The 144,179-nt window shown below is 30.9% G+C and overlaps 11 protein-coding genes across 13 annotated transcripts in view; 6 read left to right on the forward strand and 5 right to left on the reverse strand.

Moving 5' to 3' along the window:
- Nucleotides 1-10,776: 10,776 nt before the first annotated feature.
- On the forward strand, nucleotides 10,777-14,014 carry LOC108475387 (wall-associated receptor kinase-like 8). The gene is made up of 3 exons (XM_053026354.1): nucleotides 10,777-11,513; nucleotides 11,608-12,368; nucleotides 12,720-14,014. The coding sequence occupies exons 1-3, from the start codon at nucleotides 10,853-10,855 to the stop codon at nucleotides 13,920-13,922; spliced, it is 2,625 nt and encodes an 874-aa protein (XP_052882314.1). The 5' UTR covers nucleotides 10,777-10,852; the 3' UTR covers nucleotides 13,923-14,014.
- A 4,874-nt stretch (nucleotides 14,015-18,888) lies between these two features.
- Nucleotides 18,889-20,304, reverse strand: LOC108475590 (probable purine permease 4). The gene has a single exon (XM_017777573.2). It carries the CDS (start codon nucleotides 20,218-20,220, stop codon nucleotides 19,063-19,065), a length of 1,158 nt encoding a protein of 385 aa, XP_017633062.1. The 5' UTR covers nucleotides 20,221-20,304; the 3' UTR covers nucleotides 18,889-19,062.
- A 12,377-nt stretch (nucleotides 20,305-32,681) lies between these two features.
- On the reverse strand, nucleotides 32,682-34,005 carry LOC108475578 (uncharacterized). The gene is made up of 2 exons (XM_017777558.2): nucleotides 33,743-34,005; nucleotides 32,682-33,131 (listed from the first exon to the last, which is right to left on the reverse strand). The coding sequence occupies exons 1-2, from the start codon at nucleotides 33,968-33,970 to the stop codon at nucleotides 32,835-32,837; spliced, it is 525 nt and encodes a 174-aa protein (XP_017633047.2). The 5' UTR covers nucleotides 33,971-34,005; the 3' UTR covers nucleotides 32,682-32,834.
- Nucleotides 34,006-40,747: 6,742 nt separating this feature from the next.
- Nucleotides 40,748-43,771, forward strand: LOC108476114 (DEAD-box ATP-dependent RNA helicase 21-like). Of its 2 annotated transcripts, none has more exons than XM_017778210.2 (2): nucleotides 40,748-42,955; nucleotides 43,311-43,771. In XM_017778210.2, the coding sequence occupies exon 1, from the start codon at nucleotides 40,888-40,890 to the stop codon at nucleotides 42,937-42,939; it is 2,052 nt and encodes a 683-aa protein (XP_017633699.2). In that variant the 5' UTR covers nucleotides 40,748-40,887; the 3' UTR covers nucleotides 42,940-42,955; nucleotides 43,311-43,771. The 2 variants fall into 2 exon arrangements, with proteins under 2 accessions (XP_017633699.2, XP_052882020.1); XM_053026060.1 differs by having other exon boundaries at nucleotides 43,314-43,771.
- Nucleotides 43,772-47,021: 3,250 nt separating this feature from the next.
- On the forward strand, nucleotides 47,022-51,504 carry LOC108474726 (MACPF domain-containing protein At1g14780-like). Its single transcript, XM_017776734.2, has 7 exons — nucleotides 47,022-47,493; nucleotides 47,969-48,207; nucleotides 48,739-48,940; nucleotides 49,030-49,107; nucleotides 49,206-49,389; nucleotides 49,537-49,703; nucleotides 50,502-51,504. Exons 1-7 carry the CDS (start codon nucleotides 47,245-47,247, stop codon nucleotides 51,195-51,197), a joined length of 1,815 nt encoding a protein of 604 aa, XP_017632223.1. The 5' UTR covers nucleotides 47,022-47,244; the 3' UTR covers nucleotides 51,198-51,504.
- Nucleotides 51,505-63,902: 12,398 nt separating this feature from the next.
- On the reverse strand, nucleotides 63,903-66,068 carry LOC108475475 (rho GDP-dissociation inhibitor 1-like). Its single transcript, XM_017777443.2, has 5 exons — nucleotides 65,670-66,068; nucleotides 65,522-65,588; nucleotides 65,010-65,228; nucleotides 64,741-64,865; nucleotides 63,903-64,254 (listed from the first exon to the last, which is right to left on the reverse strand). Exons 1-5 carry the CDS (start codon nucleotides 65,943-65,945, stop codon nucleotides 64,174-64,176), a joined length of 768 nt encoding a protein of 255 aa, XP_017632932.1. The 5' UTR covers nucleotides 65,946-66,068; the 3' UTR covers nucleotides 63,903-64,173.
- A 2,193-nt stretch (nucleotides 66,069-68,261) lies between these two features.
- Nucleotides 68,262-70,366, forward strand: LOC108475924 (protein WHAT'S THIS FACTOR 1, chloroplastic). The gene has a single exon (XM_017777926.2). It carries the CDS (start codon nucleotides 68,753-68,755, stop codon nucleotides 70,193-70,195), a length of 1,443 nt encoding a protein of 480 aa, XP_017633415.1. The 5' UTR covers nucleotides 68,262-68,752; the 3' UTR covers nucleotides 70,196-70,366.
- A 3,951-nt stretch (nucleotides 70,367-74,317) lies between these two features.
- LOC108475923 (ATPase family AAA domain-containing protein At1g05910-like) lies at nucleotides 74,318-84,092 on the forward strand. Of its 2 annotated transcripts, none has more exons than XM_017777924.2 (11): nucleotides 74,318-74,531; nucleotides 76,148-76,425; nucleotides 77,236-77,337; nucleotides 77,450-79,282; nucleotides 79,368-79,556; nucleotides 79,734-79,876; nucleotides 80,351-80,596; nucleotides 81,370-81,556; nucleotides 82,576-82,641; nucleotides 82,748-82,988; nucleotides 83,606-84,092. In XM_017777924.2, the coding sequence occupies exons 2-11, from the start codon at nucleotides 76,201-76,203 to the stop codon at nucleotides 83,977-83,979; spliced, it is 3,606 nt and encodes a 1,201-aa protein (XP_017633413.1). In that variant the 5' UTR covers nucleotides 74,318-74,531; nucleotides 76,148-76,200; the 3' UTR covers nucleotides 83,980-84,092. The 2 variants fall into 2 exon arrangements, with proteins under 2 accessions (XP_017633413.1, XP_017633414.1); XM_017777925.2 differs by having other exon boundaries at nucleotides 83,609-84,092.
- Nucleotides 84,093-86,691: 2,599 nt separating this feature from the next.
- Nucleotides 86,692-90,633, reverse strand: LOC108475386 (putative NAC domain-containing protein 94). The gene is made up of 3 exons (XM_053026355.1): nucleotides 90,373-90,633; nucleotides 89,851-90,113; nucleotides 86,692-87,054 (listed from the first exon to the last, which is right to left on the reverse strand). Exons 1-3 carry the CDS (start codon nucleotides 90,518-90,520, stop codon nucleotides 86,692-86,694), a joined length of 774 nt encoding a protein of 257 aa, XP_052882315.1. The 5' UTR covers nucleotides 90,521-90,633.
- A 42,567-nt stretch (nucleotides 90,634-133,200) lies between these two features.
- On the forward strand, nucleotides 133,201-136,346 carry LOC108474737 (gamma-secretase subunit APH1-like). The gene is made up of 6 exons (XM_017776747.2): nucleotides 133,201-133,481; nucleotides 133,605-133,760; nucleotides 134,043-134,128; nucleotides 134,531-134,656; nucleotides 134,888-135,015; nucleotides 135,824-136,346. The coding sequence occupies exons 1-6, from the start codon at nucleotides 133,369-133,371 to the stop codon at nucleotides 135,959-135,961; spliced, it is 747 nt and encodes a 248-aa protein (XP_017632236.1). The 5' UTR covers nucleotides 133,201-133,368; the 3' UTR covers nucleotides 135,962-136,346.
- A 3,940-nt stretch (nucleotides 136,347-140,286) lies between these two features.
- LOC108474695 (uncharacterized) overlaps nucleotides 140,287-144,179 on the reverse strand; it is a 3,934-nt gene continuing 41 nt past the window's right edge. Inside the window, exons 1-8 of the mRNA XM_017776696.2 lie at nucleotides 143,968-144,179; nucleotides 143,093-143,267; nucleotides 142,870-142,932; nucleotides 142,664-142,730; nucleotides 142,431-142,531; nucleotides 142,114-142,158; nucleotides 141,258-141,728; nucleotides 140,287-140,623 (exon numbers count right to left, since the gene is read on the reverse strand). The exon at nucleotides 143,968-144,179 is cut by the window's right edge and continues 41 nt beyond it. Coding sequence (XP_017632185.1) covers nucleotides 140,453-140,623; nucleotides 141,258-141,728; nucleotides 142,114-142,158; nucleotides 142,431-142,531; nucleotides 142,664-142,730; nucleotides 142,870-142,932; nucleotides 143,093-143,227 — 1,053 coding nt within the window. The 5' untranslated portion in view covers nucleotides 143,228-143,267; nucleotides 143,968-144,179 and the 3' untranslated portion in view covers nucleotides 140,287-140,452. The remainder of the gene's footprint in view (nucleotides 140,624-141,257; nucleotides 141,729-142,113; nucleotides 142,159-142,430; nucleotides 142,532-142,663; nucleotides 142,731-142,869; nucleotides 142,933-143,092; nucleotides 143,268-143,967) is intronic.

Raw genomic sequence — 144,179 nt, forward strand, 5'->3', positions numbered from 1 at the left:
TACAAATAAAAAAACTAATCCAACTAGTTTTGTGAACAAATTACAAAGAAACTAAACTAAGTTACATAGGAACAAAATATCCAAAATGAAGTATACAAGCTGTTGCTTCTCGATTCTGCTCCTTTGCTGGTCTGTTTGGTGGGCTGCTGGTCACATGTTGCATTGCAGGCCAATGCTCCACACTCCTTCCAGGATTAGGACTTCATGGCAGCCACCAAACCCTGGTTTTGTTAAATTCAATGTCGATGGGCTACTCGGAGACATCTCACAGTTTTATTTTTAATTTTAAATTTTATTTATAATCTCTCGGTAATTTTTAGAAAGCCACCTAATAATTAAAATTGAATATAAAAACCCGTAATTACACAGGGTGATATATTTGTGTAATTATTGTAATTTATTGATCCCACTAAACTAGACGTGTTGGAGCACTCAATTACACTTTTCAATTATTGTAATATATGAGTAATTACGTGGTAATTACATCCAAATTTAATTACCATATTTTTCTCATTACACTTATATATGATTTAACTTTAAAAAATATTTTTATACAAGTTTAAGTTATAAAAGTATATTATAAGCATAAACATGTATGAGTATTTTAGATAGTTATCGCTAAAAAATCTAAAACTATATTATAAAAATGTTATAATATGCTTATCTATAAAAAATTATGGCAAAAAAATGATCATAACTTATTTACTTGTTTATTCTATATATTATAAAAATAATATACTTATTTATTAAAAATGTTATAATTTTTTGTCATAATTTTATGAAAAATTATATTATTTATAAGAAATGTTACATTTTATAAAATCTTTTTATAATTTTAATTTTTACCTAATTTACCGGTTATAAAAAGATTATTACTTAACATAAGTCTTTCTCCAAATTAAGTTTATATAAGTTTTTATAATCAAAGCGATATACTATTTACATTGTGGATCCACATATTTGTGATAGTGATGTTAGTTATGCAAATACAAAATGTTTTCTTGCATCATATCATGGGCTACGATACTAGAGATAGCTCGCGAACTCTTTAATTTGAGACATTTAAAGCTTTAAAATGTGATAGAGAGAACATTTATTGCTCTAAAAAAATATTTCTCATATTAACATCATTTCATTATAACATTAAAAATAAAGTTGGATCATACTAGCATGTTGCATACTTTTTAACTTCATTTGTAGGTGGAATTGAAACTATTTATACTTTGAAGAGTACAAAGAAGAAATCAATCTTGATAATATTAATGATACTGATTCAAATTCAAAGGATGAAGAACTCAATCAATGACTAACATATGATGATAATGAGTATCATTAATAGTCCAACAAATATATAATACTAGAAATTATATAAAATTGCATATTATGTTTATTTTTCTTGGTATTTTATTAGTAATCATATTATCAACTACTTTCTTAGATTAACATATTACATGTGACAATTTTATTTTATTTTATTGTTACTAGTTTAATTTTTTTATTGTACTTGTCGGTTTGAACAATTGCTGAGAAATAACTCCTTCAAGCATTGTGATAAACAGGAAAAAAAAAAGGAGACACAAAGGTTGTTTACCCAATTCAGTTTCTCTATATCTGTGAAGCCTATATTAGTGAGAAATATTTAATATTTTCAATACTTACAATAAGTGATTCCCAATCTATCATATGCCCATGATAATGTCCTCACTTTTGCACCTTGAAGATTGATATTCAAGCTACTGAATTCACCCCTGTGAATTTAGGAAGTAAAATCACAACACAATAAATTTTACTAATCACAGTGCAATCATAAAATAAAGTTTCTCACTTGAACAAATTAAGTGTTATCTCTCTCAGTATACAATAACCTATACAAATCTCTAAATTATATAAAATATTTCAAGACTTGCTAACATAAAGAAAATTTATCACAATCCCTATTACACAACAACTAAATAAGTTGAATACAATATAATAATAACAAACAATGTAAACAAAGATGGTTGGCAGCAAAGTCTTCAATGATCCGATCCGATCTGATCCAATCCAATCTAACTTTCTTGATCTAAGAATGATACAATCTGATCCTCCATATATGTTTCCCCAAGTGATATGATCTTCATTAATGGACAAGATACATTCCACAAAATCAACATGATAAAGGGTGAGAAGGATGAATGCGAAAGCGGATCGTAAAGTTTGTCAAAGTCGCGGATTTGACTTAGGGCTCTTGACGTTCGGAAATAAACTTGGATTTTTTTTTGACACAACCTGAAACGAAATTAAATCCAAGTTAGATAAAATAATTAAAACAAATAATAAATCAAAGATTCAGGAAGTGAATAAAGAAGATAAATGGAAAGATAATGGAAAGATAGAACGTGGCGTGTAGAAGTCCTAAGAAGCCTTGGAAACACGAAGAATCCACAACCCCGTGCAAGTGGCTCTAATTTCCCCTCCAAGATAAAAGCCTTGGCAAGAAAAAGTTTGAAGATGATTCCCACAATCTGAAAAGATTGTTAAAACTCTTCTAAAAAAAAACTCAAAAGAAATTCTTGAAAAAAGAAAAACTCAAAGAGAATTTATTAACTCAAAAGAGAAATAGAATAATAATCAATTGTCCCCTTGTGTACAATGCAAAGGCCTATATATAGGCTAGATAAATAAATCTAAATAAAACTCCTAAGTATACTAGAACTCTAATTTAATCTAAACAAGAAGTAGTTTTAAACTAAACTTTCTTGTTAACATAAAATTCCTAAATAACTTAAAATACTTAATAATTATCAAAATTCGGAATAAAATAATAATAAAATAATAAGAGCTAATAAATAAAATATTGTGCTCATAAATAATAAAAATTAAGCCTAAAACTTCAACCCAATATGAAACGTCTAAACTTGTAAGATCAATTGGGGTTCTTGAAGTGAAATGCTTAAGCTTGTTAGAATTTTCCACATGGGCTTGTCGTCATAGATTGAGAGTTTAGGCCCACAAACATAATTAGTCTCTTCTAATTCATCATTACTCCAGAATTTATTGTCTTGAAACTTCAACTCTTCTTCTCGAATTTTTTTCGTGATAAAGTCTTGAACCACTAAGTTGAGTTTTGACTTTATCTGTTTGGATTTGGATCTCGTAATTGGGCCTTGAGGAAAACTAAACTCATCTCTATTATGGCCTTTGAATTGGGCTAAGTTACTCGTATCATTCCCCCCTTCCACAAAAGGATTCGTCCTCGAATCTGCAATATCAAAAGGAGAAAGGTCAGCGACATTAAAAGTGGCACTAACATTATACTCACCGGGAAGGTCGATTTGATATGCATTGTCATTAATGCGCTTGAGTACTTGAAAAGGTCCATCACCACGTGGGTCCAATTTTGTTTTGCGTTTAGTTGGAAATCACTCTTTTCTCATGTGGACCCAAACCCAGTCACTGGGCTCAAAGATAATTTGCTTGCGCCCCTTGTTAGCTTTGTTGGCAATTGTTTCATTTGTTTTGGCGATTCGTTGTCTTGCTTTCGCATGCATGGATTTCACCAATTCAGCTTTCTTCTCACCATCTAAACTAGAAATGTTTTCTATAGGCAATGGTGCAAGATCAAGTACAGTTAGTGGATTAAAACCATAAACAAGTTCAAATGGGGAATATGCAGTTGTAGAGTGAATAGATCGGTTATATGCAAACTCAATAAATGGCAAACATTCTTCCCAACTTTTAAGGTTCTTACCCACAACAGTTCGTAGTAAAGCACCTAAGACTCGATTGACTACCTCAGTTTGTCCATCTGTTTGGGGGTGACATGTAGTAGAATATAATAATTTAGTACCAAGCTTACCCCACAATACTTTCCAAAAGTGGCTTAGGAACTTTACGTCTCTGTCCGATACAATGGTGTGAGATATCCCATGTAGGCGCACCACTTCTCGAAAGAACAAGTCAGCCACATGTGTAGCGTCGTCCGTTTTATGACAAGGAATGAAGTGAGCCATCTTTGAAAACCTATCAACAACAACAAAGATACTATCTCGACCCTTTTTTGTTCGTGGTAAACCAAGAATGAAATCCATGGATAAGTCTACCTATGGCGAAGAAGGGATCGGTAAAGGAGTATAAAGTCTATGAGGCATTACCTTAGATTTTGCTTGTTTACAAGTAATACAATTAGAACAGACCTTTTCAACGTCATTTTTCATGTGCGGCCAATAAAAATGTTCATGTAGAATATCTAGTGTTTTGGCGACACCGAAGTGTCCCATTAGGCCTCCACTATGTGCTTTACGAATTAATAACTCTCTCATAGAACATTGTGGAACACATAACCTGTTTAGGCGAAAAAGAAACCCATCTACAAGATAAAACTTGTTAAAGGCACCATTCCCACAATTAGAAAAAACATTTGCAAAATCAATATCATTTAAGTATAAATCTTTTATATGTTCAAACCCTAAGACTTTAGCATTTAATTTAGTTATCAAAGAATATCTACGAGATAAGGCATCAGCAACTACATTTTCTCTACCTATTTTATACTTAATTGTATATGGAAATGTCTCTATGAATTCCACCCATCGAGCATGTCTCTTGCTTAACTTACCTTGTCCCTTTAACCATTTTAGAGATTCATGATCTGTATGGATAACGAACTCATTTGGCAGCAAGTAATGTTGCCAAACTTGGAGAGCTCGAACTAATGCCAACAACTCCTTATAATAAGTTGAGTAGTTTAATTGCACCCCTGTTAGTTTTTCACTAAAATATGCGATTGGCCATTTTCTTGCATCAATACGGCACCAATTCCAATACTTAAAGCATCACATTCAAGTTCAAAAGTATTAGAAAAATCAGGTAATTTAAGAACCGGAGCAGAACATAACTTATCCTTTAAAGTTTGAAAAGCCTTTTCCTGAACTTCTCCCCATTTAAAACCCACAGATTTTTTAATAATCTCAGTTAATGGAGCAGCAATAGTGGAGAAATCCTTCACAAAACATCTATAAAAACTTACTAAACCATGGAAAGATCTCACCTCGATAATTGATTTAGGAATGGGCCATTCTCTAATTGCCTTTACTTTGTCCTCATCGACATGAATACCTTGATCACTTACTATAAAACCTAAAAAGATTAGTTTATCACAACAAAAAGTGCATTTATCAAGGTTGGCAAATAATTTTTCAGTTCGCAGAATATCCAAAACTGATTTAACATAAAAAACATGGTCATCTAAAGAAGTTAAGTAAATCAGAATATCATCAAAATATACTACCACAAATTTACCCAAATAAGGTCTCAAAACATGGTTCATCAAGCGCATGAAAGTACTAGGTGCATTAGTCAAACCGAAAGGCATGACTAACCATTCATATAAACCAAACTTAGTTTTAAATGCTGTTTTCCATTCATCCCCCTCTTTCATTCGAATTTGATGGTAGCCACTTTTTAAATCAATTTTTGTAAAGATACAAGCACCATAAAGTTCATCAAACATATCATCAAGCTTTGGAATAGGATGTCTATACTTAATAGTAATTTGGTTAATTGGTCGACAATCGACGCACATTTTATACGTACCATCTTTCTTTGGCACCAGAATTACCGGCACTGCACAAGGACTTAAACTTTCACGAATGTGACCCTTCACCAAAAGTTTATCTACTTGCTTTTGTAACTCCTTCGTCTCCTCGGGATTGCTTCTATAAGCTGGTCGATTTGGAATTGTTGACCCAGGTATTAAGTCAATTTGATGCTCAATGCCCCTCAAAGGTGGCAATTCTTTAGGTGCTTCTTCAAAAATATCTTCATATTCCTGTAAAAGAGACACAAAAACACTAGGCAAAGAGTTATGAATATTAGTCAAAGATAAACAGTTTTGCCTAAATCGGATAATGATGCAAGGTTTTTAGTGAGTAAGGCTCGTCGCACATCTTTTCCACTCGCATAAAAATTATGAATCACACTTTTTTTCTCACAAGAAGATGCACTCACCATTGGGTCATCATTAATTTGGCTTTTTTCACTAGAGACCTCTTTTCTCTCAGCCTTTTTTGAATTTTGTATCTTACTTCCCATAACCTCCTTACAAAACTTCATCATGTTGATTTGATCATTGTAAATATCTTTCGGATTCAAAGGGGTGAAAGTGTACTTCTTCCCACGGAAAATAAAAGAATATCAATTTAATTTACCATGATGAATAACATCACGATCGTACTGCCATGGTCTACCAAGTAACAAGTGGGCGGCATGCATGGGAACGACATCACACCAAACATCATCAATGTAAGTCTTAAGTTTAAAAGTGATCAAGCACTGTTTTACCACATGGACCTCTGAACCTTCGTTAATCCATTGAAAATGGTATGGTGTAGGGTGTTTGCTACATGGCAAAGCAAGAGAATCCGCAAGGTAGCTACTCACAACGTTAGCACAACTTCCACTATCAATGATAAATGAACAAAGTGTACCTTTAATCAAACACCTCGAATGGAATATATTACTCCGTTGAAGATCATGTTCATCCTTCAATTGGATGTTGAGTGTGCGCCACACAACTAAACAACGGGGATGAGTTAGTGGTTCCACCAACTCTTCTTCACCATAAAATTTATCGCAATCGTTGGTATCATCAATTAATTCGGGCATATCTGGGTCTGTTTTATCTGAATCAGAAGTATAATCACCATCTTCTTTGATCAACAAAAGTCTTGTGTTGGCACAATCACGGCTATAGTGCCCACGCCCTTTGCACTTAAAAATATTCAATTTCACGAGCTCGTTCTTTTTTTTGTGAAGTAGTAGAAATGAGCTGCTTAGAAGATGAAGAAGAAAGTTTTGTAGGAGCCCCACTTTTCCCCTCAAAAGATTTAGTCTCATCATGTTTTGGCAACAACTTATTAGTAGTAAAAGGAAATTTTGAATTCTTGAAAGTAGAATTGGAACTCGTACCTCTATAATATTGTGAAGTACTAAATGGACGAGATTGACGTTGTTGAAACTGTCGCTCAATCTCAATTGTTTTGCGTACCGTATCTTCAAGATCAATGTAGGTTTGAAGATCAAGAACATTGGCTATCGAAATGTTCAAACCATCTACAAACCGCACCATGGTAGTCTCCTCATCTTCTTGGATATTTGCTCTATGCATAAGCATCTCCATCTCCTTAAAGTACTCATCAACAGATCGATTACCTTGAACAAGGCGTTAAAGTCTTCATTTAATATCCCTATAATAATGAGGTGGGATAAAACGTTTTCGCATGATTTGTGTCAACTGTTCCCATGAATCAACATCTCGTTCACGATTCCTTTGGCGGTTCAACACAAGTTGAGTCCACCAACTCAATGCATAATCAAAAAATGCCAATATAGCTAATGGAACTTTCTCCTCTTCCGGACACTTATAACAACATAACATGATCTCCATTTTATCCTCCCAATCACAATATGCATCTGGATCATACTTTCCTTGGAATGTGGAATGTTGAACTTTGGTTTAGCGACAGAAAGATGGCCGTGATTAGAAATACCCAAAGTTTCATCAATGTGACGATATTCGTGTCTACCTGGATTAAAACGAATACGAAGTTGTTCATTATCCCTATCATGATCACTATCACAAGCACGAGATCGTCAATTCGAAGAAGTCTCCAATCGAGCAATAGCTTGAGTGAGCAATTGAATATGATTGGAAAGCTGATTAATGTTCTCTTGTAGTTCCGTTCGACACGTAGTCAAATTGGCCTCAAATGTATCACGTACCTCGTTCAATTGTTGATGTTGCAATTTTACCATCCTCATAATATTCTCCAATGTAACATCTTGTTCTTTCTCATCAGATGGTATGTCATCATGGTTTTTACGGGCACAAGTGTCACGAGTCATAGTGAAAGCCTGGAAAAGCACAACACTTCAAAAGAAAAAATTAAGCAAACCTCACCTATATGCACTCAAAAAAAAAATTCTCAATGAGGTAAGAATTAATCTTGTGAGTCTTTTAAAGTGTCTATATCAATCAATCAAGATGTTTTAGAATCAAACTATCAAAGCAAACCTAATAGCACTATGAGTCCAAAATTGGCTTAGACATCAAAGAATTTTGTTGCACGGAGGAAGGAATATGCAATGTGCTTTAACCTACTAACACAAGAAACAAGAAAGTGTTAGAATGCGTAAGGAACAAATAAAAAGGAAAACAAATGAAAACTTAAAGCTAAGAGTCAATGAAAATTGCTGAAACCTGAAAACCCAAAAAACTGCGAAGCAACTTGATTCGTTCAAGGTGTTTCCGATTTCCAAAAATCACAAAATTTAAACTGAAGCCTCCTTAAATAATGTAGATTTGATCTGGAAAGTTTCGGCACAAAATTCAACCCACAGAATTTTTTTTGTTTTTTTTCGTATTTTATTTTTTTGTACTTTTTTGATCACTTTTTTTGTGGGAAATATTTTTTATACCTTAAAATAGTGCCAAGAAATAATATGCAAAATTTCAGATCATTTGAAAATCGTTTACCCACTGAAAAATATTTTTTTTTGAAAACTGTAGGGGTAAAATTTGTCTTGAGGCTGTTTTCTAGAAATCAGTTTAAAAAAAGAACACCTAAAACGCCCAAATCTGATACCAAATGATAAAGGGTGAGAAGGATGAATGCGAAAGTGGATCGTAAAGTTTGTCAAAGTCGCGGATTTGACTTAGGGCTCTAGACGTTCGGAAAGAAACTTGGATTTTTTTTGACACAACCTGAAACGAAATTAATCCAAGTTAGATAAAATAATTAAAACAAATAATAAATCAAGGATTCAGGAAGTGAATAAAGAAGATAAATAGAAAGATAATGGAAAGATAGAACGTGGCGTGTAGAAGTCCTAAGAAGCCTTGGAAACACGAAGAATCCACAACCCCCTTCAAGCGGCTCTAATTTCCCCTCCAAGATAAAAACCTTGGCAAGAAAAAGTTTGAAGATGATCCCCACAATCTAAAAAGATTATTAAAACTCTTCTAAAAAAAACTCAAGAGAAATTCTTGAAAAAAGAAAAACTCAAAGAGAATTTATTAACTCAAAAGAGAAATAGAATAATAATCAATTGTCCCCTTGTGTACAATGCAAAGGCTTATATATAGGCTAGATAAATAAATCTAAATAAAACTTCTAAGTATACTAGAACTCTAATTTAATCTAAACAAAAATAGTTTTAAAATAAACTTTCTTGTTAATATAAAATTCCTAAATAACTTAAAATACTTAATAATTATCAAAATTCGAATAAAATAATAATAAAATAATAAGAGCTAATAAATAAAATATTGTGCTCATATATAATAAAAATTAAGCTAAAACTTAAACCCAATATGAAACGTCTAAACTTGTAAGATCAATTGGGGTTCTTGAAGTGAAATGCTTAAGCTTGTTAGCATTTTCCACATGGGCTTGTCGTCATAGATTGAGAGTTTAGGCCCACAAACATAATTAGTCTCTTCTAATTCATCATTACTCCAGAATTTATTATCTTGAAACTTCAACTCTTCTTCTCGAATTTTTTTCGTGATAAAGTCTTGAACCACTAAGTTGAGTTTTAACTTTATCTGTTTGGATTTAGATCTCGTAATTGGGCCTTGAGGAAAACTAAACTCATCTCTATTATGGCCTTTGAATTGGGCTGAGTTACTCGTATCACAACACAACCCAAATATTTGGTTCAATAGATTGTCAATCATTCAAATATGAAAACTAACTCGATTGTCGCAATTAGTTAAGGAGCCGACACTCCCTTAAGCACACCTTCATTCTTTCCATATTTTTCAACAATATATATAATATTTTTATAGTAATTAATATTTTTAAAAAATATAAATTATGTAATTGTAATTGTAATTATAATTTGTACAACCAAACAAAACATAAGGAATTATGATATAATTACAATTTATCAGTCAAACAACTGTAAGAAATTATAATTTTAAAGAATTATAAGAAAGTGTATAATTACTATCTCATAAGTTCACTGTCCATTTGCTTGAATTAGTCCCTCCAGGTTAACAATTCATCCCTTCCACAATTTGTTAAAATTTTCATTCCTCTTACTTGAATTAGTTCTTCCTCGTTAACATGAGGTACACATGATATATTACATGTTTTCGCCTGGTTATTCAATAATTAGATCAGGCAAAAATAGATTCAACTTTTAATAGAATAATTGATTTCCTCTTAGACACCTCTATGACATCATATCCAATATCAGCAAGGTGGAAGAAAAGCAAAGAGAAGGTTCCACCTCCTACATTAAATTATTAAATACCTATTAGTGGTTGACTTACATTAAAGATAAATTACGTCTAATATTACTTAATATTTAGCTTAACAGCTAAGAGATTACTTAACATCATTTTCTTATTTTGCCTTTATTAACTGTGGGTCCAAATATCATCTTTTCTTCTTCTTTTTTCTCAAATGCGCTGAAATTGGTAAATGCATTTTCTCTGCTGTTCACGTTTATGCCTTCCCTAGCTTCAGAAGCATGTCCACAACAATCAATTAAAGTAATACTTTAAAAATAAAACAAATGTTAACTTTATATAAAGTTTTAATAGTTTAATAGTTTTATTTATTCAAGCTTTGTAGGCTAAGTCAATAATGGTGTACAGTACATTATGTACTTAAAAAAAGCACCATGTGCTACACCCTTTCCTGCTTTAATGGATTCCTTTCTTACTACAAAGAATGATCAGTGCCTTAAGGTCAAAAAGAAGAGAACTATTCTTCCATGAAACTTGGCATTTTTGCTTGGCTATTTATGGACGTATTCAATGGCCACATAATTGTTCATTAAGTCCCAAATAAATCAAGAAACAATGGGTGTTCTTCGGTTGTTGTTTTACTTCACCCTACTGGTATGGCCATCACTGCAAGAAGAAGAAGGCAAGTGTGTTGAAAAATGTGGGAATGTTACTATTCCTTTCCCATTTGGAATAAAACCCGAATGCTATACCGATCCCTCGTTCCAAGTAACCTGCGAAAATGGAGAAAAGCCTTACATCAGCCGTATCAATATGGAGATACTCGGTTCGTTTACGTCACGAGACGTGATCGTCAATAACCCGGTTATTTATTCCAATTGTCCGAGTAAAGGTGACAACGGAAGCGGCGATGTGGACTTAACAGACAGTCCGTTTTTCTTCTCAGGAAATAACTTGTTCGGTTCAATAGGTTGCGGTCATTCGGCCACCGTTTTTAGTAATAGAACTGACCCCATCGGTGGCTGCCTGCAACCGAGATGTGGCGACGTGACTGAATTTCAGGGCTGTTATGCCACAGTTTCTGAAAATTTAACTTCTTATACTGCAAAAATGAGCCCATTTACTAATGAAAGCAACGGCAGGAATGCCTGCACATCTGCTTTTATGTTCTACGTCGGTAATTTCGGACATTTCACATTTCCTCGTGACATAAACATCGATTCGACGCATGTTCCTGCAACTCTGGAGTGGAAAACCTTCGATCCCAAATTGAAAGGTCATTACTCACTTAGAACTATGATCTTTCAAATTTTTTTATCTCGTTTTATGAAATGGAATCACTAAACATGGCTATTTTTCTTGTTCTTCAGTTCCTCTTCGGAAATCTGGTTGTACAGAAAAATGTGGGAATATTGATATGTTATACCCATTTGGAATAGAAGACAGGTGTTACATGAATGATGCGTTCAGAGTAAGTTGTGAAGAAACCATTGATGGATTAAAGCCTTTCATTAGTAGCATCAATCTGGAATTGGTCGCTGTTAAATTTTCCGAAGGAAGAGTCATCATCAACAATTCAATAACTTATTCTAACTGCAATAATCATCAAGACGACCGTAAAAAAGGAGTTAGTGTCAACCTAGCTAACACGCCTTTCTACTTCTCAGATATCTTCAACGGATTTGGGTCGGTAGGATGTGGCAATTTCGCTACAATATATCACAATCAAACCGATGATCCTATTGGTGGTTGCTTGCAACCCAGTTGCAACAGCAATGCTAATTTAAGTACCAATGATATATGCATCACGTCAATTCCACCACGTCTTGACATCTTTGCCGCAAGCTTGACAAAGAAGTATCGTAGTTACGATGGCAACCGATCATGCGGATCGGCTTTTGTGTTCGATATGGATTCGTTGGATAATGATGGATTATTAACCGTCCCACACACCAAAAGGCATGTCGCTACATCATTACAATGGGGCAAACCATTGCCTGCGCCTTGCAAGTTGAAAGACGGTCAAAAGACCTTTTGTAACTCGGAAGGACATTATTGTTGGTCATGGTTGAGCCGTGAACTTTTATGCGTTTGCAGCGAGAGTGAGTATTCCAGCGCATATTCAGTTGACGTTTGCGAAGGTATTTTAAGAATAATATATTTGCTCTAGAATTCTTACATAACATATTTTTATATGGAAATAACTTTATTTTGTTTATTTCTTGAAATATTGATAGAACCAGGCAAATGTGAGAATTCTAAGCGTAGGTATTGTAATATGCTTTGTTTGAATGCTCCTGGCAACTATTGTTCATTAACATGCCCCAGAGGATATGAATACTCAGATGAGGAATATAGGTGCAAGCTCATACAAACTAATTCATCAACATTGGCCCGAAGGACCCAGAATTTGATAATCATTATAGGTGAGTACTGAACATATTGAATTTTGATTTCCAAATTTGGTTGATGCATTTATTAGATCTTGTGCCTATCTATAGGTTGCAGCACTAGTATTGGGACTATATTTGCTTTGCTCTGTATATGGCGTTTGTTCAAAGCACTCGAAAGAAGAAACGATATCAAGTTGAAGCAGAAATACTTCAAGAGGAATGGAGGATTACTGTTGCAACAGCAATTGTCCAGCAACGAAGGTAATGTTGAGAAAATAAAGTTGTTTTCTTCCAAGGAGTTGGAAAAGGCAACAGATTACTACAATGAGAATCGAATTCTCGGTCGAGGCGGTCAAGGAATTGTTTATAAAGGAATGTTGACGGATGGAAGCATTGTGGCAATTAAAAGGTCCAAGTTGGTGGAAAAGAAGGTATTAGAAGAAATGAAGCTTGAACAATTCATCAATGAGGTGATAATTTTATCACAAATCAACCATAGAAACGTGGTTAAACTGTTAGGTTGTTGCTTAGAGACAAATGTTCCTTTGTTGGTGTACGAGTTCATCCCAAATGGAACACTATCTGATCTCATACACAAGCCAAACGAAGAGTTCCCATTGACATGGGAAATGCGATTACGAATCTCAACTGAAATCGCGAATGCTTTGTTTTACTTGCATTCAGCTGCTTCTGTCCCGATTTATCATCGAGACATCAAATCTAGCAACATACTTTTGGACGATAAATACAGAGCAAAAGTATCGGATTTCGGAATTTCAAGATCAGTTGCAATCGAGCAAACTCATGTGACCACTCGAGTTCATGGAACTTTGGGATACTTGGATCCCGAATATTTCCGATCAAATCAATACACAGAGAAGAGCGATGTATACAGTTTTGGAGTTGTTCTTGTTGAACTTTTAACAGGACAAAAACCCATCTCTTCGAGTCAATCGGAAGAACAAAGAGGAAGCTTAGTAACATTTTTCTTGCATTCAATGAAGGAGAATTCTTTATTTGATATACTTGATCCACAAGTAATGAATGAAGGTCCCAGAGAAGAGGTTATAGCAGTTTCATGGCTGGCAAAAAGATGCTTGAACATCAACAGAAACAAAAGACCGACAATGAAACAAGTTGCAATGGAACTGGAACGGATTCGAACATCAGATGAAACCAATGTTCTTCAAGAACAAAGTGACGATGAAGAAGATTATGAAATAAATGACGACGTGACAGATCCTTGGGGTATTTCTTCTTGTTCAACAATGGTAATTATAGACAATATATAAACCCTTTTTTCATCATTTAGTCAATTATCTTGGCCTGGTTTGTTCATATGTTGTACAGCTTTGTTTTACTCAATTCGATATTGAATAATCGCGATTTTTAAACTTCCATTCCATACTTTTTTCTTTTTTTTTCTTGTAACCAGTATCCACATAAGTAAGTATGTTTTAATATATGTAAACTGACCATAACATCGTTCGACTAAATAATTAATATATGGAGCTAGCCTTATTAATACTAACCTCTTAGCAATGAAGCAAAGCTACATCTTGTAACACGATTCAAGTAAGCAACAACAAATTGGGGTTTGAACTAATCAAAAACAGCAGCAGCTTTAAATTAAAGACAACCACAATATGGAAAGCATCAAATTTTTTAAAGGAGATGGAAACAAAAATTGAAGGCACCACAATGGCTTTCAAGGAGCATGTCAGCGGCTTTAAAGAACGGCAAGTAGTTGATTTTTGGATGGATTGGTACGGTAAATATGGATGAAATTGCAGTAAAAAGGAGCAAATTCGAGGGATGACCGGCACTTAACAGCAGTGAATTGGAATGGAATTAGTGGCAATTGGCAGAGCAATTGGACGGAAAGATTAAAAAGTTAATTGGCAAGCAAGGAATTTGAACGATTATGGGATTGATCGGTTAGTTACTTTGGATGGCAAGAGCGGCTTCAACAACGGTAAAGGAAAACAAGGAGATGGTGCCTGACGTAGGGGAATAGAAGATAGTAAGAAGGAGAATTGTATTTGGAGTAGAAATTTTTGTAAAGAAGGGATTTTTTTTTTTGATAATTTTCATGTCCGTTCTATAGTCCGTGTTTGGGGTTTGTAGTTATCCCTCCCAAAAATATTTATGTTTAAGGAATAATGTTGACTTTAAAGAATACTTACCTAAATTTCAATGAGATAAATTGGAGGGTAAAAACATTATTTTTAGGCAACAATCAAATAATAATAAGAGGGATAATAATAATATATAACACGCACCATTAACATTCTAAGTATTGTATAAAAATACATTTTAAAAAATAAAAAAAAGGTTAATCTCAATTTAATCATGAAAACAAAAGCAAATTTTAATATAGTCTCAAAATTAAACTAAAAAATCAAATAAGTCCATGGCTCAGACAAATATTAAAAATCTAATTTTACCTTTTTAACTAAAATTTCAAAAATAGTTTATTCGAAAATTTTTAACCGAACTTATATTTGTCTAGCACGAAATCCAAAACCAAATTTTCGGATCAAAACTTGACTCTAATACCAAAATTATAACACCCCAAACCGACTCAAAAATTTGGTTAGATCCAAGTGTCACAATAGTAGCAAGAACGACCCGCTCAATCAATCATTCATTTAATACAATTGCATTCTTCCATCTCAGATAATGTAAACATTTTGAAGTATTGAGTCTGATATGTTCGGGTACTCCACAAGTGGCATATTACTCTATGTTTAGTGGTTGCGTTCTTAACAATCTGGATCAACACAGGTTTGGAGGAGCATTCACCTAGATCCATACAATTTGTTTCCTTCACAAACATTGTAGGACTATTCATAGCAAGTTTCCCTTTATCCACATAGTCGAGCCCTCCTTTTCATGTGTCTCTCCATCTAGTAACAAGTATCTTATCTAGTTTTTCACTACTAGAATTAAACTTTTTGAGCACCAGTTTGGTTTCAAAAACTCCTCTCTAGAGTCTCCTTCATATTCAATCTTAGTATCACCGTCATCTGATCCTATAGTAACATTTGTTGTGAATGCCACATAGTTGCTAAGATAATCTTCATCAGACTCAAAGTTGCTAGTGGAATCCTCATCACTTCAGGTTACACATAACAGCTTCTTTTTCTTCAATGTGTAATCTTGGATGTGTTTCACATTCATGACACTGGTTTCCTTTCTTTTTTTCTTTTTTTTCTTTTTTTTTTTTTTTTCCTTTCTCGGTCTCTTCCTTGATAACCACACCTTTGGATATAGTCTTGGGATTGCTTCTGGTGGCCTCCGTCTTCTTAAATCTTTTAGAATCCTTCTTGAAAGCTTTTTTGAAGTTACAAGTGAGCAAAGTTATTTGTTCTTGGAGTTCCTCAATCGTAGCGGAGTAGGAAGTGGGCACTTCACCTACCACTTGTAGAGCAATACACCTTTCACCTTTGGTTTGCACTTCATTTAACTTCATCTAGGTTCATTAGAAAAAACTGTAATGATCCTATTTATTCATCAATCCTTAGTGTTTCAAGATCTTTGAACTCTTCTATGACTATGACTTTGATGACAAATCTCTCAGAAAAAAATCTTAGCACTTTTTGGACCAGCTTGAAGTTGGAAAACTCTTCACCAAGAGCAAACATCTGATTTGATAGATAACTCTTTTCATTTATTTTACTGTTTATGGATTAATAGTTCATATCATTGGTTGTTCATGTGTTGTATATCTTGATGTTATATCAATTCATCCATCAAAATTCAACCTTCTTTTTTTTTCATTATTTCTTTATTGTTGTTTCTTTTCTACTAATTATTTCATTAATTCCTAAGAGAATTATTTGGATTTCAAATATTTTAAATTAATTGTGTGATACAAAGGCACATAAATAAGAATTTAATGGCTTTACTTTTATCGTATGTATTTAGTGTTGATTTTGATGAAATACCCTATTTGGCAGAATTTTTTCTCATGGTGGAAGCTTTCATGGTGTCACCCTTGGATAATAATAAGGAATAATGAACTTTTTTCCTCCAATTTTATAAAAATATTTTTAGTTCTCTATTTTATTTTATTTTTTATTTTTTAGCCATTAAACTTGTATTTTTAATCAAATCACTCTTAAATATATAAAAAATTAATATTTTTAACTTTGTTAACGACATGTCAACATTTTTAAATATTTTCTAAATTTCAAAAATTCATTAAATGCTGATATGTCATCCACATGATAACCCACATGTATGTCACGAAATTAACAAACCTTAATTTTTCATCAATTTTAAGATAATTTGACAAAAATACAATTCAAAAACTAAAAAGATTAAAAATTAAATAAAAAATTTATACCTAATAATAAATCCATTCTTTCTATGATCATGGAGCAACAAATTTATTTTTATTAATTTCGGCATCCACCACACTTTTTCAAATAAGTTTTAATAAAATCCTAATATTATCTATAGCCCTTCTTCGGTCCTTAAATAGGAGATAATACGTTTCAACGCACTCGAACCGACATCTTACTACACTGACAACAATATTAATATAAATCAAGTTAAAATTCATCCACACTTCTTCAAATGGGTTGTTAGCTCATGAAATTATATAGTTTTCTAGTTGGACGCATGAAACACATGAAGAACAGAACCCATGATACAAAGCCACCCTGTCGATAAGTGCCAAAAAGAAAAAGGGAATGACGTCACCGTAGCCAAACATGAAGCCCTTCAAAACAATACATCAATGTAGCAGCCATAACACGAGAGACACAAATACACTGAACCAGCTATAATTAGCAACAAGCCTTTCGGTAATCACAAGTCTTTCCCCAAATTTTTACCCTATAAATGAATAAAAATTTAATAAAAACGATTAATTTACTCTTTAAACTTAATGTATAGGGATTAATTTATTATTTTTAAATAGAGACAAAATATAATCGGACTCTTAATATAGAAACTTCTACAATACTTTTATCGGTTCTTACATAAATTTTAATAAATATATGTTTTACATAACTTTTCATGCACGTCATGGGTATAACATAATCTAATAATAGTTAAAGTATTATAACCTAATCTAATAATAGTTAAGGTATTATAAATTTCTTTACCAACAACTTATTATGGACATTAAATTAAAATATTTACATACAACATAATATTTTTTAAAAAGAAATCCTTTTACTTTTTCAAAAAAGTCAAGCCTTTTTGTGGAAAGCGTACTCGATTAAATTTCCAAATGTTTAAGACACATCAATTAAGTCCTTTGGCTATCGATTTTCATGGTTGACAATCAATGTGCTAACATGGTGATTAATGGTCAATTATTGTCTAGAATTACTCATTGATGAAGCTAAAAAATTATAATTAACAATGCCTAGAATTATTCATTGTCTCAACTATCCATAAATAGGTGGATAATGTTTTTCAGTGCACTTGAACCCATATTCTCTTACATTAACAACAATACTCATGATATTCGAATTAAAACTCATTCAATAGATTACAATATTTTTAATTATGTAACCATGGGTTGGAACCTATAACGGGCAATTTAGATTTTTTTTTGAACTTTTATGGAATTCCAGCTCATTTTAGTTTGCAACACATCTGTTTTTCCTTTTTAGGTTTATAGATTTTGGTAATAATTCTTTATAAGTGTTTTTACTACTTTTAATAATTTTTAAAATTTGTTTTGATTTTTATACTTTTAAAATTTTTAATACTTTTTGAATTTTTACAATTTTAAGTTTTTAAATGATTTTATTTATTTTTAATATTTATTCAATTTTAATAAATTTTAAAGTTTTTCTTTATCTTTTACTTTAGTTTTTCCATAATTTTAAAATTTTTGTAATTATTTTTATATTTTAAATTTTTAATATTTTAATTTTTTGGTTAATGTGACAATGCCACACATCAACAACTATTGTTGACGTGAACCACCACATCAACATAGAATGGTTAACTACATATTAATCGTCAATAATAGAAAATGTTAATCAAATGACTTAATTGAGGCACTTTTAATGCGAAAGGAATTAATTAAGGATATTTTTGTAAAAGAATTTAATTTATTTTTTAAAAGTAAGAAAGTGAAGCTTTTAAAATTTAAGATGAATTGAGCATAAAAAGTTAAATTAATATATATATATATAATGAACCCAAATTGTGGTTTATTGATTGAGTGTTCACATTTTTTATAAATAATTAAATTTATATCCGTCGATATATTACCGATTATGATACTCATTCAGAATAATTTAATATTCAATAAAATAACTCTTTAAAGAACACAACTCTCAATAATTAGAATCAAATCAAAAAGTTTTGTTGTTAAAACCACCCAAGCAAAACATCAAGAATGGAGAGAAATATAAACATATATTTCAATATATACTCCTAATCAAAAGGGTAAATATATTTTCAAACCCCGAGGTGATGAAGAGGCGAAGAAGAAGAAGAATTTACAATTTGAGTCATCTCAATTGGATTATAAGAACCAACATTCTTATCATCAGAATCATGACCACCACCACCATCATCATCATCACGATCCTTCATCATCTTATTCTTAACATACATCCCATAAACATAAGAACAAAACCCCCACCCACACATCACGGTGGAAACAACCTTAACCCCACCAAACTCCTCCTTATAAACCACCACCCCACCCACCACATTCATCATCAACAACGCCGTCATGCAAATCCCACCCGTCAATGAACACGTCAAGAACACCATCCCCGCCGTACCCATGAAACAAAGTTGCCAACTCACCACGTTGGAAACCACCGTGGCCCAATACACCTTCTCGCCTTTATCAAACACTTGATACCCTTCTCTCTTCATCTCCGTAAACCCACCGTCAAACACCATCCCAATACTCGCCAACACGGTCGCTGCAACCTCCATCACCATCTGCATTTCCATCACCATAGCATAACAGTAAACTTTCTTATACACCATCTCTATAATGGGAAGATACAAAGCAAAAAGCAAACCAGCACCAATGGTGGCTAAATACCCTATGAAGTACTTGGTTTTAGTTACATCATGGGGTTGGTCATTGCTAGATTCCAAAGCTAATAAAACTGAAGATAGTGTTAACAAGATAACACAGTTTAAGTTCATGAAAGTGATCTTCTGTTTCACAATGATTACAGATAAGATGAGATTGAACACTAATTGTGATGATAAAAGGAGAGATGATGTTGATACAGGGAGATATGAGTTACCCCATGAAAACAAAAGGTTGTTTACGCCTAACATGAAACCAATGAAAATAGACAAGGCTAAGATTTTAGGGGTGAAACCAGTAAAGGGTTTTCTTTGAGTGGATTTAAAGAGATAGTAAGGGACAACAATGGGGATTATAAGTAGAGGAAAACCAGCTGATTGAACCCAAGTTGAAACCCATCGGCTTGAACCTTTATGGTTGAAATAGTACTTTGAGAGTAAGCTTGAAGATAAAGAACCTATAAAGAGGAAGCAATAGTTGAGCAATAAAAGAGGGAGGTAACGCTTGTTTGTAACTGATTTTTGGTCTTGTTCATTGATAGTTTGGGTGGTGTTGCTCATGGTTGATAATGGCAATGGTAACAGTCAAAGAATTGGGTTTTTTTTTTTTTTTTTGGGTGGAGAAGCAATGGTGTTTGTATGGATAAGAACACCATTTAAAGGAGATGAAACCGAGGGACGATTGATGGTTGATTACCGGGGGGGTAACAAAAGCATCTAAAACCCGGTTGACAAGTGGTTTTAAGTGATTGGATTCGATAATTTAAATACCAATATAACACTATTTCATGATTTTTACCATATAAATATATGTCGGAATAATTATAAATATCAAAAAATTATTTTACAAATAAATTGAGAATTAATATAATTACATATGATGAAAGCACGATTCAAGAAATAAGTATATATTTAAAATTTAACATCTTCGCCTCCTACATTCTCTTTAAAAATTTAATTCATCTTTACTCTAAATTTAATTACAACTTAATATAATTATAGGATACTAAGATAAAAATAATAAAAGAACTATAGAAACTCTTATAATAAAAATATTTTTGTCTCCTTTAATCAAACAATAAGTAAATTAGTACTTCTACATTAGATTAAAAAGTAAATTAGTTTTAATAAAAATTTTATTCATTTTATTATTAAAATTGATCTCTATATATCATAATAAAATATTCATGAGATTATTATGTCACCATGCCTGCTTTTAACAGTAGAAATGAATAAAATTTTGATAAAATAATTAATTTACCTTATTTATTTATTAAATAAATAAATAATTTCGCAAAGCAAGATGAGAGAAAAAAGAAACCGAAATAACATGAAAAGGTGAAAAAAATTAATAAAAAGAAGAAGGGATTTATGGGGTCAAAACTGAAAAGGCAGTAAATCATGCTTTTAACATTTACTGACAAAAACAAAGAATCTGAGTCGATCAAAAAGGAAGAGAAATGGCAGTTACTTTTTGGCAATTGAAACTGTTCAAGCTGGTCAACTTCATGCTCAGGTTAGGTTACATCTCAACCTCACATCTTTAACCGTTGTTGAGAATCAACATGCAATAGTAAGCCATATCAAATTTTTAAATAGAATGTTCGAGTTTAAACATTAAAAACAATGTTATTAAAATAAATAATTACGAACTTTGAAAAGAATATCGTGTTACACTATTTCATTAGTATGTAATTTTCCTGCTAACCAAACAGTAACCCCCAAAGTAAAATTGTCATTAAATATAGAAAAAAATTGGTTCAAGACAAGAACTTTGTCAAAAAGAAACTTGAAGGGAGGTAACGCTTGCTTGTTAGGGATTTTTGGTATGGTTCATTGATAGCATGGGTGGAACCTGAAGTGGTGTTGCTCATGGTTGATAATGGCGATGGGAAGAACACCATTTGAAGGAGATGCGACCCAGGGAACGAATGTGTGTCTACTGAGGAATGATTAGTAGGGTAACAAAAAGCATAGAAATCCATAATTACAAATATTACATTTCTACATTATAAATAGTTTATCGTACAAATGGATTAAGAATTGATATAATTTAAACTAAAACCAATAAATTAGATTAATTGATCTAAAAATTAAATATGATAACCGTACATGATATGACTCGAAAACTACGCATATTGATCTTATAGACCTTTTACGTAATAAATAATAATATGGTAAATAAAAATAAAAATAATACTAAGAGCAAAAATATGACAACAACATTTACTGACAAAAACAAGAATCTGAGTCTACCAAAAAAGGAAGAGAAATGACAGTTTCTTATTTGGTGATTGGAACTGTTCAAACTGGTCAACTTCATACTCGGGTTAGGTTACATCTTAACCTCACTTCTTTTATGTTTATAAAAATTTGGTAAATGGAGATTTGTGTAAGCTAAATTATATTTTGTTCACTTTATTTAAAAATTTAATAAATTAATTCATGTTCGTTAGTTCAATGAGTATATTGATCATTTTTGTTTAAAATTTTTTCCATTTTGTATTTTTAAAAATGAGTGTGATTAATGGAATAACCAGACAATGATACGTAACATGTCACGTATACGTCATGCTAACGTATAAGGGTCAATTTTTAATAGAAGGACTGGTTTAATTTTTAATTTAATATATAGGAACTAATTTACTTATTTTTAAATAAAGGTGGCAAAATACAATCCATCTCCTAATACATGAGCTTTCATAATATTTTTACTTAAAAATTCATTTAATTTAATTTTTAATTTGCATTTCATTAGTATACCAACTTTAATTTTCAAATAAGAAAAATAGATGAATAAAATTCTTGAAAATATGTCAACAAATCATTGGTTCAATGACAAAAGATTGTTATTGACTTTGAAGTGTTTTTTTTTTTAAACATCATGTTCATGGATGAAGTCAAAATTTTTTTTTAAAAAGATAGAATTAAATTAAATTTTTATCATTTGGAAGGAGTTAATGTGCAACTGTACCATTACTAATTTAAAATCTTATCAATTATAAAAGGGCCTAAATGAAAATTTTTTCATTTTAGGGGAACCACCTTTAATCATGTTTAGAGAGGTGTCACAAATCAACCATAATGATAGTTATATTTTTATGATAGTAATTTTATCTTTTATATAATAAATCAATAAAAAATTTAACCATAATGAGATTTGAAATTAATTAATTTTACCATTTTTATTAAAGTATTAATTAATTTTACGTCAATTTTAATAAATATATTTATTACATAATTTTTACGCACAGTCAATATACATGAATCTAATAATTATAAAATTTTAATATGTTTATATATTTATTTACTTTTCTACATCATGTAATCAAAATTTGTCTTTATAGTATCAGATGTTAAAATCACTGTCGAGAAAAACTCTAGCGTGGTCCCATTTCATTAGTATGTAATTTTCTCGCTAGCCAAACAGTCACCCCAAAGTAAAATTGGCATTAAATATAGAAAGATATTGGTTCAAGATAAGAACTTGCCATAAAATAAACTTATGATTAAATTTAATAGTTTTAAACACAAAAAATAATACTTATAAAGTGTTAAAATTTGTAATCCATTCCTCTATTTTTTTAAAATTATTTAATAGTATTCAACAAATCTAAAATTTTAATTTCAGTATTTTCTGCCCATTCCTCTATTTTCATATTACAACTTTCATTGTACCAAGAAAGGAAAATAAAATATTCAACAAATCAATAATGAAATTGGAAATGATTTAGTCACTTATATAAATATGGAAATATATTAATAATTTATAATTACTAACTATATTTAGAGAAAAACAGTGGAAATAATAATTATTAGTAATTAAAATTTTAAGTTAAATATTTTTATTATTTTTAGTAAAAATATCCAATTCATTGAAATGTAATTTAAAGAATCATAAATACATGCACTTTAACTTAAACTTCGAGTAATTATTTAATGGTATCTACCCTTTCAAATCTCCCTTTCAACAATAAAAACAAAACAAGTGCAATAATGTCTTTAATTGCATACATAATTTTGTTTATATTTATATTAATGTAATAATTAATGCCATAATGATAATCATCATGAGAGTCTAAAGGGCTAATTAGAGTGAAGAGAGTTGGCAGTGATCATAATTAGATTATATTATTCATGGAAGGTTTTTAATTAAATTAACAAATGGGTAGAAATGGGTCACCATCATTCATATTCTCAGTGTTTAATAATTGTTGTTATATTCAATCTCGTGTGTTGGTTCGATGATTAGGGTATTCATAGTTTATGCTAGTCGAGGATGGATTTATTCAAATATCATAGAGTATTTGGATGAAAATATAATTATGGGATAGTAATTATACCCTCTTATAATTATAAGGAATGTTACTTCTTTAAATGTGTTTGGCCGATAGAGTGCAATTGTATCGTAATTCTCTATATCATGTTTGGTAGTATAAATTATAATAACACAACTACACAATTTTAATCTTTTAAAAGAATATCAATTATTATAGAAAATTATCAATAATACTAGAAGAAAAATTCTCTAAATAAGTAACATGACTTAAAATCAAATAATAGTATCTAAAATGTTAGTCCAAGAAAGTATTTTACAATACGATTACTATTAGCAAGAAAAATTAACACCTATGAAATTTTATCTGATTCCTATGTTATTCCATATCTGTTGAGTTATTTTATAATATTAAGCATGTACTCATTGTCATTACCAATTAATCATTAGTCAAATACAAATAATTAATAATAAATACTATGTAATTTAGTTAAATTTTTATAAATTATTTATAATAAATACTATTTAATTTAGTTAATAATTTAATTAATTATTTAGTAACTCAAAGTATGAGAAATTATCTCCTTTCTATAAAAATTTTAGATTATTACGATTTATTAAAATAATATATAATAATATTTTAAAAGTAAAATATATATCATAAAATTAAATATTATGAATCCCATTTGATGGCCTAATGGTCAAGGTGTTCACTGCCCTAAGTATGGCTCAGGCTCAAGTTGCGCTAGCAGTATTTGTTGTTCAGGCTTTGCCTTATTATTGTAATTCACAAAAAAAATTAAATACTATTATTACAATATAAAAATAACATTTTAAACTTAAATCACGTACAAATGTGTTTGGAAAGTCATAATGAAATAAAATTTAAGTGTAATTGTTTGTAATTGGAGCACTCTAATTACCGAGAAATTATTTTATGAATCCTTCCAACCACATCATCCATGGTCCCTTTCCAATTATTAATGACATTTCAATAAACTTTTTTATGTCATTGACACTTAATTTTAGTACTTTTTTATCCTAAACCCTAAATCTCTAGAACCCTAAACTTTGAATCCAAAACCTCGAATCTAAAACTATAAACCCCAAACCATAAATATAGAACCTCAAACCTTGAACTTAGGGTTCAAATTTGGGGTCTATGGTTTAGGTTTGAGGTTTAGGGTTTAGTATTTAAGGCTTAGAGTTCGAAGTTCAGGTAATTATGTGTCAATGACATAGAATAAATTATTAAAATATCATTAAATAATTAGAAATGGATCATGAATAATATGGTGGGAATGGTCCATAACAAAATTTCTCTTAATTACCTTCAATTTAGTAAGACCTATTAACTATAATGTTTATCCAAACATGTTATCATAATAATTATAAACAATTACGCTTAAATTAAGTCAAATCAAGGTAAATTAAATTTAACTTTAGGTAAGATAATTTTTATGGGAAAAGAAACTATCACAATCATTCAAATGTTCACCTGTGGAAATTATAGTTGAGAACAATAATTGAAGCTATATATTAAACAATTAAGGAAAAGTTAATGGAAGCGATATGACTACAACCTACATTAGGAGTCGAGCTAAATGCTTGACCCAGAGAACTCAAATCAAACAAGGATAAGTTTTAAAACTATTTTTAATTATAAAAAAATATAAACATTAGTTTTGATAACATTTACACATAATCATGTTTGAATTTTAAGTTTTAAGAATTTTAGTAAAAATAATTTGAGAGAAAGTATGACATGATTCCAATTTTGATGCTCCATAAAATAGTAATACTTCTAAATGAAATAAAGAGTAATAATATATATGGAGCCTTTTATTACTCACGTATGTTTAAACGTATTTTTCATTAATTTAAAGATTAGAAATGGGTTATGAGTGAAATATATTTGATATAATTATACATAGATGTATATTATTACTTTAATTTATCATTTAGATGAACTTATTGTATCATTTATCATCTATCGAGTTCGTGATGAACTAATTTATAAGTAGTGAATATTTCTCTAAAGATGGTCGAAAATTATTTTATTTTTGAATCGAATTGAATATGTATAATGGATCATCTACTAAAAATATTTCTTAAATTGCGAAAATGAATTGAGTAATTTTTAGCAAGTCAATGTAATTTTCATGGCTAAAATTGAAGAATCAAATGTAAGTAATTTTCATAGATTAGAAGTATTATCTTTTCATCGAGATTCAATGAATTGCTTCATGAAATTTAATTGAAAATCAATATTTGAACAAATGTTCACTAGCAACTTAATTCGGCTTTATAAATTTCCAGAACAAGCCTTGAATTTAGGGTTTAAATTTTGAGGGAAAATGGGAAGCAACTGCCATGAATTATAGATCAGATCAATTTTCAATAAATTTTATTGTAGAAGTACAAAATCATCGGTGAGAGAAACCATATGATGCAAATTTATTATCATATATCTTCAATAAGATGTGAAATTAGAAATTTTTTAAGAAGGTTAAAATTAAATTATAATTTTATAATAGTAAAATGTAATTTTATCATTTTAATAGTTTATATCTTTATAATTTTTAAATAATTAAATCAAATTTTTATATTTTTAGGAGTTAAAGTATAATTTTATCATTACTATTTTAAAAATTTTAAAGAGCTTAAATAAAAAAATTCTATTTTAGAAATGATCGAGGCCTCTATCAGCCCCTAATTTTGCCTCTATTTTCAATATAAAATAAATTCCAAATACATTCTAGATATATGCATGCGAACTTTATACTTTTATGGATTAGTATGTAATTTTGTCACTGTACTTCAAGTGGAAATTAAAATTTCCACTATATTTCACTTTCATTGATATTTGTTATTATTTTTATAAACTAGAAATGATTTTACCATTATACTTTAACTCTATATTAAATTTTGTGGCTTTACTTTTATTTGATTGATTTTTGCCACTAAAATAAAAAAATTAAAATTTTCTATTAAATTTTAATTTAAAATAATTTGAAGACAAAATTTAATAATACATATTTTACTTTAATATTAAAATTAAATAAAAATGTTTATTTTATATTTTTTATTGGCCCTTTTTTTTCTTTTATGATGTATGTATTTTTATTTTTCAAGTTTTAATCTCATTAAATAGAAATTCTAATTTAGTTTATTAATTTTAATATTTATAAATTAAATTATTGTTAAATATTAAAATAGAATATTTGAAAGAAAATTATGTTTTTAAATCATCAAAATTAATATTGAGAGATAAAGTTTAATTAAAATATTAAAGTTGGTGACAAATTTTAATAAAATTCTAAGTTTAGTGATAAAATTAAATCACATAAGAGTTGAATGGTAAATTTAATCGTAGTTTCAAAATATAATGGAAAATTTCAATATTTACTTATAATATGATGACAAATTTACACTTTAACCCTACTTTTATTATTATTTAGTATAGATTAGACTCGCAATGTAGTTTTGAGACACATTTACTCTCAAATTACTATAGTTTTGAAAACTTTCAAATTAAATTTCTCGCTTAATATGAATAATTGAGTTTAAAGTTTAGTATAGAAAACGAGCCCATTTCTTAATTAAACTCAAACAAAACTTCAAATATAAAAATTTTTACTAGACCCCTAAAATTTAGTCATAGAAATCCGCCATTGACTACAAAGAAACAACTACAAATCACCAACCAAATCAACAAGAAACAAGATCCCAATCCCTAAGCAACTAAACTGAAGCAATGGATTATGATATGAGGCAGTGGATTGGCTATCAATTTAGCCAGTTTCAGTTGATGTTTTGTTATGTGATTTTTTTCGAGTGTTTGATTACACTCTTTTTATCCATCCAAGGATGATGTTGTGCATTTGAAACCCCAGTTAAGCTGGAAGTGAAGGAGCCAAATTTGGTGAAAATAGTATTGTTATGGATGTGTATAGCCAATCTGGCATACTGTTAGCTGCTAATCAGAGACTATTGAAGGATTGTTAAACCACCCCAAATGACTTTGTGCCAAGAAACCTTGTTGAACTTATTCCTCAGACACACCCAAACTCTGCTTGCTTTATATGCTCATTGAATCTCTCTAACTTGCAGCATCAATCCTCGCAATTTAAGTAACTTCTTCAAGCCCAACTCTGTGCTTGAAGAGGTTGCACTTGCCCCATCAACACACACAGCTCAACCCAGGCCACCCACATGTAATTTGCCTCTATCAATATCAAGGCTTAAACGTATAAAAAAACCCTTAAAATTTTAAAAAAATCAGTTAAGTCTTTCAATTAAATTCACATCCAACTCAAGCCTGTTGATAACTTAAAAAAAATCAATTAAGCCTTTTCGTTAATAATTTTCGTTTTTGACCACATTAATTGTTAAAATCGATTGACAAACCAATCAGATAGTATTACATAGCAACCCTAGATTTATTCTTTTATTTTTCTAATAAAAATTATAAAAAAAAATCATAAAAGAATCATTTAAGTTCGAATTAAGTCGACGAGCTTAATTGAAATATTTTATTATTCTAAAGGGCCTTTTAAGCCTCAATATCAACAACAAAATTCTCAACATACAAGCCTTATTCCATACTAAAAGGTGTTTAATTCCAAATCTTTCCATTGATTTCTTTTCTTTTTTTTGTCATAACCAAAGTTTTACCGCCAGCAATATTTATTAATCACTTCACCACGGATATTCCTAAAAAAAATAAATAGCTAACTACAAAATATACTCCATTCTCATTAGTAGCGATTGAACCCCTTCAACAAAACTCTACCTCAGTTCTAACGATGACAATCTCTTAAAATACCTAGTGACCAAAGCAACTCCCAAATACCTCACAGGCAGTCCACCAAGCTTCATTCCAATTTACTTTACTATATACTACAAAACAGCTTGATTAACCATGGAAGTAAACAACTCACTATTACCATTATTCATTTGAACCCTAGATACTCTATGAGTTTTCTGTCAAGAAATTATCAGACCTAAATGATACATGGACGAAGATTCTAATGAGTTTTTTAGAGTCTAAGTTTCTAAAACGCTGTTGAATTGGATCACTCTTCTAAGGTGTCGACCTTGGTCTTAAAATATTGAAGTTATTTTGCTTTCATTTAATTCAACAAATTTTCATCGATTGAGTCTTAACTCGATTGATATGGACATTGTTGCTAATGTAAGAGGACGTGGGTTCGAGTGAGCTTGAAATGCAGTATACTCTTATTTATATGTTAGAGAGGAGGCTATAGGTAATTTTAAGTATTATCTCAAAAAGGGAGCAAATATATGATCATAACATATAATGAGATTGTTCAAAAAAATAATAACACACTTGAAAAGCATAAATTTCATACTTTTCCAAATAATCCCATTCATGCTTTAGTTTTTCTTTGGCATAATGATACATCTTTTGTCAATTTGGTCTTTTTTAGGCTAAATTTAATCATAAACTTTTGTAGTTAAATTTGACCATCAACCTTTCAAAAAAAGGGTTAAATTTTTAAACATTATAGCCTACATAGCAATCCATGCATATTTTATGTTAATTTTTATTTACTTTTTTAATTTTGAATTTTTAAAATTTTAAATTATTTGTTGAGGCGATATATAAGAATAATATTGACATGTCCACATGATTAAAAAAATTATGTTTCAGCCAGCATTTGTGTTTAAAAAAATAATTTGACACTTTTTAAAAGGTTAATGACAAATTTAATTGAAAAAGAATGAAAATTAAATTGATAAAAGATGTAAATGTTGAGGGCCAAATTTATTATTATTATTATTTTCTCAAGAACAAAAGAACCTATGAAATATAACCCTAAAAATGGGTGTTCGGTTTTATGCATAGATCTAAGGTTAAGTTCTACGTACTATTACTTCGTGTACTATATTCAAGTTGTAGAATTAATTTTTGTACTTTAATTTGGTCAATTTTAGTTCTAGCTAAATCGTAGCTATTAAATTTATTAAGTTTTAGTATTTTTAAAATTTGATATAGCAAACATATTATCACATGTGTAATAAAATGTCAACTTACTATTTTCATACATTATTTTCTTGAAAAGCCAAATTGAAATTTCAAAATTCAAAAAGTGTAGGGGCTATAAATGTTCTAATTAGATAACATGGACTGAATCTACAACTTTATGCATAGTACAAGACTAATAGCAAAACTTAACCAAACATATTCAACTACTAGCATTCGATGAGGACTGAATTTCCAAAATTCGAAATGTACAAGAACTAAAATGGACCAATTCAAAAGCACACAAACTAAGATTGATCAAATTAAAGTACCAAGAACTAAATCCATAGTTTATACAAAATATAGGGACTACTATTAGAATTTGACCTAAACTTAAAAGCTTTAAAAAGAAAAAGGGAGAGCTGGCCAAGTCCGGCCTTCAGTACGTTTGATCCCGTAAGCGAACAATGAATAATGCATCATTAAACATGGATTTAGGGGGGAATTGGGGGGGGAATTAAGTTTAAATCTATTTCACATGTATAAATAAATATTTTATTTTAAAATTAAATTTCCTTTTTCTTAATGTGAAGATTTGACAAAAATTTTCAACATCCTCATTGATTATTATTATTTGTATAGATTAAATTATTCTTTTAAAAAATCAATTTATCTAATTTAAGTATTTTATTAGTTATGTTGATTGAGTCTTAACTCGATTGATATGCGCATTGTTGCCAATCAAGAAGACGTGGGCTTGAGTACAATAAAGCACATTATCCTCCTATCTATGGGTTGCGGAGGGGATATGTCTAGTTATAGGCATTGTATCTAAAGGAGCAAATATGATTAGAATCTATAATTAGATTATTCAAAATAAAAGTATATTTAATAAATAAAATTCTATTGCCAGTGGCGAACCTAGGGGAGCTGGCAGGGGCCCGGCCTCTTTTAAAATGGAAAGTTTCCATTTAGGCTCCTTAAAATTTTAAATTTTTAATGGTAAAATTACACTTTGGCCCCCAAAATGATAAAATTTTAATTTATTCCTTTCAAAATGTTATAAAGATATAGGCTATTAAAATGGTAAAATTATATTTTTACTATCGTAAAAATATACAATTTAATTTTGATCCCCAAAAATTTTCTGGTTTCGCCTGTCTTTTTATCTAATATTAAAAAATTTCAATTCAAATTTCAAGCCCTAATGTGGGGACAATTGCCTAATTCAAGCCTTAATGTGGAGACAAGTACTTAGTTAAAACCCCAATTTGAGAATAAATACAAAATTTAAGGACTAATTTAAAAAAAATTAACCTCAATGCAAAACGATTACCAAAACTCCAAAATGGATAAAAAAAATCAAACTCATTTAAATTCAAATAATTCAAACCTTAAAAATCAAACTTCTAATAAATTCAAGTATACTACAATTTACACCATTTGCCTACAATAATTGAGACATGTACTTTTACTCTTTTAAGTTAGAGGGTGGGTCCGTCAAATTGGCGACGGAGACACCTTTGAGTCTCTTTAGCCCAATTAATGTTGGATGTAACAATTTCAACGTGCATTTATGTTTTCTCTTTGTTGGCCAATTTTATCCTACGAAAAACATCAATCAAAGTTGAAAAAGCATAGTTGATAACATAAAGAAGTCGTATATTTCAGCTCCAATGGATGCTTAAGCTTGATGGATACTCTAATTCTAGACCCCAACTTTGACCTCAAATACCATAACTACATTATATATATTGATACGTAGAAGAGTGGATTACAAAAATATCGATTCACCCTGTTTAAGATAAAATGAAATATTAATAAAAATAGTGGTTGAAGTTGTAGCAAGGAAGAAAGAAAAAAGAAGTTAAGCTTGGCCCTTTTCTCAAGCTCCTAGTTTTATCGTCCCATTTTTGAGGTATCACATGACAAGTTAGTATTGGTGGATTAAAGGTAAATGACTTTACACTATAAATTTAAATAGATTGTCTCACGTAAGATATGGTAATCAAGACTTAATATGATGATTAATGAATAAATTAACCTGTCAGGCAAATTGCTAACCAAGACTGATTTATGTATAAATATATGTATGTTGAACTACGGAATAGTGGGTGACAAAAGTGATTGGTTCATCTTGTTTAGGATAGGACGAAAAATTGATGCTACGAAAGGAGAAAGAAAGAAGTTGAAATCTGACAAAAAAGGATTGAGGTAGATGGTTGCTTACTTTTGATCTTCTACATGTTGCTTATCCCTTATGGACGAATCAAAGGAAAACATCATTATGCTATAAATTTATTAGATGGCACTATGATAGAACCTGATTATCTCATATGATGATCGAGACCTAATATGATAGTTAAATTAATCTGTCAAACAAATTGTGAACCCAGATATTTCCAATGAGAATCCTCTCCATTTGTTTGGAATGTGATATTATATATAGTATAAAACATACACTTCATTTCATGGACATCCTTTCTCAAGAAACCATGAAAGAAATGTTGACATTTCACTGAAAATCAATTCTCTCTCCAGGCTGAAGGATACACTGCAGTTCACAAGACAGTGACCACAAGCTGCCATAAAAATCTCTGATAAAACACTTTACTATTCAACTATTACTAACTCCAGGCATTAGTGGCACGCCACCCCAGATTGTTATCATGCAAACAATATAAAAATAAAAAGCAAAAAACCCCATATTACAAAAAATAAAAACTAACCAAATCATCCAATAACATGGTACCGAAATTAATTAACTAAGCTCCCTTTCATATATGAAATGATATTAACCATTCAAAATCCAATCCAAGAAAATCTAGTCTCCAAATTACAAAATAAAACCACAACCAAACATCAAAACATCAAACAGGTTCTTTTAGTACTTTAGATGTCACTGTTATTTTAATGTCCCTGATCCTTATCAGCATTATCACCACTGTCACCATTGAATTGCGTGTGCTTTTTAGATGAACCTTTACAAAGCTTGACTGGATATTTAATAGCATTCAACTCCATCTTCCTCAAAGCAGCTTTACCAAGATCAACACCACATATATCAGATAACCTAACAAGGTATAACAATACATCTGATAACTCTTCCCCTAAATGTTGTTTCTCTCCATCTTCCCAACCAGGTAACCCTCTTGGTACTTCGCCTTTCCATTGAAATATCTCAGACAATTCCCCTACTTCTCCCACCTATATAAACAAGCAAAAGGGTGTATATATATATGTATAAACAAGGTGGACTGACAAAAGGGAACACAAAGAACAGATCCAAGATTGTGTTTTTGCAGAGGAAAAAATAAAAGTGGGGTCTTTGACATGATCAGGATTCATATATTTGTGTGGCCCATACAAGTGAGACTCATTTAAGATCAGTGATTCAATAAAACAATACAGATAAAAGAGAAGCAAACAAATGGTACTTGTTTCTACTGTTTTTAACATTACTTTCATGACAATAATTCTTGGAACTCTACAGTTGATGGAATAGCAGTAAAAATCTCTCAGAATCTAAATGTCCAGAATGGGATTTTTAAGACGAACAATAAAAATTTAAACTTTCATAGAGATAACAATGAATAACAACACAAAGCTAACATATTTCTTATAAAACACCACAATACCAAACTGAAGAAAATATGGGTATGGACTTAAAAGAAAAAAGTCTTGAAAAAAGCAATCTAAAGTCAACTTTAAATAAATAATAGATGCAAGATATTCAAATACATACATGGTACATAAAAAAATATTTTAGGGTTTTTTTTTTTTTTTGCAAGTGTAAGTATTTTCTTTTAAAAAAATACCAGGGCTAATAGGAGATTCCTAGGGCTGTGAAACTGATCCCAGTCTCTTTCCTTTGCAAAGTCAGCCATTTTCTTCTTCAGCTCTTCTAAGGTAACCCCTTCTTGTTCCATAAAGCTTGTTTCTTCAAGGATCAAACAACCCCAAACAAGGGTTTTTGTTTTTGTTTTCTTTTTAATGTTGAAAAAATGAAACAAAAATGAAGGCTTCAAAGCAAAAACACTAATCATTTTATTGGCACTTTTTTTTTTTTTTTTGGAAAATATGTGAAGTGAGGGTAACTACCGGGTATTGCCAGTATAGTAGGGCCCACAATGGTCTTTGACTGACACGTGGCTGTGGAATTGGTCTTTTGGCCTTCGCATTTACTTTGTGTATTTTTCTAGTGGGGAAAGAACACATTCTTTTAATTGCAAAAATGTCACTCAAAATAGAGATTATCACATGTTTTTTCTTTCATCTTTCTTTTTTGAAATAAAAAAAATGGAAAAATGTTTATTTTAAATAAAATAAAATAATGGAATTAATAAAGTTAGGTGACTTTTCATTAAAAAAATATAAAAAAGCATGGTACTATATGTGTCAAAAGAAATTATAGTGACAAGAGATTGCATTACACTAACAAGAAAAAGATATGCATGAATACATTTCCATTGAGATATAGTAGACCACCACGTTTTAAATAAGATTTTGAATTTAAATCTTATGGATACAAACATATTAAAAGCGGATTCGATTTAGCTTTAGGCTATAGTACATTAACGATTTTAGACAAAAAAAAATTTGATTTTAGGGTTGAGTGAAACGATTTTGGTGTCCTTAAATAAAGTCTCATATTCAAATCTTGAAAATGAAAAAAAAAATAATGGATGTTAAGCGAAGGCGAAGCTAGAAATTTTTTGTAGATAGAATTGAATTGTATAATTTTATGAGAGCTAAAAAGTAATTTACCCATTTTAATAACTTATATCTTTATAATGTTTAAAAGACTAAATTAAAATTTTATTAGGTTGTAGAGGTCAAAGTGTAATTTTATCGTATACCAGCTTAAAATTTTATAAATTTCAAAGGGTCAGATGTTTGATTTCTCATTTTAGGGGAGTTTGGTCGTCACCCCATGTGTTAAGAGAGTTTTAACTTGTTTAGGAGTCTAATCCAACTCGACTTCTAATTTAATCATAGTCTAATATAATTACCAAAAATTAGAAAATCATCCACCAAAAATGAAAAAAAAATATATATTTTAATTCCATATTACATAATACATATAGCAATAGTAAACTTTTGTAACTTTCTATGTTAAGAAAATTATGGCAAATCCAAAGGGGCTGGCAGGAGTTTCGGTTTTTCTTAAAATGTAAAATTTTCTATTTAGATTTTTATAATTTATAAAATTTTAAATTAGTAATGGTAAAATTATATTTTGCCCGAAAATGATAAAATTTAATTTAATCATCTAAAATTATAAAGATATAAACTATTAAAATGATGAAATAATATTTGTACTATTGTAAAATGTACAATTTAATTCCCACCCAAATAAATTTTCCTAACTTAGCCCTATATACATGCATATAATGTAATTGTAGGTGTAATTAAGATTTACTATATGCATGGTAATATATATATATATCTCTTTAGCGACGAATGGAGCAAAGTTTGTCACCCATATTGTACGTTGGGTTGTATTGATAGATCACATATAAATGTTACATGAAAGCGACAGGTTGTGCTTCAACAGTGTGGATATATCTTTCCCGATGGCACCGCCATAGGCAATTTCACATCATTTCTTTTATCTTTTGTCTCATACGTGTACTATTTTCAGAAACTTATAGTGACGGAAAAGCAGAAATAGATGATTTACATGGCGAGGAAGAAGCGTATTAGCTTAGCTAACATCCGTTAGAACATTGATTGATTGAGCTGTTCAAATTAATTTTTTTAGTAGTGTATTGTCGTAATCATGTTACTTTAACTTACCTTTTACCTTATCAAAAATTTTGAACAATTATCATTAGATTTCCGAATCGTATTTCATTGAATAAATGATCTCGTTTTAAATTTTAATTTTTCATCAACTATAACATCATTTCTGAATGTTCTAGTATTCATTTTCTTAACAATATTATTGTAAATTCTAATTATGCTCTCCTTAACTTATGAATAAAAGGATAATACATTTGAGCGTACTCGAATCCACGTCCTCCTACATTAATAACAATACATATACCAATCAAATTAAGACTCAATCGATATTAAAACTTTCAAATTTAAAATGACCCTAATCTAAAATTAATTCTAATAAAAAATAATTTAAAATTTTTAAATTCAGATTAAGCAAACCCAATTAACAATGTAGTCAAAAAGACTACAATGATAAACATCTTCTTGAAATTAAAACTCAATCATTCTGATCAAAAGGCCTAATTAGGTGGAAACAATTTTCAAAACATTAATTTCTTCCCTCAAGCCAAACTAAAATAGCCCCCCAAATCAATTTAAACTTCGACTGATCCACCCCAAGTTCAGTCAAATATTTATATTTTATTATATTTTTTTAAAAGTAAAACTTATATTATATTATATTATATAGTAAAATGTGAAAAGGGAGAAGAATGTCGGTTGGAAAGCAAAGAAATAGGGCTTATTAAAGTTTAGGATTTTAAACCCTGTAATAAAAAATATAATTTTATAGAAAATTTTAAAAATCTTCGTACATGTGAGTAGAGTTTTTAGACTCTATAAGTAGGGTGTCTAGAACTATTTGTAGTTTCTTCCGAACACATTATAAATTCTAATCATACTTTCTTTAATCCATAAATAAAAGATAATATATTTTAACGTACTTAAATTTACTTTATTTTACATCAATAATAATATTTATGTTAATTTAATTAATATTCAATCTACCACTTTTATTATTATATTGATTACTTTCCAACACATAAATTAATGATAAAAGAGAAAAGAAAGCAAATTAAACGAGCGAAGAATCTGCTTGGAATTACGACTTATCAAAACCTGGAGATTAAAAGTGTAGGACCATAGAAGAGTGCAATTATTTATTTATTTATTTAACTTTCTAAAAGATGGGTTTTATTACTTTATTATTTATTTATTATTATAATAATAAATTAATAATATCGAGTGATTGACACAAGAGTCAAATTGACTCAAAAGTCACAAGTCATTATCAATATAATTCTAGGCCAATGAAGTAGTGGTAGCCATCATCTCTAATATTTGAATACAAGTTTATTCAAATGCTTCATAATTATTTTAATTATTATTATAATTATATACTAACTATTTAGGTAGAATATCCTAAATTGAAAAGAATTTTCGAACAGGAAGAAGTAGGGGGAAGTGAGGAAGAAAAAAACATAGAAATAGAAACTATTTTCGAAACGAAAACGGCTAACTAGGAATAGGGGATTGAAGAAAATACTTCTTCTTCTCTTTTTTTTTTAAGGAAAAAGTGGATTCAAGTAAAATCGATCAAATAAAAAAGTTACGAGTGACTAGAAAGAAAAAAAAAAAGGGCAAACTCAACTTTCGTTTTAAAGAGATATTACTGTAAAAATAGATCAGTTTATGAAATTTCTTATTTGGATGGGAATTAAGAAAGTTTGAAGTTAAAATATTAAAAAGAAGATAAATATTTATAGTTTGAGATTATGTGAATATAAAATTTGAAATTATTTAATTTTTAAGATTCATAATTCTCCGTTTCAACAACGTCATTTTCAATAATCATGTATAAATGCTCTCTCAATATTTATTAGTATCTTTAATTAATATTTAATATTTATAAACACTATTTAAGAAAAACCCAAATAATAGTAATAATAATAATAATGAGGGTCTCAATCATACCATTTGGGGAATGGCTGTCTTTTTACTAGTAGATAGTGGCACATTAAGCCTTTCCCATCATTCATGGTAATGCACTAACTAGCTTACAAGCTAAAAATCCAAGAGCAATCACATTATTAAAATTTCATTTAATAATTTAATTGATTTATTGAGTCTTTTAGAAAAATTATATTAAATATATATCTCTAATGTTTTCTTTCATTTTCAAACTAAAGTCTCTTTTAAATAAAAGAAATAATTATTTTTTATTTGAATAATGAAAATTTTAAATGAGAAAAATATATCAATTATTTGATTTTCTTGTTTTAGAAAGTATGTAAAAAATTGAACAAAAATTTTTAGTACTAAAACCTTCAAATTTTTAAAATATTAATTAAACCCGAAATTTAATGTGAATATCCGTCAACGATGTCAAATCTAGGTTAAGAGCTAGTTAATCTTTTAGGCTTATAATTTTTTGTTTGTCAAAATTATACTTAACATCTTTGATTATGATATGATAAAAAATATGAATTAAATAATATATATAAATTTATAAAAAAAAAATAATAAAATTATTAGTTTATTAAAAATTATATCCAATATATGATACCATTCTCCACCATCCGAGCTGACCGACACTCAATAATAATGCTCCATGGGCCATGACCCTAGGCCCTAAAATTGCTCCATTTTTTTAAATAAGAATTTTAATAATTCCAATCAAATTATGAACTTTTTCCGTATTAGATGATTATATGTAAAATATTTTTATTGTTTAATAAATTTCTTTGAAAATATTTTCTGGAAGTAATTATTGGTTAAATAAATGTACGTTAGATATTTTATTGACTTTTTATTATTATTTTGTATTGAGTTTATTTTATTGTTTGAAAAATACACTTTGCAATGTTTTTGTGTGTATATATTGCAATGTTTTTTTATTATATATAAATACATTAAATTAAACATAAAAATAGTTAAATTTTAAACTATAGTCATGTGTTTGATAATCATTTTAATTATTTATTTAATATAAAATTGTAATAAAAAGTGTTGAATGAAATAAGTAGGTATATAGCTATTTATCATTTAGTGTATAAAATATTAAGTTAATTTTATTTTATTAAAATTGAAATAAAAATAGATATTTAAATTATCATATTTATTTTTCATCTAAAACTTTCCAAAATAATATAAAGTATTATATTAATAAGATAAATTAAAATAAATAATAATTTAAAATTAATATTTATTTTTATCAAACAACATAATTAAGTTCTGTGCTCATATTTATTAATTTACTAAAATAATTTTTATTATAAATTTAGAACTTATGATAGAACTTAAATTTCTAGTTTATCAAACACACTCTTAGTTTCACGCATATCATATGTTCATGTAAATGATACAATGGAAGATCCATGTATTGATGTTAATTTTAGGGTAAACTACACCCTTAGTCACTAAATTATGGATAAGTTTCCGTTTTGGTCATTTAACTAAAAAAAGTTACACTCTGATCACTAAACTCTTTGAAAGTTTCCATTTAAATCGTTGAACTATTCAAAAGTTTTTATTTAAGTCACTCGGTTGTTAAGTTTTTTTCTTTTAAATAATAAGTTCTACCAGTGAGTTCCAAGTGATGATTTGACGATCGATACAATGGATTAATACCCATCAATAAGAAAAATAACATACTTTAGATCCAAGTTAATTCAACCACTAGTGTCAGGGATCAGAGAAAAAAGTTGTTTAAATTTTGATTAGCAGATTCATGACTTTCAAAGTTATTTCGTGAAAAAAAATGAATAGTAGAAGAGGAAGGGAAAGGGAAAGAAAGCTTTCAATTGGTGCAAGTAATGCAAACAAAGAAAACTATATAGCATCGATTTTAATAGTCCAATGACTTAAATGAAAACTTTTGAATAGTTCAATGACCAAATTACAATATTTTTAGTTAAATGACCAAAACATAAAGTTACCCATAATTTAGTTGAGAAAACATAAAGCTAAGCCTTACTATGACTTTAAATCTTGACGAGGATCTTGTAGCCTTGGGCCTTAACCATGTTGATTTTTTTGAAGATTGGTTTGCAAATCTAACTCAATTATGCAAGCACCACAACAATGTGAGAAATGCACATCTTTAGTTGGCTATAAGATAGATAATTTGTCTTATCTTGGAGGATCATATCCATGTTTTGCTTTACACCACCGCTTTCCCTCTCCCAGGCCTAACATTCATCCATAAGGTCTCAACTTACCATATATTTTTGGATAAATTACACTTGTAATCACTTAGTTATTGGTAATTTCTTTTACTACTTAATTACAAAAAATTACAAAATGATTACTAAACTATTCGATTTTTCTTTATTTTTGTGGTCACTAACGGTTAATGGGCGAATGAAAAGATGACATGTCAACTTTTAAAATTGACATAATAACAACTTCAACCCTCAATATTTATACGTGTTAATTTGGTCTTAAATCTAAAAAAATTAACCCTCAACGTTTACACATTGTATACTTTGGTCTCTTTTTTTTTTCCAATATATTATTCTTTGTGACTCTTTCACTTAAAAAGCTAAAAAAACTATTAATTAAATTTGACTAGAAATATACCAAAAATAAAAACACCCGAAAATTCAATATAATAATTTTTATATTTTAAACTTAACCCTCAATGTCATTAATTTTTTTATATCAAGAAAAACTGACATAATGTATAAATGTCGAGGGTTAAAATTACTATTATTTCAATTTTAGAAGTAGTCAAGTTATCTTTTTATTAGCAATTTAACTACTGGTGACCAAAAAAGAAAATTTTCAATAGTTTGATGGCAGAAAAGAAAAATTAAATAGTTAGGTGACCATTTTGTAACTTGTCATAGTTGGATGACTAAAAAAGAAATTCATGAATAGTTGGATCACTACCAATGCAATTTACCCTTGATTTTTTTTTCCTTCAAATACAAAATTATGGAATTTTATTACAATATTGTAATAATAAAAAATAAAAACACCATTTCAATATTGTAATATAAAAGAGATTTTTTACAATATTGTAAAACTGAAGAGATGATAAATTTCTAATTTAGCCTCATATTTTATAAATACAAGGGACCAAAACCACAATTTAACCAAATTCTAAAATAAAACTTGGATAGGAAGCAAAATTTACGATCAAAACCTCGAAATTCATCATTGGAGTATCTTCAGCACCTCATATTTGCTTTCCTCTGCAACTTTACCAATTTGAAAGCTGTCGTCTTCTTCAGAAGCCATGAACAACAACAATCCTCCAAAACCCGTGTTTTTAACCAAAGCCCAACGCGAACAGTTAGCACTTCAACGTCTCGAGGAGCAACGCGCCCAACAGAAACGCCGCATCGAAGACCTCCGTTCCGCCAATGGCGCCGCCAATAACCGTTCGGATTCTTCTTCTGGTAAACCCACTTCTGATTCTTCCGATCGACGCGACCGGGAACGGCAGCGTGAGAGGGATCGAGAGTCCGAGCGGAGGAACCGTGAGCGCGAACGGGAGGAGGAAGCCAAGGCGCGGGAACGGGCGAGGTCGGAGAAGTTAGCGGAGAGGGAAAGGGAGAAGGAATTGGATGCGATTAAAGAGCAATATCTCGGATCGAAGAAGCCCAAGAAAAGGGTTATTAAACCTAGTGAGAAATTTAGGTTTTCTTTCGATTGGGAAAACACGGAAGATACTTCCAGGGATATGAATTCTTTGTATCAAAATCCTCATGAGGCTCAGCTTTTGTTTGGGAGAGGGTTTAGAGCTGGGATGGATCGGAGAGAACAGAAGAAGTTAGCGGCTAAGAACGAAAAGGAGATGAGAGAAGAAATTAGGAAAAAAGATGGGGTTGAAGAGAAACCAGAGGAAGCTGCGGCACAGAGGTTAAAAGAAGAAGCAGCGGATACTTATGATACTTTTGATATGAGGGTCGATAAGCATTGGTCTGATAAGAAGCTTGAGGAAATGACTGAAAGAGATTGGAGGATTTTCAGAGAAGATTTTAATATTTCATATAAAGGGTCGAAAATACCACGCCCAATGAGGAGTTGGAGTGAGAGTAAATTGACTGCCGAGTTATTGAAAGCAGTGGAAAGAGTTGGGTATAAGAAGCCTTCACCTATACAAATGGCGGCTATTCCTTTGGGGTTGCAACAAAGGGATGTAATTGGGATTGCAGAGACAGGATCAGGTAAGACTGCTGCTTTTGTTTTGCCTATGTTAGCTTATATATCTAGATTACCTCCTATGAGTGAAGAGAATGAAGCTGAGGGGCCTTATGCTGTTGTAATGGCTCCGACTCGTGAACTTGCTCAACAAATTGAGGATGAAACTATGAAGTTTGCACATTATTTAGGTATTAAAGTTGTTTCAATTGTTGGTGGTCAGTCAATAGAGGAACAAGGGTTTAGGATTAGACAAGGTTGTGAGGTTGTTATTGCGACCCCTGGTCGTTTGCTCGATTGTTTAGAGAGGCGGTATGCGGTGTTGAATCAGTGTAATTATGTGGTTCTTGATGAAGCTGATAGGATGATAGATATGGGTTTTGAACCCCAAGTTGTTGGTGTATTGGATGCTATGCCATCTAGTAATTTGAAACCGGAGAATGAAGATGAAGAGCTTGATGAAAAAAGGATATATCGGACTACTTATATGTTTAGTGCTACGATGCCTCCAGCTGTTGAGAGGCTAGCTAGGAAATATTTAAGGAATCCTGTTGTGGTCACCATTGGTACTGCTGGAAAGGCTACTGATTTAATTTCTCAACACGTGATGATGGTGAAGGAATCAGAGAAGTATCCTAGATTACAGAAGTTGCTCGATGAGCTTGGGGATAAGACCGCAATTGTGTTTGTCAATACCAAGAAGAATGCTGATACTATTTCAAAGAATCTTGATAAGTCTGGTTATAAAGTAACAACTTTGCATGGTGGAAGGTCACAGGAGCAGAGAGAAATTAGCCTTGAGGGTTTTAGGGCCAAGAGATTCAATGTTCTTGTGGCTACAGATGTTGCAGGTCGTGGAATTGATATTCCAGATGTGGCTCATGTAATAAACTATGATATGCCTGGTAATATTGAAATGTATACGCATCGTATTGGAAGAACGGGACGTGCAGGGAAGACTGGTGTGGCTACAACATTTTTGACTCTTCACGACACCGATGTCTTCTTCGATCTCAAGCAGATGCTTGTTCAAAGTGGCAGCCCTGTGCCTCATGAGCTGGCAAAGCATGAAGCTTCTAAATTCAAACCAGGAACAATACCTGATAGACCTCCTAGACGCAATGACACTGTTTTTGCTCACTGAGAAGCTCTGTACTATGGTATTTTAGTTGCCAAATTTCCTTTCATTGCTGCTTACAAGTGATTGCTTTTGTACTTTTATTGCAGCATTTGAAAGTTGTATTTGCTGACTTTGCCTTTACTTGCTGCTACAATTGCTTATCATAGCAAAAGTAACATTTTGAACTATTTTTAATTTCTGGTATTTGATTAATATTATATATATCTTGTCTGGGATTGTAACATTTATAACTGCTATAATGGTATGTGGCTTGTTTGGCTGTATTATGTATGCAAAACTTTCATTCGTGGTTTGCATGAGAATTTGAACGACTATCCCTTCATTTATTATGCTTGTGAGTTGTGACAGATTGACAAAATTACCGCCTTTTTTAGCAGTTAAGCTATTCATCTCATTTAACATGAGAGGGATCGCGAGTCTGAGGGAGAAACCAGGAACACAAGCAACTGGAGGAAGCTGAAGTGCAAGAGCAGGTGAGGCTGTGGAAGTTAGTGAGAAATTCGGATTTTGTTTAGGCTTATCACTTCAATTGCTGCTACGATGCTACATAGTCACTCGAGGAGTGAGTATTACTTGATCATAGAAAGATGGTTAAAGATGTATCATTGTGATGTTGAAGTAGCCCATTTATGCTGAGATTATCCTTCAAAGGAAAATTAGAGGTAAAAGTATTATGAAGATCCCTGTATTAGGAGTTAGATTGTATTTTGTCTCTTTTTAGATTGTATTTCGTCTCTTTTATCCCTAAAATGAGCAAGTTAGTTTTTGTACATTAAATCTAAGAGCAAACTAGTACTTTCAGTTAATATTTTTATTCATTTTTTAGTGTTAAAAACTGGTATGGCTGGCAGAATAATTAGATAATTACACGTGATGTGTTACATGTACCTCGATGATGTACAAGAACTAGTTTTTAACAGAATTAAAAGAAAATTTAATAAAAAAATCAGTTTGCTCTTTGACTTTATGTACAGGGGTTAATTTAGTTTTTTTTTAATAAATAGGGTAAAATGTAATCTGATAACTTTTGTAGTACAAAAGTTTTTGTGGTACTTGTACTAAAATTAGAAGTTTATAGTGTGTTCTAGGAGCAAAGAGTTGCGTGTCTCTTCAGAATTTAGGAAATGCTTTAGTTCTGGGCTCCTTGACTTGTTTTTGTTACACATATGCTTTGCCATCAGGTCACCTTCGCCTGTTCCTCCAAGTCATAGGTAACATGCAACCTAATCACTCGTCAAAATATCTGTCGCTTGTGACTCCTACTTGGTCATCTCATGTCACATTACTTATCTAACAAGAAATCAACTGGCCTATTAAGAGACAACACATGGTAGGGGAGATCAAACCCATATTTATTCTTCCGTCAACCTTAAAGCTACGGCATTGTCACACATTTCTCTCCTATCTCCAATAGTGTCATCCTGTTCCTTTCCCTCTTGGTGAAGCTGAATTGTGTGTTTTGAGAATGTCTCTATTTTTTCCTCCATTTTCAGACCAAAATTTGGCAGGATCCTTGTATGGATGGATCACTTTGACCAAATTGACTATGTACTGTTTATTGTTTTAAATGACAATTTGTTGGGTTAATAAATGTAGACAGTTTGGAGCTAACAGGGTAGTTAAATGTGGGCAATGTACATACACTTGTGTTTGGACATGGGAGACTCCTTTCTCTGTATAGTGCCGTGTTTGCTTTGCATTGTGAAATGGGGTTGCTGAGAATAAAAAATTATAAAATAAACACAGCATGTGCTATTTATTACCAGCAAAGATTAGATGTTAATTAGAGTTTAATGTGAAAACAAGTACTTTGGTACTACATCACATGTTAAATGTGAAAATTTTAAGCTAATAAACTATATTAGTAGTGAACCAATTTTGATTTTTCTTTTTGTTGTTAAATTATAAAAGTTATAAAATAATTACTTAGTTATTATTAACTTTTTTACTCTAAAAAGTTACAATCTACTGTTCCATTTGTCCTTTTAGTTACTCAACTATTTTAGATTTTGGGTGTTTTATTTTTACAATGGATGAGCAATCTTTACTATAGTTTACTTAATTTTTAACTTCACAAGTAGTGTATCATCTCATTTAAACTAGATTATGTAGTATCCACGAGCTTTGAAATTAAAAGAGTAAGCATTTTTAGAGCATTGGTTGAACTTTTTTAATTTTTATAACTACATTTAAAAATAAAATATAATCGTGTTAGGTTATTGTATTTATTGGTAATCTTACATTTTATATTTGCATAAATATATTTATATAGTTGAGGTATATTTATGTATTATATATGAAAAATATTATAAAAATACCGATGACCTAAAACGATATTATAAAATGTACTAATATCAATATGTATTAGTACCAAAGTACAATATATGCCCATCGATACGATCATCGACTATCTTCATGTAAGTATTTATGGTGCGTTTTTATTATTGAATCTTACTCCCAATAGTAATGTAAGATTCTCAATTATATTCTCTTATTTAAACTCAAAATATTATTTAATCTTATAATTTCACTAACCGTAAGGTTTAATTATATAGAGGGTAATTTCAATCTTAAATCTTAAATCATATAAGATTCTCATAATAATATTGATTTTATGACAATTTAATCCTTTATTTTTATAATTTTACTCCATTATGGCTTATTTCCATTTTTTTTTCATTTTTTCTATTATTTGTGACAACTTAAACATTACTAAAATAGATGAAATTAAGGAACTAGTTTCATTAAATAGAATAAGATTTATTTTCTTTTTTCAAAATGGATAACCTTCAATTATATATTTGAAATAAATCCACTCCAATTATTTATATTTAATAAAATATACTTTTAACCAAATAAATATATTTGATAATACCTTAAATAATTTTACATTCTCATAAACTTATTTCTTAATTGAATAATATAAGGTTACAGTAAGGTGAAACTTATTTAATAAATTAAAGATTAAATTACTCAGTTTCATATTTTATTAAAAATATTTTTATATTTTAATTCACTCTTTTAGGATAATAATTCTTTAATATTTTAAGAATTATGTAATATCTTAGAAATTATTTAATGTTTTAAGTATTATTTAATGTTTTTATTGAGTTACATAATTTCATTAGGTTTCAAGATATTTTATGAATTATTATTAATTTTTAAAGTAATTTTCTATTTCATTTCAGAATTTTTGATATTATAATATTTTTTAATTTTTTTTGGTATCACAAAGATCTGACTATAATTTTAGAGAAGGTGAACATCCGACTAATAGGTCATATTTTGGAGTTCAAAATATTTTGGGTAAATTACAATAGAGGTTATCAAGCAATGGTTTTCTTTTTCTTTTTTTATCACCAACTATTATTAAATTTCTTTTTAGTCACCTAATTTGAAAAATTATAAAATAGTCCGGTGACTATTCAATTGTCTTTTTTGATCATTAACTAGCTAATGTATTATGTAAAAATAGAAACATCCAAAAATCCAAGAGGTGACTAAAAAAGATAAAATTAAATAGTTAAATGACTATTTTATAGTTTTTTATAATTGGGTGACTACTAATGTAATTTATTCTAATATTTTTCAATGTAATACTTTTTAAATTCTTTTTCAATGTCGTATCACCAAATAGAACCCACATACTTTAAAGATTTGAGTAAGTAGGCCGATTTTGGAGAGAGTGTGAAATCACGTCCAGTAAGAAATGTTTTCTGAAAATGCTTCTAGTTGGACACGCTTTCCCGACATGTCAACAGATTGCTCGCCCAGTTGGAAAAGCTTTCTTGTGAACTATACCGAAATTTGCTACCAAATGTGCAGACGTTACGCCCAACTAAACACTCTTTTACATGTTCTCTCTAAAATAAACTTATTTATCTAAATCTTAAAAAAGATTTATTTGACCAATTAAAAAAATCGACATATATTACGGATAAATAAAATGTATCATTTTTTACCATGAAAATTCCTTTCATATTTTTTCCCTTTAGAATGTTAAAATTCCATTCATATTCAATCCTCGTTAAAAGGGCATTTAAATAGAGAACCTGTTTGTCAACGCCTTAACGTCTCTGTCTCTCTTCCTTCATCAACCTACTCAAGTAAATATCCTTTGTCTTTTTCGTTCATTCACCTTCTATATATACTACAATTCAAATATGGCATACAACAATACAGTTGACCCTCTTAATTTTTGTACCATACCTATCCATTTCTCCCCCCCCCCCCAAAAAAAAAAAATCTACCCAAAGCTCCAATTCTATACCCAAAGCTGCTGTTATTGTGATTTTTTGAGTTCTGGGTATGGAAGAAGCAGAGAAACCAATAGAGGTATTAGCTATGGAAGCTTTGGGAAAAGGGTACGATATAACTGGAGATTTCAGATTGAAATATGCTAAAGGAACAAGGTTATTGGTGCTTGATGAAACCAACAAACGAGACATTGTTTTCCCAGGTGCTGCTGCTTTTACTATGAAAGATGTTTCTCAAGATATTCGTCTTGATAAAGGCGATCGTATTCGTTTCAAATCTGATGTTCTTGAATTCAATCAGGTCTGGGATTTTTTTTAAGCATGTTATTTTGAAAAATCCAACTCTGGGATTTTATTTTAGTTTTTGCTTTGATTCCTTTATTTGATCCATGGATTTGTTCTTGTTTTGTAATTTTATGGTTTGGGTCAAAAAATAAAAGGAGCTAATACTAGTCTGAAGTTGCCAGCTTGTGTTTTAAGGTTACTTCAACTTGTTGGTTTGAATAAGTGTACAATTTTGACTAGGAAAAAGAGGCTGAGTTCATGGATTCTTAAATAAAAATAACAACTAGCTTGAGGTTAACTAATTGATAATAATGGCTGATATTAATCAGATAGCTACTGTCTATCCTGCTGAAAACTTCTGTAACCTTGACGATGAAGAAATTGGAAAAAGAAAAGGCTAGAAAAGTATATAGAATTGTGCAATTTGTTCAGTTTGGTGTTTTATTGATGTTGTACCTTACATTTGTTCCAAAATCTTATTTCTCTTACAGATGTCTGAGTTACTTAATCAGAAGTCTTCTATACAAGGAAAAGTTCCTTCAGGGTATCTTAACAGTATTTTCGATTTGAGTGGAAATTGGCTTCATGATGCTGCAGACACCAAAAATCTTGCTTTCGATGGTTACTTTATTTCGTTGTATTATTTACACCTTACAGCATCACCACTTGTGCTAAATGACAGAGTTAAGAAGTCTGTTCCACCTCATTGGGATCCAGCAGCCTTGTCTAGGTAACTTTTCCACATATTGTCTGCACATTTTTGGCATTAACAATCATACGGATTATCCGGATGCTTTTTGAATGAATGAAGAAATAGTACTGGTGACCCCACTTTATAAACGCTTACCTATGTTAAAGAAAATATATTATTGTTATGCTGAATTAAAGTGGTTCTCAACTGGTTAGGTCGATCATGTGGCCGCATGCTGTAAAAATATTGTGTAACTAATTATATACGGGATGATGAAGGAGCTGCAATATGTGTTTTCAACTTTCTTATGCAATTTTAGCTAATTTCTAAACATTTTCTCTCAAAGAAGTAGAATTCTGTTTATTGATCATTAGACTGAACTTTCGGCATATAAACTGTTACATAATTGTGCTTCTATTGCAAATGTCTGACTTGCCTAATTGAAAAATTTTGAGACAAGGATAAGTTACTCGAGTCCATCGTAAAGTTATAAAATTGCTGCTGCTGCTGTTGTTGTCAATAGTTGTAGTATAATATGCAGTATATATCTAATAATTTGTGTTTTGGCAGGTTCATACAGACATATGGCACACACATAATAGTCGGTATGGCTATCGGTGGTCAAGATTTAATATGTGTCAGGCAAAACTCTTCCTCTACAATTCCTACGTCCGAGCTTAGAGGGTATTTGGAGGACCTTGGAGATGTTATGTTTTCAGACGGGAAAAGCCCTTCATTAATACAGAGAAAGTCAAGAGATGGCAAACAAAAAGTATAAGCACCTCATTTATATTTAAGGGCCCTTTCTTCTTTTTTTTGGTAAACACTGATATTTTTACTAAATGCCGTATATTTATGTAGGTTCCCGACGTCTTTAACCGTATTTTGCAGTCAAGCACCATGCAGTTGGCTAGCATTGCAGAAACATCGAGCAAAGACGTGAGTTTAGAATTTTGAGTTTTATGTTATATTGATTTTCTTTTAAATTAATCATTACGATCCATGAATTATTTACTTTATTTTGTTTTCAACTTTAGGGACTCACTATCATTTGCTCGAAAAGAGGAGGAAATGTGTTCTTGCATAGCCACTCGAACTGGCTCCAGACAGTACCTGCCAAGCCAGAAGGAATTTTGTTCAAGTTTGTACCAATTACCTCTCTTCTGACAGGGATTCCCGGAAGTGGATATCTTAGTCATGCAATCAACTTGTATCTTCGTTGTAAGTATTCCCTTGCATTTCCTGAGTAACGGGACAGTGCTAGTAAAAAATATCTGTTACTCAAACTTGGGTGTTGGGGGTTTTTCAACGATATGTTTGCAAATGATTTGTTTTTATTGTACTTTAACTTACTGAATTTGTATGTAGACAAGCCCACTCCCGAGGATTTACGGTATTTTTTGGAGTTTCAAGTTCCACAACAATGGGCCCCTATGTTCTGTGGCCTGCCACTTAGACATCAGACAAGAAAAGCTTCTTGCCCCTCCCTGCAATTCACTTTCCTGGGTCCTACGTTACATGTCAACTCTACACAGGTAGTCATCGTAGAACCAAAATACGGAATTCGTGAAGGCGGTGCGCAAATATGTTCTTGTTATAAGCAATGAACTAGATAACCGAAAATCATATGATAGCATATGAACCCAACTTAACTAAAACCTCTATGAGCGACATGCTAGTGTAGATAATGCTGAAAATAAGACGAACATCACTGCATTGTTTTGCTTGAAATGCATATACGAGTGTAGTACTCATGTTGCTCCAACTCTTCATTTAAGTATTTGTATCTGACACTAGTATTTGATAGGTTTTTAGACATGGTATGGTCAAAGGACCTTCAAATGCATGCAAAAAGTTAAAAAACACTAGCAACCGAGTCTAAGTAACATGGTCAACAAATTTTTTAATGGCCTAAATGTGTTTTAGAAAGTGGAGTTGACTTGCTTTTTGGAAGTGGAAGTTGCATTGAATATTTTATTGGTAATAACATTACAACTTATCTGTTTAAACTGTCATATTCTATTCCATGATTGCATTTTCTGGTAATCTGGTAGGTAATGGAGTTGAGTCATTAGTGGAAGTTGATTTTGATTTCGATCTTTTTTATCGGTAAATGAGTAAAATGTCTTTTACATATGAACTCTTTGTGACTTGGCTTTGCAAGCATTCGTCTGTAGTTTTACATTCCTATTCCATCCTGCATGTATGTATACGTAGGCTCGTATATATTCGCCTATAGTTTGTTATGGTGTATTTTGCATCCATGTTAACGTCGGATTCCCTGTTGTAACTATATGATAAACTTACAGCGATTCTCTTTTGTTCTATTTCAGGTTACAAGCGAGTTAAAACCCGTAGTTGGCCTCCGGTTGTATCTAGAAGGAAAAAAATGCAACCGGTTGGCATTACATGTGCTGCATCTTTCAAGCCTCCCGGGTATAATGGCATTCACATCAAGCAAACCTAGTCAATGGCGAGGTTCCGATGACTACAAGTCCAGTGATCAATTTTTAGAGCCTGTCAGATGGAAACGATACTCGAATGTATGCACATCCCTCGTTAAGTATGATCCTAACTGGTTGCAAGAAGTTTCAGGTGGTGTTTTTATTGTAACCGGTGCACAGCTTATCAGCAAAGGGAAGTGGCCAAAGACGGTTTTGCATCTCCGTCTGCTTTACACTCATATACCCCACTGCACAATCAGGAAAACTGAGTGGGCAGTTGCGCCTGACACTTCCCGTAAGGGTAGTTTCCTTACGAATCTAAGCATGACTTTTTCATTCACCCAAGGGACAGCCATGACTGGACAACAGAAACAAACTCCGACTGCACTTAATTCGGGTGTATATCCCGATGGTCCACCAGAACCGATTCGATCGAAAAAACTGCTGAAATATGTAGATATATCTGAGGTTGTACGCGGTCCACATGATGCTCCAGGACACTGGTTGGTAATTGCAGCTAAACTAGTCAATGAGAGTGGTAAGATTAACTTACAAGTGAAGTTTGCATTATTAGATTATCCATGAAATTTTGATTTCTTTTTTTTTTTTCATATGAGAAAATTTAAGCTTTTATTGTATATAATAGATTGAGATTGATATATATTTTACAATAAAAAAGTAAAAGAGAGAGAGAGAGAGAGAGAGAGAGAGATTGATTTCATAGGTTCCATTAGTCCCTTTGTCCAAGCTTTTGAGTAGAGGTGATGATGACCATGATTCAGTTTCAAAAGATTCTATATCCCAAGTCCAAATTGAACTAACTCGGTTCAGCCAAATTTTTTAAATTTAATTTAATTATTAAAAATAAAAAAATAACAATTTTTGTACCAAATGGCCTAATTGTACTAAAAAAGTCCTTGTCTCAACGACCACATTGAGACGACCACATTTTCTCGGTGTAACGTCGGCTGACGGTATGTAATGTCTCGATGTCGAGTGGCCTGATGTTATGACATGACAAACTGTTTGACGACGTCACGACATGGAGAAGGTGAAGTCACAACATTGGTCCTAAATTTTCAAAATTTTACAATTCGATTCTATTTTGTGTTTGAGTTAATAAAAGAGCTTTCATAAGCTCAATTAAGGCTTGGATTTAATTGTGTACTATAATATCTAGGTGTTAATGATATTATTAAATATTTGAATGATTTATTTATGATATACTCGATCTAGAATTTTAAAAATGTTGCAAAGAGGTCCCTATTCGATTTTGGGTTGATTTTAAAGTATTTGTATGCCTATATAAGACCCGGGAAAGAATGTTCATGATATTCAATGTTGTATTACTGTTGATTGCATGAATGATGATGTGAAGTGATGATTTTACTGTGAATTTGTCAATTGTTGTTCCAACAACGACTGTAGCATTTCACAGCTCGGACCTGACAATCAGGTAGGACGAGGGGTGTTACATCCACTTTTATAATGTGATGTGTGTAAGTTTTTTTAACATTATAAGATAATAGTTAAATTTCAATTTTGATCTGTTTATATTTTTAAAGATTATATAACAATGGACAAATTTTAGTTTGATCCCCGTACTGTGTTCAAATTTGATATTTAATCTCCATACTTTAAGTTTTATATAACTTGATACATCAACTTTTACAATGTTATTAGTTAGCCTAAATATTTTATTCTAATTAAAATGATTACGTGAATTTTAAGAATTGTTGACATCATTAAAGCTCTTATAAATTTAGGTTCATTACAATATTATTTTTTGTCAAGTGAGTATCAAGTGAGTTTTTTTTTTTTTATTTCAAACTGTCACGCCAATTATATGAACAAAAGAATTTTAACGGTAACAACTAGAAGTGAACTTTTGAAATTAAAAAAAATAGAAGGACCAAGTTTTTGAAAATAAAAATATTAGGACTATATTTCAAATATATAAAAAGCACAGGACCTTAAACATACTATAACTTTTAAATTTTACCATTAGAATTTAACCCAAAATATTAGTATGAAGCTTGGGTGAAACCATACTAGTATATATAAAAGGAAGGTAAAGAATCTTCCTTTGACTCGTGGTACTCCATACTATGATGTTTTATTCTAATTATAGATTAATAGCTAAATTTCAGTTTTGGTCATTCTATTATGTCTAAATTTGTGATTTAATCTCTAGACTTTAATTTCTAACCTAATTTGATCCCTATATTTTTATAATATTATTAATTAGTCCAAATAGTTAATATAGTTAACTTTTTGTTAAAATATTATGTGATTATATATAATTTTAGTTTTTATATTAGACCACGATACATGGCTTCTTATTTCTTTTGAGTTTGTCTTGTTTTTTATTGGGGGATAAATCTCAAAATTAAATATGAATTTTAATTTAATGTGCAATTGTATATATGAACTTTAATTTGGTGCAATTATACACGTGAAACTCTAATGTGGTTCAAATATATACTTAAAATTTTAATTTTGATTTAATTATGCACATTTAATGAAATAAATACATCAATTTATTTTTATATTAGATAAATATAATAATTTATGTATGTAATATATAAACATAAATTGATGTTATATTAATAATTATGTTAATAATTTACAAGAATTGGATCAAATCAAAATTTTGTGTATAAAATTGCACAAAATCAAAATTTATGTATGCAATGTACATAAACCATAGTTCATGTATAGTTTTGGGATTTATTCCCCATTTTTTTCTATTACAAGACAATGGTCAAATTTCAATTTTGACCCTTATACTATACTAAAGCTTGGGATTTAATCTATATGCTTTAATTTTTATATAATTTGGTTCCTCTACTTTATAATCTCATTAGCTAGTCTAAATTAATACTTAATATTTTTAATTATTTCAATCATAATGTCGACACCAATTTTTCTTAAGAACACTACAAAAATTATTTTATATGACAAGTTTAAACATTTTTTTAAATTTTAAATTCAAAAGTAGAAAAACTAAATTCCAAATGTATGAAGTGTATGAAAATTTAGAGCACATTTTAACCGTCAAATTTTATTGGATAATGGTTTGCGTGACATCGATTGCTTTTTACCCATAAATAAGAGGATAATACGTTTCAACGCATTTGAACTCATATCCTTTTGCATTGACAATAATGCACATACCAATCGAGTTAAGATTAAATCTACTATTTGGTTGCTTTTAATGTCCAGGAAGTTAGACCAATCATTCCTAAATTAAAAAAGGTAGAAAGACTAAATTTCAAATATACGAAGTGTATAAAGACTTAGAACACATTTTAACCTTCAAATTTTTACTCCATAATTTGACACAAAGTAAATAATTAATCGAATGCGAAGCATTGGAATAATAATAATAATAATAATAAATATATTACTATTATGAAATTTGGGCTCATTGGATAATACTTTGCAATTGCTTTTTAACTATAAATAAGATAATAATGTGCGTCCACGCACTCGAATTTGCATCTTTCTACGTTGACAACAATACTAATATCAATCAACTATTCGGTTACTTTTAATGGCCACGAAGTTAGACCAATCATTTCCAAATGAGGGCTTAGGTAAGGTGATCGGTTATCGTCTTATTTATTTATTCTTTGTGCTGGCGAAGGCACGAGGTGATTTGCACGGTATCTCTGTATGTCTAGGGAGCTCTTTGATAGCTTACTTATTCTTCACCAATGATAGCTTCTTTATCTTTAGGGCTAATGCTTCGAAATGCCAGACAATATGTAATATCCTCTTCCACTTACGAACACGCTTTGGGACAAGGCATTAATTTTCAAAAGTCCGGAGTGATGTTTAGCTCTAATACAAAGTTAGCAGATAAGTAGGCAACTTACTCTATTCTGGGCGTTGAGGCATCTATTGCGCTCATGGTTCCTACCTAGGTCTCCCTTCCTTTATTGCCAAAATAAGAAGCAAGTGTTTCGGTTTATCAGAAAACGCCTCAGCAAACGAATTTTCAATTGGAAGAATAGGCTACTTTTAGACTTGAAAAACTGTAGTTTAGGCAATCCTGATTTATTGCATGAGTGTTTTTATGATTCCTATTGGCATGTGCGAAAAACTGCAATGTATAATGGTGAGATTCGAGTTTCAGTGATAATAAAGAGACTCTGTTGAAGCTGATCTCCATGCAGCTGGTATGAAGCAAGTGCAGCTGGAAGTTGGCCATGCAAACTCGTGACAAGCATGCAGCAACTTTGGTTTCTTGTTGCTGTTGGATTTGAACTAATGTTTTGTTATTTTGTAATCAAGTTTGTTTCCTCAACTTAGTTGGTAATATTTTGATGTAATCCATTGATTGATTGACTGAAATTTCAGCAATACAACTTGGACAATTAACTTAGCTATTTTCAATGTAATAGAGTGGGGTTAGGTATATGATTTGGTAGTAATTTTGACTTGTACACTTCATCTTTAGTTTTTTATATGTAATGGCAATATGCTGATGATGATATATGAAAAAACACATCATTTTCATCAATACTCTCAACTATTTCCATTGCTTCTTCTATTTCTTTCTTCTTCCTTCTTCTTCTTTTGCTCGATTTCTTCTTGCTTCTTCAGCAAGACTCGTGACTTGCTGCTGAAGAAAAAGCTGGACCAGTTGCTTGCATGTTCTTTAACACCAACAGACTCGATAGACCTCTTGGGACAAACTCTATATGCCCAAGAATTTTGGTGGCATGTGCTTTAGGAATCTCCATTGCTTCAATTTAGCGATGCTCTATAAGAAAGGATGGAGACTTATTTTCATCCCTGATTCTCTTCCAAGTTGCATATTCAAAGTAAAATACTTCCTCAAGTGTGGGTTTGTTGATTCTGCCAAAATTAATAATCCTTCTTTTAGATGGAAGAGCACTCACACTACTTAGACCTTGCTTTTAAAAGGAGTTCAATGGAAATTTGGTAACAACAACAATATTAGTGTTCTCTAACCCTTGGTTACCTGACGATGTCTGTTTCTATGTGGATTCAATCCCATTGGATGGTATGGAACAGTTGCGAGTAAGTAATCCCCTCATTGATAACGCTGATCAATGGGATGCCCATTTGGTTGAAGCTACCTCTTTTATCTACTAAGCCAAACGATCCGCTAATATGGCACTTTAGTCGCACTGGTATTTCTGAGGTACATTCTAGCTATTAACTCTATGATAGACATCATGCATACAGAGGGCCCTTGGGGACTTATATGGAATTCAGTAGTGCACTCAAAGTCAAGGAATTCATGTGGCGTAGCATGCGCCAATTCATTCCATGAAAAGGTTGCTTAGCCGCAAGAGGCTGCCCTATTGACCTTACTTGTCCACGCTGTGGGTTGGTTTGGTAGCATCAAGTATGTGCTGCTTGAATGTACTGAAGTTGTTGACATATGGCATTGCCTTGGGATTACTATTGATTTTCACATTGTCACTGAATTTCTGCAATTTTATTTGTCTGTGGCTAACAACACTGTTAAGCATCGCGTCATGGCTGTTGCACGGAGCTTGTGGTTTCACAGGAATTTATTTGTTTTTCGTCTAACCTGATCGGGACCAGTACAAATACAACATCGACGCTACTATTCATGATCAACATGGTGCCCCTTCGTTTGCTACTATTATTCGAGACCATGCATGAAATCTTATCAAAGGATGTTTTGGTTATTTTCCAGTTATTATGGAACCTCGAATGGCTAAACTTTTAGCCATAAGAGAGGTTTTATCTTGGCTTAATATGAGTTTTGACATAGTGATTATAGAATCTGACTGCATGGCTGTTATTAATGCTCTTGTGTCGTCGAGCTTAGACCTATCAGAGTTTGGTATACTTCTACATGATTGTTTTTTGTTGAGATATTTTCCACCTTGCCCTTCCATTAGACATGACGATCGAACTGCTTATAGGGTGGCTCATGAACTTACTTGGAAGGTCTTATCCTATGTAAGGATGATCTTCCCATTTTCTTAATTCTTAATTATGGATAATTCTTTGTTTTCTTCCACTAATATATATCGAGGTGCATACCACTAGGCGTATGGATAAGTCTATTGGCTTGAGACTTTGTAATATTCGAATGTTATTGTTGAGGTATTTTTCGAGCAGTGTCTAAACTAGTGCCTAGATAAATGCCAATTGGTAGTAATATTATTTTCTTAAAAAAAATTGAAATGTTTAAGTTGATAAAATTTGACAAAATTTGACAACAAAAATCTTTTGATTGTATTTTGTGATGTTACTTTGGATTCCTGTCAGTCTATCCTTGATACCTAAAGTACACATAGCAACTTATCTTGGATATTTGCTTGGATTCGATTGAAGCAATCAACTTCACATAATTGATGAGTTGAATCAAATCGAGCTAAAGTAAGAACTATATCTTGATGATTTAAAACTTATCATGTGCTATTTTGAAGATATTCTTTGTGCAAGTTATCTTACTTATTCAAGAAAGATTAGTTTTAAAATATATATAATGTTAGCAAGTCTCAATTACTTATATATTGTGGAGACTTGTATAAATTTTATATAAGAAAAAGGAAAGCAATTTATCTTGTTCACTATGGAACGTGTATGTGAGCACATTAAGCGAATTAATCAAGTGTTTGATTTGGTTATGTCCTAGAAAACTTAGAGGGAGATGTTTATATTTTGGATACAAAAAGATGTAGTTTAAATTGATAAGTGTCAGAGTTTTGAAACATTTATTATACAAGGTGTTAAGATAGTGAATATTCTCTCTGGACAAAATCTCATATATATATATATATATATATATTCTTTATTTTTTGCACTTCTCATTATTATTGCCTGAAGATAAGAGTTCTTTTACTTTAAAAATAATAATAACTATTCAACTTAATCATGTAACCTGATCACTACAAGGAGAAAAAGGAAAAGTAGAAGGTTCGTTTATAGTTCCATAAATTATGCAGAAATTGAGGAGAAAATGATGAAACTAAAAGCATGAGAAGTAATGATTACGTACATTGTTATTAGAATGTGATTCAATGAATTAATTGAATTGAGAATGGAATATTAAATTAATTTAATATGTGATATAGAATTGTTGAGTATTTTTTTCTGTCTCTTTAAAATAATGATGTTCATATGGTCCTATGTACGTGTTTGTATGGTCTCATGCACGTATAACTTCGCGGGAGAGCAAACTTGATTTGCGAACTCAATAGAATCCGGCCCAAACTCATTCGAATTTTTGAGCTGGTGATGGTAATTATCCTAACAAGGATAAAAGAAACCCAAATTAAAATTGAATATTTTACAATTAAAAAATTAATTAAAATGTAAAAAAAAAAGTTTTTTTTCTGCCAAAAAAATTGAGATTTTTAATTAAAGTTATTATTTGACACGAGTTTTTAATCTTTTATTTTTAAATGTCAATTAAGTACATATGATAGTTTTAAATCCCACTTGTAGTGTTAGAAAACTCTACACTTATATATATTTTAATATTTTTAATTATTAATCATTTTTTAACATTTTAAAGTGATTAAATCATCGAGTTCAACCAGTTGAATAGAAAACTGAAAGTCTGACAAATTCGATCTTCAATCTGATCATTATAGCATTAATTATAGACAACAAATCGCATTTCTTCTAATTTTTTAGAACAAAAGGAAGTTGAAAGTGTTCAACAGTGAGAACTTAGAAATTAACTTATTTGGCCCTTATCTTGTAGAATCACATCATACGCCGCCGAAGGCGGTAGAGCAAAAACAACTAACCCCATTTTGCATCTTTTGACCTCCTTGGCTAGAGCATCAGCAACCCTATTTATTGTTCATGGCACAAATCGAACTTTAATAAGCCAATCCTTCGCCATCCAATGACATATGTCTTACCGTACCCAATAGCTTCCACCTCTTTCATTTCTTAGTATTAGATTCACCACCATTTTACTATCACTTTCAATAATTAAATCGAATGCCATCCATAATTGCATGTAATTCAGCTTTTAACAACGAGATAACCTCCAACTATTGACCATAATTAAACACTCAACCCTATTATTACATTTAAATTAAAATTTGTATAATTATTTTAAAATATCTAAATTTATTAGAATAATATTTATAATATACAGATTTAAACATGATTTGAAACAATAATATTTGAATTGATACAGGAATCTACACCATTTATCATCATCTCTAGTAATGATTAGGAGCTGTGCAAATTAAAAAGCTTTATTACAGACAGCATTGATTCAGCCAAGTAGGCATTGCTAATTATTTAGATTATATTAATTTTAATTAATGCTTATAAAGCCATCTTAATCCCATCTTTGTATTTATTTTATTTATATATGGAGGATAAAATAAAGATGATCTAATTATTTATTCATTATACAAAGAATTCATTTATTAAATTATGTACTCTTCAAAAATAAAAAAATATTAAATACCTACTTTGGAAAGATGAGATTCTTATAGAAATATTAAAATATTAATAATAATATATTGATTTTGCAGGGAAAAGGAAGAACATGGTGAGTCATGCGCCGTGAAAGCCATCATAAAAGGGATAGTCATGGAGAGTGGGGTCTCTTTCTAATTAACTTGGATTTTAGAATCAAGTTCAATCGAATTAATACGAATTTTATACATTTAATCATAATAGTTTGACTTGGACTAAAGTAGAAATATTTATTGGTTGGGTTTAAATCGAAACTATACATTATATTAATATATTTTATATTTATTTAAATTGGTAGAATTAAAATATAATTTTAAAATTTTACTTAAATCTACATTTTATCTAAAATTCATTTTAGGTTTTAAATTTAGATAATTTAACATATTAATTTTTAAGGAAAATATTCAGTATAAGTAGAGTTAATGAAGTTTTTAGACTCTATAAGTAGAGTTAGAGAGTTGACAAATGTATTATACGAGTATAGTAAAATATTTAAAAATAAATATTTAGAAAGAAGAGATACACTGTAAATTTTTAAGGCTATTTGTGGAATAAAAAAATGTAAACTATCATTGTATCAAATACTCACCCGTAGTAATATACATATAAAAGAAATGAGAGATATTGACAATTTTTTAACTCTGCTTGTAGAGTTAAAAAAGTACATTGCTAGTATAATAAATATTATCCTTTTCTAATACAATACTGGGGCTAGGGGATGGGTGTGACATTAGACAAGGTTTGAACTCGTGTCAAACGAGTATCTAACAAGAACTTTAATCACTACTCCACACAAGTTAAAGACAACTTAACATATTTTTTTAATGTTTAATTAGTACTGCATTAATATATATTTATTTTTATGGGATATAAATTATATAATATATAAAATAAAATAAAAATATATATATCACAAAAGTATAAAATGCGCCAGGCCTTGAATGTTAAAGCCCAATATCATTTTTTGAGTCTCGTACTTCTGTCCAAACACTCTCATATTTTGAGCGAGTTGTTTATTTTAGACAAATAACTTAACTCATAAACAAGTCTAGATCAAATTAACTTTTGTCAAGATTCTATCTCATAGGGATCAGATTATAATCTTATCAAATTGAGGGATCATCAGGCCATGCATATAATAACAAATGACTTTACCTTGCTTAAGTTTTTATTGACATCAAATCCAAAGTTCAAACCTAAACAACTCATGTATCCCATAATAAAAATATATATTCCCATAGGAATGACAAATAATTAGTCCTATTAATGAACATCTCAATTCTTAAATAGTTTCGAGATATTATTTTTAAAGTATTTAGGTTAGGTTTTAGTTTCAGATTTTTGTTTTTAGACTTCGCAAGTAACTGGGGTATCTATATTCCAAAAATCAGTTGGGTTCTCCTCAAAGTAAGAAGACAAAATCCGAGGATAATCGAGCATATATATCCTGGTACGATATCTTCATTCGAGGGTTTAATTAGTTGCTCAGTAGACAACACTTCAAAAACTTTTTCCTAAAAATAAACGACCCCCTCAACAGTTATGTAAATATCATTGTTCATGAATGATTTTTTTTTTTTTTCCTTTAAGTTACTATGAACCAATTATATTAATAGTTCTAATCATAATAAATAATTGTAAGCATTGAACTAAATAATTGGATTGAAAACTCAAATTAATTAACTAAATTCAGACTCAGCTCAAATCACTATTTCGCACATAATTTTACAATAATAGGAGTCTTGACTAATAATTTCTAATGTGTCATACCAAATTCAAATATCAAAATTGAATAATTAAATCTATTTTTAAGGAAAAATATCTATATCATAGGTAAATAAATTTAAAAAATCACAAATAAATTAAAAACCACCAATGATCTTTCTATTATATTAAAAAAATAACAATGAACCTTGCGTGTTGACTTGATGGTTAGGGTGTTCACTGCCTCAAGTCTGGCCTGAGTCTGAGTTGCACTAATCACATTGCTATTAGGGTTTTGTTATTATAATTCACCAAAAAGAAAAATAATTAACAATTGACATCGTTATTTCAATATATTTAAGTGCTTATTAGTCTCTATAATTTAAAGAGTTAGGAGTTAATAGATATAATAGTAAAAATTGTATAAAAAATTTAAACATGAATTTTTTTTGAAATAATCTTATTATAAGTTATGATCATATGTGTTTTTTTTAACATAATGTCTAGAACTACTCATAGCCCCTTCCGAACCTATAAATACGATGATAATGCGCTTTAGCATACTCGAACTATATCCTCCTGCATTGACAACAATACTTATATCAATCAAATTATAACTCAATCGAGATTTAAACATCAACTTAAAATGCAACATTCTTAAATATTTATAACTTTTCATTTAATGCATGAATATAAAATTATAATAATATATATATATATATATATATATATATATATAAACAAAACCATCATCCATCAATCAAGATTAATGCTAGCATTTAATATTATTTTCATTTCTTCTACAAATTTATTTAATAACATATTTTTCATGTAAAAACAGAAAAGATAAGGTGATTTCGTTTTCAATACATTAATTTACTTCATTCATGATGATCGAAAAGAAACTTCTTTATTATATTTGTACATACATATGGTAAGCAAAATATCTTTTTACGTTGGATTTATAATAAAAATTCTATTTTTAATTTAAATTTAAATTTAAATTTAAAATTTAATTCGTGCGGTCATATTTAATAAATGAATAGTCCGATTCATAAATAAATCTATTACACGTGAAATTGCATGTGATTGTCACACACATAGGTACAAATAAAATTTGAAGTTAGGACCACAACATAAATTGACATTTACTTTGTAAGCCTTGAAATGCAAGGCATGTACCAAAAATAAAGTTAAAAAGCAAATCCCCCATTGCTAAAATCATGGCACATGGTGCCCATGTCCCCTTGTCATTTTCACCCCCCACATCCATAATAATTTCACCAATTGTTTGGGGCAATCAAGTTTCTTTACCATGGGTTGTTTTTGGGTCAAAATTTGCTATTAGTCCCTATACTTAACACAAGTTGCGGATTTGGTCATTGTTCTTTAATTTAGTCATATTTGGTCATCGTATTTTTTGGATTTTGAAGTTTTATTCTTAACTCAAATAGTAGTGGTTAATTCCGTTTGATTAGATTATACTATTAGTCATGTACTATGTGTAAAATTATAATCCCTATATATTTTGAATTTCAAATTTTTAGTTTTGATGTAAACGATGATTGTTAAATCCATTAATTGACTTTTGTGAGTAGGGCTATAAAGGAATAGAATGTTCGATGAAGAACTTATGAACAGGGGCGAAACTAGGGGGTTGGCAGGGTCCAAAGCCCCCTTAAAATGGAAAATTTTTTATTTAGGCCCTTTAAATTTTTAAAATTTTAAATTAGTAAAGGTAAAATTGCACTTTGGCCTCCCTTAAAAATATAAAAATTTGATTTAATTCTTTAAAAATTATAAATATATAGGCTATTAAAATGGTGAAATTATATTTTTGCCCCCCTAAAAAAATTTTCTAGTTTTACCTCTGCTTATGAATAGATTAGTTTATGTTCGTTTATCATGCTAAATAAACAAACATGAACAAAATTTTAAGCTTTGTTTATTAAACGAACTAAACATGAACAAGACTTGATTAGTTCATTTATATTTACTGAACAAACTCGTTTATATTCGCTTTAAAACTAGCTTATTATTCAATTATTATATATTAATAAAATTTTAGTGTTTGTGTGCTTATTTTTATTTATAATATAATTATTAATACTTATATTTGGTTTTTAATCTAAAAATAGTATGTATGTATATTTATTGTTATTGTTCATAAACTTGTTTAATTATATGTTTGTGGACATGTTCGATTAACTTAAATGAAACGACATGAACATACATGATTTTAAATAAATGAACATGAACACAAATTTAAAATTATTAATGGACACCAATCGAACATGAACATGAACACGAACAAGCTTAAAAATAAATAAATAAATGAAGATGAATAGTATTTTGTTCTTTCAAGCTCCATTCATTTATAACCCTATTTGCAAGTTAACTACTGTTTGGTCACATCGAATTTCGGAACTAGTAGAATTTAATGAATTTATGAACTACTGTTTGGTCAGCATTGAAATTTTAAATTTAAAAGATACAAGAACAAAAAGTGACCAAATTATAGTAATTGAATTCATAACTTACACATAATACAAGGACTAAGAGTAGAAATTAACATTTTATTAGATATAAATATTTGGCATCAATCTACTACTCTTTGTTACATTCTATGTAGAGTAAATAAATAATCAATTTATTAAAATCTTAAACACGATTAATCATAATTAAATTTGATTATATCATGTATGAAAGTATAATATCTTTTGTCTAATTATGCTCATAATTTTTACATATTTGAAATTTAATCCTCTATTTTTTATGCAATAATTGAATTTCAATTGATAATATTGTCAACAAACTTCTATTAAATTATATTACCCGACATTGTTAAAAAATTACTCACGTGATTAATATTATACATGTGGAATATCAAATAAGCAAATAAAAACGTTGAATCTAGAGTTGTAACGTTTCCAATTTCAAACCTGGTTGTAAGGTTTATCGGCACAATTTTAGAGAATGCTTACATGGATTTCATGCAGTTTTTAAGTGGTATCATGAGCAATTTTTTGGTTCAATTTTAAAATACCACATAAGAGTGAAGATCCTTTGACAGTCTTATTAATTGGACTTCAATTGTTAAATCAAAAGAGTAGAAGGGTTGAATTCTTGAAATTAAAATTAAGTGGATTAGATTTCAAATGTGTACATAGCACATGGACTGAGAGCAAAATTTACCATTTTTTAATGTACTATTTTGCCACCTCAGTAAAGGGAATGTGGAAGCCATGACATGTAGACAGATAGACAATCAGATAGAAAATAATAATATAAAACAGAATCTACAAGAGATTTTTGGAAGAAAAAAAACCCAACAATCAAGCACAAATAAAATAAAAAAGTGGATTAATTGCCTTTTTTTCCCTTTAATTTTCCTTCAAGGACGTGAACCCCAGTTCTTCTGGATTTCAAAGTGATAACTCACATCCAAATAGACTTTGTCATCATCATCTACAAACTGCATAAACAAATTAAAAAGAGAAATTAATTAAAAGAAATTGAACTTCAATATTTTAAAATTAAGACAAATTCTAATATATATAAATAAAATCAGAATTTTTAATGTAATGTTAAATTCTTAATTATAAAATTTGTAGAAAAGAATAGTAATAAAGTTATAAATTATGTATGGTCAAATTCTGTCCTTAGTCCCTATACTCTTCGGACTTTTTAAATTCAACCCCTTTACTTCTAGGAATTCAATTCTTTCACTTGTTTGATTTAAAAATCAAAGTCCAATCGATAATACATTTATTTAAAAAAAAAAACCCAGACCTTTGAATGTTGAAATACAACATATTCAAATTTAATAAAACTTTATTAATAAAATCATTAATCGAACTTTAAAATCATGTCCGAAAAATAAAAGTAGAGAGACTAAATTTCAGAAGATAAAAAAAATACAGGGACTAAAAACAGAATTAAACCATCAAATATAATTTACCTTGGTCCTTACAGCATATGAGCCTCTAGCAAACAAGCCTGAAGGTGTAGTTTCTTCTTCCAATTCAAATGTATAAGGTTCCTTTTGTGGACTAAATGTCCCCAACATTAGCTTTGTGTTGTCCACTGTCAAATTTAATTTCAATATCAACCCCATTAAAATCAACCCAAACTCAAATTCGAATCATTTTCTAAAAGGTTATAATTATCAAAATTTAAATTTCAAAATCGGTTCAAAATTTGAACTTGTAATAATGTTATTTTTCTTACCTCGAATACCTGTTTTCCAAACAGTGTTTACGTATTTAAGACCGGAGACAATATTGTTGGAGACATTGAAAGTGAATTTGAGACGAAATCGACTTCCTTCTTTTAGAGTAAACAAACAAGTTTTAGGCTTTGTAACAAATGGGATTGGTAAAATTATGTCCGGTCTACCAGGGGATACGATCGAGAGGCTTAATATCTTAACTTCAGGCTCTTTACTCTCTGCATTAAATCAATACACAAATATGAGTCGAACATGAATATCCGGAGGCGGATACAAAGGGTAGATAGGGAATTTCACCACAAAATAAAAAATAGTCCTTTATAAATGATCAAATTATAAATTAATATAGGAAACATTACACTTTACTCCAAAAATAAAAATATTTATTTAATCCTTTCAAGAATTACAAAAAATTCAATTTTGGTCCCTCCTAATTTTTTTTTTTTGAATTGACCCCTGTAAATATTGTAACGTCAATATAAAAAAAATGAAGAGTTGGAGTAAAATGTACCTCCGACCGCAGACATATCAACAGTACCAAGAAGTTGTTCTTTCCATCTCCTTAAACTTTCATCATCCTTGAAACAAACAAAAGAAAAAACCAAGGTTTGAGTATTTTCATGGAATCTGGGTATAATTTTCCAAGAAAATTTATATACCTTGTCTTTTTCAAGCTGTTCTTTGAGGGAAATTTGAGGACCAAGATCCAATTCTTTCTCGGATTTCAACTTGGCATCATCATCATCTTCTTCTTCTTCATCATGTTGATCATCATGGGGTTCATCACCATTGTTGATAGCTTCCTCATCATTATCATCAATGAATTTCTTGTTTTTCTCATCTCTTAACTCTTCTTCTTCGCCAGCTTTGTTTTCGTTTTTGTTGAATCCAATCTGTTTGGATGCCGAGAAAGTTCCTACAGCAGCTGATGACATTTTTTTTTTTTGCCCCTATGAACCTACCTCTAAGCAAAGCAGGTTAGTTATCCATTGCTGCAGGATTTAAATAAAAGGAAACGGTACACATGTTTGTGGGCTACTGGGCTTGAATTTGTACCAAATTTACATGATGTCGACTCATATGATGGATATATATACATATTAAATTATGATATTCCTATTATATTAAAATGTCAAAAGTAAAAATGTTGAAAGTTAAAATTCGATAACTAGGTTCACTTTAGTATTAATATATTTTTTTCGATCCATTTTGGCATTTAAATTTAACAACAAAATTCATTTTGATTTCTAAACTTAAAAAATATAAAAATTTAATGACGTGACATTCTAAAATCATGTCATTAAATCTTGATGGAATAAAATTTAGAGACCAAAATGAACAAAAAAATACATATACCGAAGTAGATTTAGCTGCCAAGTTTAAGGGTCAAAGATTATATTAACCTTTATAAAAAAAAACAGTTAAAATACACGATAAGTCATTGTACTCTTTATAAATTTAAATTTTAGTCTCTCTAATAGTCAATTTCAAAATTCAAATTCAACTGTTAATATTATTAAAATTATTTTGTTAAATTCAAGTTCATTACAATGTCATTTTTTTTAGTTACACGACCACTAAGTAAGTATTCTTTTTAATTTCAAAATGTTATACCAACAAATTTAGCAAAAAAAATGTTAATAATTAGACCTAAATTTCGAACTCTAAAAAATAATGGACTAAATTTCTAAAACTAAGAGTATAGAGGCTAAATTTTAAAATTGTGAATAATATAAGACTTATGTTATTAATGTAGTGAGATGGGAAACATGGCATTGATGCATGACATAAGACCTAACATGCACGGCAGTTGAAACAAAAGGGATCGGTTTCAAATTTCTGATTTCTGTAGTTGGGGGCAGTTGAGACAAAAGTTTATCTCTTTAGACCCTTCCCTTTCAAACTTTTATACCATTAATGCTAACTCAAAATCATGATTAAATATTGATATATCAATGTGCAAAAAATATAACTACGAGAGTTAAGTGAGATGGTAAGTATTTTTTCGAGTTTGATTCTCGTTTTAGATATAAAGCAATTTTAAAACTCGTTGTTAGTATATTACTAGACTCGTTTCAATAAATATATTAAGAAAAATATGAAAATTATATAAATATACAAATTCTCAAATTGAATAATTTTAAAATAATTAAATAAAATAAAATATTATCGATTCAATCGATATTGACCCACATTTGAAGACATTTATTTATGGTTGATCATCATTGTCTACCAAAAATAGGAAATAATACATTCAAGAAATCAATCTAATAGCACATCCCATCAACATTAATTTTTATTTATTTTCCATCAAACATTAATTTAAATCATACTAAAGTTTCCAAGAATGTTACTACTTTTTTTATTATTTTATTTATTGGTTGATAAAATTCACCATATTTTGGTTGATCGAGTTTAGTTTGATTGGTATGAATGTTGTTGTCAATGTAAGAAGATGTGAATTTAAATATATTAAAATATATATTTTTTCTATTTATGAGTTGAGGAAAGACTATAAATAGTTCTAAATATTGTGTCAAAAAAATAAATACGATCAAAATTTATAATAAAATTATTCAAAAAATCCATTAATCGTATCATATTCAATTTGAGTTCTAATATGATCCATCAATATGCTTTATTGAAAGTCAACAAAAAAATTAAATTTCTAAGAATTTTGAAATCTAGTAAATGAGGCCTCCTATTGTTTATTAAAGCTAAAGTTTTTGACCTTAAATTCAAAAGTGAAATTTCTGGAGAAAAGTTTTTTTTTTTATATTCTTTACATTTTGTTCTTTTATTAAAAAATGGGTAAAATAATTTTTATATATTAAGTTAAAAAGTAATTTGGTCATTTCTATTAAAAATTTCATCTATTTGTTCAGTTAAAACTAGCGGGACTAATGAGAATAGCCGAACAATGACATATGATGTTCTATGTATATCTTTGCGATATATAAGAACTAATTTTTAACATTAGGTATGAATGGAATTTTAATAAAAAATTAATTTACTCTTTAATTTAATATATATAATTTAATTTATCTATTTTTAAATAAAAAGACAAAATATAATTTGACTTTTATTGAAATTTATGTTGTGCTAACGAGTGGATTAGTTTAACTTAAATTAAATTATTGAGTTTGGTGTATTTCGACCCAATTCAACGCATGTAGTTGAAGGAACCCAAGTTGTAGCCCAAATACGAGGCATGCTTAAGCCCAAACGATAAAGGATTCACGTGGACTTGTTTATTCTTGCTTGGCTTGGGTTTCGCTTTACAAAAATTCTTCACTTTATCCCCAGAGCTGAACCATTTTCATGTCATTTTTGTTTTAATTTGCTCCCAATTTTCTTGCCAGAGCATTCCTTTGATAGAATTCTCTTGTTTTAGGTATTTTCTTCTAGCCAACAACAGCGCTTTCTACATGTTTGATTTTATGCTCGAAAGAGTTTCACTTGAACCATAGCCTTCACTTCAACGCACCACACGCATCCTGATAAAGTCTCGAGTGAATCATTTTCATGTCATTTTGTTCTAATTTGAACCCAATTTTCCTTTCCCAAGCGTTCATTCACCACACCTATTGATTTAATATTCATAATTTAGAGATTTCTTCGAGCTAACAACAGTGCCCTCAACATGTTTGACGTTATGCCTGAAAGAGTTTCACTCGTTGTACCATAGCCTACACTTCAGCTTACTAACAGCAAGCATCCTGATAAAGTCTCTAGATCAACCATGTTGCTCTCCGTCTCGTGCCAAAGTGACAACTTCCTCAGCTCCAGCTTCCTTCAATCATCAAACCCATCTTTCATTTCCCTTAAAAGAACTAAAAAAAGCTTTCAAAACATTTATAATAAACCCCAAAGTTTATCTCTTTGGATTTCGTGTTCTTCTCTCAAAATTGTTCGAAGCCCTTCACTTGACAAACATGTAGTGAAACAAAACAAAATCCGTTTCGTCCAAAAGCTGAAAACTTTGTTACTTTCGAAGCCGAAACACTTCATTCCAATCCATATTCTCGCTAAATGCCGTGCTTACCTTTGTATCCACAAGCCTCGTTCCATTCTTTCCATGATCTATCGGTACCCCACGATTTTCGAGCTCTTCACTATCCCCATGCCGCCTACTCCGTTTAACGCTACAAAATCGGGGTACCAACTTTGTGTTCGTTTAACCCCGGCTGCTAAATCTCTCGCTATGCAAGAATTGAATCTTAAGTCAGCTATGTCAGGTTTCTTGGCGAACAAGTTACAGAAACTTCTCATGCTTTCTTCTCATCGTCGGCTTCTATTGTCTAAGATCGTTCACCTTGGTCCTCATCTTGGGTTATCTCCGAATTTTCGGTCCCGTCTTTGTAATGATCATCCGGATAAGTTTAAGATCGTAGGTACCTCGTATGGTATGGCCCTTGAGCTTGTGAATTGGGATCCTGAGCTAGCTGTTCCATTGAAGTCTCCTCCGGTAAACCGTGGGTTGATCGTTGATAGGCCTTTGAAGTTTAAGCAACTGAACCTTCGGAAAGGGTTGAATTTAAAGCGACGACACCGGGATTTTTTGATGAAGTTTAATGAATTGCCTGATATTTGTCTGTATAATACGTCTTTGGATGACTTTCCAAAGTCATCCCTCGAGGCCGAGAAAAGAGCTTGTGGTGTAGTGAGAGAGGTGTTGGGGATGATGGTTGAAAAGAGGACATTAATAGACCACTTGACACATTTCAGGAAAGAGTTCGGGTTACCAAATAAGTTGAGGGCGATGATCGTGAGACACCCGGAATTGTTCTACGTGAGTTTGAAAGGGATGAGGGACTCGGTTTTCTTAGTCGAGGGGTTTGATGACAAGGGAGTGCTTTTGGAGAAAGATGAGAGTTTAGTGATAAGAGATCAACTAATGGCATTAGTTGCAGAAGGAAAAAGGATACGACGCGAAAAGAGGAAAGCTAGAATTAATGGTACTATTGTTGATGACTGTGATAACAATGATAACGTTGAAGTTGAAGATGGTGACTATGATGATGGTGATTATGATGATGGATTTGAGAATTTGTTCGATTCTGAAGATTCGGACCTCGAATATGATTTTCATGATGATGATAATGAAAGCAGTATGTTGTATGCTAATGGAGGAAATGCAGTATTTTGGACTGGTGATGACAATGGAGATTCAGAACCTTGGTAATGATAAATGATTTGTGAATATTTGTAAGTAATTAGGGGATAAACGAAATCTGTGCTCATAAGCTATTCGAGTTTGTTTCAAAAGAAATCCGAAATCTATCTCATCATTGTTGAATTAAACTAGAGCTGTTGACTGCAAAGAATTTATGTATCTTAATACTTGATTCGCGCAGTTTCGAGTTGTTATTAAGGTTTTCTTTTAAAATTTAAATTAATATTGTGGAACTTCAATTCTAACTTGATCTCAAATATGACTAGAACACAAAAATAGCTCAATTTTTATACAAAGTAAATGAGTCTAATTGAGCGTGTTCGAGCTTGTTGGAATCGGACCAAATCAGTTGATACATGAGTTTGGACAAAAAAGTTGAATCGAGATAAAAAATTGATTGCACCAATGGTTGAAGTCTAGACTTGATCATGGGTCGGGCCACCTAGCTCGGTCCGAAGGCCCGCACAAAATGTTGGAGGGTTTGAACAAAAATATAGGCCAAAAAAATGGGTTTGAACAAAAATAAGGCCCGTTTAAAAAAAGGACTGAGCCTTGGATAAGATATTTTTAGCTCTTGGCCCGGCCCGGCCTGACCCGAATTCACTAAAGTACAAAAAAAAGTTTGCTTTTTTAATATTATTTTCTTGTTGTTTTCTCCATATTTTGCTACTATTTTATTATTATGTTGTTATTGTTTGGATATTATATAAAACTTTTTTATTTTTAATTTTATTATTATTTGAATACATTTGTTAATTTTGTTATTATTTTAGAGACATTTGCTTGTTAAGTTGCATCTATCTTAGTATTATTTAAGTATACATGTTTTTTAAAATTTATTTTCAATTTGTTAGGAGATATTTATTTTGATATTTTTAGTATTTTTGATGTATTATATATATTTTAAAATAATATAAAAATTAATAAAGGCGGGCCGAGTCGGGCCCCAGTTTTAGCATTTTTATCCGAGTCGGGCTTGGACAAAATTTTAGGCCTATTTTTTGGCTTGGGCTAGGCCCGAGCCTAGCAAACAGGCCTATTTTTAGTTGAGCCCGACCTGGCCCATGTACACCTCTAGGTTGAACTAGTTTTTTAAATTTTTAATAATTTATTTAATTAAAAATGGATTGATAATCAAATCAGAAATTGATGGTATTAACAAAGAATGTAGACTAGCTAATGACATTTTCACGGATCTTAGTTTAACAAAGAATTTTAGTGGTATAAACAATCCTTAAAAATTCACATAATCATTTTAATTAGAATAAAATATTTAGACCGACTAATGGCATTATAAAAGTTAAGATATCAAATTATGTCAAAATTAAAGTATCTGATTAAATATCAAATTTGAGCGAAATATAATGATCAAATTGAAATTTAACCATTCTTGTAATTTATAAAATAGAGGAACTGTAATTGACATTTACCCATAATATTCTCATGTAAAAAAAATATACAGGTGTTCTTTGTAGAAGGCCTTAGGGCCTTCATTTTATATACAGTTTGTACGTGTTATGAATATCTTATTATTAAGTGGATGTCCATCAATATCAAAATAAGTTTAATATATTTTAGAACTCTAATAGTCATTAAAAGTAAAGTTTTATTTCATTTATACTTTTGTATATAAATATAGGCTTTGAAGAAGTATTGTGAACATCTTTATGGATAACTAAAATACGTACTTATCTTTTGTTCTCCTGTTTCTCTTGTTATTTATTTATTTATTTCATGATTCGTTATCAGTACGATACTTTTTTTTTTCACGATTCTTTTCTATGGCAAGGAAGAAAAGAATTGTAAGAAAGTTATATAATTTATCCGGTATGTTTTCGTCACTATTTTATCTTTAGTAAAATTGTTTTACAAAAAAAATTATTTTAAGATTTCTTTTAAGTTATATTATGCATAATATTTGAATGATTTAAATATATAATGATTAAATTATTGTTATTAAACATGCTTAAATTTTGATTAAGGGAAATTGATAGGATCTAATTGAACCTTGTTAACTTTGTCATTAAGGATTAGATTATACCTTTAAATTGAATTATAAATTATAAATAATTGATTAAAGCATCATAAGATTCTATAACATATTTTTGGTATTGAAATTTGGTACAATGTGTATCAAAAAACTTTCAAGCATCTTACGTGAAAATTCTGATTGTTTTATAAATGTTAAAGATTTTCAAGTATATTTCACTATGATTTATTTTATTATAGCATGCTTGTTAAATTTGGAGACAGAAACATGAACAAACAGATTTTAAACTGAAATTCATGCATATTTAGGTTTTAAACTGAAATTCATGCATATTTAGGATGATGTTTATAGAAAAAAATTATATCTAATTTTTATATTTTAGATGTGAGATTTGTCCATACAAATGTTTTACTATGAAAGCTATGGTGATCAAACTTTGATAATTATATGCATATGTAGTTGCAAGATCTCTTATATATTGTCTCCGTAATGTCAATTTTGAGGATTTCCATAGTCCATATTGAGAAACTTCTTGTTGTAATAATTTTTTGATGAATTATAAGAGAAGGGTAAAGCCCTACAACAACACAACTAGTGCGACTCAGCTTAGATCACACCTAGGGGGTGAACAGTCTGACCATCAAGCCAACACACGGAGTTCTGTTGTTGTAATTATTTGTTATTCATTACTAATTTTAAGTATATAATTTTATTTTGATATTTATATAAAATCTTACAATTAGGATTATATGTATTTTGTAAAAAAACGAAATTTCTAAAAGTATAAATTATATATTTTTTTGTGAATTATGGAACTCATTACTTGACTTATTAGTAATAATTTCTATATATTGAATCTATTAGATTTTGGTAAGAATTTTGTATTAGAAAATTATCGTCTTTTCCGCTATTTGGTACTATATATTAGTATAATTGAATCACAAGAGACGAAAATTAGACGTTTATTAGTCTAATATATTAATTAGGTGGTATGATTGGTTAGACCATCATTATCAAAAATAATACAATAAATAAGAACTTACATGGATATTTATTAAAGAACCTGAATATTTTTTTATATTAAAGATTTATCAATCGTTGTTTGTTATCAAAAAAGATGAATTATTAGAACCTCACTAGCAAAACTTGAGATTAAATTACTTGCATTTCAAAAAGAAACATGAGCTCATTTATCCAACAAATGAATATTTTGATATTTTAATGTAGACTTTGATACGTACTTCTCTTTTGCTCTCAATACACCTTAGGATGGTATAGCCTTAAATTAAAGTAAAATAAAGTTAAAGGCGAGGTTTAAACGAGAAAAGACTTACGGTGGATACTTAAGCACCCAGAGATGAGGAAGGGCGTAGTAAGCAATGAAATGCTTCGGGGAGTTAAAAATAATTGTAGATCTGGAAATTCTCGAATAGACGAACTAAAACATTTTAGTAGTCGGAGGAAAAGAAAGAAAAAATAATTTATGTAGTAGTAGCAAGCAAAATGGGAGTAGCCTAAACAGTGAAAACTGAGTTGTGGGAGAGCAATAAAAGTGTCGTGTTGCTAGGCGAAGCGGTGAAGTGCCAAACTCTAGATAGCGATAGTCTAGTAACCGAAAGCATTACTAGCTTACGCTTTGACCCGAGTAGCATAGGGCACGTGGAATCCTGTGTGAATTAGCAAGGACCACCTTGCAAGGCTAAATACTCTTAAATGACCAATAGCGAAATAGTACCATGAGGGAAGGGAGAAAAGAACCCCGGTGGAGGAGTGAAATAGGACATGTTCTCTTGTTATTTACTTTCATTATTGTTAATTTCATAACATTATAGATATAAATGTACTCCTTTTTTTCCTAAATTGTAATTAAAAATAATAAAAAATAAATTTCATTTAAATTGTAATAAGTTAGATAATTAATTATTAAATTACATGTTAAATATTTTAAATTCAATTATATATGAAATTCGAGATGAAATTATTTGCCGAATTTATTTAAAAAATAAATTATTTTGCTTACGTGGCTAACACGGATTGGTTCTTTGACTTTTAATTCGTTGCAAATCCACGACAGTTTGCATTCCGATAGTTTCAAAGTGGGGCCCAGTTTTTAATGGGTCCCCTTCTAGAAAATAGGGAAAATTAAAAACGTACTCGTGGGTCGGGTGGTGGACTCAGTGAGTCAAATTACTCAGATAGAACTCGTTTCGCTTTGCCCCTCTCTATCCCTTTCTAGGTTTTTTTGGTTTATAAAATAACTTAGAGCTCTCTCTCAAAGCTCGAGGTTTTCACTTTCTCGCACTTTCCCTCACTTTCTCGCGTTTTCTCATCTAAGGCAGCTAGTTCTCCGATTAGGTATCAAAAGCAAATCTCAGGCTTTACTTTAATTTTTCTCTCTGTTGTTCAAAACTATAGTATTTTTATGTTTAACTTCAAAGAAAAAAACAGTCAGAGTATATTGTTTTGTTTAGTAAAATTGAAGATTTTATGTTGTATTTATTTGATTTACTTAAAATTTAATTTTGTATAGGATTTTGCATTTACTAGCTTCTTTTCTCTCTGTTCCTCGCAGCTCTGTTTTATATATATATTTGCAAGTGCATGTGCATGTATTGCTGCATTATTTTGTTGGTGATTAATTGATAGATTTTTCTGTTCAATGTGATTATTTTCGGAGGAGGAGCTTGACTAATTGGAATTATCTGGAATACTTGCTTATTTATTTATTTAATCCTTTCATCCTTTTGCTGATATTTAATTTCAAAATGCAATAATGAAGGATAAGGATTTCTGTATTTTTCTAGGATTTGTTTTGAGCTTTTTCTCCCCATGCATGCACGAGGGAGAAGTGAACACTGAAGGTTTTATTTTGGGGAAAGTTTATAATTTGATTGATTTAGGAACAGGCATTGAACTGTTATTGATTTAATATATTTTAAGTGCCTTAGCTGTTGATTACATTGGTGGGGCATCTTTAAAAACTGGATTTTATTAGATTGACTGGAGCTTGGGGTTTTTCAAAATGTTCTTGAAGGTTGGAGACATTTGTCATCATTCTAAAATTACGCCAGTGCTCATCTTTGGTATGAAGGAAAAGTTGCACGTGCTTTGCTCAAACACCCGTGCTGTATGTTTAAATGTCAAATGTTTTTTAGAAGAATAGAGTTATTAAATGTTCTTGGCAAATATGATTAGAAAGTAACAAATGAGGCATGTTATACTTCTCTATCAATTTTTCAAGCCTATTTCATTCCCCTGCCCTGCCTGTTTTCTTGTTTTTTTACCAAGTACTAATCACTCCCTTATGAAAGTATGCATGGGTCATAGCACTGTCTGACTCGCACTGTTCCTTCCCTAATCTTCATTTCCTTGTTGAATTAGTTTCTTTGCAACCAGTCAGCATCATTAACCTCAAACTCTACATCAGTGGAAATGTGTAGCTACTAACAGGGATGATGTCCTTTGGTCTTTTTCATATACCTTCGGATGTCTTTCTTAACATAGTAAAACAAAGATGTTCACTGATAATTTCATTGAATTTTTTAGTTACTCTGTTATTATGCCATCTTAAGAGTCTCTCTTAATCTTCAACAACTATCAGGTGTTTGTGTTATCAATATGCGATCTTGATAAACATGTCATTGAGAACTTCAAATGAATTTTGTCCAGAAATGGAAAGATAAGCTGGTCTATATTGTGCATTTTTGCTTGTTTTTAGCTTGAAGAGGGTATATCTTTATTTTTTAGAATGTTCTGTTATTGTACTCTACTGTGTGAAAAAGCTTCTTGTTTCTGTGTGGTTAGTGGCTTCAAAATTGCTCATGTTTAATTGAGATTTGTTATAATCGTCCAGAATCATATACCATTAACTATGGCATATTTGTAAGAGAATTGAAAAGTCATTCATGTAAGAAAGTTTAGGTAAAACAATTTGGAACCTCTGCTTATTATTATTACTACTCATCTTTAAGGTGTACGTACGGAGTTTATGGAAGAATATAATCTGCAAAGCTAGTATTTGTCTATGTATCCAAAGAGATCTGGTCAGGCAGATAGGCCAGTTACTAGGCCTCTGCGCTCAAGTGATAGGCTTAGAAGAAGGCCAAAAGTGTATGGCAGACCATATTTGTATTACAGTCCTACCATCATTCGAAATAAGAAGAGCAGGACAAAGACAAGGACAGCAGCTTCTCGCATTGCCAAAATGTTGCGCTCGGGGGATCGGTCGGTGCGTACTTCAAATGGCAGTGTAAGTTGCATACTCTTGTTTGACTGTATATACCATGCTGAGTCTTTAAGTGGTTGTGATAAATTTTTTAGCTTTTCCTATTCATTTTTCTAGGTTGTAGATAACTTAGAAACATAAATCCTTTGTGACTATAGTAGTATTTAATACTGTTGCTGACTCGATGGCCAAAGTGGCAAGGCAAACCAGCTCAGGACCAGAAGAGTTTGAGTTCCCCCCGGGAATATTCATGCTTTACTTCATCTTGAACTTTCTCAGAGTATTTTTTAGAAGTTTGCTTTGACTAGTTTGCTAGTCCTCCTTTCTTTGAACAGAAAAAAAAGAGTATTGCACTAGGGCTCTGATTGTGTGTTGCTTTTGCTACTTGATTTTTTCCATGGCTTCTTGAAAAGCTACTGCAAAGAAAAAGTTAAAAAGCAGAATTCAATTGATTCAAAATGAACCATAATTAAAATAGAAGACCAACTGTTGTTAAAGAAAAGAAACTGATTACTGGGCACTAATATTTATCACCTCTTTATATACCTTTTATGGCAACATTTATTTTGTGCTGTGGCTGTATTATATATATTTTCAAAACAAATTCCTTCTGTCCCCTTTTAGATCAAAATGTAGATTCCTTTTTTTCTCAGTTATGTCGGGCATTCTTATAGGAGGACATGTTTCATTTAGGTTTTCTTTAATAAGTTGTGTCTTTGCATGCTTTTCATATAATTGCATCTTTTCTTGAAGCTAATTGGATTAAATGACTCATTTTTTCTATTATACCTTGCATTTTGAATTTGATTAAGTTTAGTCATCCTCTTGTTGCAGTCAGGCACAGCCAATCTTAGGCGTTCATCGAGAAAGAGGAGAGTTTCTGTGAATCTTGTGGGTTATACTGAGAGTTCTGGTTCAGGGGATGAAGACATGATGGTACCGTCCAAGCATACAACACTTTGGAATTCAATTACTTTTCTCTCATTTGATGAAACATACATCACGAAAGTGTATCCTAATTCAACTTTTCATTGTTTATTTTTCCCAGAGACCATATCGACCACGGAGGAACCGAGTTGCTAACAGTGTAAGTCAAGATGAGTCTCCATCTCCCAAGCAGAAAAAGACCTTGGAGACTAAAGAAGCTCCTCGACGTGAAGGACTACGCCCTCGTCGTTCAAAAACAGTTAAGCAGATCAATTTGGGTTATGATGATGAGCAAAGTACTTCGGATGAGAAGGTTGGTGAAGATGAAACTGAAAATGGGAATGATTTAGATGATGAGGCTGCAGATGATGACCAAAATGATGCTGAAGATGAGGGTGATGAAGAGGCTGAGGGTGAAGATGAAGAAGAAGAAGAAGAAGACGAAGAAGATGAAGGTGATGATGAAGAGGGTGAAGAAGAACAGGAAGGAAGGAGGCGATATGATCTTCGAAATCGTGCTGATGTACGCAGGCTATCTATGGATGAGAGCAAGCAAAGATCCAGATCTCCACGGAGGGTTTTACGTCAAGGAATGGGGACTAAAGTCAGCAGGGATGTTAGGAAGGGTGGCTCACGTGTTCATAAGCGTCATCGTCTAACAAGAGCTGAGGATTCTGATGATTCTATTCTCGTGGATGAGCTGGATCAGGGTCCTGCTATTCCTTGGGGCCGAGGTGGGAGCAGATCTGGACCACCTTGGCTTTTTGGGGGATTAGACATGCATGGGACAACAGCATGGGGATTAAATGTAGCTGCATCAGGTTGGGGTAATCAAAGTGATCCATTTGCTACATTGACTTCTGGGATTCAAACTGCTGGACCAAGCTCTAAAGGCGGGGCAGATATTCAACCCTTACAGGTTGATGAAAGTGTTAGCTTTGATGAAATAGGCGGGCTTTCTGAATATGTTGATGCTTTGAAGGAAATGGTTTTCTTTCCCTTGTTGTATCCAGATTTCTTTGCCAGTTATCACATCACTCCACCTAGGGGTGTCCTGTTGTGTGGTCCCCCTGGCACTGGTAAGACATTGATTGCCAGGGCTTTAGCAAGTGCTGCTTCGAAGGCTGGTCAGAAAGTCAGTTTTTACATGCGAAAGGGTGCTGATGTGCTTAGCAAGTGGGTTGGTGAGGCTGAAAGACAATTGAAACTTCTTTTTGAGGAGGCACAAAGGAATCAACCTTCCATCATTTTTTTTGATGAGATAGATGGGCTTGCTCCTGTGAGGTCTAGTAAACAAGAGCAGATTCACAATTCTATTGTATCCACTTTGCTTGCCCTCATGGATGGTCTTGATTCACGCGGACAAGTTGTTTTGATTGGAGCAACTAACAGGATTGATGCTATTGATGGAGCTCTAAGGCGCCCAGGGCGATTTGATCGTGAATTCAATTTTCCATTACCTGGCTGTGAAGCACGTGCTGAAATATTAGATATTCACACTCGGAAGTGGAAGCAACCTCCTTCTAAGGAACTTAAAATGGAACTTGCAGCTAGTTGTGTCGGATACTGTGGTGCAGATCTGAAGGCTCTATGCACTGAAGCCGCCATTCGTGCTTTTCGTGAAAAATACCCGCAAGTTTATACTAGTGATGACAAATATCTGATTGATGTTGACTCAGTGAAGGTTGAAAAGTATCACTTTATAGAGGCCATGTCAACAATTACTCCTGCTTCTCAAAGAGGTTCCATCGTTCACTCTAGACCGTTGTCTTTGGTAGTTGCACCATGCCTGCAGAGACATCTCCAGAAAGCCATGAACCATATATCTGACATATTTCCTCCCCTAACAGTGTCATCTGAGTTGACCAAGCTTTCTATCCTTTCATATGGATCAGCAATTCCTCTTGTTTATAGGCCTCGGTTGTTACTGTGCGGTGGTGATGGTTCTGGCTTGGTAAATATTTTGAATCCTCTTGAGTTTTAGTAACTGTAATTTTTGGAGCCAGAAACTGAATATACTTACTGATCTAGTTGTTCAGGATCATCTTGGACCTGCAATTTTACACGAGTTAGAGAAATTTCCTGTACATTCTCTTGGTCTTCCATCACTTCTTTCGGATCCAAGTGCAAAGACATCAGAGGAAGCAGTGGTGCATATATTTAGCGAAGCAAGAAGAACAACACCTTCTATACTATGCATACCTCAGTTCAATCTATGGTGGGATAATGTGAGTGCTTCATGCATAGAGTAATTGTTCAAATCTGATTCAAATTTTAGTTCAAAGGAATGCACTTGTTTAAAAGTTGGTCCTTTTTGTGTGTGTGTGTGTATTTCAGGTCTAGTATTTTTAGTCTAGTTTTGTATTTTCTTCTGCTTTCTAAATTTGATAAATTTGTTGTTGCAGGCATATGAACAGCTAAGAGCTGTTCTGCTTACACTTTTAGAAGAGTTACCATCAGACCTACCTATATTGCTACTTGGAACATCATCAACTTCACTTGCTGAATTAGATGGGAATCCCTATTCAGTATTTCCTCAGCGTAGTGTGTATGTGTTTCTAATCCTTAAAATGACCTTTTATGCATTTCTACCTTACGTTCTGTGATTATTTGGATATCAATGTTGACCTTTGGCAATTATTTTTCATAACCAGAGCTGTTTATTGCTATCGCCATGAAGTTTGTTTTCAGTATGTAAGTCATTATTGGTTTTTCTTGCAAGTTGCAATCTTGCTGAGGCATCCCATAAACGCGATGCAATCCAAGTGCATTCTCTTTTATGCTGACATGACATGTGAAACATCATAGATACACACTTTTTTCTTTCTTTTGTTTTAGGAATTCAATGTATGAATAGAATAATATTCCTGTATTGCCTTTTCTCCATTTTGTCTTGCTTCTATTTGCGTAATATTGATGAAGCGGACTTTTTTTTACCCAGTTTGCTCTAGTTATTTATTTACTTATCTTTTTATTTATTAAAAATTTGTTCAATACTGATGTATTTAATTATTATTGTCAGCTATCAATTGGACAAACCTTCAATTGAAGATAGATCTTTGTTCTTTGATGGTTTAATTGAAGCTGCATTGTCAGTATTGTTGGAGGCAATGACTAAAAAGTCCAAGGAACCAAAATCTCTTCCTGAACTTCCCAAAGTGCCAAAAGTGGCAAGTGGACCAAAGGTCTCAGAATTGAAGGCCAAAGTAGAGGCTGAGCATCATGCTATTCGCCGTTTACGCATGTGCCTTAGAGATGTTTGCAACCGGTAAAGTTACTGCAGTATTATCAGAATCTATTATGTTTAATAGTGTAATCTTTAACTGAGGCATCTTTCCTTTACTGTTCCTTGCCCCTTTCATCCCTTGCTATTTCTTTTTCTTGGCAATGGAAGTTCTGTGGAGCATATTTCAATTGATTTGTGTGTAATTTACGACAAATATTCGCTGGAAGTGGAACTCAGGTTTTAATTTTGAGTTAGAATTCTGCAAATTGAAAAACTATAACTAATATTGGAAGATGACTTAAAGTTTTCCAAAGAATTATCCGGCGCTATTAGGTTTATTCCTATAGAACTGTTCAGTCAGGTGACCTTAAGAGGAATTGTTTAGTTTAGAAAATAAAAAGCTTGTGAAAAAAAAATTTATAAAATTATAATCATTAGAAAAGAAAAGAATAAAGAGAAATCAACTTTAAGAGATGTAAAGCCTGATGTTTTTTTGTAGTGTGGTTTTGCCTCCTTGAATTATCATTGTTGGATCCTTCCATAATGGCTCATGAACTTGTTTTGGGTCGTAAGATCTCTTTCTTTCATGTGATTCTATTTATTAACTGACATTACCCCTTTTTAAACCTGCTTTATCTCCAAATTTGATATAATTGAGAAAATGTCAGGATGTTGAAGATAATAACTTTTAGGATGGCTTGTATGTTTTAATTTATTGTTGATTGTTGTTATCTTTATAAGCTTGTAAAATAGAGATATTTTTGCTTTATTGAACTGTTAATAAGCTTTAGAGAAGATGGTTGGTCATGTTGCAGGATACTCTACGATAAAAGATTTAGTGCCTTTCATTACCCAGTCACTGATGAGGACGCGCCAAACTACCGCTCCATAATCCAGAATCCTATGGATGTTGCTACTTTATTGCAGCGTGTTGACTCTGGACAATATCTTACCTGTTCTGCTTTTGTGCAAGATGTTGATCTGATTGTAACCAACGCAAAGGTGTGGGTTTGTTAAATCCCAAATGCAAACTATTCTGATTTCTAGTTTTATTATTTTAACTTAGGTTGACCATGTAACTTGCCACTCATTGAGACCAACGATGGCAAACGCTTGTCAAAAAGCAACTGTAACTAATCGGATATGCAGTTTGGTTTGTTGTTCGGAATCTTAGGTTTTTATTGAATAATGGGATTTTTCAAATTTCAATATTTGTTCGAAATATATCTATTAACTAGATTTATAATAATGAGGTCCATTTTTATTTGTTACTTTGTGTGCCTCATTTTTATTTACTGGTTTAGTTGTTAAACTTGTGCAATTCCCTCTTCATGTATGGTTTACCTGATGTCATATAGGGGTTTACTCCTATTTTGGCTACAGAACATTGTATGGAGGGAGAAACATACCGTGTATGAATGCCGGGGGTGGGGGTGGGTTTGAGTGTATGAATGCCGGGGGTGGGGGTGGGTTTGAGTGTTAGATATTGACATGTCCAATTATATATGGATGTGTCTCAACACGGATATCCTTTTTCTATGTTTTTTCCATATATTTGCAGGATCATAACTTCATACCGATATCCAATTATGTGACGAACATAGGTATTTTAGAGAAGGGTAACATAGGGAATGCATGTAGGGAAGAGTAGGGGAATTTGCTTGCTTAGCATTTGTGGTAGGCTAAATACCTAGATACCTAGGGTAGGGCTGAATATTTTGGGATTTTAGAATTTAGTGTTATACTCAAATTGTTAGAAACTTAATGGGGAAAGAATGGCTGACAGCAAGGAAAGAGATTCCACATGTGAAAGCAAAATGTTTATGGTTTTACAGAACACATTTCATGCATAAGTTGTGTCTTTGTATTGCATGCTTTGGATTCTTAGCACTGTACTGTTGATTATTTAAAAGCCTACTATATATATATATATCTGTTCTATAATAGATAGTCTTTATTAACTTCTTTTTTGTGATGTTCCCTAACTTACTGTGCTGATTTTTTGCTATCCTGAATTTCAGGTTTACAATGGAGATGATTATAATGGTGCTAGAATTGTTAGTAGAGCTTGTGAATTACGGGATGCAGTACGTTCACTTGTTCTTTTATGCCAGAGTTTTATTCTAATTACTCAGCTCACCTTTTTCATTTTTTTTTCAATTTTCATTAATATTTTAGTTTCTTTTTTATCAGGTACATGGGATGCTGTCACAGATGGACCCTGCATTGGTTGCTTATTGTGACAAAATTGCTGCTCAAGGGGGTCCAGCTCATATGCCTGATGATCTAGGGCTGCCTCCTGCGGTACCTGTTGTGCAGCTAGGAACTTCAACTCGGGCAAGTGCTCGACTCCGTAATGTCCAGCCAGAGGCTGATCTTCAAAGCTACGAGGCCTTGAAAAGGCCAAAGAAGAATGCCGATACTGCCCCTGCGGGTATTTTCATATCTATATGCATAGATTAACTGACCCTTGTTTGGTGTATAACTGTATATGATGAGACAGGTTTTAGGCTTTAGTTCGTAACATATTCCATTACTAAGGATTGGATTTAGTTTTCTCGATTAGCACCCAATACGAGGATAGGCATATTATTAGGTTTATATTCTGAGACTGCTTTCTGTCTTAAAATTGTCATCCAATATTAGGATAGGCATATAATTCAATACATTGTTTCAATTTTGCTGCCGGTCCTAATTGTATGAAGTGATGAGTATGTGATTCATCACTCATCAAATGCACATACCAAACCGTGGGGTAGAGTAAATGAATTAGGGACACAATAGGGACATAAAAGGGTACCAATCATACTTTCAGATGGGCCTACTTCAAACTCATACAGCAGCAGATGGTCTGAAAATGATTCATCCCATGAATCCTGTCTACTGAACCACAGTATCCTTGCCCAAAAAGGGATCGGTTTACCGTCGCTTCCTAGTTTTCATTGATCATCCTAGAGTTTTTGCATCTTCTGTAACATATTGTCAACTGTTAGTTAAAAGTATTTTCAATCATCATTTTCTTTTCGAGTTATCTGTTAATCTGTGCCACAGCAGAAGACAAATCCCAGGCCTCGGATTCAGTACAAATGAAGCCATCTCAGACCCTAGAGGTAAAGGAGATAAACTGTGAGAGGGATGAACCTACTTTGGGTGATGGCAAGCAGCAAGAAACTTCTACAGAAGCTAATGGATCCCAGGACACGATAATGTTGGATGGTGAGATTTCAACTCAAGCCAAATCGGTGAAGAAACTGCTAGTGGAGCGAACTGGAAACTACGGGATCCCAGAGCTGGAAAGGCTTTACAGTCGGATAATGAAAGGCATATTTGAAAGTAGGGTTGGAGATGATGATGACCCCAAACCTTCAGTTTTGGAGTTTTTGTTAAAATTTGCAGAGGATGACGCTAATTTCTCTTCTCTTTAATGCCTCTTCTCATAAAAAAAAAAGAAAAAAGAAAACAACAAAGAAACCTTGCAGTAGGGTAGTTGTAAAGTCGGGATTTTCTTTTTCCAATTCATATTATTGAGTCAAGCCAATCTCTCTCTCTCTCTCTATATATATATATATATTCATATTCTATTGAATAAGTATTTGAACATTAAAAAAAAAAGTTAAAATATGTTTCAACTTTTTGCACTATTTGTATGTTAGGAATTTAGTTCCTTTCAATTTTTAAGAATAGTGTTTTTTTACTTTCTAAATTTAAGTCGAATTGTTATCACAATTAAAACTCTTCTAAAATTGTTGGCGTGATGCTCGGAAAAAAAAAAAAATCTCAGTTGGTATTGAGACTTTTAAGAGTATTTTAGCGACATTAATAACTGAACTTTTAAATAAAAAATAAAAATTAAATTTTAAATCTTCAAAAGAGTTGACAAACTTTGGCTTCTTTATAATGTAAAATTACTGTTTAAGTCTTTAAATTTTTTAAAAATTAAAATTAGTAAAGATAAAATTATATTTTAGTTCTTTAAAATTATAAAATTTAATTTAATTTTTAAAAATTATAAAGATATAAATTATAAAAATTAAAATTTTATTCGATGTCCCTAAAAATTATTCTAACTTTTCCTTATTTTAACCAAAATAAATAAAATTTAACCTTTCCCCAATCAAATCCAAGAAATTCTTAATTTATTTGAACAAAGATAAAATAAATATTTAATGGAAACTTTTGGAGCACCAAATTCAAGGGGGTAAATAAAGGAGTAAGTTGATGAAATTAAAATTAAAATAGAAAAAAATAAAAAGCAATAAGTGTTGATGCATGTTATAAGCCTCCCATTTGTTGTAAAAATTGTAAATAATGTTGTCCTGATTTCTTTAATGATGTTCCCCATTATCTCGTTTTCCAATCTTAGAACAAAGAAAAAATTTTTTTTTTCCTCCCTTTTCTCTTCCTCATTTGCTTCTTTCACTCCATCAAAATTGAAGGTTGACTTGATTTTGATTCGTTTTTTGAAATTGTGGATATTTTTGGGAGACAGTATTTCTACCTCACATAATTAATTATTACTAGATCTTTTAAAAAGCTGTTCAACATTATATATATATATATATATTTATTGTTATGATTACTAACAATTTAGAAGTAAATTTAAGGGCTAGCAGGTGCTCGATTTCTACAATGTAAAATTTTTATTTAGATTTTCAAATTTTTAAAAAAATTAAATTAGTATAGATAAAATTATATTTTGGCTTTTCTAAAATTATAAAATTGATTTAAACTTTTAAAAATTATAAAGATATAGACTATAAAAATTAAAATTTCATTTGACTCCTTAAAATTTGTTCGACTTAGCCCAGTAACAATTCATCCATTAAATATAACCATTTAGTGATTTGTCTTAAAAATAAGTATTTAAATGGGAACAAATTCAATCAATAATAATAATAATTTCTTGATCAAATATTGTGTAGATTAAAGCTTAGGTTGATATCCTAGTATTTCTAATCCTATCCCAACTATAAAAGTAATTTTACAAAAAAATTCTACATTTAACTTGGAAATAGATTTCAACTTTTAGAAACTCATAAGTTAAATAAAAATATTTTTATTAATTATATAATTATTTCGATTGATTCAGTCATATTATCATCGTTAAAAGATGATATTTTAAATAAATACTGAATTCAAACATTAATATCTACAATCTTTTATTCCTAGACTTGTTTATAACTAGAAAAGAAATGTTACCAAGAACTCAAAGCTTAATCTAATTAGTTCAAATCTAAGATTACAATCTCGATATATGTCGAATGAGTTCAAATGCTTCTTTGTATATAATCGAGTATAAAATCTTGATATGAATATATATTTAATATAAGTATATTTACTTTTTATAAAAAAAAAGTATATTTAATCATATCCCTTAATGTTTCTTTGGTATCAATCTAATTATTGCAATTCATTTACCTCCTTTTATTATGTTTTTCTTTTTGGTACATAATTTTTTAATCATTGGATATCTATTTTTAATTTGGTATCTAATTTTTTGTGGTCTAATGTGGTATCTGTATTTGATAAAATTATATATTTTGGTACCCAAAGTTAACAACATTACTTTTTAGTATCTAATTTGAGTTTTTGGAGTTGATTTGATAAAATTTAATTGCTAATATTATTAGAATTAAATTTTTCTAATTTTCTATTTAATTTATTAAGTATAATTTGATGGCTATGATTTTTTGAGCTTTAGGGTTGTTTTAATTAAAGTTAATTCTTAATATTATTAGCTAATTATGAGTTTTCATTCAATCAACTCTAAAATTCAGATTACTTTCAAATACGATAATGTATAACTTTTGCTTAACATAAGTACCGCATTATAAAAAACACAAACACTGATAAAAAATAAATAAATAACACAATAGAAAAAAATTGTCATTAATGTATTAGATGAATAGTAAAAACAATGCAAATCATTTAATGAGTGTTGGATTCACAAATAAACTTCAACGAACTAATCCATAAACAATACAATATCATAGTACATGCAAGAGTGATGATCAGTTTGATGACTAATAACATACGTCCATACTACATTTAATTTTTACAAGGTTTAAGTGAATCGCTCCTCATATATATATATATATATAACATGGGTGCTTATTATTACTAGTAGAAAGGGGCAACTAATGGTAATCATCCCATGACCAAAGGTCTGAAAATGGCTGCTCTGATAGGGTGTCTAGTTGATCAGCCAGCTGATGATCTTCATAAAGCATCATGTTGGAGTTGGACCAACAATAATTGTCATAATAATAATTAATGTCGTTGTTTACAGGTAATATGGGCTGCGTCAATGGCGGCTGTTCGAAAGCAAGCTCCAACTGCATGGGAGCTATGGAATTGCTGCTGCCGCTGCTGCAATCTTTAGCTTCGAAACTCGTTAATAGAGTCTTATTAGTACTATGTCTGAATGTTTTCTCCGTTGGTGTCATGTCTTCTTCAACCTTTTCTTTCCCTTTGTACTTAATCTTACACAGTCTCCATTCCTACATGAAATATCAATATGAAAAAAGTGAGATTTTCACCTATGAAGGGTTAATGTTTGATGTACAATTGCGTAGCCAGGTAGGGCAGGTAAGGGATTCGGTTGAATGGTATAATCACAATTTTAGTGCCAAAAATGTAAATAGTTCAATTTAAACCCTTTTATAGCTATTTAAAATGAAAATAAATTGTTTTATCTTTGGCACCCCATGATGTAATTCTTGGCTTCACCCTTGATGAAGGGTGGCGCTAGGGAAGATAGTGATTTTGGTCTTTCAAAAATTAAAAAAAAAGGGTAAATTATATTAGTAATTATTTAATTATTAGTAAATATTTCTTTCACCCAATTATTAATATTTTTTTTGTCATTAAACTAAGAAAAATTACAAAATGATCACTTAATTAATCGAATTTGTTTTTTTTTTTGTCATGAGCTGGCTAATTGTGGCAACTTTTAAAATTTGTATAATAGGAACTTTAACTCTCAACATTTATACATTATGTCAATTTAGTTTTGTTCTAAAAAATCCAACCCTCAACATTTGCATATTGTGTAATTTGATTTTTTTTTTGCAATTTTGATTTTCTTTATGAACTTTTCACCTAAAAAGCTAAATAATAAATAAATTTGATTGAAAATATATATAAAAAAGAAAACACCAAAAAATACAAGATAATAATTTTCATTTTTTCTCATTCTTTTAAAATTAACCCTCAACATCACAAAGAAAAGAAAAATTGTAAAAAGAAAAAGAGAGACCAAGTTACATAATGTGTAAATGTTGAGTGTTAAAGTAGCTATTATGCCAATTTTAAAAATTGTCACATTTTAGCTAATTGGTGACCAAAAAAGACAAAATTGAATAGGCGAGTGATCATTTAAAAAATAGTAATAGTTGGACGACTACTATTGTAATTTACCCAAAAAAATTGTCTATCTAAAAATAAAGTAATATCATGAGGAACTTACATTTTGACCCTTCAAAATTTGCAATTCAATTTTGACCCTTATGCTCTAACTTCATTCCTACTAACACTATATGCTTTATATAGGAAGATGTACTTAAATGAATAAACAAAGTAAAACTAGAATTTAATAACACACAAATGATACCATTTTCCAAAACCGAATCTTTTTTGAACCTATTAAAAGGTTTTACCATAGACAACCGAATCTTAGTTACCCTATTAAGCTTTCCACCAGCTATTAAAGGCAAGGCAGAATATTTTCGGATATTTGGTCTATTATTTAATGAATAAAATATATAAATTTTAAATATTTTTCAAGTGTCTAAACAATTAAACAATTAAATAAATTTTAGAGGTCATCGATTTCACAGCATCAGAACACCGTTTCATAGAGCTGCCATGAGTTTCTACGTATCTGGGCCATGTTCTTTGAATTGAGGACTTTATTTATTTACCGAAGAATAACCTCATTCTCCTATCTTGACTCGCTCTAGTAACTTGAAAGGGTTTTTTGGAAGAGTTTTAGTTTTCCTTTTAATTCCTTTTGAGAATTATTATTTTTTAATTATCATTTTATTAGTTGTTTCAGATGTATTTGATGGACACTTATTCTCGGACCCTTATTAATAAAATCAAATGAATTGTTTAAAAAACGAAATTAAATAAGTTTCTAACCGGATTTAAATAATAAATAAAAACAATTTTTTAAATTTCCCAAACCACAAACAAATAAAATTGAAGGATATAGTAGAACATAGTAGTCGAAATATAACTAAATTAATATCATTATGATCCATGCAAGGTTTTATATACTGTGAATAGTATTACTTAAGGTTTATGTATATATAGCTAATGCAACTACATTTAATGTAACGTTAACATTAAAAAATGTCCTTAAAATCCTCATTAACAAAATAAATTTCACATAAAATTAATGGAGGAACATCGTATGGCATCCTAATATTTAACTCAACTATAAGTAATAATTTCGTGTTCAATTTTAATATTCATTTCCTATATTCTGTTGCTTAAAAAGTAAGTTTGAATCTCCCATTATTCGATATAGAAGATTAATAAGAACCGAAAATGACAGAAGTTATGGCTATTAAAACTGACTTGAAGGTGTTTTTTTGGCATTGGATGGAATTTGAAAGTCCCTTTTATTATTGAATCTGCTTCATGGGTTGTTTTGGAGTAGATGCTGGAGAGGAATTCTAGGTCGTGGTGTTTGTGGAATCTCTTCATTGGTTTCAGTTGTAGTATTAATCAATTGGTTTGATTTCACTTTGCATTTGTTCTCAGGCAAGGTAATGAAATGGTTGATGCTTCTGAGGAGGCCTGCGCTACTTAAAGCTTGGTGGTGAAATGATTTTTGATTGGTAATGAGTGTTTTTCCTATTCTGTTTCACTCTTATGATTATGTATTTGCTGTTTTGAGAGGTGATGATTGAGTTTTGTCTTTCAACTATTTATTTGTTTGTGTAAGAGTTGGTGGTTTAAGGTCAGTTATTTTCTTGGAGTTTTTGTAATCACTTTATTTAGAAAAGAGGTTAACATTTTCCAATGTCTTTCTCTTATTAATAAATTCAGGTTACCAATTATAGCATCTACAAACCCTTTTCTTATTCCTAGGTCAATTGCTCATGTATTCCCAGAAAGGAAACTTAATCCATTTAGTTCACGTATACTATTATAATCCAGAAAGGGAAAAAAGAAGGAGAAAGCAAGAAATTAGAAGGCAGATATATAAAGAAGAAGAAGAAGAAGAAGAAGAAGAAGAAGAAGAAGAAGAAGAAGAAGAAGAAGAAGAAGAAGAAGAAGAAAGGAACCGTATGAATTGATTGAAGGCCGTATTCATGCATTATCCAATCTGTTTTGATGGCTTCCTTTCGGTTTCTTTGGATATTATCTTTAAACCTATGAAAAGTTAAAGGTCTTTTATAACCCATCACTTCTCCATTTGGTGAAGAAACAGCCTTTAAATGACTTGTAGCCTTCCACCATCCTTTTCCCATTACTTCTCTTGAATCACTCTCCCTTCTGCAATAGTAATATCTCTCGTTCTTGTTTAATCCTATAGTTCTTTCACTCCCTGCAACAAAATTAACCACATAAATTCATATAATATTATATATTCAACACGTTTTCGTTATGTAATGCATATGAATGTATTTTATTGGTCTGATCTGATGAGTGCATGTTCCATGAAACATGCATGATCTTATCACACGACACCTAAACTCATAGCTTTTGAGTACTAAATATTAATGTCGAAAACCCTAGTTTCAGACATGCAAAACTGATGAAGATAACATAAGAAAAACCAGAAAAAGGAGGGAAAGATATCGGACCATGAAGCTCTTGCGGCTCGAAATCATAGATATTTTTTTGGATGATGAAATCGAAAGCCTCCATGGAAGTGTTTCCAGACACTTTCTGGCTCAAGATTTCGATGATCTCTTCGTCTGTGGGAGAAAATCTGAAGCCTGTAAGAACCATCTTCCTATCTTTTGAAACCTGTACTTTTTTTTGGTGGTGTTTTTTTTTTTAACCAAAAAAGACAAATGTATCATTCAATAATACCAATCAGATTATAAAACATATCTGATATGTATGACATTGGTGTATAATTCTATATATATATATATATGGAGTGAGAGAGATCAAGGAAATGCTGAAAAAACTGGAAGAAGACAAATTGACTCACGTTTAGAGAAGACTAATATGCCTGCAGGATAGATACCATTTTGAATTAAATTATTAAAATTGATTTTTTTAAATTAATAATTTTCTTTATGAAAGTATGTTTGATGTTAATTTTATGATTCACAAAATTATTTTATTCTACATTGGTAACTACACATTTAATAATGACTTTTCTAAAGTTTGAATATATTTTCTTTCATCACTATTTTCTAATTATTTTTTTATTATACTCTAAAGATATATAATTTTAATATTTTTAGGTTTAATTTTATTCGTAAAATTTAGAAAATATTATTGTGAAATAATTTATTATACAGGTTGACTCAAGTCGTCGACACCCATGAAACCAATAGAATTATGAGCCCAAAACAAGTTTAAATGACAAAAAAGAAGAAGAACTTTTAGGCTGTATTCACATTCATTCATGAAATTTTAGGGATGTCTTGTCAATGCAAACCTTTCTTTTTTTCCTTAAAACCACTCAAAATACTGATAATATTACAAACCCTACGTCAAATATACGACAAGGGCATATGGGGAGTTCAGTCATGGACAAGCATATTTAACCCTAGTTAACCCTTACTAGCTCATTCTATCTTTGAGCAGATTGGATACAAAAAAGAATTCCCACATTGAATGAAAATAGATTGTATAAATTATTATCCATAATAAAAGTGTTTTCTCGATAAAGCAAGAGATTACTTAGTATTAATTTAATTTTTTTGAGCTTATTATTTAATTGGATGGATAAATTAAAAAATTAAATTCAAAGTGAAAATTAAATTATGTAGCCATTGTAGTTTAATTTCACTTGAACAATAAAATAAGTTAATATATAATTCTAATATAGTAAAGTTATCATGGTGTCATGTAAATTAATAGAGGTAAGCTCAAAAAATTAGATTGATCTCGTATCAGCCTAATTGGAAAAGGTTGGATGTCGTAGCATAGGGAGCAGGGGCGAAACCAGGGGGGGCAGGCATGGGCCCCGGCCCCCCCTAAAATGGGAAATTTTCATTTAGGCTCTTTAGATTTTTTAAAATTTTAAATTAGTAAAGGTAAAATTCTACTTTGGCCCCCCCTAAAATTATAAAAATTCAATTTAATCCTTTAAAAATTATAAATATATAGACTATAAAAAATTAAAATTTCCTTCGGCCCCCCAAAATTTTTTTTTGGCTTCGCCCCTGATAGGGAGTGCCCTTCCTTAGTGTGTCACCGAAATTTAATTATCATTCTTAGACTAAAATCTTGTTAGTTTAATTAATTAAGAACTCATAATGAGAACTGAACTCTTGCATAATTTTTTTATAAATACTTAATGTTAATAAAAATCATATGGTAAAAAATACTAAGGGAAATTCTCCAGAACTTAGTGATATTTTATTTGAGTAATTTTTTTTTGTATTCAAATAAATTCTATTTTTCTTGAGATTGGATTCTAGATTAGGAATAATTATAATTGCAATCATCCAACAACTATAATTCGGATGTTGAAGTTTGAAATTTTGGTTTTGGTTTACATAGAGGTTTGTGCAAGGCTCTTCCCACTGGAATCTTGATTTTTTCGTGTGTTTGGTTCTTTAAGTTAGAACTTACATTCTTAATAACTATGAGTTTGAGAATAGCAAAAAAATTCAATTGATTGAAAACATAAAACATTCAAATTTCAGTTTGGGTTGATCGAAAAGTCCAAACACCTACCTAGACACCCTTTGCAGCAAAGACATCTCCTTGCAAGCTCGATGGGTTAGTTTTGTCAGGTGTTGTTAAGTGTTGCCACTTTATGTGAAATTTAGATCGATGGATCAAGTTTGTATTAATTTAATTATACATTTATAATTTTATTATAATTTAAAAAAATCTATTGATTCACTCTTAGTTAATTTGTTCATTATTAAGTCATACCTCTCAAATTCCTTTTTGCTTAATTTTACATTGTTGCTGTGCTTGATTCTATTTGTGGGGTGCAAAAAGAACTTATTTCTACTGGAAATTTTACTAATAATTCCCTTCAATTTGCTACTTCTTACTAAACTTTATTTTAATATTTTAATAATTAAAGGTAATTTATGAGTAGATAGTTCGTGCCTATTTATCAAAGACACTTCCAAAAAGTTACATTTGTCTTCCACTAATATGTCACCGCCTAAATAAAAACTAAAGATCCCATTCACATGAGGAAACTACCAATCACTTTAATTTGACTTCAACTAATCTATATATTATATTATAAGTGTTCAAACCAGATTGAATCAAGCTCGAAATTGTTAGAGTTACGATTTAATTTATTTTTAAATGAATGAATATATATATTTATTTAAAACTAACCAATTGGCTCAATTTTAGTTCACAGTTATTCGTCGATAAGGTGATGGTATGACGGATGCTTTGGCGAAAGTATATCGAGACCTTTTGTAATAGACCGTTTTTAGTGAAATCGAAATAATGATTTCGGGACCATAAATTTGAAGTCGAAAAATTTTATTATTATTATTATTATTATTATTATTATTATATGGTCTACAATATGATAGAAATCTTGTATAGAAATTTCGTTAAGAAATTTTACTGTTTACATTCTAATTTGATAAAAAGACTAAATTGCATTAAGTGCAAAGATTGAATTCTAATAGCTAAAAGTATTAAATAGCTATAAAATTTTAAATTGGAGGTCCTTATATAGTAAATAGACCATTAAAATGCTTAGTGGATAAGCATGAATAATCATCATAGGAAATTTCATGAAATATTAAGGTCAATTTTGGAAATTAATGATTAAAGTTATAATAAATTAATAAAATAAACAAATATCATCTATTATCATCATCTATCACCAAAAAAAAAAAAAAGAAGAGAAAATTAGAAATTAATGATTAAAGTTATAATAAATTAATAAAATAAACAAATATCATCTATTATCATCATCTATAACCAAAAAAGAAAAAGAAAAAAAGAAGAGAAAAGCCTAGCCATGGAAGCTTGAAATATTAGCAAACTTATTTTGCTCAATTAGGTATGTATTCTTGTCTTGTTTTTAATGATTTCTATGTTTCCGATATTGTAGTAGCTTAATCTAGCTAACTCGGGGATTAATTTGAAAAATCGTTAAAGTATTAGAGTTTTGCCATGGATGAGTATGCTTGAATTTTGAAGTTTTATGATAGAAAATGAAAGGTTGTTGTTAGATAAACAACTTTTGTAAAAAAAATTTTGATGAAATTATTAATTAGGGATTAAATTGAAAAGATGATAAATTTATGGTAAGATTGTGAAATTGTGAATTATGTGGGCTGTTATTAGTATGTATAATAATTGATTAGGCTTGAGTAAGGATTAAATTGCATGAATTTCATTTTCTGAGCCTAGGGACTAAATTGCAATGAATTAAAAGTATAGGGGAAAAATAGTAATTTTCCAAAAATGTGTGTTGGACTAAATTGAATATGAACTATGTTGAATTGAGTTAAATTCATTCATATAGATCCGGTTAGACCTAGGATGGAGTTAGATTGAGGTAAAAGAAAAATATCGGATTAGTCGTCTTCGAATCTATGTAAATTCGTCGAGGTAAGTTCGTTTAATTAAATTGTGCATTTATATGTGTTAAATTGAATTATTTTTTGTGAATTGTACAATTTTCATGAATAAATATTGGTTGTATATCCGACAATTACCGAGTCCCGTTTGAACCGTAGGAATTCATAGGATACAAATGACATGTCATTAAGGTTATCGATTTGGTTAGGGTCTTGCATGTGTTGTGGACACACCACAACTTTTATGAGCTTCCCGATTCTTAGCTCTTATGAGCTTCTCGACACTCAGCTCGCACGAGCTTCCCATTATTCAGCTCAAAAGAGCTTACTGTTTACAACTCGTATGAGCTTACATGTATATGAATTGACGGATTACAGTTCAGTACACCTCGTGTGTACTACCTGTGTATCCAATGATATTCTAAATGGTTCAACGGGCACAATTCTTTTATGAGATTATATAAGTTCGATATGAACTATTATTGGTATTTCTATGAAAAACATGAAATATGATTATTGATGAATTGAACCATGTGTGCTGGATCTTATATGTGATTTTCACGGCTAACATGTTGGTGATCATGTGTTTAGGCTTTTGGCCAAATTGGTTGAGATATGCTATGTTTACTTACCTATTGTATGGATATATGGTAAGTTAAATTCCGTGTTATACGAATTTACTAAGCTTAAATGCTTACTCAGTGTTATTGTCCATGTTTTATAGTAATTCAGGAGCTCGTTTGGGTTGGAAGCTAGTCGGAGCTATTTCACACTACCCATTAGCCCTTTTGTTACTTTTAGTAAATTAATTCCTGTTATAATGGCATGTATAGGTTAATTTGGCTAATGTTGGCATATAAGGGTTTTGTTAAGACTAGCCATTTGAATGGCTTATGTTTTGTATATTTTGATGTGTATATATGTGGCCTTATCATATTTGATATGTGTTTGGATTTGCATATATGTATTTGGTTATCTAGGTAAATTTGAATATTTGGTTGACATGTTTTTAAGTTGTCAATTGAAGTGCCTAAGGGCATATTGGTTGTATGTTGTGATAATACATGCTTAAGACTGATTTTAGCTTGATTTGAATGGCTTGTTGATGTTCAAAAATGTTGAATTAGGTTGATGTTAAATTGGGTGAGAAATGTGGCTTGGAAATTAGCCTATTTTCGTCTACACGGGCAGAGACACAGGCATGTGTCTCAGCCATGTGTGACACACGGCCAAGTGACACGGTTGTGTGTCCCCTGTAGCTTTGAAAAATTTCAATGTTTTCCGAAAAATTCTATGAGTATCTGATCTAGTCCCGACTTATTTCTAATGCATATTTTGGGCCCCGAGGGCTCGTATATGTATGATTTTGATTGGTTATTGACATTAATGCTATATGATATGAAATGTTTGCATAATCTATCTGTTTAATTTGTAAACTCCGGTAATGCTTCGTAACCCTATTCCGGCGACGAATTCGGGTTAGAGTGTTTTTTTTAAGGCCTAGTGATGAATTTTGTTAAATGTATTCTAGTACTATTTAAGTGGAGGATTTTTGTCTTTAGTGGTTGTTATAATCTTGTTGTCCTTGAAACAGGTTGGTGGCTCCAACATTTTTCTTGGTTTACATTATTTTATCTCGATTGAGCAAATTTTTTTTTTTACAAAAGTTCTCCTATGTAAAATAAACATTCGAGCTTGAATATATCTAGTTTATATTATATGTAAAACTTTACGTATTATTATATATATCAATTTAATAAAATAAATTTTAAATTTTTATATTTACTCATACTACCTATAATTTTTTAGACATTATATAATATTTTTAGAACATTATTTTTTGTTTTGTTTGATGTACTTTTTCTGATTATGTGATTGTCTTTTGTTTTAATGCTTAACTATGATTATGATATGATAATTAAAGAGAATTAATGGTAGTAGAATTTTAAAGAGATTTGAAAATCAAATTTGATGGTTCTTGGGATGACAAATCTTAGTTCTATTATTATATATTTTAAAATATTAACACGTCAATAATATGTATATATGACAAATTAATAAATTTATATTATATTCGTATTAATTTTTATAATATCATAGTTAAGTTATTTTTGTCGTGTTGTAGAATGAGTCAAAAGAATCTACGTATACATAATCCTATGTGGATATTATGCCGCAAATTTAACAGACAACATGCATTGTAAGGACAAGACCAGGTCCCCCCCCATACACGGTTTTGGTCTATGAAAAATGTTTTCCTCGATCGACCTAATCATATCAGCAAGCCACCATGTTTTTTCGTCTTCTTTGGATTCTTCTGATTTCAGATTCAAAATATTTTACCAAAAAATAAATCTACATTTAATAAATTTGATTAAGAAAAATAAGTAATTAGTAGTATTGACTGTTGTTCTCTATGTCTTTTGGATGGTAGTATTCGCCTATCTATTTTTTTATTGATTTGATATATTAGATAGGTTTCATGTATATCAACATTCATTTTACTCTAGACTTAACAAGTGTTTATGTAGTTTTATGGGTGACCTCGCATGAGAACATAGATATTTACTCTTTGAGTTCAGTCTACGAGATTGATGAACGAACTAGATGGAAACTGGCCTATTTGACCCGAACCTATTCGTATCTTAAACCGATGATAACAAGTATCATAACAAATAGCTTATTAATTTTTTTTTTGAATTTATAATATAATTGTAAAATTATATTTTTACTTATAAAAAATTTACAATGCATTTCTCACCCTCCAAAGAATCTTTTCTAGCTTTGCCCTTCTATAGGCCTATGCTTTTTTTTTTTTTTTTTAAATATCACATAACAGAGGTTCATCAATCTTTCATTTTGCCAATAAAATTTGAGTTCAATAGAAAATTTGAGATGTTATCCTATATAAAATGTGTGAAATCTTCTCATTGATTCTATTATAATCATAAAAACTTCAAAAATTATCTTTCAACTCATAAATTATATATATTCAAAACTGAACAAATGTTAGGCAATATGCATGCATAAATGGGGACAACCTAAACAAATGTTAGGCAATGCACCCATTAATCAGAAGCTGACTTGAAAAGTAAAATTTGTATCTCAAAGTTACATCAATGGTGATTTTTTCCATGTCTTTTGCCAGTTGTTAGGGTTTTATACCACATACATCATTGCATTCGACAGCGAATTTATTAAATGCCAAGATATAATCTTCTAAAAGTATTTACTAAAATCTAAAATAGATTCTGAAAAATCAAGGAGTATCTTCAATAAATCCAAATATTTTGACCGTTCAAGACAAATACGTGTGAAAAATGAGATATGGTTAGCGTAAGGTAATGATGTTTTGGTCCATGTTTGGACCACTTTTTCTGTTTTTAATGTTGTAAGGTCAAGTTCAAAGATTTTCTGCAACATTAGATTGGTCGATGATCTCTTCCAAAATTTGGTGATCTCAATTCAAATCATGAATCTTATTCTTGATGATATATTCCAATATTTTTGTTTACTTTTATGATTTAAATTATCAACTCCTTTGACTTAGAAAGGGCTAAATTTGTGAGTGGAGGACTTGATTGAAATAATGTAATTAGGCAATTGATAAAAAAATGATTTAAATTATCAACTCCTTTGACTTAGAAAGGGCTAAATGTGTGAGTGGAGGACTTGATTGAAATAATGTAATTAAGCAATTGATAAAAAAAAAATAGATTATAGATTTACAAGGTGATCTTTGTTATATATATTTAAAAAGTTTTATTATTGATATTTTAAAAATTGTTGATTTATTAAACCACTCTTTCTCTTTTACTATTCTAAAAACACTCTATGTGTACTCAAATGGGATATTGACTTATGGTAAGGTTGAAGTTTGAGACTTTTGAGATCTCATATTCCCACTCTGTGTAAAACATATTTGAGTTTTCAATTTAAATTTATTTTGGTTTAAGTCTCATTACGTGTAGACTTATTCGATGTGTAAGTTATTTAGTTGATTTACTGTAATTTGATATCCCAAATTTGGATCTCTCAGATACTTGATGAGTTTGTTCTCAAGTAATTTATGAGTCTTTTAAATATTTTTTGTTTATTTTTAGTTTTTAGTGTTAATAATAGTTTTTCTTCTGTTTTAATCCTTTTGAGATCCAATTTGACAAAATTATGCTATTGGGAGTCCAATGGTTAATTTGAGTTTGTGTAGGGAGACGACAATGGCTAAACCTCGAGGAAAACATCAACTGCCGTTGGTGTTGCGACACTATTGCATGTCTGTCATGACACTGACCCCCCATCACTTCATGAGAGAAAAACTTTAACGAAAAGCTAACTGGAGCTGTCTACCAAGGATGTTGCACCACTAGGTGTGCTATGTCGTGACATTGAGCCCCAATGTCTTGACTACAAGCCTCCAAGGTTACAACTCCAAGCTGATGGTTCACGTGAAGGAGCCTAGGGCCACTGTTGAGGATTTCGTAACACTAACCAGGATGTGTCACGACACCAAGAACCCTCAAGCCAAGATTGTGCCTACAATCGAGGATGTCACAACATTGAAGCTTGGGTGTCACGACGTTGAAGTTTGACATGGTGAAAAATATTATAAGGGCAATTTTGTATCCAACATCAACTCAAGTCAACTCATGCACTCCAAGGGCATTTTTATCAAATGTTAGGGTTGAAAAATTGGATGTCTTAAAGGCATCCTTATGCCAAACATAAATGAGCCTCTTTTTATCATCTTTTTAGTTCTCTCTTTTATTCTTTTCACCATTGTTAGGTTTTCCTTTCTTAGTTTAGTTAGTTAGTAGTGGTTAGTTTTTTCATTTTTATTGTAACTTTGACTTTCTTACAATTAGATACAAAATTTTCTCTTGTTATTTTGATTTCTTTTTAAAGTATACCTAATAAATTTTCTCTTTGTGTACTTTCAAAAGTATAAAAATATCATATTTGGGTTATACTTTCATCACCTTTGTTGCTGCTATCATCTTCAACAAAGACTCTCTCAAGAGTCACTAAGAACTTCTCAACTTTGCCCTTTTTTTTATGTTTTCTTTGATGGATCACTTAAGCATAAAATTGGTTGATATTTGTATGTTGATGATGAATAGGCATTAAATCTTAGATTGTTGGTTGATTGAAATGTTGCATGATTAATTTTTGGGTTAGGGACGGAATTGTACAAATTGAACTAAATTGAATCGACTTCAAAACCTAGAGCTGACGCCTCTAGATGAATGTTTAAACAGGTGAGGTCAAAAGAAGAATCTATTTCAAACCAATTTTATTGTGCCGATTCGGTTTAGTGAGGTCGAGAGATAAACCATACTAAATGGTCTAATTGGGTAAAATAGTGACTGAAAGGTAAAATTGGACCAACTAGGAGTTTGAGCAATTTAGATCTCTAATTCAAGAATTAACTAGCAACGTGGATATCAATTGAACACTTTAGCTTATTGAATTGATATTTGTGCACTTTTTTCTATTATTCAATTTAGTTATCCAAAGTGTAGTTTAGTGTATTTAACCTTTAATGATGACTTGCTGTAATATAATACTTAGTGATTAGCTAGTTAGACTTCTTCATTGCATGCATTATAACTTCCATTCACCTTATCGTTTGATCTCTCTTGAGTTCAACCCTTAGAATACTCTAAATGTTTCATTGTAACACTTATTAATATTACAACTGACCTATCACACTTGCAGTCAAGCCGCTTTAATTCTTGTTATTTTATGTTGATTCTCCACTCAACGTTCGTATGTTGTGGCATGGTCAAGTTGTTGGCACCATTGTCGGGAGATGTGTGTGTGTGTGTGTGATGAGTTGTATTGTTATGATTTTCGCATGCTTTGCTAGGAAGATAATTAGTGAAAGCTAGGTTTATAGATTCAAAGTTTCATTTTATTTTAATGTTTTCCTTATTTTTTTTCTTGTTGATAATTGGTTGATAGTCATATTTAATAATAACTATAGGTGGCCAGAAGATCAATTTGTGATGGTGCAAATGGTATTTCAATGTCTAGCTTGGGGTATGATAGCGACTATAAGAGATAAGGATAATCTGTATTCCTCGTATTCTTATTAGGATATGGGTATATGTTGTGAAGAGTCTAGTGAAGATCATTATTTAACCACTCTAGTTAGTATAGTTGAAGATGGTATGTTTATATGTCACGAAACTCTGAAACCCATGCAAAATCAGTTAGAGTTACTGTTAGAAGTCGTCCAACATCAAGATAGGGAGCATGTTTTGGTGGAAGAGTGTGTGGAGCCAGATAATTTTGAACTTGAAAAGGAGGTCCCCTATACAATTCTGGAACATGAAGAGTTGAAGGTTGGTTTCCAACAAGAGAGAAACTAGAGAATTGAGTGAAGTGTTGGGTATTATTGGTGAAGCCTCTGATTCTATAGACATAAAGGTAGGGATAAGAGTAAAGGTAGGAATACTTGAGTGTTCCATTGTAACACTACAAATATTACAATTGACCTCTCACACTTGTAGTAAAACTGCTTTATTATAATTGTTATAATCTTGACTCTCAATCTCAGTGCACGCATACTGAGGTGTAATCAACTTTCGACTAAAAAACACAAGACTATCAACATATTAAACCTTACTTCAATCAAATATTTTACAATAAATATTGATTCAATGAATCTGTTTCCTGTACTCACATCTTTAACTGTTTCTAACTCATAAGAGTTGATAATTTAAATAATAAAAGAATATATTTGCATATATAAGATTCATCATTTGAATTTTGAAACAAAATATCACCAAAAGAGATCATCATGAATCTAATGTTCAATAAAGTTTTTGAACTTTAAAGAAAAAAGGAACATAACTTGACCCTACAACATTAAATGTGGTCCAAACTATGACCATAACATCATTACCTTAGCTTGAAAGAAAGAAAAAAACCCAAATCTCCAAATGGCATGATCAATTGGGAAAGATTTATTCTGAATCTCTAATGGACAACACCTACACACTTGGTTAACAAACACAAATTGTCCTAAGGGACTTGTGAGAATTATTGTCATGCTTGATAATTCATATTTCGATTTTCTTGATTTCATAAAGCTAGAATTAACATATGGATACATATAACCAATGTCAATTAAAGCATGAACGGGTGCAAAATATAAAATAAATATACATGCTACAACATCGGTAGTATCACCCTCATCTTTGATTTGAACTTTAGAAAAAAAGGAACATAACTTGACCTTACAACATTATAACAACATTAAATGTGGTCCAGAGAATGACCATAACATAATTACCTTAGCTTGAAAAAAACAAAACAAAAACTAAAATCGCCAAATGGCATGATCAACCGGGAATAATTTATTCTGTATCTCTAATGGACAATGCCTATAGACTTGGTTAATGAGCGCAGATTGTCCTAAAGGACTTGTGACAACTATTGCCATGCTTGACAATTTAGATTTCAAATTTCTTGATTTCATAAAGTTAGATTAACATATGAATACGTAGAGTCAGGGTCAATTAAAGCATGCACGAGTGCATAACATAAAAGAAATATACCTACTACAATATCGATAGCATCACCCTTATCTCTGGTTTTAATCACATAGGCTCGAGTAGGAGCTCTAGTTTTAGAATGTTGTGATGTAACATCAGTTTTTTTCTCTGACTACCCCTCATAACTAAGTCACAATGAGAAGTTCCCTGACCTCTAACTACAAGAGCAGATCTTTGAGTAGCAACAATAACATCATTAACATTCCTTGGGAAATCACGAGCTAAAATGTTCTAAAGATACACATGAAAAACATGTTCTCATGTTTTTCTAGCATTCACTTTTGTGTCTCCTCCCACTATGCTCGCAATTTGAGATGCTCGCATCTCCTGTTGGACCCCTAGTATTGCCCACAGATATTGATGGTTGTTTAGCCCGATCTTTCTTTGACTTGACATTCGACCCCTAAGACCTTTGAGACTCCCTAACTCACTTAAGCAGAGGTTGAGAACTAATAGTCGACTCTTTTTTCGAAAGCTAGGGAATTCTCAACTATGTTATCTAAGCTCATGGCTTGGTCAACCACCTTTACTCGTTCTGTTAGATCAACAAATATCTTAAGTTTGTGCAAAACTAGCTGAACTCGAAGCTCATCTCTCATTCCCCGGAGGAATTGTTTGCAACTTTCTTTTTCAATTGGCACTAACTTGAGGGCATACTTGCTAACTCGTAAGAACTCTCATTCATAGTTGTCTACCAGTATATTTCCCTGTTTCAACATCATAAATTCTTATTTTTGATCTTCCAGATGTAGGTCGTCGACATATTTCTTTTTGAACTCTGATTGAAAGAATGTCAAATCAATTTGGTGGTCAAACCAATCAATACAGTCATATGGAACCGTGGTATCCCCTCTACCCACTGTGTGGTATCCTCGCTGAGAAAGAATCAAATTACCATTGCTTTTTAGTTTTTATTAATCATCCTAGAGATTTTAGCATCTTTTGTAACATTTAGTCAACTATTAGTTATAAGTATTTTCAATCATCATCACTTAATGAAGTTATTTGTTAATCCTAGCTGCAACAGAAGACAAATCCCAAGCCACAAATTCAATAGAAGAGGTAAAGGAGATAGACTGTGAGAAGGGTGAATCCATTTTGGGTGATGCCAACCAGCAAGAAACTATTACAAAAACGAACTGATCCAAGGACAGAGAAAGCCTTTATAGTCGTATAATGAAAGGCATTTTTAAAAGTAGGGTTGTGCATGCACCAGATTTGGGAGGGTTTTGAAAAAAGTATTAAGTTTAAAATATGAGCTAAAAATAAAAAATAAACGTACTTAAAATATGGATTGAACTCGTGACATTTTAAATTTTAATTTCAAAAATTAGAGAGACTAATGACTAAATTTAAATATAAAAAATAGAAAAATATATTTTAACCAAAAGAAATTAAGTCTTAATCTTTCCCAATCAAATCCAAAATATTCTTAATTCTTCACAACATATATATAAATAAATATTTATCCCTAACTTGATAAGGAAACCTATCGACCACTCACCATGACAAATAAACGACTTACATTATAAAATTTAAATTAATAGTTGCAATTAAGTGGTGATGGATGTTATAAGTCTCCCATTTGTTGGGAGAATGTAATTTATTCTTTCTTTTTTCCTTATATATAATTAGAGGAAGAGAATGAAATTGATTGCGATCCAACTCAAGCTCCTATCTTACCCCATAATGCTCTGAGGCTAAATTATTATTGTTCTAAGACATCTTCATTTTCTTTGATAATCTGTCTCATGCTATCATTTTCCATCTTAGAAGAAAGAAAAAAACCTTAATTTATGCTCTCTTTTTCCTTTCCTCATTTGCTTTTTTGCCTTTTTCATTGAAGGTTGGCCTGTTTTAGATTCCTTTTTGGCACAGTAATTCTACGCCAGATAATTAATTATTTTAAATTTATAAAAAGTTATTTTTTAACAATATTATTATAGGTTTAGATTATATTTATTTTTTAACACAATATCTAAAATTATCATAGTTCCTCCATAACTTATAAATAAAAGGATAATACTTTTCAGCACACTCAAATCTATGTCCTCCTATTCACAACATTGCTTTTGCCAATCAAATTAAGACTTAATCTACAAAAACAATATTTTACTCTAATGATTGACAACTCATTTATTGATTTGCGTTTTTTTTTATAGAAAAAAAGGCTATTCAAACCGGACCAAATTCAATTAATTTTGCCAACAATTTCATGTATTATATGGCCTACCTTTTTAAATACTATCCACATATAAAAAAAATTATTTAAAATTGTTTAAACTAAATTTGAACTTTTGGTAACACAAAAAGTTTTAAAAAATTTTATTAATTAAATAAATAATTCAATTGATTGGAGCAAATTACCCTTTTCTTTTTTTGGGTACATGAACCTAATGAAATCTAAACATCCAAATTAAATTAAATTCAACAATAAATAATTCTGTCCGATCCTTAAATAGGGGGAAGCATGCTCGAATAGTATAAGCATGCATTCGTCCATTCATCAATTAGGGTTATGATGAGACCTATAGACTAGCAACTTTCCATATCTCCCACAAGCCAAAACTCTTTTACTATTCCAATGGACTCGATTCAATGATTCACATGAATCACACAAATTTGATTTGTTGAATTTATTTTTATTATTAAATTTATAAAAACAAGTAATCGAGTTACACACTTAATGTAATTTCCAAATGATTCTATTTTAGTGATTCAATCATTTACTTATAAATAGAGTTAAAAATATTAAATTAATTGAGTTAACGAGTCTCACTTTATTATCTTAATTCAATTTGAAATTTTTATTGAATAAGATGAAATGAAATTTGAGTCGAGTCGAATAAAGTGAAATTGTTTAAGTTAAATTAAAAATTAAATATGTCAAAGTAAAATCTAGTGACAAGTTAATGAGATACTTTAGTATTATAAACTTGAATCGATAATTTACTTGTTTAGGTGTTCAAAATTATTATATTGAAAATTTTTAAACTCATTTATATATTCATTAGAATTTTTATTTTTTATTTTTATAGTTAAAAAGTTTTATGAAATTTTGTATTTTTTATAAATATTTTGAAAATTTGAAATTTATTTTGATTTTGTTTGTAATTTTGTTGAGAGAGAATAATTTGCTCATTTTCAAAATTTACAGGGATCAAAGGAGTATTTACACCAATTTGTTATTCGAATTATAAAATTCAACTGAACTTGTACTTGATAAACTGAATTACTTATTCAAGTTGTCTCAAAAAAACCGAATACCTCGATTAGATTAACTCGAAATTCAAAAATTTATCAATTTTTTCGAGTCGAATCGAGTTTTGCTCACTCCTATTGATTAAAACATTAGCAATTAGTGACTTATATTCTACGTACTTACATTGTCATAAAATGGGATACATTGTTGCATACAAAAAAGAAGAAGCAATTCATTAGAATGGAAATATAATAAGTTAGGTGATTAAAACGAAAACTTGTTGAAGTACGTGACTAAAGTGAGTGTATAATAACATTTAATTCGTTGAATTTTTTTTTCTAAAAGGAAGAATAGTTTGGGTAATATAAGTGCTTCTGATAAAAAAAAATAGTTTAGGCATCAAGATGCAAATGTGAATATAGTTTGTGAGGGAAATTTATTAATTCAACCTACTTGTAATAAATAAACGTGTATATGTTGTTTTTTCTTTAATATTATGCATATTCATTTTACGGTTCAAGTTCAAGGTTCGTGGTTGTCCATCCCAACAATGTTGTGATCTCCAAGATTCAAGAAACCTACATTCTCCTCTTGGGAGTGTAATGTGCGTTACTATTAGACTCAATCTAAATTTTACTTGTAAATCGTATCAAAATTTTGACCAAATGCTTGCTTGGATGTGATACTATACAACTTGACTACAATGAGTAATAGATTTTTCTCTATTGTTTATCACGACGAGCAAATTTGTAACATTAAAATTGGATCATATTTGAATAACGTCAAATTAGATGGACTTGTAGAAAAATTAGTAAAAAACTCCGTGTTAGAAGTTAAAGAATATTATCCACTATGGAATATAAATTTCCAACGTCATTTGATATTAGTCAGATACACTGTAATTAATCTTAATGACAATGATTGACGCACATTGCTCAATCCAAAATAATATGCCAAGTTTGACAATATCGAAGCGATTTGTCCAAGTTGCTCCTAATTTCCTATTTATATGTTCCCTTATGTTGGTCCACAAAATTAAATAGAACGGCCAACAAGTTGGTTGTCTAATGATTCATCAAGATTTATGGAGACACATTCTTCTTTATCTGCCTCCGATTTCAAGTTAGGGCTAGAAATGGTGTGTGCCCATGACCCCAACCCCCAGCAATGTAGTAGAAAAATGGTTGTAGTTCGACAGATCATTTTTACAAGTGTGGTCTGAAATATGAGTTTTAATTTTTTTATTAAAATTTTAAACATAAACAATTTACATACTTTTTAATCGTATGGTATTTTTAATTTTCATATGATATAAATTTTATATTTTAAACGAGTTTATTATTTTTGTTCAATTCCATTTTTCTGACTTAATATTTTTACTCAAACTCTTTTGAATGTCTGACAAGTCTTCGTATTTAGGTAAGTAACCCAACACTTGAACAATGTGGGACTTAAACTATAACACCCTACACCTGATTTAGAAGTCGATTGGATGCAAGACATTTCATCCATTGTCAAAGCAACTCAAACAATTATTAAAATCAATCACTGAAGCTAAAAACAAGACAAGCGTAGCACACACATTTAACAAATCATACAAGTGTTAAATGAACATAAATGAACTCAAACAAGTTCACATACAACAATATGGGGTCCAAGGCAATCAAACACGGAGCCAATTTATGAATCTTGGTTAAAACTAACAAAATGTAAGTCATGTTTCGAGATTTCGATCATTATGCCTCAAAACAGTGATACCATGTCTCGAGACTTCATCTCAATTTCATAAATTTAATTTCTAAATTTTATGTCTTAAAACAAAGACACCATGTCTTAAGACATGTGCCTAAAGATGCATCAATAATGCATCTAAACATATATAACATGCAACCAAATAATTGCAATCACATTTAAAATATTAAAACAAGTATATATCATACAAAAACATGATAATTAACTCAGTGGATCAAAAAAAGTCTAAATAATACAAAAGCATGATCGTGGATCAAAAGTTTAGTAGTAATTAAAGGTTAAAAATGCTAGTATTTTTTGAGAATTCGACATATAGTTGCTATACTTTGAAAGTTAAAAATTCAATTACTTTACTTTTTTAATTTAAAATTTCTAGTCCAATTATTATTGACGTCGGTAGTTTTCATTAAAATTTGTCAACTTAACATGTTTATTTTCTATCTATCATATGTCACGTCACAAGAGAGCAACTTAATCAACATGTTAAATTAACAAATTTTAATGGAATATACTTACCATTTTAACAATTGGAGTGAGATTTTAAATAAAAAATGTAAAAAGACTAAAATTTTAAATTTTTAGGTACAAAAAATAAATCTCAATTTCTCCAAAAATACAAGACTAAGAACATATTTTTAACGAGAAATTATTATCTTCCCACCACATCATCCATGGCCCCTTTAATTTCTAATTATTTAATGATATTTCAACAATTTTTTCATGTCATTAATACATAATTTTGGTAAGTTTTTTTATCCTAAACCATGGAACTCAAATCCAAAACCTTGAATTTAGAACCTTAACCCGAACCCAAACCTTGAAGCTTGAACCTAAACCTCGAACTCAAGGATCAAGGTTTGGGTTTATGGTTCAAATTCAGGGTTCAAGTTAGAGATTTGAGTTTGGGGCTCAAAGTTCAATGTTTACGGTTCAAAATAAAAAAATCAAAATTATTTGTCAATGTCATAAATTTTTTCTAAAATATCATTAAATAATTAAAAATAGACGATAAATAATGTGATGAAAAGAATTCATAAAATAATTTTACTATTTTAACCTAACTTCAATAAAAGATTTTACAATAAATATTGATACAATGAATTTGTGTCCTCTACTCACATTTTGAACCCTTTCTAAGTTAAAGGAGTTGATAATTTGAATAGTAAAAGTAAACCAAAGTATATTTGCATATATCATCAAAAAATATAAGATTCTTCTGAATTAATGTGAAACAAAATATCACCAAATTTCGAAGAGATCATCAACAATCTTATTTAATGTTGAATAAAATCTTTGAACTTTAGAAAAAAAGGAACATTACTTGACCTTACAACGTTATAACAACTGGTCCAAACAGTGACCATAACATTATTACCTTAAAAAAAAAAACCCAAATCTCAAATTTTCACACGTATTTGTCTTCAATGGACAAAATATTTAGATTTACTGAAGATACTAATTGATTTTGAGAATCAATTCTAGATTCTTGGATTATATGGGGGCATTTAATAAATTCATTGTCCCATGCAATGATGTATGTGGAATAAAAACCCAACAGCCGAGAAAAGGACATGGAACAAATCTCCATTGATGTAACTTTGAGATACAAATTTTACTTTTAAACTCAGCTTCTTATATATTTACGGCTGCATTGCCTAACATTTGTTTAGGTTGTCTGCATTTATGCATGCTTGACCTTAAACTTCAATAACTTGTTACTAAATGATGATTCAGTTTTGAATATAATATCATTTATGAGATTCTAATTTGCAATTTAGAAATTCTCATCATCTCAGTTTTTTCATTAAACTTAATTAAATTTAATTGATGAAATGAAAGATCAATGAGCTTTTTTAGGTAGTTCAAGACTTCTTTTAAATTACGAGAGTTAAGTAAAATAGTAAGAGTCTCTCCTACCTTAATAAGTGGTCGAGAGCTATATCCTCGCCTTAGGTATAGAGTAGCTTTAAAACTCGTGACCAGCATCTACTCCCTTAATGAATTTACAAAATGCGGAAAATTATTACTGGACTCGCTTCAGTAGATATCTTAAAAAATAAAAAAAAGGTGAATAATATATATAATATAGCTATGAAAAATATTTTAGGGGCAAGAATTGCATTATAAAGTCAAACTTTTCAGTTTTTAAATTTAATTTTGAGTTGGATTTGTCAAAATTTGACTTGGAATTATGTATATCTATTTAAATAATATTTTGTAATTAAATTAAAATAAAAAATTGAAGTTAAATCAATGGCTTAATATAATATTTGGTATTTGAATTTGATATATTTTTAATTGGGTACTTAAATTTTTTTGGCCAAATTTGGTATTTGAACTTGACTTTTTTTTAATATGGTACCTAAATTTATTACATGTTATACAAATTACACATAATGCTATCAATGTTAAAAAAATTGTTATGCTACAAAAATATTGTCAGATATTAAAAAAATTAGTGTTAAAAAAGGTATTGAATTATGCTTAGCAATTAATATTAAATAAGAAAAAAATTTAAAACTCCAACCATTACTTTTAATTAATAAAATAATGACTTAAATAAATAAAACTAAAAGTAATTTATTATATAAAATACAAAAAAAATCATATCATCTGTCACATGTCGGTCATACGTTGATTATTTTGCTATCTCATAAAAAAACATTTTAGTATATTGGAGTAATTTGTAAAACATTTGACAAGTACCAAACAGAACAAAAAAAAAAAGATTAGGTACCAAATTAGGAAAAAGAGTCAAGTTCAAGTATCAAATTGAATTCCCAAAAAAGATTAAGTATCAACTTAAGAAAAGGTGTCAAGTTTAGGTACTAAATTAAGAAAAAGTGTTAAATTTAAATATCAAATTGGACCAAAAGAAATTTAAGTACAAATTAAAAAAAAGTGTCAAATTAAAGTACAAAATATTATATTAAACCTAAATCAGTTAAGCTCAGTCCGATAATGAATCTGACGTTAACCTAACTCTTGGAAAAAAACATAAAGAAAAGTATATAGCAACAAGAATTAAGAGGCTACTAATTCCTTTTTTTTTTTCTTAATTAAATATATTGACTGTAAACTTTTTCTAAAGATCTTGTGAATTTGAAATTAGAGGAATCCAAAGAGAAGAAAAAAAAAATGGTGGCGTGCTGATAATTAGGTAGATGAAAACAGTTTTCAAAGACCTAAACAATGTATGGGGGACTTGTTCTTGTGCTTACAAGCCATGTTGTCTCTTAAATTTGGGGCAAAATGTATTTGTTATACCACCCTTCAAGTTAGACACGTCGCCTTTTGAAAATTCCAATTAGATATAAGAGGGAAGAATTTTTACGTTCCATCCGTCGAGATGTCCTCAATTATCCAGTCTCCCAGATTAGTCATCTATAGTGGAGTTGCTCGTTGATATATAGAAGAGACATCCTCCTTTCGTTTAGTCGCCTGCTTTTCAGTATGAACACTTCCTTTAAGGATCACTGGAATCCATTTGAATGTAACAATCTTGTACTACTTGAAGGAATCACAAAATGGGGCCCACTATATACGTCATTCATGTACTTCATGATGGTAACCTCCTTTGTAACGACCTGTCATGTCATACTAACAAACAAGATGACCTCTCCTATAAATACCCCAAACGATGAGAAAGAGATCATTCTCCCTTTAAGCACTAATCTTTTAGTCCTTCTCCTTGTCATCTTGTCTTTCTTCGACTCTCAGTTTATTAAGGTGAACCGACTTCTTTTGGACTACCACTATCTCCTTCCTGCCTTATTGTACTTTGTATTAACAATATTTATACGACACAATAAAAATAATTGAAATCTAACATGACATGACAAAAAAATAATACGAATATAATGTGTCATATATAGATTATTAATGTGATTGTACAATAAGAAAAGTTAATACCAGTAAAAAAAAAAACAATACTCATCCTAACAACCATTAGATGTGATTTCCAAATCTTTTTGAAGCTTAAGTATCATTGCAACTATTATTAATTCTCTTTTATTATTATATTCTAATCATAGTTAAGTATTAAACCAAAAACAAAATTAAGCGAAAGGAAAAAAAATTAATTGGCTGTTTTTAAAGAGAATATGTGAAAGCACGTCTAACTAGGTGCGCTTTCTTCATAGTAGTGTGAAAGCATGCCCAATTGGACAAGCTTTTTTTTTTTTAATTATTGGAAAATGCATCCAGCGGGGCACATTTTCCTTGACATGTCAGCGGGAAAGCTCGTCCAGCTGGATGCAGTTTCACACACTCTTTCTAAAAACGACTTGTTTCCCTAAAATAAAAATAAAAAACTATTTAACCATATAATTATAACCCGAAGTAGTAATCAAATAGAAAAAAGAAATTCATCAAATAGAAAACATAATCGTGTTTTAAAAATATTGTATAATTTCTATTAAAAGATATGTATTTTTTTAAGTGAATATTTTTTTTTGCGTGTCTATTTTTATTGAATTGATATCTATAATAATACTGTTGTTAGAGTTTTATATATAATATAAATAAAATATATTCAAGTTTAAAGGTTTGTCTAATATACAAAAATATTTATATACAAATATTAAGCAAAAAAATATTTTAAAAATATATATATTCATTTAAAATAAAATCCAACTTCAACCAAATTGATTTCAAACACTTATAATATAATATAAAGGGTAATTGCAACTAAATGAAAGTGATTGCTAGTTTGATATAAGATAATATATATAAACTAATTGCCACTAAATTAAAGTGATTCCCAGTTTGATCATGTGCATGCCATATAGTGGAAGTACATCTCAATGTATATATATAATTAAGCTCACACATGCAACTTTTTGGAAGTGTCTATGATGAAAAGGCACAAATCAACTAGTCATATATTACCTTTAATTATTAAAATTTAAAATATATTACTTTAAGTTAAATGATTCCAACCCAAATCAATTTAACTTTTAATGGTAAATAAAGTTTAGTAAGAAGAAGTAGCAAATTAAAAAAAGAGAAATTAAAGAGTATTATTAGTAATTCTTTTAAGTTAAAATATGTTCTTTTTGTCCCCCCAATGTAACCAAAGACCACAACAATACAAAATTAACCAACTAAATTAATTAGACAATTTCAGAAGTATGACTTAGTGAATGAACAAATTAATTAAAGGCTTATCCATAGCCATTTTTTATTAATTCAAGGAAATTGGTTTTTGGTGAATCAATTGAGTCCAATTAAACCAATATAAGTTTAGTCTTTATTTTATAAGTGAAGATTTATAGCAACTTGAAAGTTAGTGGTGTCGAAAAATATAGTATTGAGACCTCGTTTTTGTAAATTGAGTTTGTATTTTTTCCAATTTAGTGATTAATTAAGATTTAGGGGCTAAATCATAAAGTTTAATCACTATAAATTTTTAATTAGAACATGAATTGAGGACTTAAAATTGCAATTAATCTATGGCCTAAAACAGCAAATAGACCATTTTTTTCATACTAATAATGGACGGTTAGATGTTGGTGGATGAAATAATTTATAAAAGTTAATTAAAGCTTAAACTATGATTAAACATTAATAAAAAAAACTAATCTAACTATAAAAGCTAAATAAAGTGGATGGAAAGAGAATATTTCTTGTCTTCATCCATCCAAACCGAAATTCATGGTGGAGAAGAATCGGCATTAGGGTTTTAAATTTTAAATCATCAATTGGTTAGTTCAATTTAATCATTTTCTAGTAATTTTTATATTTTCGAAATTATGCGAGTTTGATTTAACTAGCCTATGTACCAATTTGAAAAACTGTTAAATTTTTAAGAAGTTTTCATTGTTAATTTCTTAAAGTTTTAGGTGTTAAATTGATAGATTTTAATCTTAGAGGTAAAAAGGACTAAATTGTGAAATTAATTGATAGTTTCATACACTAGGGATTAAACTGAATAAATTGTAAAAATTATTGCAAAAATAAGAAATAGAAGGTCACTAATGGAAAATGGTGAAATCAGAGTACAAATTAGACTTTTAATTTGAAATTTAAGTTAGTCCTGGTTTTAGAGACTAAATTGATTAAATTACAAAAATAGTATAAATTGATAATTGAGTGTGAATTGGCTGATTATTGATAATTTTGTATACTTATGTTAACCCGTAGCTAACGTCAACCCGAATTCTTTGAGAGGGAAAGAAAAAGCTGAAACCCTCGACGAATAGCTCGGAATTTCCGATTTGTAATGCTATGATTCAAGAACCTTTTAATTGTTGCATGTTTATATCATTTTGCATTACATGGAATTAGAGGTAAGTACTAATGGCCTCTTTAGCTGAATTGATAAGAATTGGATTTGAATCCCGAACAAGAGACTGAATTGAATAAATTAGAAAATTTTATGTCTTGATTGGAATATACAATTGGTATGAAATTGAATTAGAAATACACCATTTTTATAGTATAAGATATGTTTCATAAATCTGGTTGGTATTATTGAATGATAAATTCGTCTTTTTGGTAAAAAAAAAAGGTTCAAAAGGTCAAAAGATGGTTCTTACAGGCTTCAGATTTTCTCCCACAGACGAAGAAATCATCGAATTCTTAGGCCAGAAAGTGTCGGGAAACACAGCCATGGCGGCTTTCGATTTCATCATCCAAGGAAATATCTATGATTTCGAGCCGCAAGAGTTTCATCGTCCGACCTCTTTCCCTCCTTTCTCTGGTTTTTTTTTCTATGTTTTATTCATCAGTTTGCATGTCTGAAACTAGGGTTTTTCAGCATATAAAAAATCAGAAGCTATGAGTATAGGTGGCATATAATAAGATGAAAGCACAGTGGGATTAAACAAGAACGAGAGAGATTACTATTGCAAAAGGGAGTGTGATTCAAGAGATGTGATTAGTAGAGACTTCACCAAATGGAGAAGTGATGGGTTATAAAAGACCTTTTAACTTTTCATAGGTTTAAAGATAATATCCAAAGAAACAGTAAGGAATACACTTTTACTGTCCATGTTCGAGGTCATGCCCCTCCTTGCAATACCGTTTCTAAGGTTTGAATATATATTTCTCCTAAATAATATAATGTATCTTACCATTGCACCCAACGCTTTGTTAGTAAAAGTAATTGTGTTAACGAGAGTTTTTAGAAATTCTTTAATATTATATAAACATTATCATAGAAATTAATGACTTTAATTAATTATTTTCGGGATAAACTATATAATTCATGATCATCCAACTTTATTAAGTTTTCGTTTGGGCATCGAAAATTAAAATATTTATATTTTAGGCACTGTTGTTAAAAGCCCATTATATTTCGTCACCAAACTTTTATAAATTTTTATTTTGGTCACTTATTTTTTTTTAAGTTTAATGGCTTGTTTTTGTTTTTATATGCAATAATGAAATAATTTATTTAATCTTTCTTTTCTGATGACAACGTAAGGACCTAGAATATAAATAAGCCACTACTTGCTGATGTGTTAAAGCAGAGAGAGGTGACACTTGTTGGAATTTGAAAGTCTTCACATTGAAAAATTACCATAATTGGCCTTGGATCTTGAGTATCTAGGTTTAAGACCTGCATATTTATGTGTAGGTCTCTGAGCTCATTCATGTGCAGTTGTTATGCGTGGGTTTTAGTCTAATTAGTTCAATCAATTTCTTGATTTTAATCTAGATTGTATCAATTCTTAATCTATTTATGATATGATAGTTTAATTCTGTATTGTGATTACTCAGACTGTCCGTTTGTAATAATATTTAACTACACTCACGCTTGACTAAAACAAATGTAAACTAAGAAAATAGTCTATATATTAATAAAAAATTGATATAATTTTCTAATATTCAAATATGAGTAGAAAAAATGTTTCTGATCATAATGGAGAAAAATGAGAGCCACGAAACAACAAATAGTGGATAATCATTAGGAAATTACTTAGTTAAAGAGTTTTTGGCTTTTGGGAGGATGCTAGTTTTTAGGTTTCATCATAACCCTAATTGACGAATGGACGAATGCATGCATAACCCTAATTGACGAATGGACGAATGCATGCATATACTTTTTACAACTATTCGAGGAAGGCATCTAAAATATACTTGTTCAAGGATCCAAAAAATTTATCTATCCTTGAATTTGGCCTTGGATTAAATTTATGATTTTTTTTTTAAATTTTTAGATCTAATGTACCCAAAAAGTAAAGGAAAAGTCCACATGATTCAATCAATTAAAGTAAATATTTAATTAATAAAATATTTAGTTTTAAATTTGAATTTTAATTTCATTATCTAACTCATTTATTTACCCCACAATTTTATCATGGTGGGTGGTCTAGAGGTGTGACTGCTTAGACTAATAGTACATCGAATAAGACTCAAGTAAAATAAATCTTAGATTCGTTTTTAAATTTATTCACTTGTGACGTTCATGGTGTGGCTCAAATGCTTTGATATATTGATAGCCTGAGTTCAATTGAAAATAGGATCAAAAGTTGGTATGTTGGGCGTATAAATTTTACATGACATAGATTCACTTACAATAGTGAAATTCATAGCATAATAAAGTGTAAATAATATTCTCTCATTGGCATTACATATAGATGAAAAGTAACACGGTCATGGCTTATTTGGCCTAAGACGAATGATTTAATTACTATTCATTAGTAATTAATTTTTCATGAAGGAAGTTGTGATAGTTACCATGAGATAAATAGGATCATATTGGAAGAAAGAATTTTATCCTAAAGAAATTAAAAATATTCTACGAGGGTAATACACATATAACAATGTCTTTGGACAAGCACTTTGATAAATAGTTTTCGTAATGGTATATAATAGGTGGAGCTCAATCATGATACTTTAATGGAATGGCTCCATAACTAAAAAATACTGTAATGGATGAAGAGTCAAAATTTAATTAAAAATTATTTAAGCCCTAATTATATATGTTCAATCAATCCCTTTGCTAGATCAGTATAAGATTGATGGTTTGTATTAATCAATGATAGAAAATATGAAATGATAAATTAGAGACATAGATCACATGTATCACTATCTGTAATGAATGTGTTTTCTTGCTATGAACAAGAGATGACTTGGTAATTAAATTAATTTATTTGAATTATTATTTAATCAATTTGTAATTAAATAATTGGTCTAATTGGCATAGTTTCATATTTGTTAATAGATTCTAGTATGGTAAAGTTATCACAACTTTAACGGAATTAGAATTGAATTGAGAAACTAATTTAATTAGTTTAATTAATTAGTTAGTTAATTAAATGAACAAATGATATTTTTGGGCATAAGAAATATATTTATTAGATTGGATAAATTATATGAGTTGATTTAGAGATTAAATAATACATATAATTGACTCGATACAGGATAAGGCTCAATAGACCTAGTTTAAAAGCGGGAGGCGACAAACTCTAGTTCCAGAAGGGTCTCCCGTCGTGTTGATGCCGTCCCTTCCTATACACTCATTGTGGCGGTTGTGTTTCCTATTAAAATATTATTATTGGGTTATATCTTATTTTACTGTCTCAAAGGTTTAGTATTCAATTTTTTCCTAAATTTTCTTTCAGGCAAACTACATTCAAGATCACTAAACTATTGGTAACTTTACGTTTTGGTTATTCAATTTCAAAAAGATCTAAAATGACCACTAAACTATTCGAAAGTTTTCATTCAAGTCGTTGTACTATTAAAATTGTTGTTGAATGTCATGAATCCATGAACCAAAATCTAAACAATTTTCTTCTCCGATCTCTACCATTCACCATCAAATTGACTTGGATCTAAGATATATTTTTCTACTTATCGATGGGTACTAATCTACCGTACCAATTGTCAAATCATTACTTAGAGCTCGCTAGTAAGATTTTAAAAAAAGAAAAAAATAATTAACAATCCAATGACTTTAATAAAAATTTTCAAATAACTTAGTGACTATTTTATAACTTTTTGAAGTTGAGTTACCAAAATGTAAACTTACTAATAGCTTAGTGACATTGGATGCAGTTTACCAAATTCTTTTATGCCTACGATCAAATTTTGTAGTAAAGGATGTCGAAACCATTTTTTAAAAAACGGGAAATCGACTTTTGAAAACGAAAAGTTGGGAGTCACCACCAATCGTTTTTAATAGGGTGTGATTGGATCACCTCAAAACACGGTCGTTTTTAATAAATAAATAAATTTTTCAAAACAACGATTTTGGTCTGCGAAAATAGAAAACCGGTTCGGGAGTCAGTTACGCACGAGGAACGATTAGCACCCTCAACACGCCCAAAATTGGTACTTGATTGATTATTTAGTGTCTTAACGTCGAAAATTAAAGATTTGGACAGAGTTCAAAACGCGATCCTCCTTTTATTGGCTTTTAAAACATTTAGGTAAGTAAAATGTGTATTAAAGACCATCTCACCTCAAGGTAAAACATTACATTCAGTACGTTAGAACACAATATTTTTGACCCTCAATTGTGAGCTTGCCTTTAAAACGTGCGTTTTAGCCTTAAGAGGATATTCGAATATTCAAGACAAACAAAGAAAGCAAAACTCAGTACGTTAGGGCACGATTCTTCGAATTCTTTAAATACCGAACATTGCTCTTATTTTGAATTTTTTTTTAGAGTGAACTGGTAAGAGGATATTCGACTATTCAAGACAAACAAAGAAAGTGAAACCCAGTACGTTAGGGAACGATTCTTCGAATTCTTTAAATACCGAACATTACCTTTATTTTGAAAAATTTTGAGAGAAGATAAATGGATAAATGAATTAAGGACATAGATTTTTTTAAAAATAATGATAATAGACAACATGAAAATAATGCCAACCATATATAAATAATAAAATATAATAATAATAGTAATTAATAGAAATAATTAATAAAACAACAAGTAATAGTAAATACAATAATGTAATAAACATTGTGCTAATAGTATTAATAATAATATTAAAAACATGATGATAATTGTAGCGACGTAAAAAAAATCTAGTTTCGCTTGGTCGCTAATTGTGGCTATTTATTAAACATTTAAAAACCAACTTTCGATTTTATTAAAAAGGAGTCGCCACCGATCTTTTTCTAGGTGTGACCGGACACCTAATAAACCATCCTTTTAGAAAAAGAAAACTTATTCTTGTACAAAAATGAGGGCGAATTTAGGTCTCGTCAAAAGTCCGAGAAAAATTGGGGTTCGAGTCGATTCACGCGAGGAAGGTATTAGCACCCTCGCGACGCCCAAAATTGGTATCTCATAAACATGTGTTGACTTGATTTTCAAAAATACGAGTTCAATATAATATTTAATCGTGATCCGATTGAAAAATGAGAATTTTAGTTTTCGATTTTTTAGAAAGGGTGTCCGTTTTTAACACAAGTCAACGTAATTTCACCCAACATAGCGATGAAATCGATAGCTTAATATTAAATCGGTACATTGCCTTATTTTTGAAATTAATTAAAACATTAGAAAAATATTCCTAAAGTGAGAAATTAAAAATAGATAAAGGACGAAAAAAATGATATCATTAATAAAAATATTAACATGGAATACTAGAATATTAGAATAACAATAATAATGATATTTACAAAATAAAAACAAATCATGTACTAATAATAAAATAGGAAAAATGATATATTTGGTAATAATAATATAAAATAATAATATGTACATAAAAATACATATATATATGCATATAATAAAAGTATGTAATAATAATAATAATAATAATATCTACAATAAAAGAAAATATTAGGAAGCGTACATAAAAAATATATACATAAAAATATACAACAATAATATAAAATAATGATATGTACAAATATATATATATATATATATATATATATATATATATATATATATATATATATACATAAAATATACATTAATATAATAATAGTTATAATAATACTAGCAATAGTAATAATTTGTAATAATAATATATACACAATATGGTATTTAAAATATATATATATATATATATATATATATATATATATATATATATATAGTATTTAAGAATATATACATAAGAAATATATAACTAATGGCATTAAAAATATATACATAATATATATAAAATACCTAAAAAAGGGGAAAGAGGAGAGAAGGGAGGGAAAGGAAATCGGCCAAGAGGGGCGGTCACGGTCGATCGTCGGTCGCCGTCATCATGCCACATACCACTATGGCGGAAAAGGTAATTTTTTAACAATATATGTATATATAAAGAAAGAAAAAAACACAAAAAAGAAAGAAAAAGATTGAAAGAAGAGGAAAAAAAGAAAAAATGCAACATTTTTATTGATGTGTCTTTTGTGTTCAAAATTTGAAGGGATTTTTGTGTTTGTCTCCTCTTTTTTTTTTTCAATCTTTTCAAAATCCCCCCCTTACATGATTTTGAATGGCTTTTTATAGCCATCTTTTACATGATTTTCTATTATTTCTTTTTCTATTTTGTAGGTGGTGGTGGTAGACAATGAATATCAAAAATGGGAGGAAAAATGGGGCAAGTGGGAAAGTGGTTAAGTGGCTAGGGTTTCTTGGTTTTTTTTGGGGGGTTAGGTTTTTTCCTTTTTTTTTGGGGTTAGGTTTTTTCTTTTTTTTTTTGGTTAGGTTTTTTTTTTGGGGGGGAGGGCTTAATGGGTTTTTGAATTGAGTTTAATATTTGGGTTTTGTAATGGGTTTGGGTAGATGTAAATGGGTCATGGGTTAAGGGTTTTAGTGGGTTTAGAGGTTTGGTTGGGTTTTGATATAATCGGGCCTGGGCAATTTGGGCTTCTACAGCTGCCCCTCTTTGCTCATTGTTGTGCAACGATAATAGAGCAAAGACTTTCAAGGAAGACCAAACTTGCCCGGTCTTGCTAGGTCTTGACTTGCTTTGGAACTCTTCTTGTTTAATTAGTCCCTTTTCAGTCCACCGCATCTTGCAGCTTCGGTTCAATCCACTGCAAATTCGGAGATATGCCTTGTAGCTTCAATCTGTTCCAATGTAACTTCAAGGATATGAGATTTGTGGCTTCGATCCGTTTCACTATAACTTCAGAAAGATAAGATCTACAACTTCAATATGCTCTTCTATCGCTTCAGTGAGATAAGGTTTTGGTCTTCTCTTCTGCGACTCCAGAAAGGTAAGATCTGATGTGTAATACCCCTACCCGTATTCATTGCCGGAATAGGGTACGAGGCATTACCGGAGTTTACAAAATTTTTTTTTTTTTCAATTCAACATATTTTCATGATAGATTCATGCATTTATATAAGATAACGTCATCACATATCTATAACCAGGTTTGTTAACCATACTAATGGCTAACTTTACATTCATTTCACGTTAACATTTACTTTGTTAGCTTATACATTGCATTGATTTCCAAAATAAAGTTTCTTTATATACCGACCAAATCCGACCTCCGAGCTCTTAACACTACAAAACAGGGAAAAAGGAAACGGGGTAAGCACTTTGTGCTTAGTAAGCTCATGTAACAAGAATTATACTTACCTAATGTTTTCAATACAATATAATAAACATTCATATATCCATTCAATGCATTATTACCCTAACATGCACAAACTCAACATTCAAGTTAGTACAATAATTTCCATGTATCAATAATATATATATACCATGATTGATGTACTCATCAATACCATGATTTTCATTCCCTTATTATTTTTTCATATTTATCCCGTTGAATTTATCGGAATTTCGATGAATTTTCAGAAGTACACTTTTAGTGTACAATTCGAGTCCGTCAATTCATATTCATGTGCGCACATTTCCATTTCGGAGAGCACACTCCATGAACCTCAACCTTGCGGCGGGATTACCGGTCGAGCTAAATCCACAGCGACAATTACTCTAATGAGCTTGGATCTGAATTACAGTCCAGGCTAAATTGAGACCTAATTCGGATTACCCGTCCGGCTAAATCCATTTTACACATATTCTTGGGAGGGCTATATCAGGATAGGATCACCCGTCCGGGCTAGATCCTTTTTACCGTCAATTCCTTTTCAGAAATCCATCAAATTTTCCTTTCATTCAACCGGGATTTCTTCCCATTTTATCAAATATATCAATGTTTCATTAATTTTCATACAATGAACACTCAAATCATATTCACATCAATAACATACAATCTCAAGCATTTAAGAATATAATTCAAGTTACGAACTTACCTTGATACTTGTTTGTAAACAGTAAAAATCTATTAATCCCGAACTTTTCCTTTCCTCGATCTAGCTTCGTATTTGAATCTTCTGGATCTAAATAAATAAATTTAATTATCAATTTAATACATTTCATGTTCATATGCAACATTCTCTATAATTCAACTATTATTTATAGTTCATTCAAAGCTGTCTACTTGAGTCATAGTCACTAAATTATTTATAACTTGAGCTACGGAACTCGAAATTAAGATCCGTTAATTTTCGCTGAAACTAGACTCATATATATTTTTACCATAAAATTTTCAGAATTTTTGGTTTAGCCAATCAGTACAGTTTATTCTTCAAAGTCAACCCTGTTCTGTTGTCTAACAGTTCTGACCCTTCTTCACTAAAAATAAATTATCTCTTTACACAGAATTCAAATGATGTTCTTGTTTGTTTCTATTAAAATAGACTCATTCAGAATTCTAGACATATAAATTTAAGTCCCTAATTATTTTATTCAATTTTTATAATTTCTCAAAGTCAGAACAGGGAACCCGAATTCATTTTGACCTTGTCTCACAAAATTCATTATATCTCAAAATTTACAAATCCATTGCTTACAATATTTCTTCTATGAGAAACTAGACTCAATAAGCTTTAATTACATTCTATTTCATCATAAACTTATAGAACTCAACCATGGTGACTTTAAATTTCATCCATGAAATCAAAAACTAATGAATTTAATAGTAGGATCTAGTTGTAAAAGTCTTAGAAACACAAAAATTACAAGAAAAAGGCAAGGATTAACTCACTTGGTGCAAAAATTATGAAATACCAGCTTAGAGAACCCTCCTATGGCGTTTTTAGCTGCTGGAATTGAAGAGAAATGAAGAGAAATCTAGATATTTCCTATTTAGTCTTAGTTTTATTTAGTTAATTTTGCAATATTCCAATTTTACCCTTAATTTATCAATTTTTCTGCTGATTGCATACCCTTGCCGGCCAGCCCAAATAACTTTTGGGTCTAATTACCTTTAAATCCTTTCTCATTAGACTAATAAGCTATTTAATCACTCTAGCAACTTTTACACCTATTACAATTCAGTCCTTTTCATTTAATTGACTACCCAAACATTAAAATTTCCTAACGAAATTTTAATACCACATTAATAACATTTCATAAATATTTATAAAATTATTTTTGACTCGGTTTTACGAGATAGAGGTCCCGATACCTTATTTTACCCAATTTCTTCAATAATTTCTTTTTCTAACTAATCACTAAATTGATAAAATTTTCCTATCAATATTTTCATACGATTTTCCTATCATATAAATTTTCAGGCAAAAATATTGAAATAAATTTCTCTTTAAATCGGATTTGTGGTTACGAAACCACTGTTCCGATAACATTGAATTTACGCCATTACATGATGCCCTCGATCAACTCCACTGCAACTTTAAGGAGACAAAATCTGACATCTTCAATCAGCTTCAATCTTTATTCTCTACTCGGCATGTGATCCTGAGCTCAACTCATTTTTCGCAATATGAATTGACTTTCTAAAAACAGACATTAAAAACAGAAATTGAAAATAGCTCAGCGCGTGAGCCAAGGCTCAACTCACCTCTCGCAATATGAGTTGATTTTTTGAAACTTAACTTGAAAAGCAGATTTTGAAAATACCTCGATATGTAACTGGAGGTTCAACTCACCTCTCGCAATATGAGTTGATTTTTGAAAAACAGAAATTAAAAGACTCAACTCAACTCTTGTAGAAATTAAAAAGCTCAACTCACATCTCGCAATATGAGTTGAATTTTTTTGAAAAAAAAACAAGAATTGAAAATAGCTCAGTACGTGAGCCAAGGTTCAACTCACTTCTCGCAATATGAGTTGATTTTTGAAAACAAAATTTGAAAAACAGATTTTGAAAATACCTCGACATGTGACCCGAGGCTCAACTCGCATCTCGCAATGTGAGTTGATTTTTTTGAAAAATATAAATTGAAAAAATACCTTAGTGTGTGATCTGAAGCTCAACTCACCTCTCGCAATATGAATTGATTTTTTCTGAAAGATAGAAATTGAAAATAGCTCAGTGCGTGAGCCAAGGCTCAACTTACCTCTCGCAATATGAGTTGATTTTTTTGAAAGGTAGAAATTGAAAAACGAAAATTGAAAATACCTCAGCGTGTGACTGAGGCTCAACTCGCCTCTCTGTCTGAGTTGATTTTTTGACAATGAAATTGAAATTACCTCAGCGTGTCCTAAGGCTCAACTCACCTCTCGCAATATGAGTTGATTTTTTTGAAAAACAGAAATTGAAAATACCTCAGCATGTCTTGAGGCTCAACTAATTTCTCGCAATATGAGTTGAATTTTGAAAACAGAAATTGAAATTACCTCAGCGTGTCTTGAGGCTCAACTCATTTTGAACAGAAATTAAAATTACCTCAACGTGTCTTGAGGCTCAACTCATTTCTTGCAATATGAGTTGAATTTTGAAAATAGAAATTGAAATTACCTCAACGTGTCTTGATGCTCAACTCATTTCTCGCAATATGAGTTGAATTTTTTTTTGAAAGATAGAAATTGAAAATACCTCAGCATGTGAACCGAGGCTCAACTCACCTCTCGCAATATGAGCTGATTTTGAAAAAGTAGAAATTAAAAGGTTCAACCCACCTCTCGCAATATGAGTTGATTCTTGAACAACGTAAATTGAAAACAGAAATTGAAAATACCTCAGCGTGACCTGAGGCTCAACTCACCTCTCGCAATATGAGCTGATTTTGAAAAAGTAGAAATTAAAAGGTTCAACCCACTTCTCGCAATATGAGTTGATTCTTGAACAACGTAAATTGAAAACCAGAAATTGAAAATACCTCAGTGTGACTGAGGCTCAACTCACCTCTCGCAATATGAGCTGATTTTGAAAAAGTAGAAATTAAAAGGTTCAACCCACTTCTAATATGAGTTGATTCTTGAACAACGTAAATTGAAAACAGAAATTGAAAATACCTCAGCGTGACCTGAGGCTCAACTCACCTCTCGCAATATGAGCTGATTTTGAAAAAGTAAAAATTAAAAGGTTCAACCCACCTCTCGTAATATGAGTTGATTCTTGAACAACGTAAATTGAAAACAGAATTGAAAATACCTCGGCGTGACCTGAGGCTCAACTCACCTCTCGCAATATGAGTTGAAATTAAAACACAAAAATTGAAAATACCTCAGCGTGCCCCGAGGCTCAACTCACCTCTAGCAATATGAGTTGATTTTGAAAAACAAAAATTAAAAGGCTTAACTCACCTCTCGCAATATGAGTCAATTTAAAACATAAACTAAAAATACCTCAGGCGTGCCCGAGGCTCAACTCACTTCTCATAATATGAGTTGATTTTGAAAACAAAATTAAAAATACCTCAACGTGTCTTGAGGCTCAACTCATCTCTCGCAATATGAGTTGATTTCCTTGAAAAGCATGAATTAAAAACATCAAAATACCAAAACATCCTTTGGTAGAACTCGGTGTCTTTTCCTTTGATTCATGTGACTCTCATTCAAGATTTCTTGCTCTGTTGGGTACTGTATATGCCATGTATGATGTTATCATGATATGCACATGTTTGTCTTAAATGTTTTTATGCCTACATGATTATGCAGTGCTCCTTAAGCATGTTTGTCGGATGTCCATTTAGCCACGATTGTTGAGGATCTGTGTTCATTGCTTTGATTCTCGACTTTCTCTTGAGCCTTCTACGTCTTCAAGCTTCACGAGTAATCGACGTTTCTCGAGATATCACTCTTACGCCTCGATTGAACTTTGTTCTTACTTTGAGACTCTTGTGCTTATCAAATTTTCATCCGGTAATGCTTAACATTTTTTGTTTAGAGTATGTCATTTCACCATTTATCATGTAAATAAACACATAATGAGATGCATGAAAAAGGTCAGATAGGGACAAAAATGATATTTCATATTCATCTATTTCAAATGTGGCAAACAAAGCAAGTTAACCAATGAGAGTAAAAAATGTCAAAAAGAAAGAAAGTATCGTATTCAACGGATACAAATGCTCTAGATATTCAACACATGAACTCTTCCTCGTTCCTCAATCAAAAATCTTTTCGAGCGCGGCTTCTTGCTTAGAAGATTTCAAGCTTTCAGAAATGCTTCAAATACTGTAGCCTCACTGCTTGACCTATCGTTCAACCGCCAGGTTTGTTTCATTAGGATGCCCTCTCGAGTTTTCATCCTAATCTTTTTGTACTAATCAAGACGCCCTTTTTGGGTTTTCGCCTTGATCCCCCCCTTTTTTTTTTAAGATGCCCTTTTCGGGTTTTCATCTTAAGCATAATATTTCTTCACAGCATCTGAGTTCACTGGATTCGACAACTCTTTCCCATCCATCTCGGTAAGGATCAAAGCTCCTCCTGAGAATGCCTTCTTTACGACGTACGGTCCTTCCCAGTTTGGTGCCCATTTCCCTCGTAGATCTTTTTGTTTGGGAGAATTTTTCTCAGCACGAGTTCTCCTTCATGGAATTCTCTTGGTCGTACCTTCTTGTCATGGGTGCTATCATTCTTTTTGGTACATCGCCCATGACAAATTGCCTCGAGATGCTTTTCTTCAATGAGGTTCAATGATCATATCGAGCTTGTACCCATTCTGCTTCTTCCAACTTTGATTCCATTAAGACTCGTAGAGAAGGGATCTCAACCTCGATAGGTAGCACAGCTTCCATTCCATAAACCAGAGAGAAGGAGTTTGCTCCCGTAGATGTTCGTACAAATGTGCGATATGCAAACAAAGCAAATGGAAGCTTCTCGAACCAATCTTTAAACTTCTCAGTCATTTTCTCAATGATCCTCTTAATATTTTTATTGGCTCCTTCAACAGCCCCGTTCATCTTTGGCCGATAGGGCGAGGAGTTATGATGCTTTATTTGGAATTGCTCGCATACTTCCTTCATCATCTTGTTATTCAGATTCATGGCGTTATCTGAAATGATTCTTTCAGGCAAACTATATCGACAAATGATTTCCTTCTTCAAAAACCTGCAAACTGCAGTCTTGGTCACATTGGCAAACGAAGCGGCTTCTATCCATTTTGTGAAGTAATCAAAGACCACAAAAATGAATCGATGTCCATTAGAAGCTTTCAAGAAAATAGGCCCTATGACATCCATGCCCTACATAGAAAAAGGCCACGGAGAAGTCATGACGTGAAGGGGCGAAGGGGCTACATGAATTTTATCGCCGTAGATTTGACATTTGTGGCATTTTCTGGCAAAACTAATGCAGTCGCTTTCCATCGTCAACTAGTAGTAACCGAGTCTCATAGTCTTTCTGGCCATACTGAAACCATTGGCATGTGTCCCACAGATTCCCTCATGGACATCTACAGGTATCTTTCTAGCTTCAACATCATCCACACATCTCAAAAGCATCTGATCCTTTCCACTTTTATAAAGGATATCCCTATCAAGAACAAATCCCGCTGCCATTCTTCTAAATTGTTCTTTTATCGTTCTCATTCGCTTGTTCGGGATACCTTTGATTCTTGATATATTCTAAGATATCATGGAACCAAGGCCGTCCGTCTACTTCTTTTTCAATGCTACAATAGTGTGCAGGGACCTCGTATATGCTCATTTTGAGGGGCATTATTTCTGCTTCTTTACTTGCTTTGAACATTGAAGCCAAAGTGGCCAGGGCATCAGCCAGTTGATTCTTTTATCGTGGGAAGTAATGAAAAGTTATTTCTTTGAATTCTTTGATCAATCTAGCCACTAAATCGCTGTACTTAATCAATTTTGAGTCCCTCACTTCCCACTCTCCACGGATTTGGTAAATCACTAGGGCTGAGTCCCCGTACACCTCCAAGATCTCGATGTTTCGTTCGATAGCTGCACGAAGCCCCATGATACAGGCCTCATATTCCGCGATATTATTGGTACAGAAGAAGTTCAGTCTTGCAGTGAACGAATAATGATTCCCGTCTGGTGATACCAGGATTGCTCCAATTCCATGCCCTAAAGCATTTGACGCACCATCAAAGCACATCTTCCATGACTTCTCTTTTGATGACTCGGATTCTATTTCTGTGATGCACATTAAATCTTTGTCTGGGAAATCAAATCTTAAAGGCTCATATTCCTCTATCGTTCGAGTTGCTAAGAAGTCAGCTATTGCGCTCCCTTTTATCGACTTCTGACTTATATAGTCAATGTCATATTCCGAAAGGAGGATCTGCCATCGTGCCATTCTTCACGATAGTCTTGGCAATTCCATCATGTATCTTATTGGGTCCAGCTTTGAAATTAGCCATGTCGTGTGATACAACATATATTATGCGAGTCTCCGAGCTACCCAAACGAGCACAACAATATTTCTCAATGGACGAATATTTTGCCTCATATTGATGAACTTTTTCTTTGAGGTAGTAGATCGCTTTTCTTTCTTTCCGACTCATCGTGTTGCCCGATCGCAACCCATTGAACTTTCGAACACAGTCAAATACAATATCAATGGTCTTCCGGAGTTGGCGGTACTAGCACGGAGGATCGGACAAATATTGTTTTATCTTATCAAAAGCCACCTGGCATTCCTCGTTCCATTCTCCCGGGTTATGTTTTCGAAGAAGCCGAAAGATTGGGTCGCATTAGTTGGTAAGTTGAGCGATAAATCGGGCGATGTAGTTTAATCTCCCTAAAAATCCTCTAACTTCCTTTTGCGTACACGGAGGTGGTAATTCTTGGATGGCTTTTGTTTTATCTAGATCAACTTCTATACCTTTTTCACTGACAATGAAGCCTAGCAACTTTCCCGAGGTAGCCCCAAATGTACATTTGGCTGGATTAAGCTTTAGCTGAAACTTTCTCAGCCTTTCGAACAACTTCTTGAGGTGCACTACATGCTCTTCTTCCCTTCGGGATTTAGCAATCATGTCGTCGACGTAGACTTCTATTTCTTTATGCATCATGTCATGAAATAACGTCACCATCGCCCTCTGATATGTTGCCCCAGCATTCTTTAACCCGAATGGCATCACCTTGTAGCGAGCGTTCCCACATTTTTATGAAGGTAGTTTTCTCCATATCCTCGGGGCCATCTTGATCGATTATACCACGAGAATCCATCCATGAAAGAAAACAATGAATGTTTTGTTGTGTTGTCCACCAACGTGTCAATATGTGGCAAGGAAAATTATCTTTGGGCTTGCTCGATTCAGTCACGGTAATCCACGCACATTCGTACTTTGCCATCTTTCTTTGGTACGGGACTATGTTAGCCACCCATTCGGATATTTGGAGGGTTGTAGGAAGCCAGTCAAATTGCTTCTTGACTTCCTCTTTTATTTTCAACACATTTGGTCTCATCCGTCTTAATTTTTCTTTGGATGGGCTTGCATTCTGGCTTTAATGGGAGCTTATGGACCACTAAATCTTCATCTAACCCTGGCATGTCCTGATATGACCATGCGAAAACATCTTTGTATTCGCGGAGTAAAGTGATCAAACTATGCCTGGTACTCTCTGAAATAGAAGTCCCAATCTTCACTTCTTGTTTCCTCTCTTCAGTGCCCAAATTTATTGTTTCCACAGATTCTTCATGAGGCAAAATCTGTTTATCCTCTTGTTCCACCATTCTTAACAATTCAGGAGACGAGACATAATCTCCAGCATTTTCTTCGGCTTTAAATTCTCCTAAGCAAACAACCTTCTCAAAATCAATTTCAAGATTCGTAACGGGCTTATTCATGTCGTCAATATCTGAGCACCTGAAAGTTGAATGGAAAAGGAAGCTATAGAGGGATATCCAAATATTGGAAACAACAAACAAAATGTTATGTCATGGCAATGAAGCAAATGTAAGGATAGGCTATGAAATGAGAAAATGATTATGAAATTAGTGATAATGCGAAAAATCGTGACAAAATGCATCTTCATTGATATTCATTTAAATGATAAAGAGCGAATGCAAGCTCTTACAAAAGAATTCTATTATATCGAAGGACACAATAGAAGGTTAATGTTTAGCATTACTCTGAAGACTTATAAACTACAAGAAGCTCCTCGACAGTCCAATTGTTCAACATGAAACCAGGAGGGCAATGGCGTATCCTCGAGGCATCTTCACTTGCACCAGCCCCTTTGTCAATGACATTTATACTGAAATTCTGAAAACCCCTTTCAATTAACTCCAGCATGTTTCGTGGATCATCTTGTCCAGGGTACATCATTCCCGCAGATGTAAATGTTTTTGACAAAGGAGGGTACTCTATTGGTTCCCATTCTGGTTCTCGGCCCAAAGTTCTTGCAATTTTTCTCTCTTGATCCTTCTTCCACTGTCTTCTTCTTTAACCTATGTCAGGCTGGAACCCCAAACCGTATCGGGCCCTGTGGTGCACTGGCTTTAAAGCCCTGACTATACATTGCAGATATCTTCCATTGAATTCAGCCTCCATTACTTTAGCTTGTCGGCGCATTTTATACGGATGACGTGGTTCCAGTCTTGTGGTATTACAACTGCGAATTATATATTTTATCTTCAAATAATCGAGTATGGGATATGCAATGTATGAATGAATGTATGAATGAATGCATGAATGTCAAATGAATGTCGATCATGAATGAATATGCAAAATTTGGTGTTAATTTTAAGATAGCCCTATTTAGGCATTTCCTTAATCAAAGGAGTATTACACAATGTTTCATCACTCGTATAATTGACTCCTCCATTAGAAACCCGTTTTGGCAACCAATCTCTAATCAACACCTTCCTAACAAGATGCCTTGATGCATGATGAAAAATAAAAATACATACAAATGACCTTGGTTAGCGCAACACATATAAACAGAGAAAAATTGTGGAAAATCTAACAAATTAAGCTACTTGGTCCAGTGGACTCGATTCCCTTGCTTAGAAAGCACAAATGTAAAAGAAATAGAAGGTAAGATGTGCTTTTCACGTATGCGTATTTGGTGACTACTAAACGAGCGGAGGTTCGGCATGGCTCTAGTTGGATGGCTCGTATGGTTTACTATATGCGGTTTTGGTTCTAGATGGGTACTCGAATCGTCTGCACTGTCATCTACTAAGATTAGTACAGAGCCTCGGTCATGGCCCATCATAGGCTTACGAGATCAATTCGAGGGATTACATTTACTTATACATATGCGGAGGGACAAGTTAACTCACGAAAGCATAAGTCATATGTAACCCGAAAGTATTCACTAGCCTGTGCGGTGGAACGAGTTAACTCACGAAGGCGTAGCGTTTACTTTCACTTAACAGGGACGGAGCCCGGGTATAGAGCTCATGTTATGTAACAAAAATGCACGTGCATGGTGTGTGGGGATAAACTTGCAAACCTTTACGTTTTAAAAAAAACTAAACCAAAACTAAAATCACAAAAATTTAAAGCTGAAAAACAACCGGATAAAACAAGTTAGAACATATACAACACGATGCAAATGCATGATTTTTTTGAAAACAAAAAATTTGAGGATCACGACTAAATGTTAATTTGAACAAGGAACTTTGAAAATTTTGACAACGCGAGTTTAATTCGACTCGACTCTCAAAAAGGTTCCCCAGTGGAGTCGCCAGCTGTAGCGACGTAAAAAAAATTTAGTTTCGCTTGGTCGCTAATTGTGGCGATTTATTAAACATTTGAAAACCAACTTTCGATTTTATTAAAAAAGGGAGTCGCCACCGATCTTTTTTCTAGGTGTGACCGGACACCTAATAAACCATCCTTTTTAGAAAAAGAAAACTTATTCTTGTACAAAATGAGGGCGAATTTAGGTCTACGTCAAAAGTCCAGAGAAAAATTGGGGTTCGAGTCGATTCTGCGAGGAAGGTATTAGCACCTCGCGACGCCCAAAATTGGTATCTCATAAACATGTGTTGACTTGATTTTCAAAATACGAGTTCAATATAATATTTAATCGTGATCCGATTGAAAATGAGAATTTTAGTTTTCGATTTTTTAGAAAGGGTGTCCTGTTTTTTAACACAAGCCGATTAATTTCACCCAACATAGCGATGAAATCGATAGCTTAATATTAAATCGGTACATTGCCTTATTTTTGAAATTAATTAAAACATGAGAAAAATATTCCTAAAGTGAGAAATTAAAATAGATAAAGGACGCAAAAAAATGATATCATTAATGAAAAATATTAACATGGAATACTAGAATATTAGAATAACAATAATAATGATATTTACAAAATAAAAACAAATCATGTACTAATAATAAAATAGGAAAAATGATATATTTGGTAATAATAATATAAAATAATAATATGTACATAAAAATACATATATATATGCATATAATAAAAGTATGTAATAATAACAATAATAATAATATCTACAATAAAAGAAAATATTAGGAAACGTACATAAAAATATATACATAAAAATATACAACAATAATATAAAATAATGATATGTACAAATATATATATATATGTATATATATATATATATACATATGTACATAAAATATACATTAATATAATAATAGTTATAATAATACTAGCAATAGTAATAATTTGTAATAATAATATATACACAATATGGTATTTAAAAAAATATATATATATATATATATATATATAATAGTATTTAAGAATATATACATAAGAAATATATAACTAATAGCATTAAAAATATATACATAATATATATAAAATACCTAAAAAAGGGGAAAGAGGAGAGAAGGGAGGGAAAGGAAATCGCCAAGGGGGCGGTCACGGTCAATCGTCGGTCGCCGTCATCGCCACCCACCACCACAGTGGCGGAAAAGGTAATTTTTTAACAATATATGTATATATAAAGAAAGAAAAAAACAACACAAAAAAAAGAAAGAAAAAAGATTCGAAAGAAGAGGAAAAAAAGAAAAAATGCAACATTTTTATTGATGTGTCTTTTGTGTTCAAAATTTGAAGGGATTTTTGTGTTTGTCTCCTCTTTTTTTTTTTCAATCTTTTCAAAATCCCCCCCTTACATGATTTTGAATGGCTTTTTATAGCCATCTTTTACATGATTTTCTATTATTTCTTTTTCTATTTTGTAGGTGGTGGTGGTAGACAATGAATATCAAAAATGGGAGGAAAAATGGGGCAAGTGGGAAAGTGGTTAGGTGGCTAGGGTTTCTTGGTTTTTTTTGGGGGGTTAGGTTTTTTCTTTTTTTTTTTGGGTTAGGTTTTTTCTTTTTTTTTTGGGGAGGGCTTAATGGGCTTTTGAATTGGGTTTAATATTTGGGTTTTGTAATGGGTTTGGGTAGATGTAAATGGGTCATGGGTTAAGGGTTTTAGTGGGTTTAGAGGTTTGGTTGGGTTTTGATATAATCGGGCCCGGGCAATTTGGGCTTCTACAATAATAACAAAAAATATGTTGACGATAACATTAAATATGGAGGATAATAGTAAAAAAAAAAATTGGAATAACAATGTTAAATTAATAATAGTGAGAAATAGTAAATAATAATAATTTGATATAAAATGATAACGATAATAAACAATGGTATAAAAAATAATATAATAAGTCTATGTATAATAGAAATTTATATTTAAAATATTAACTTAAGCTTAAAAATATATATATTTACATAATAAATATATAATAATAAATAAATAATATAATAATATGAAACATAACTCAAATTAATTAAATTAATAGAAAATAAAAAAACAAATATAGAAATAATAAGAATAAAGCTCAAATTAATTAATTTAACAGTAAAATAATAAAATAAAAAGGATTAAATTGAATTAAAATAAAAATTTGGGTCCAAATCAGAAAGGAAATAAAATTAGAGGTAAATTCCCTCTCTTTTCCCTTCTTTCATTTGTGTAAAGAAAAAATGTAAACGTCAAAGTAAACAAAATTGAATAATATAAAAAGTTACCTTAAAAATCTAATTTGTATTCTCTTTAATTTCGTATGTGTATTCTCTAAAAAATTCCTCCAAAAATCCTCTAAAAGTCCTCTCCAAAATCTCCCTTATACAATAGTTTTTCCCTGGCTTTTATAGCCAAATTTTACAACTTATAACAAGTAGGGTGATGGAGGTAGTGAGGGTGATGGAGGTGGTAGACAGTTTAGTAGGGTGTGGGGGTGATGGAGTTAGTGGTCGATTTAGTGGGGTGTTTAATTTGGGCTGGTTTGATTGGGCCCGGGCAGAAATTTGTTCCTACAAAGGAAATTGGAAGGACTATATTGAAATCTTCAAGAACTTTTATTACCCCCAAGGAAATTTTCAGAAAAAAAAGGCAAAATGACCACATCTCTGATTTTTCTTTCCATTGAACAAAGCTTAAATATTAAAACCTTCCCAAATCCCCAATTCCATGTCAAGTAAAATCATCAAAACATAGAAAACTAGAAGAATCAGAGAAAACCAATGACGGTAGCGGCTGGGATCGGGTACGCTTTGGTAGCGTTAGGACCGTCTCTCTCCCTTTTCATCGCCGTTATCTCCAAAAAGCCCTTCTTGATCCTCACTCTCCTCTCCAGGTTTCCCTCATTTTCTCACTTACCAAACAGAACCCAACTCTGGGTTTCATCTATTTTTCAATTCTCAATTTGTTAGTCACTTCAAAAGTGAAACTTAAAATTTTTTGTTTATTGATAATGCAGTACATTGGTTTGGCTTATAAGTTTGATAATATTATCTGGAATTTGGAGAGCTTTCCTTCCTTTGAATTCAACAACATGGTGGCCTTTTGCAATACTTATATTCACATCAATTGCTTTTCAAGAAGGTCTTCGCCTTCTTTTCTGGAAAGTTTATAAGTAAGCCAATTGCTATTACCACTCCCCTTTTTGTGTTCTTAATTTCTTTCATAATCAATCATAGTAATGTTTAGAAGAGGAAAAAAAATATTGAATGCTAAGCTCAAGTAGTAAAATGCTTGGAACTGTGGTTCATGAGTAGGGGTTATATGCGCCTTCCAATGAGCCAAATGTATAAATGGGGTCTTTGATTAGTTGTATAGTGTCTGTGTACTTGACTGCTTGAATATGACATTATGTTTTGCACGGTTCGATATATGCTTGCATTTTGATATTTCTCAGGAGGTTAGAAGACATATTGGATGCTTTTGCTGATAGGGTCTCAAAGCCACGCTTGTATCTAACTGATAAGATGCAAATTGCTCTTGGTAAGATCAGAAGAGGCTCTCGTATATCTTTCACATTGTCTAAATTACTATTTTTCAGTAGCTTAGGAATTGACTGTGCCGAGTTGTAGGACGGAGTAAAGGTTAACTTTTACCTTATTTTGTAAAATATCTCCTCTTAGTTATTCTATCAGACCTTTTGTGAGCTAACTCATAGTAAGTTTTAATTCTAGAGAAGCATCATGTTGTACAAAAGCATGTTCAATGGCAATATAGATCAGAAGCGTAACTCTAGTCATACTATGATCCCTCTTTTCCATTGTTCTTGTTGGCTTTTTTGGAAATAATAGATTGTATTTATGCCCTTTTTATTTTCTTTTTGTAACATTATTTCTTGCTAATTTGATATATGCACTGATATCAAGTTTCCGTTAACTGCATCAGCTGGTGGGTTAGGTCACGGTGTGGCACATGCAGTATTCTTTTGTCTTAGCCTCTTAACACCAGCATTTGGTCCAGCAACTTATTTTGTTGATAGGTGTTCACAGATACCATTTTTCCTTGTTTCTGGTGAGTTATCCCTTTTCTTTTTATAATTTGTCACATGCATGTTCATGTATTTCTAATTGGCATTATTGCATCAAGCATACCTCTATCTGCAGTATAGAGACACTGTTCTTTTCATGGAACGCGTAGTTGGTCTAAATTTTCTTTGTGGATTGGCTACTATTAAGAACTATGTAAAAAATTGGATTTGAAGCTAAATTTATGTTGTCTAATAGCTTCTATCTAACATTGTAGCAATCATTGCTCTCGCGTTCGTAACGGTCCACACTTTCTCAATGGTTATTGCTTTTAATGGCTATGCTGAAGGGAATAAAGTGGACCAACTCTTTGTTCCCTCGGTTCATCTTGCTGCTGGAATGATGGTAATATTCTACTTTTGTTCACATGTTTATGCCTCGCCTTCATGTTTGGTTTCGGAACCTTACTATGTCCAATAATTTGCAAATCGTTGAACAGCATAATATCTATAATCTATCTTCTTGTTGAAATGCGTGAAGGAAATTTTGGAATATACAGTTTTGGATTTGAATTTTAAGGCCAGTGGATGTTTTTTGTCGGTTCAGTTTGTTATAAATACCTTTGTCACATTAGTATTACTTAAATGTGTTGAGTTTTAGGGAAAAATGAATTTGGTGAAGTAGCTTCATGAGTTTATACTTATTCCATGCCTGTTGAACGATTTCACAGTAGATGATTTACTATGATTGTTTGTAATTTGCCCTCTTGTACTGTCAAAATTAGCTCACTTCTATCATATAACTTGAGCTATACTTTGAACTTTTGCGGTAAAAATACCAAGGAGGCCCCTGTAGTAATCAGATTGTATTTTGCCCCCTCTACTAAAAAAAAAGGGCAATTTAGCCCTTGTACTTAGATCAAAAAGCAAACTGGTCCTATTAAAAATTTCATCCATTTCTACTATTAAAAACCGGTCTCTATACATTAGCATGCCGTACACACGGCACACGATGTCATTGTTTGGTTATTTCAGCAGGCATCCTAGTTTTTAACAATACAAGTAGATGAATTTTTTATAGAAAGGACTAATTTACCCATCTTTAGAGTAGAGGTGGCAAAATACAATCTAACTCCTAATACAGGGGGGCCTCTATGATATTTTTACCAACTTTTGCAAGTTGTGAATGATTCTTACTAACATCTTTCCCCCAGACTTTGATAAATTTTGCATACGGTGGCTGCGTTATCGGGATTCCTCTTCTCTTCTTAATGGCAACCTTGACCGTGATGCACTGCGGGAGGATGGTTTGGAGAAGATTAAGTGAAAACCAAACGCAGGTTAATTCATAACAACCACCTACTTCTACAATTTCTCCCTTTGTTTATTTGCAACTACACAGTTCCTACCGTGAAGGTGTTAGAACATCTAAATCCAGTAAACCTCCTTTTCAATGAATGAAAGTTTGCAACAACTAAGACCATTCTTTCAAACCCGCGTCTAGCGGCTTATTACATTAGTATGTTTGCGATGCCTATCGTAGTTGTATAGTTTTGGTGTCTTCTTGCACTGATCTGTAATTCTTACTATTTCATTTAGCAAAAGACAACATTGACAAGTTCCTTTAAACATAGAGGCATGTGTTTAGCTTTGCTTAGTTCAATGGATGTTTATAATTTGATGGTCTATTTTACTTGGGAGGCTTCTTTCAATAATCAATTTGATCATATTGTGAAAGCTTGGATTATGTTTTTTTACGGGTTAAATCATTATTTGGGGTTTGAATTTGACAACTATTCTCATATTATGACTTGAACTATTTTTGGTTCAAGTTAAGCCCTGAACTTGATAATTTTCCCCATCAAGGTTTGAAGTTTTGTCCAAGTTAGTCTTTGAACTTGATAAATGTTCTCATATCGGGGCCTAAGTTTGGTAATTGTTCCCACATTAAGGCTTGAATTTTAGAGTTTTCAAGGAAATATTAGATACTAACTTGGAAAAAAGAAAAGTTCAAACTCTAATGTAAGAACAATTGTCAAAATCAATGTTTAACTTAGATAAAAAAAATTATGTTCCAATATGGAAATAGTTGACAAGCTCAGGTCTCAAAAAGTAATTTAACACATATTATCTCGATTCTTACTCGCCTTTTTTTTTTTCATTTTTCACGAAATATTCAGATATATAGATACGAATATGAGAGTACAATCCGTTGATTAACCCCATGAAAGGTCCTTAAGCAACCCAACAACAAAATCACACACACACACACATATATATATATATATATACTACCTATTTATTAAATCTTTAACTGAGTTAGTTTCACTTTCAATGGTTTACTCGATAAAAAATTAAAATTATGGAAATATTTTTCGTAATTAAAATTTTATATTATTCAATGGTATTTTAATTTTTTCTTTTTAAGAAAATCAATTAAAATATACATACAATAAGATGTGAATTCGTCAATTAGATTACTAGAATCTTAAATTTATAACTCAATCAAAGTTTTATATCGATATATTTTATACAATTTTTTTAATATACACAATTTATTATTTACATCAATTGTATATTATTTTTAAGCACATTTTACTTTAAATTCACAGTTTTTATATGCATGCGCGTGTGATAGGATTTTCAGTATTAATAATGTTAATTGAATTAGTGTCGTAAGTCAACTTAATACTAACTTACAATTGTATGGCCCAAATTTTGCCCGGGGCCCAATAAACCAAATAAATAAATACTAAACCCAAACCTAATACCTAACCCTAGCCCAATATCCAAAACAAAAAACAAAAAAAAAACCCTAAATCACCTAATCCCACTACTTTAGTTGCATTGATAAGTGCAAATAGCACTTCTCCACCACTCCATACCTGTAAAAGAAGACAAAAAAAGGGCAACAAAGAAAAACAATAGAAAATGAAATTCTTTGTATTTTTTTTTCTTTGGATTGTGGGCTATAAAAGAGCCCTATGTTCTTTGTAACAAAGAGAGGGGATTGGAGAGAGGAATCTATTATATTTTGGAGAGGAGATTTTTTTTGAAATTCAAGAAGAGATTTTTTTTTTTTTGAGATTCAAGAGGGATTTTTCTTTTTTTGAGATTTAAGAACAAAAAATCAGTATATCAATAGCAATCAAAAAGGTTCAAAGGGTTTCATCATATTCACTCCAATCGTAGTAAGAAATAAGGGATAGAATCAAAGCTGCGCGTTTTGGGTCAAAGGGCTATTGTCCGTTTTAGTCCTTCCCGATTATTTGCGTGTGCGAATTAATCCCCTCTTCTTTTATTTATTACGGATTTGCCCCAAAATATTGCTCTCAGATTCGATTATGTCCTTCCTATTATTTTTTTATTGTTTCTGTTTACCTTATTTATATTATTATGTTTGCATTTATCTCTTATTTCATTCTAATACTAGTATTATTAGCACTTCTATTGTTTTTACTATTAATTAATGTATGTTTATTATATATGTACGTATGTACATTTCTATATATAAGTATTATTTTTATTACGTCATTTTAATATTACTATTATATCATATTTACTTTCGCATTTTAATATTATTATTATTATTATTATTATTATTATTATTATTATTATTATTATTATTATTATTATTTTATATATTAGTGTATATTTTATGTACATATATGTATGTATATACTTTTATATATAGTATTTTTTAAATTTAATATTTTTATTTGCTCTTATTTCTATATTATTATTATTATTATTATTATTATTATTATTATTATATGGTAGTGTGTATTTGCATTATATGTATATATATATTGATATATAGTATTATTTTGTTTACTTTACTTTAATATTATTATTACCTTCATTCCATTATTATTATTACTATTATTATATTTTACTATCATTATTTTTCATACGTATATATGTTACTGTTTATATTGTTATTACTATAACTACTATATTTTTTACTACTCTATTATGTATTACTAATATATTATTACTACTATTATTACTGCTATTATCATCACTTGTTATTCTCATCACTATTATTATAATTTATCATTGTTACTTATTATTATTATTATTATTATTATTATTATTATTATTATTATTAGCACTACTTTTATTACTATTATTTAATATATTATTTTTACTATTATCGTCATATTGTTACTATTACTATTATATTATTAGGTTATTATATCTTTTACTATTATTATTGTTGTATTTTTCTATTATTGTTATTATATTTTCCTTTATTTTTGTATTTACTTATACGTTATTATTTTATATTAACTAATTTGATAACTGTATATTTTTAGCATATTTATTTTATTTACATATCATTACTTTTATTATTATTTCATCATCTATTCTATTTATAGTTTTTTAAAATAATTTCAAACATTTAGTTTATTCATTATTTCCTTTCTTATTATTTATTCGACCCATTTATCTTACCTTCGTATTTATCGTTAGTATTCATATTTGTGTTTATGTTTATCCTGTTATAGTTATCAATTTTATTTGTTATGCATTCTTTATTATCTCGTTTCATTACGAATTTAGGTTTTATCCAACCCGATAGTGATTCTTTCACTGAAGTAAATATTTCGTATTTGGTAATCCAAGACAATCGTGCCCTAACTTACTGGATTTCAATTTTTTTTTCTCACGTTTAACCTAAATAACGGCATATTCTTTTAAATCATAATACGAGTGTTAAATAAAATACTTACTCTCTGATATTTGAGGTGTTGTGTCCTAACTCACTGGATATGACATCTTATTACCTCGAGATAAGATTTTTTTTTACAAATAACGCGATGCTTAGTGTTTGGAAATTTTGAGAAAGTAGTACCCTAACTTATTAGGTTGCCACTTTTCTCGTTGAATTCGAATAATTAAGCACCCTTCTAAGTTTTTTAAAGGTTTTCTAAATGCAAGCCAGTATCTTGGAATTTCAAAGCAATATGTCCTAACTTATTGGATATAGCGTTTTGCTGTTTCGAGATAGGAATTTCAAAAAAGGTTAACTTAATGTCAATACTTTGACGCGAGTGAATCTCAATTTTCAAAGTTAAAATATTTTAAAGGGGACTACATCTTAATTTTTTTTTTCTTTTTTAAATTTCCGTCATTAAAGACATTGGATAATCAATTAGATACCAATTTTTTGGATGTTACGAGGGTGCTAATTCTTCCTCGTACGTAACCGACTCCTGAACCCGTTCTTTTATTTCGTGGACCAAAAATAATTATTTTAGAATAAAATGTTTTAAAGGTGATCCAATCACACCTAAAAAGATTGGTGGCGACTCCCGTTTTTGTTTTTTAAAATTAGTTCCCATTTATTCAAAACTCGATTTGAAAATGGTTTCGACAACAATTAAAGCAAAATCATGATATATAATTATAGTGAATTTAGTATTTTGTTTATTTGATGTGCTTATGTTTTAATACTTTACATATTTTTGTGTTATTGTAATTAATTAATTTCAAAGATACATTTCATTGTTTATTATATATATATATATGAGGTTGTCGTGTGATAGGTTATATATATATGAAAATGAACATTAAATTTAAGACTTAAAATTAACTAAAATTTGATTTACAATTAAAATGAAACAAAATATGACCATAAAAAGAAACACGTAGCAAAATTAGCCTGCACTAATTCTTCTCAAATGTCCCAACCTCATTATTGCTACTAAAAGAATTGAAACAATTTTCTTATATTTGTATTTTGCTAACACCAATTACCATAGAAAAACTAAAATACAATGTTTGCAATCACTTCAGCTGCCATTTTTGTTCTTTCCATGGTACTGAAACTTCGTCACTCACTTGAGAAAAAACTTCCAGATATCTCTATCACTCACTTCTTTGATCAAATGTGCTCCGAAAATGCCTTCTTCATCGACTAGGCTTCTGAGATGTCTCGCTGCCGTGTTGAAGCCGACATAGTTCTTCTTTGTTGCTAAGTATACTACTCCGTACGGTGGCCTCAGACACTGGTTGTTCGTAATCATGATTGAAAATGATAAACTATGTCAAAATGTGGAGTTTAAAGACATTGTAAAGAGGGGAAGTCGATCAATGCAATGGCATCAAGGCTTCGGGTGTGATATACAACTCGATGCATATACACCCTTACTTCAAATCATGTGTTTTTCAGGATGCCAATGTCCCTTCAGTTGCATTGTTTATAAAACAGACAAGGACAGTAAAAGTACTATGGATGCCATTGTCCTAGAAGTCGGATTACATTTTGTCCCCTTATTCAAAAATTGGCAAATTTAGTCTTTGACGCTGGGTTGAAGAGCAAATTAATCATTTTGTTATAAATTTCATCCATTTCTACTATTAAAACCTGGTTTTTGTACGTTAGCATGGGGTATACGTAACTGTCTAGAAATTTAATCAGCCACACTAGTTTTTAACAATAGAAATAGATGAAATATTTAATAGAAATGACCAATTTGCTCTTTCATCTATCGTATAGAGATAAATTTGCCTATTTTTTGAGTAAAGGGGGCAAAATGCAATCCGACTCCTAGTATAACGGCCTCCATGATACTTTTACTAACAAGGACATGATAAATTCAAAGGTTTTCTTCTTTCCTTATGCGAAATTAAGAAACTAACCTTCTTAATCAGTGCGTATAATTTCTTCAATGATGACATTGGGTATGGAATTTCAGTCATCAAAATAACATCATAACCGCCTTCTCCTTGATCTGTTTCACTAGCTCTTTCCCATGCACGACTTCTTGAAAGTCTTCTCGATCTCCTCAACGAAAGTTCTTGTGCTAAAATGCTACCATCTTGGCTGCTGCATCCATCCAAGAAATCCTCCTCGGAGAAGCTAAAGCTCAATCCTGGAGTCATTTCAGATACATCATTTCGAACAACGGATAATACAGAGGGGAGTTCTTCCCAATCCCCAGCATAGAAGCGCACCGTTGGGGCAAGAGTTTGTCTAGATGGAGTCAAAGGACTCTCCGGCTGTCGGCTTTGCCTGTCCCTGGCTTGCTCAAGGTTTGCAAGAACATTGGGTATGGTAGCACAACGAATAGTCTCTGCACTGAGGTCTTGAAAGTGCATTGTACAAGCACCCTGTACCAGGAATGAAGAAATGTTGTTCAAGTAGATCCTTCATAAAAATAAAATTGCTCAACTATTTTCCAGAGTATGGTACAAGCCGGTTGCCCTCATATATCGGACTCCCTCCCCAACCCACCCACCAGCCCTTTACGACTTTTCATTTTTCTTGAAGTATTCTTGCCCAAGATATATCTAGAGATGGCTATGGGGATATAATCCTCCAAAGACCCTCCGAATGGATGGAAATCTTGGATATACCCGAACCCGAGTGACATACACATACGTATACAATTCACAATCTATTAATAGTTGATAGAATTGAGATCTTATAGAATTAGTAAAAAGAAAGAGACACGGTACATAGGTGGAACAATCTATGATCAATGAAGAAGTATACCTTCAAACAAGCAAAAATCCCGGGAAGTCCATAGCCACAACCCAACTGTAAAAATTATTGAATAAGATGATTAGCTCACATTCTACATCAAAAGCTACAAAACCAACAAATTAATTCCTTAAGATTTTATTTTATAAATGAAACAATAACCTTCGGAGAAGCACAAGAGCACGGCAACTTAAAACATATTTTTCTATAAAGAAAATGAAAGCGGTGATATATTGTGTTTAATAGTTAAAAGGGATTCAAAAGAAATAAAAACAAACGCTACATGCAGTGATTGCTAACGTATTTGGATTTTTCTATGATTAAATTACCTCAAGCACCCTTTTCCCTCTAAAGCTCAATTGTCCATCACGAATCTCATGCTTAAGGATGTTAACAAGATCGATAGAGCTGTCCCAAGATTTCAGAAACCCTGAAAAACAAAATTATTTTATACAACTGATCAATTTGGCAAGTAAACACTTTAACTGTCATCATACTTTGTAACAATAAAATATTAAATAAAATGTATGGTTCGATAAAATGTAGTGCATAACTAGCTTACCCTCAGGTTTTGACAATATCGTTTCGGAACCGGTGAAACCAATAATATCAGCAACACTAATTCTTCCCTGTAGAAGGTTGGAAACACATTAGTAAGCATATCCTAAGCTTGTTTTTTAGACGACCGCCACTACTATGCATATGAACACAATATCTGAGCGAGAAAAGATAAGGAAGATACACGGATAAAACAATGAGGCAACTCACCTTGAACACATTGAGTCCTTGCAGGTCTACATTATCCCCAGCATACTTATAAGGATGAGCTGTCTGCACAAAATTCGAATGTCTTTAATTTTGAAAGTAAATTTAATCTCCACCAAGTCACTCGCATAAAAGAAAACATCTATGCGGATGGTAGTCGACCATCTATGCATTAGTAACACATTTAAATTCCACAAATTTATCCTGCTAGGGAGATGAAAAGCACCTTTGAGGGGAGAATCTCCACGGCCGGGGACGAGAGATGGACATCTCTCTCTGATGTAGTAGACATGCTTTGGCTTCCTCGGTCTTGAGGCACTAAACCCGGCAAGCATTGTGCAAGAAGTGACGGTGCACGCATCTCGGTTGATGGTAGGGAATAGTTATTAAGAAAGAAGAATCTGAAAATATCAACATTTCCATTAATAACAACCATTTCGAAGGTGGATCACAAACACGAAATCAAAACTAATAAGGGGGAAAAGACATATATATACATACATACATAATTCATCATGAGTAGATTGTAGTTACACTTGATCAAACCAGTAAATAACAAAATTAAACGAGATTGAAACTGGGCTTGATTCAGCTAACCACAATACATGGCATCAAAGAAAATCCAAGTATAAGATCATGAAAGCTAATACATTACAGAATTAAACACAGATAACATCAAAATTGTTCTTCAATTAAAACAAAACCTTCAAGTTTGGTTTTTTATTTATAAATGACCTAATAGATTAATGTTAGAAGCAATTCTTCAGCTACAAAACAAACCCAAATATTTAATATATAAAGAAATTTCTTATATATAATTAAGAAAATGCTAAATTATGAATAATTAAGTAAAGTCAAGATGAATCCAAGTCTTAATTCTAATCAACAGAGTCAAAATCAACTCAAACAAAAACAAGATCAACTTAACTAAAGCAAACTAGAAAAGGGAAAGTTCATAGCATTGAACCTGAAAAGATCCAAAAGTCAGATTAACCAAAAACTTTCTAAAAAAAAGTAAATTTGGGGTAATTAAAACCAACCCATATCAAAATTAAATAAGAAAACAAAAACCCAGAAGCCAAAAATTGAAAAGAAACTTACCCAGAAAAGAGAAATGATCAGCAAATAATTTTGTCAATTAAAAAATCTAATTGTTTTGGGGATTTAGAAGTAAAGATCAAAGCTTTATAATTTGTGAGAACAGAGATTTATCACATTGGAAAGTCAAAAATTAAATTTTAATTTAGGAAAAAAAAAACAGATGACTCATTTAGACAGAGAGGAGATGCAGGAGGAAAAGAAGCTTCCATTTC

This window comes from Gossypium arboreum, chromosome 3 (assembly GCF_025698485.1).
Source record: "Gossypium arboreum isolate Shixiya-1 chromosome 3, ASM2569848v2, whole genome shotgun sequence".
Classification (NCBI taxonomy): Eukaryota; Viridiplantae; Streptophyta; class Magnoliopsida; order Malvales; family Malvaceae; genus Gossypium; species Gossypium arboreum.

What these genes read in the sequence shown, in the direction of transcription:
- LOC108474737 (XM_017776747.2), top strand. Translation starts at nt 133,369, where the DNA reads ATGACGGTAGCGGCTGGGATCGGGTACGCTTTGGTAGCGTTAGGACCG. An exon ending in CTTTTCTGGAAAGTTTATAA is followed by an intron (nt 133,761 to 134,042) that starts GTAAGCCAATTG and finishes GATATTTCTCAG; the next exon opens with GAGGTTAGAAGACATATTGG. An exon ending in ACCATTTTTCCTTGTTTCTG is followed by an intron (nt 134,657 to 134,887) that starts GTGAGTTATCCC and finishes CTAACATTGTAG; the next exon opens with CAATCATTGCTCTCGCGTTC.
- LOC108475578 (XM_017777558.2), bottom strand. Translation starts at nt 33,970, where the DNA reads ATGATTAGTGTTTTTGCTTTGAAGCCTTCATTTTTGTTTCATTTTTTC. An exon ending in GGAATCTCCTATTAGCCCTG is followed by an intron (nt 33,132 to 33,742) that starts GTATTTTTTTAA and finishes TTGTTTATATAG; the next exon opens with GTGGGAGAAGTAGGGGAATT.
- LOC108475923 (XM_017777924.2), top strand. Translation starts at nt 76,201, where the DNA reads ATGTATCCAAAGAGATCTGGTCAGGCAGATAGGCCAGTTACTAGGCCT. An exon ending in TCAATCTATGGTGGGATAAT is followed by an intron (nt 79,557 to 79,733) that starts GTGAGTGCTTCA and finishes TTGTTGTTGCAG; the next exon opens with GCATATGAACAGCTAAGAGC. An exon ending in CTTGTGAATTACGGGATGCA is followed by an intron (nt 82,642 to 82,747) that starts GTACGTTCACTT and finishes CTTTTTTATCAG; the next exon opens with GTACATGGGATGCTGTCACA.
- LOC108475590 (XM_017777573.2), bottom strand. Translation starts at nt 20,220, where the DNA reads ATGAGCAACACCACCCAAACTATCAATGAACAAGACCAAAAATCAGTT.
- LOC108474726 (XM_017776734.2), top strand. Translation starts at nt 47,245, where the DNA reads ATGGAAGAAGCAGAGAAACCAATAGAGGTATTAGCTATGGAAGCTTTG. An exon ending in ATGTTCTTGAATTCAATCAG is followed by an intron (nt 47,494 to 47,968) that starts GTCTGGGATTTT and finishes TTTCTCTTACAG; the next exon opens with ATGTCTGAGTTACTTAATCA. An exon ending in CAGAAACATCGAGCAAAGAC is followed by an intron (nt 49,108 to 49,205) that starts GTGAGTTTAGAA and finishes TTTCAACTTTAG; the next exon opens with GGACTCACTATCATTTGCTC.
- LOC108475475 (XM_017777443.2), bottom strand. Translation starts at nt 65,945, where the DNA reads ATGTCATCAGCTGCTGTAGGAACTTTCTCGGCATCCAAACAGATTGGA. An exon ending in AACAGCTTGAAAAAGACAAG is followed by an intron (nt 65,589 to 65,669) that starts GTATATAAATTT and finishes GTTTGTTTCAAG; the next exon opens with GATGATGAAAGTTTAAGGAG. An exon ending in TGATATGTCTGCGGTCGGAG is followed by an intron (nt 65,229 to 65,521) that starts GTACATTTTACT and finishes GATTTAATGCAG; the next exon opens with AGAGTAAAGAGCCTGAAGTT.
- LOC108475924 (XM_017777926.2), top strand. Translation starts at nt 68,753, where the DNA reads ATGTTGCTCTCCGTCTCGTGCCAAAGTGACAACTTCCTCAGCTCCAGC.
- LOC108475387 (XM_053026354.1), top strand. Translation starts at nt 10,853, where the DNA reads ATGGGTGTTCTTCGGTTGTTGTTTTACTTCACCCTACTGGTATGGCCA. An exon ending in CTTCGATCCCAAATTGAAAG is followed by an intron (nt 11,514 to 11,607) that starts GTCATTACTCAC and finishes CTTGTTCTTCAG; the next exon opens with TTCCTCTTCGGAAATCTGGT. An exon ending in CCAGCGCATATTCAGTTGAC is followed by an intron (nt 12,369 to 12,719) that starts GTTTGCGAAGGT and finishes TGCATTTATTAG; the next exon opens with ATCTTGTGCCTATCTATAGG.
- LOC108476114 (XM_017778210.2), top strand. Translation starts at nt 40,888, where the DNA reads ATGAACAACAACAATCCTCCAAAACCCGTGTTTTTAACCAAAGCCCAA.
- LOC108475386 (XM_053026355.1), bottom strand. Translation starts at nt 90,520, where the DNA reads ATGGTTCTTACAGGCTTCAGATTTTCTCCCACAGACGAAGAGATCATC. An exon ending in CGAGCCGCAAGAGCTTCATG is followed by an intron (nt 90,114 to 90,372) that starts GTCCGATATCTT and finishes ATTTTGTTGCAG; the next exon opens with GGAGTGAAAGAACTATAGGA. An exon ending in GCCTTCAATCAATTCATACG is followed by an intron (nt 87,055 to 89,850) that starts GTTCCTTTCTTC and finishes TATTTCATGTAG; the next exon opens with GAATGGAGACTGTGTAAGAT.